Raw genomic sequence first — 111,240 nt, 5'->3', positions numbered from 1 at the left:
ATCTATATACACTATTACTTCGCAGCTACCATCACATCCACTCTACATACCACCACTAACGTCTTATGCGCTGTACATAACCACTATTACCCCACTATTTAATCTATTGTACCAAATGTCATGTATGCCGCTATTACATCCCCAGCTCCCATCCATCAATTCTTTCCGCTGTTACTACCCCCACTATCAATATCCCTATTACGTCCCCACTAACTCTATCGTGTTACTCACCTCCACTCTCTCTTCCACTACCTCTATCCACAATGTGCATACCCAGCTAACTCTATATGCCACTATTACATCCACCAGCTAACATCTATATGCCGCATATTATCCACCAGCTACCGTCTATGCACCGCTCTTTACAACTAACGTCTATTGCCACTGTTCTACCTCTTCAACTCTATATACCACTATTATTCTGCCATGCTACCGTCTATATTCCGCTATTACTACCCCACTCAATCTACGCACCGCCTCATTCATCTTATCTATATGCCGCTATGCAGGCCCGCAATACCGTCTATATACCGCTCATGCATACCCCAAGCTACCGTCTATATGCCGCTATTACATACCACCCCTAACGTCTATGTGCCGCTATTACGCCGCCAGCTACCATCTATACCCACTTTCCATCTTACTACCTCATTCCCACTCTATTACATACCCATACTCTATGTCCACTGTTACATGCCATACATACCATCTATATGCCACTATTACATCCTCTCCTCTAACTTTACTATCACTCTCTTCCACTGTACATGCCATTTCTTTTTTCATCCACCCTACTCTTTTCATCTAATCGTTGTACGTATTTCACTAACGTCTATACACCACTTTCCCTCATTCCTTTCTTCCCAGCTAACGTCTATGCACCGCTGTTACGCATACCAATACCATCTATATGCCACTATTATACCGCCAACTACATCTAATCCCTATTACATACCCCTCTATATGCCTGTACTCCCACCTACGTCTATACTCTGTACATGCCGCTATTCATGCCAATCGTCTATCCCGCTGTTACATACCACCAACTACCGTCTATATACCAGCTATTACGCGCCGCCAGCTACGTCTATAATACCGCTATTGCATACCTCTTACACTTTATGCCACTATTACTCCGCCAGCTCCTCTATCACTTGGCACTACTACTCCCCCTAACGTCTTATGCCACTGTACATCCTGCTAACATATATATGCCACTATTACATGCCACCATTTACCGTCTTAATGCTCTTTTACTACCCCAGTACCAAATCTATACCGCTTCACACCACCAACTAACTCTATCCTATTCATACCCCTCATTTAATCCACTATTCATCCATCCATCCCCTACTTAATATATTACTTCTATCCTATTCTCTTCTCAAATCTAACCACTGTTACATGCCGCCAGCTAACGTCTATTGCCACTATTGCGACCGCCAGCTACCGTCTATACCACCCCTTCTACATACCACCAGCTACCGTCTATATGCTGCTATTACGTACCGCCATAACCGTCTATGTCCTGTTACATGCCCCAGCTACCGTCTATGTGCCGCTGTTAAACAACCACTGTAAATCGTCTATGCCACTGTTACTCCCAGCTACCTCACTGTACCGCTGTTACGTACTGCCAGCTACACGTCTATAATGCCACTGTTCTACCGCCACCTTCAACGTCTAATGCCACCTGTTACATGCCGCCAGCTAACGTCTATATTCCACTGTTACGTGCCTGCTCCATCGTTTATATACAAATTACATACCCCACTACTCATATCACCGCTGTTACGTACCCCAGCTAACTCTATATGCCACTGTTTGCGTACCACCTGCTACCATCTATCCCACTGTACATCACTACTACCTCTATCACGACTATTACGTAGCCATCACTAACGTCTATCACCGCACATGCTACGCCAGCCAACGTCTATACGCCACTATTACACTCTCTGCCATCTATATGCCATCTTTGCATACCACCAGCTAATCTTATGCATTGTACGTGCCGCAACTACACATCCTATGCACCGCTATTACGTACCACCAGCTACCGTCTATACGCCACTGTTGCACCCACTCTTTAATCCCTATTGCAGCCATCTTCATGCCACGTCCTCAATCTATGCACCGCTATTACGTACCACCATCTTGTCCCTAGTCTTATGCCGTGTTTACTAATTATGTACCACCTGTTCGTGCCGCCACTACTTCTCCTTCTGTGCCGCTATTACATGCCACCGAGCTACCGTCTACCCACTGTTACGTACCCCACTCCTCTATTCCGCTATTACATATAACTCTATTCCTTTTACCCATACATCAATACTCTATATACCACTTTCATAACCACATTCACCCCAACTTTCCTGTACATGCCACCAGCTACCGTCTATGCGCCACTCATACATGCTGCTGCCCTAATATGCCTCTATTCACTTACCACTAACGTCCTAATATCCACTATTTACACCCCCAACTAACTCTAATTACCACTATTGCATGCCACCGTCAAACCCTGTTCCACCATTCATCCAATCGTCTTGTACCCTGTCATCTGTTTTCCTTATCACCTGTTACGTACCACCAGTACGTCTGTACGCCGCTATTACGTACCGCGAGCTATCATTACTCTTATTCCCTACCGTCTATATTGTTGCATGCCGCCACTGCGTCCTACGCCGCTTGCGACCAACTAACGTCTATTCCCACTATTACATACCCAACTTCAACGTCTATGCCAGCTGTTACATACGTCTATGTCCGCTTTGCATACCCAGCTACCTCTATATTCCGCTATTACGTACCGCGCTACCTCTATTCCACCTCATTACATACCCGTCTGTATGCCGTGTTACGTACCGCCCTCAATCTAATATGCTTTCGCACCGCCAGCTACCTTTGCCTATTACATCTTAATTCTTCTATTCCTTACCCCTACCTCTTAATCCCCAATATCCTTCTTCCGCAGCTACCTCTATTGCCACTGTTACATGCCACCCTACCGTCTATATACCACTATTACCATCGCCGCCATCTCCCCTACGCCGCTGTTACGCCCACCACTTATCTCACCGCTGTTGCATACCACCAGCTACCATCTATATACCGCTATTACGTACCGCCAACTAACGTCTATACGCCACTCGTTTACACACCACCAATACCGTCTATTATCCGCTATTACATACCTCTAACATCTACAATGCCGCTAATACACTTCCACCAACTACCGTCTATATACCGCTATTACGTACCACCAGCTAACGTCTATATGCCACTATTGCATGCCGCCCAACTACCGTCTATATATTACTGACCCCACTACTCTTATCCACTGTGCATCCTCTCTTATCCCTATCTACCCCACTAACATCTAATTCCCACTGTTACTCACCACCAATCAATCCCACTATTACATACCACCAATTATCTATATCCACTGTGCATACCCAACTTCTTCCTCATCTACCATCTACCGTCTATCAATGCCCTGTAATCCACCCCTACCGTCAATGCCCACTGTCATGCCCCCTAATCTGTACTTTGCCATCTAATCACCCTCTACATACCCACCATGTAACGTCTGTAATACCATGTTACGTACCCCACTAAACGTCTATATTTTACATTACTGTCTATTCCTATTACATCCCACTAACGTCTATGTCCACTAATTGCGCACCCCAGTCTCATCCGCTGTTACATGCCTATCTTTATCTTACTCCACCTACTACGTCTGTTCAATCCCCTATCTAAATACCTATTACTACCGCTACTACCATCTATAGTATTACTCCACCAACTTCTACCGCTATTACAACACCAATATATCTATGTACCGCAATTACACCCACCAGCTACCATCTATATACCACTATTACATGCCACCAAGCTAACATCTTTCCACTATTAGCGCCATACTGCACCAATCTATACGCCACCTATTCTCACCCCAATACGTCTATTGCCTGTTTCAAATATATCCTGCACTACCTCTATACCCTATTGCATACCGCAGCTCTCTTTTCCTGTTACGTACCTATCTGCCTCTATACGCCCTGTTACGCATCCCGCAGCTAACGTCATATACGCCGCTATCTCCCAACTAACACATCTATGCCCCTGTAACTACCCATTACTCACCATCTTTGCCGCTGTTGCCCCCCACTAACGATCTTATACCGTATTACCCTCTCCATATACCGCATTGTTACTACCGCCACTACCTCTATATACCGCTATTACATACCACGACTACCTCTATGCTTCTCTTGCATGCCCCAGCTAATCTTACCCCTTTCTATACTCGTTGTTCCTCCCCTTCCACCTTATGCCACTAATTACATGCCACCAGCTACCGTCTTATGTGCCACTCATTACATGCCGACCAGCTACCATCTATATGCTTATTACTAACCATACTCTTATCCACTTTACATCACCATATATCTCTTCCCGTCCAGCTCCCTTCTCTTATCTGTTTACCCCCGCATCGTCTTCATCCACGTACTACCGCCATAACTTTTCCTATTACATACCACTACCTCTATATGCCGCTATTACGTACCCGCTAACTCTATATGCCACTTAATCTACCCCACTACTCTATATGCCGCTATTACATGCCACCATGTCTATGTCCTTTCTCCCTTTCTATACTGTAGCTACCAACTCCGTCTATGTACCGCTATTCGCACTACTCCAGCTAACTCTATCCCCTTTCTGCCGCCACTATCTTATGCCTTGTTCGTGCCGCCATTACTTATTGTTTTGCTCCGCCAATTTCTTATCCAGCTATTACGCCCCTGACACCGTCTAATCCTAATTCGCATCCCCAGTAACGTCTATATGCCCTGTTACGTCCTTCTTCCCCCTGTCGTCTATCTTTCTGTAACGTCTATGCACTGCCCTGTTACGTCACCAATACCTCTATGCCCACTATTACTACCGCTAGCTGACGATCTATTCCACTATTACATACCACCTCTACCGTCTATCCCGTTGCAGCTCGCCATATCTCATGCCGCTATACGTACCCCTTTACGTACCCACTACTATTTTCAATACCCCTCTTAATGCCCTGTTACTCATCCCACTACGTCTTTTCTATTTGCTCCTCTTCACCGCTTTCGTACCGCCAGCTCTTTATGCCTTTGCATTCCACCTGTCTCCTCATTACACTTCTATTCTACTATCCCTACTCTTACCTTTACCACCGCACCTACCGTCTTGTGCGCTGTTACATGCCACCTAGCTGCCGTCTACTGCACGCTATTACTACCGCCAGCTAACGTCTATGTGCCACTATTACCTGCCCCGAGCTACGTCTATGTGCCGTGTTACGCTATACCCGTCGCATCTATGCCCTTATTGCGCCGCAGCCTAACTCCTTACCCGCTATTCCCACCTCTTCTCTATGCATACCGCCTGCTCTACCGCACTGTTGCACTCCTACTGCCGTCTAATCCCGTTCCGCCTTCTCTGTAACCCTCTATGTCCGTAATCTATTGCGTACCTACTACCTCTATGTGCCGCTGTTACATGCCGCCAACTAACTCTTAATCCTGATTTCCCACTGACTACCGTCTATATACCGCTATTACATGCCGCCAGCTACCTCTATTCCTATTATACCCCACTATCTTTCCACTTTACTACCCATACTTATCCCATTTTATTCACTCCCCAATTCTATTTGTCATCCAACTAACTCTATTGCCACTGTTACACACGACCAGCTAACGTCTGTAATCCCGCTGTTGCATTCCTCTGACTGCCGTCTATGTGCCGCATATTACTCACTATTTGCGTTCCTTTTTCACCGCCACTAGACTCTGTGATGCCGCTGTTACGTGCCTCCATGACTACCGATCTATGTACCACTATTACTACTTACCCTAACGTCTATGCTTACCACTGTTACGCTACCAACTGCCAAATCTATATACCACTATTACACTACCAAAACTAACATCTATACCACTATTACATACCACCACTAACGTCTATATACCACTATTACATACCCCAACTACCATCTATGCACCACTAATTACATACCACCAACTAACGATCTATATACCACTATTACATACCACCACTACCGTCTATATACCACTATTACGCTTACCACCACTACCATCTATATACCACTATTACATACCACCAACTAGTCTATATACCACTATTACGTACCACCAACTAACATCTATATATACCACTATTACATACGCACCAATAACGTCTATTACCCGCTATTACATACCACCAACTAACGTCTATATACCACTATTACATACCACCAACTAACATCTATACCACTATAACATACCACCAACAACATCTATGACCACTATTACATACCCCCAACTACCATCTATATACCACTATTACATACACCAACTACCGTCTTATACCACTATTACTTATACCACCAACTAACGTCTATATGCCACTATTACGTACCACCAACTAACGTCTATATGCCACTATTACATATCACCAACTAACGTCTATACACCACTATTATACGTACCACAACTAACGTCTATATACCACTATTACATACCACCAACTAACATCTATGCACCACTATTACCGTACCACCAGCTAACTCTATGTCCGCTGTTACGTACCATCCTTTTGTTGCTACCCAACTGCCGTCCTATATGCCACTGTTGCATACCCAACTCTCTTCCACTATTCATACCACCAACTACCATCTTAATACCACTATTACATACCAACTACGTCTATACACCACTATTACGTACCACTCCGTCTATCATACACCATTATTACTACGCACCAACTAACATCTATACCCACTATTACCCAACTAACATCTTATGCCACTATTACATACCTGACCAACATCTATACACCATATTACATACCACCAACTAACGTCTATATACCACTTTACACACCACCAACTAAACATCTATATACCACTGTTACATACCATGACTACCATCTATATCGCTTATTACATACCACCACTAACATCTATATACCACTGTTACATACTCACCAACTAACATCTATAATACCACTATTACACACCACCAACTAACGTCTATACCACTTTACTACCACTCTATCCTTACTACCACCAACTAACGTCTATGTACCGCTATTACATACCACCAACTACCATCTATACACCACTATTACATACCACCACTAACATCTAATACCGCTGTTACATACCACCAAACTAACATCTATATGCCACTATTACATACCACCAACTACCGTCTATATACCACTATTACACACCACCAACTAACGTCTATGTACCACTATTACAACCACAAACTACCGTCTATATACCACTATTATCACTACCACAACTACCGTCTATATACCACTATTACATACCACCAACTACCGTCTATATACCAACTGTTACATACCACCAACTAACTCTTATACGCTATTCACCACCATAACTCTTTCCACTTTACATACCCCTAACTCTATGTACCACTATTACGTACCGCCAACTAACATCTATAATACCACTATTACATACACACCAACTACTCTATATACCACTATTCATACCTACCAACTAACGTCTATATCCACTATCTACGCCCAACTAACTCTATTACCACTGTTACGTGCCGCCAGCTGCCGATCTGTACACCACTATTACGTACCACCAAGCTAACATCTATATACACCACTGTGCATACCCACCAACTAACGTCTATATCCACTATTACGTACCACCTACTACCATCTATACACCACTATTACGTATCACCAACTAACGTCTATATACCACTATTACATACCACCAACTAACGTCTATAATACCACTATTGCATACCACCAACTAACATCTATGTCACCACTATTACATACCACCTACTACCATCTATTACCGTTTTACATATTCACCAACTAACGTTATGCACCACTATTACATACCACCAACTAACATCTATCACCCACTATTACATACCACCAACTACCGTCTATATACCACTATTACGTATACCACCAACTAACATCTATTATCACTATTACATACCACCAACTAACGTCTATTATTCCACTATTACATACACTACTTGCCACTGTACTACCAACTACCGTCTATGCACATTCCACTATTACACACCACCAACTAACATCTATGTACCACTATTACATACCGTACCGTCTATGCACCACAGCCACTATTACATACCACCAACTAACGTCTAACCACTACCTGTCTCATACCACCGACTACCTCTTATACCATTATTACTATCACCACTAACATCTATCACCACTTTACATCCCCTACTACTCTATACCCACTGTTACACACCTACCCGCACTCTATAACCACTTTACGCACCCTGCGTCTTCACCACCCGCAACTAACGTCTGTGTACCACTATTACATACCACCAACTACCATCTATACACCACTTTCGTTACATACCACCAACTAACATCTGTGTACCACTGTTACATACACCGAACTACCATCTATCACCACTATACTCCACGACTAACATCTATATACCACTATTACGTACACCACCAACTACCATCTATATCCACTATTACACCACCACTAACGTCTATGCACCACTATTACATACCACCTACTAACATCTATGCACCACTATTACATACCGCCAGCTAACATCTATATACCACTGTTTCATACCACCAACTAACATCTATGTACCACTATTACACACCACCAACTAACGTCTATCATCCTATCTGTAGCCACCACCAACTACCAATCTATATCCGCTGTTCACCACCACTGACTCTATATGCCGCTGTACATACCACCAACTAACATCTATATACTATTACACTGCCATACTAACGTCTATATACCACTGTTCGACATACCCCAACTACCGTCTATATCCCTATTGCATACCACCAACTACCTCTATTACCACTGTAACATACCACCAACTAACGTCATATGCCACTATGCATACCACCAACTACCGTCTTAACCACTATTACATACGCACCACTAACGTCTATATCCCACTATTACATACCACCAACTAACGTCTATATCCACTATTCACATACCACCAACTACTCTATCTCTATTACAACATACCAACTCTATATGCCACTATTACAACTACCCAACTAACGTCTATATACCACTATTACACCACCAACTACCATCTATATACCACTATTACATGCCACCAACTAACGTCTATATACCACTATTACATACCACCTACTAACATCTATCCACTGTTACATACCACCAACTAACTTATCCAACATACCACCAAACTAACGTCTATACCACTATTACGGCCTCCTCATCCTGTTACCCCACCTTATGCCCACTAACTCTTATCCACTTACCATCCACTCTACCTCTATATCCTTATTATATATCATGGCTACTCTCTGCACCACTATTACATACCACCGCCAACTCTATCTATATACCACTGTTACATACCACCAACTAACGTCTATATATCACTGTTACATACCACAACTAACGTCTATGTACCACTACTCTGTACCAACTACCATCTATACACCACTTTACATACCACATCTAACATATATGCCACTATTACCATACCACCACCTAACATCTATGCCACTGTTACATACCACCAACTAACATCTATATCCACTATTCATACCACCAACTAACTCTATATACCACTATTACTACCACCAATAACTCTAACACCACTACATGCACCCTACCGTCTATACCACTATTACACACCACCAACTAACGTCTATGCACCACTATTCACACCACCACCAACTAACATCTATGTACCACTATTACATACCACCAACTACCATCTATACACACTATTCATACCCAACTAACATCTATGTACCACTATTGCACCCACCACTACCATCTATATACCACTATTACATACCACCAACTACCGTCTATACCACTATTACACACCCAACTACCATCTATATACCACTATTACTACCCACCTACCATCTATACACCATTATTACATATCACCAACTAACGTCTATGTACCACTATTACATACCACCAACTAACATCTATATACCACTATTACATACCACCAACTAACATCTATATACCACTATTACATACCACCAACTAACATCTATATACCACTATTACACACCACCAACTACCATCTATATACCACTATTACATACCACCAACTAACATCTATATACCACTATTACATACCACCAACTAACATCTATATACCACTATTACATACCACCACTACCATCTATATACCTCTATTACATACCACGACTAACATCTATATACCACTATTACACACCACCAACTAACGTCTATTACCTATTACATACCACCAACTACCATCTATATACCACTGTTACATACCACCAGCTAACATCTATATACCACTATTGCATACCACCAACTAACGTCTATATACCACTATTACATACCACCAACTAACATCTATATACCACTATTACATACCCCAACTAACATCTATATCCACTTTCTACATACCTACTACCATCTATACACCACTTTACGCACCACCAACTAACTCTATATACCACTATTACATCACCAACTAACATCTATATACCACTATTACTCCACCAACTACCGTCTATCCACTATTACATACCACCAAACTACCGTCTATGCACCACTATTACATACCACCAACTACCGTCTATATACCACTGTTACGTCCACCAACTACGTCTATATGCCACTATTACGTACCACCAACTACTCTTCTATATGCCACTATTACATGCCACAAACTAACATCTATATACCCTGTTACACCCAACTAACGTCTATGCCACTGTGCATACCACCACTACCATCTATGCACCACTATTACATACCACCAACTAACGTCTATATACCACTGTTACATACCACCAACTAACGTCTATACCACTGTTGCATACCACCTACTGCCATCTATCACACCGTTGTTACGTATCAACTAACGTCTATGCACCACTATTACATACCACCAACTAACATCTATATGCCACTATTACATACCCCACTAACATCTATATACCACTATTACATACCACCACTACCGTCTATCATCCGTTATTACATATCACTAACTAACATCTATGCACCACTATTACATACCACAACTAACATCTATACCCCACTATTACATACCGCAAACTACCATCTAATACCACTATTACATACCACCACTAACATCTATGTTACCACTATTACATATCCACCAACTACATCTATTACCACTATTACACACCGCCAACTAACATCTATATCCACTGTTACCACCACCAACTACCGTCTATATACCACTATTACATACCACCAACTAACATCTATACCACTATTACATACCACCAACTACCATCTATATACCTCTTTACATACCGCCAACTAACATCTATATACCACTATTACACCCCCAACTAACATCTATACCACTATTACATACCCAAATACCGTCTATATACCACTAATACATACCACGACTAACATCTATGTACCACTATTACATACCACCACTAACTCTATATACCACTTTACATACCACCAACTAACATCTATATACCACTGTTACATACCACCAACTAACATCTATATACCACTGTTACATGCCGCCGAACTGCCATCTATACACCACTATTACACACCACCAACTAACGTCTATATACCACTATTACATACCACCAACTAACATCTATATACCACTTACATACCACCAACTACCATCTATATACCACTATTACATACCACCAACTAACATCTATATACCACTATTACGACCACAACTAACATCTTATCCACTATTTCATACCACCAACTAACGTCTATATACCACTATTCATACCACCAACTAACATCTATGTACCACTATTACATACCACCAACTACCGTCTATACACCACTATTACATACCACCAGCTACCAATCTTGTACCACTGTTACATACCACCAGCTACCATCCTATATGCCACTGTTACTACCACCACTACCGTCTATATGCCACTATTACATACCACCAACTAACGTCTATATACCCTATTACACCCAACTAACATCTGTGTACCACTGTTACATACCACCAACTAACCATCTATACACCACTATTACATACCACCAACTAACATCTATATCCACTATTGCATACCACCAACTAACGTCTATATACCACTATTACATGCCACCTACTACCATCATACACCTTTTACATATCACCACTAACGTCTATGCACCACTATTACATACCACCAACTAACGTCTTATACCACTATTACATACCACCAACTAACTCTATATACCACTATTACATACCACCTACTACCGTCTATGTACCGTTATAACATATCGCCAACTAACGTCTATACACCACTTTCATACCACCAGCTAACATCTATACACCACTGTTACATACCACCAACTACCATCTATATGCCACTATTACGTACCACCAACTAATCTATTATCACTATTACATACCACCAACTAACATCTATGTCCACTATACATACCACCAACTACCATCTATCACCACTGTACATACCACCAACTAACATATATGTACCACTATTACATACCACCACCTAACATCTATCACCACTATTACATACCACCAACTAACATCTATTACCACTATTACATACCACCAACTAACATCTATATACCACTATACATACCCCACCTAACATCTATACACACTATTACATACCGCCTACTACCATCTATACACCACTATTACACACCGCCAACTAACATCTATAACCACTACTTACACACCAACTAACATCTATGTACCACTATTACATACCACCAGCTACCGTCTATACACCACTATTACATACCACCAACTAACGTCATGTACCACTATTACACACCCAACTACCATCTATATACCACTATTACATACCACCAACTACCATCTATATACCACTGTTACACACCCCAACTACCATCTATTACCACTATTACACACCACCAACTACCGTCTATACACCATTATTACATATCACCACTAATCTATGTCCACTATTACATACCAAACTAACATCTATATGCCACTATTACATACCACCACTAACGTCTATGTACCACTATTACATACCACCAACTAACTCTATTCCACTTTACACACCACCACTACCGTCTTATACCACTATTACATACCACCAACTAACGTCTATATACAGCTGTTACATACCACCAACTAACATCTATATGCCACTATTACATACCACCAACTACCATCTATATACCTCTATTACATACCACCAACTAACGTCTATATACCACTGTTACACACCACCAACTAACATCTATATACCACTGTTACATACCACCAACTACCATCTATATGCCACTATTACATACCACCAACTAACTCTATATACCACTATTACATACCACCAACTAACATCTATATACCATATTACATACCACCAACTAACGATCTATATACCACTATTACATACCACCAACTAACATCTATATACCACTGTTACATACCACCAACTACCATCTATACACTACTATACACACCACCAACTAACTCTATACCACTATTTACATACCACCAACTAACATCTATATACCACTATTACATACCACCAACTACCATCTATATACCACTATTACATACCACCAACTACCATCTATACACCACTATTACATACCACCAACTACCATCTATATACCACTATTACATACCACCAACTACCATCTATATACCACTATTACATACCACCAACTACCATCTATATACCACTATTACATACCACCAACTAACATCTATATACCACTATTACACACCACCAACTAACATCTATGTACCACTATTACATACCACCAACTACCATCTATACACCACTATTACATACCACCAACTAACATCTATATGCCACTATTACATACCACCAACTAACATCTATATACCACGTTACATACCACCTCCATCTATACACCATTATTACATATCACCAACTAACATCTATACACCACTATTACATACCACCAACTAACATCTATATACCACTATTACATACCACCAACTAACATCTATATACCACTATTACATACCACCTACTACCATCTATATACCATTATTACATATCACCAACTAACATCTATACACCACTATTACATACCACCAACTAACATCTATACACCACTATTACATACCACCAACTACCATCTATATACCACTATTACATACCACCAACTAACATCTATGTACCACTATTACATACCACCAACTACCATCTATACACCACTATTACATACCACCAACTAACATATATGTACCACTATTACATACCACCAACTAACATCTATACACCACTATTACATACCACCAACTAACATCTATATACCACTATTACATACCACCAACTAACATCTATATACCACTATTACATACCACCAACTAACATCTATACACCACTATTACATACCACCTACTACCATCTATACACCACTATTACACACCACCAACTAACATCTATACACCACTATTACACACCACCAACTAACATCTATGTACCACTATTACATACCACCAACTACCATCTATACACCACTATTACATACCACCAACTAACATCTATGTACCACTATTACACACCACCAACTACCATCTATATACCACTATTACATACCACCAACTACCATCTATATACCACTATTACACACCACCAACTACCATCTATATACCACTATTACACACCACCAACTACCATCTATACACCATTATTACATATCACCAACTAACATCTATGTACCACTATTACATACCACCAACTAACATCTATATACCACTATTACATACCACCAACTAACATATATATACCACTATTACATACCACCAACTAACATCTATATACCACTATTACACACCACCAACTACCATCTATATACCACTATTACATACCACCAACTAACATCTATATACACTATTACATACCACCACACACATATATATACCACTGTTACATACCACCAACTACCTCTATACACCACTATTACATACCACCAACTAACATCTATACCACTATTACATACCACCAACTAACATCTATATACCACTATTACATACCACCAACTACCATCTATACACCACTATTACATACCACCAACTAACATCTATATACCACTATTACATACCACCAACTAACATCTATACACCACTATTACATACCACCAACTACCATCTATATACCACTATTACATACCACCAACTAACATCTATATACCACTATTACATACCACCAACTACCATCTATATACCACTATTACATACCACCAACTACCATCTATATACCACTATTACATACCACCAACTACCATTTATATACTGTAGTGTATTGACAATATGATGGTGTTAAATGTTTTTCAAATAGAACTGAAAGAATGTTGATTTTGGTATCAAGAGGGACTGTTTTATTGTAACGTCACCTACCACAGACAGGAAGTGTGGTGTAGACACGGGGATTGGACAGTAGAGGGAGCCACCCACATCTTGGAAGGTTATATATAAGGGGGGAACAACGACGGAGGGGCAGAACACAGTAAGATTTATTTGGGACTGTTTCTCCGGATCTCCGCGGGTCTGTGAACTTATGCTGTAACCTCGTGGTTTTAATAAAGGCCTTTGAACACGATACAGCCTAAGCAGACTCCTTGATTGACGGTAACACCTACGAATAACCGACACTACAATACCACTATTACATACCACCAACTACCATCTATATACCACTATTACATACCACCAACTAACATCTATACACCACTATTACACACCACCAACTAACATCTATATACCACTATTACACACCACCAACTACCATCTATATACCACTATTACATACCACCAACTAACATCTATATACCACTATTACATACCACCAACTACCATCTATATACCACTATTACACACCACCAACTACCATCTATACACCACTATTACATATCACCAACTACCATCATATACCACTGTTACACACCACCAACTAACGTCTATATACCACTATTACACACCACCAACAAAGCATCTATGTACCACTATTACATACCACCAACTACCATCTATGCACCACTATTACATACCACCAACTAACATCTATAACCACTATTACATACCACCAAACTAACTCTATATACCACTATTACATACCACCAACTACCATCTATACACCACTATTACATACCACCAACTAACATCTATACACCACTAATTACATACCACCAACTAACATCTATATCCACTATACATACCACCAACTACCGTCTATATACCACTATTACATACCACCAACTAACATCTATACACCACTATTACATACCGCCAACTAACATCTATGTACCACTATTACATACCACAACTACCATCTATGCACCACTATTACATACCACCAACTAACATCTATACACCACTATTACATACCACCAACTAACGTCTATATACCACTATTACAGTACCACCAACTACCATCTATATACCACTATTACATACCACCAACTAACATCTATACCCACTATTACATACCACCAACTAACGTCTATTACCATTATTACATACCCCAACTACCATCTATACACACTTTTACACACCACCAACTACCATCTATATACCCTATTACATACCACCAACTACCATCTATATACCACTATTAATACGCCAACCAACATCTACACCATATTACATACCACCAACTAACATCTATATACCACTATCATACCACCAGCTACCATCTATATACCACTATTACATACCACCAACTAACATCTATATACCACTGTACATACCACCAACTAACATCTATATACCACTATTACATACCACCAACTAACATCTATATACCACTATTACACACCACCAACTAACATCTATGTACCACTATTACATACCACCAACTAACATCTATATACCCCTATTACATACCACCAACTAACATCTATATACCACTATTACATACCACCAACTAACATCTATACACCACTATTACATACCACCAACTACCATCTATATACCACTATTACATACCACCAACTAACATCTATATATCACTATTACATACCACCAACTAACATCTATACACCACTATTACATACCACCAACTACCATCTATATACCACTATTACATACCACCAACTACCATCTATATACCACTATTACATACCACCAACTAACATCTATATACCACTATTACATACCACCAACTAACATCTATATATCACTATTACAGACCACCAACTACCATCTATATACCTCTATTACATACCACCAACTACCATCTATATACCACTATTACATACCACCAACTAACATCTATACACCACTATTACATACCCCAACTACCGTCTATATGCCACTATTACATACCTGCCAACTACCATCTATGTACCACTATTACATACCACCAACTAACATCTATACACCACTATTACATACCACCAACTAACATCTATATGCCACTATTACATACCACCAACTAATCTATACACCACTGTTACGTACCACCAACTAAGTCTATATACCACTATTACATACCACCAACTAACATCTATAACCACTATTACATACCACCAACTACGTCTATATCCACTATTACGTACCACCAACTAACATCTATACCACTATTACATACCACCCGACTAACATCTATTGCCACTATTACATACCACCAACTAACATCTATATACCACTGTTACATACCACCAACTACCATCTATATACCACTATTACATACCACCAACTACCATCTATATGCCACTATTACATACCACCAACTAACATCTATACACCACTATTACATACCGCCAACTAACATCTATATACCACTATTACATACCCCAACTAACATCTATACACCACTATTACATACCCAACTAACATCTATATACCACTATTACATACCACCAACTAACATCTATACACCACTATTACATACCACCAACTAACATCTATATACCACTATTACATACCACCAACTAACATCTATATACCACTATTACATACCACCAACTAACATCTATATACCACTATTACATACCACCAACTAACATCTATATACCACTATTACATACCACCAACTAACATCTATACACCACTATTACATACCACCAACTAACCCTCCATCTATATATCACTATTTCATCATAATAAAAAATGTGTAAAGCGAACAGCATTCCGCTACTTCACCGTAACTGATCCTATTCCGAAGGCCTGGGAGGACGGGACTCTTTAGATCAACACACCTTGTAACTCTTCTGTAGTGAAACCTCGTACACCCCTAGTACTTCTCTGCAGCGGCCCACCACAGCATCTATTTCCTGTGATCTACGTTCCATCTCTGATGTACAGTTGATAACCATTGCTATGAACGCTAAGAAACCAACCTTACTGAAGCACTAATTCATATCACTCTGCATTAGCCTCGACCTACTACTCACCCTTGACCCATCATCCTCTACTCTCTTCACTGCCTCAGCATACGACACCTTCTGTTCTGCTCTGACCCTGGCAACCTCAACCTGTCTCTCTCGCACAGGGCACTTCTGATCCCCAGCAACATGGGCACCCCCACAATTGACACACACACAGTCAACACATACCTTCTGATCACATTCGACCACACCACAAACTAGCCACTGATTGTTACACCAGATAAAGTGATTTAACCGAAGATTTTTGGCATCCATTACTGGGAGTGTCACTGTTTGGTGTAGCACAGAGACTTTTCTACCAACGTTCTCTCGTCGAGACAGGTGGCTCCACCCCAAAGTGCCGCCTGTCATGATGACGCTCACCCCCTGTCTCAATCAATGAGAGAAGATTTAAGCAAAAAAATAACAAAGCATTTTCTAAATTCAAATGCACCCGCCTGCAACGGGACATGGACATTTTAGAAGATACTGTACATGTTTAGCCGAATCGAGAACGAAGATAGTAAGGTCGGTCGAAAATTCACGGTCGCTACACACTTTCAGTATAGTGACACTTAGATCATCTTTTGTCCAGATGAGAGCTTTGTATCTGAAGGTGGCTAGTTACTGTGTGGCATGAGACAGGTCAGGTGAGGATAGCTACATATTGTAACGCCAGATAATGTGATTTAACCAAAAAAAGATTGGCGCAATATACTGGTAGTTGCAGGTGTGGCTATGCAAAGTGCCGCCAGAGATTTTTCATCTCACCTGGTATTGGTGATACTATCTTTGTGCTTGATTCGTGGAAACAGGAGTCTCATAAAATGTCCGTGTCCAGTTGCAAGGGGATCGGTTGGAATTTCAGTACACATTGGCGCCGTGAACTTTGTTGGATTACTTCATGGACCAAATTTTCAAATGGACCCCCTGCAACTGGACTCAGGCTGTTTACCATGAAGAAAAAAATGTATATTCTGGTCTAGTTAATGGGTGTGTCTCCAATGCGATAGCAGCCAGAGATTTTTCAACTAACTTGGTATTGGTGATACTATCTTCATCCTCGATTCGTGGAAACAGGAGTCTCATAAAATGTCACAGACATTTAAAAAAAAATTGTAAACAAAACAAAACTTTGAGAGGTCAATCGAATCTCCTGTGTGGAGACGATTAAAAGAGTTGAGAAAACAAGTGACGCTCGTGACGATATGGTAGTTGACGCACCACAGCCTGTAGTAATTGTTTGCTGCCAGTCAAAAGATACCCTGAGTGTTAAAAATTTGGATTTCGCGGCATTCATATGCTAGAGTTATAAACTGTATGGCTCAAGTGTCAAAGAAACTGGACATTATTGTGGCTGTGGCAGAAAGGTTCTGGGGACTTCAGGAGTTTACATCGGACGGCCCGCACTCCCAGGCTCCCCCTGAATCAGATATTTTATAATTATCTTTTTACACAAAAAAAGTAGTTTGATATAGTTTAGTTTATTTATTTTTGGTAATTTGTATGAATATAAGCCCCCCCCCCCCCACACACACACACAAATGGGTTCCGTTTTTCGGGGATGGAAATCCTGTTTGCATTCTGCACAGTAGGTGGCGGAATGCACACTAAATTGTGCGAACGCCAATATAACGAAGAAGAAGAAGAAGAAGAAGAAGAAGAAGAATACTAAATTATTCATATTAATTTTGAGGAGTTATGTGGTTAAAGAGCCTAGATTAAGTGAACTGCTGGAGATATCATCAGGGGATGTAGTATTTCATGATGTATTTCGTTTCCTTAGGGAGACGAGAATATTCGGTAGGATTTAGATCTTCCCTGTCTCTGGTCCACACTCCAGTCCAGTCGGTGGCGGTAATGCACCTTAAAGTTGGTTGCCAACCGCCATATAAAATCCACAGAAGAAGAACAAGTACAATCTTCACTACGCCCATAATGGCGGTACAGTTGAAAAGTTGATGCAGTTTTTTATTTATTTTTTGTTATCCCTGTTTCCCCACTAATATTTTCTATGTGGTTGTCTTAATAATGCCAAGGCATTGCCCTCCGACACGAGTACATAAGTGCTTTTGACAACGTGAAATAATAATGTTATCGAAGTTACAAATGGTTGTTATTCCACTCGTTTTATGAGCACCGAGTGCCCCCTAGCCAAATGATGCTATATTTTACATTGGGTTGACATGTCACAGATTGTCGCCGTGGTTCTGACGTTAGCTAGATGTGTTTTGAGTTGCTGAAGAAATCGTTGGTTGCACTGAGCATGAAGATTACCTACACATAGAGATGGAGGAGGATGTGAAAAAAGTGAAAAAGGTAAGTGACTTGAAACTTCGTTAGCTAACTCGGTTCTAGTGAATCGTTCAGTGAGTCTCTTCAAGTTTCAAGTTTTTTGTCATGTGCACAAGTTTGAAATGACTTCTTACTTGCCCATTCCCAACAATGATGAAATCAATATCAGTAATACTATATATATTTATTTTTTTAAAGCAAAAAAGGAAAAAGCCAAGTAGAACAAAAACACGAGAAATAAGAACACAAGAAAGTAAGTAAGCTATATACGGGGTCATTTCCAGGGTCAGTGCCAATACCATATTTACAATGTGCAGGGAGACTGCAGCGGTAGGGTTAGATATGCATAGGGGTGAGCATATCCGACGCAACCAAGACTTTTTACAAACTCAAAAGAACAAGAACAATTGGTTGCATCGAATCTAGGGGTAAGGTGACTAGGCATCAGGATATATGATAACCGGAGTAGCAGCAGCCTATATGATGATTGTACGTGAGTGTGTGCGTATTGTGTGTGTGTGAGCAAATGAAGTGTGTGTGTTTTACATGGAGACAGTGTAAAAATAAAATTGAATGTTCCATGCAGATAGCCCGTGTAGCCATTTTGTTAACTATTTAGAAGTCGTATGGCTCAGGGATAGAAGCTGTTCAATATACTTAAGTACATAAGTATTATGTGTCCTACTAAGGGAAGGGCATTTGAAATAATTTGTTTATTCGAATAATATGACGTTTTATCAGATATCCTGATAGTCGAAATACGTGTGTTTAAAAAAAACGTTGTTTAAACTTGGAAAATGGCTTGCTGTGCAGCCTGCGCGATTTGGGAGACAGGTGCGGCTCTGTCTGCAAGTTGCAGCAGTGCGGGGAATGGGCAGAGGAGCCATATATTCTGATTATCCCTCAGACTACCAACATATTAGAAGAAAACATTAGAAAAAGCAACACAATGCTTAACAAAACATCATTAGACTTGTAAATAATGTTATCTGGATGAAAAATAATTAACCAAAACAGACTTATTTTTGCAAAATTTGTGATTTTGACTTTCAAACGAAAATATACACTTTCCCTTAAATAATGTGCAGCGTTTTTTCCAAAGTGCCATCCACATAAGTACTAAAAACCAACATTTGAAATGTCCTTAATTTTATTTACAAAAAGTGATCATCCATCAGACTGTAGGAGCTGTTTGGACTGCAGCTAAGCATATATGTAAGGTCATTTCGATTTTGTTCACTGTCATACCTAGTTATAATCAGTTATAACCATAGGCGAGCGCATGAGGTGCTTCCTTTCTGTAGGTTATCTGTCTATTTGGTCAACATCTCTGGTACAGGTCCCCCCCTCCACCCTGTGGTGGTATGTATCGCTTGATATTATGTATCCAGAGAAACCGGGATTCAAATAATGGCTTTTTTAGATTTGCCCTAGAATGACTACTTTTTGGAGAATACACACCAGTATAGATCTGTGTAGATTCAGAGTGTATCTGAGTTTCTGTATTGCAGTCAAGGCATAAAAGTAACTTTTTGGTCCACTGTGGCAGGTAGAATTTTAAAAAATCTACCAGCCATAATATTTTTTTATTCGCTAAAATTACACCAACAAAACACACCAAAAAACGGATGATCATGCTTTGTAATGTTTCTAAAACAATAAATGTATTACTAGTAAGAAGTAATGTGGTATATTGTTTAATTTCATTTTTTTGTGACATGAGTCTTTTAACCAAAATATCACAGATGAGACAAATGTTCACCTGCCCCTTTAAGGGCGAGAGCTTAGTCTGACTAGTAGTGTTCTCTTCCTGAACAGTTGAAACTCAAACATTGAAGAAAAAAATACCTAGCTTTAGAACAAAATAATGTAAAAAATATATATAATGAGACAAAAACATTTCACCTGTCCCTTTAAGGGCGGGAGGTTACCGTGGTAGCGCGACTCGAGTCATGTTTGAAGAAGTTAAGGGGTCTGAATACTTTCTGAACGCACTGTATTTCCCAAATTAAAATCACTTTGAGCTGATTTGCTAAAAAGAGCTTGTCACCTCCGTGGTTAATCTCCGGTCTTATCTGCAATTCTAAATGCAGTCTCAATTGCTCCATATCAAACTGTTACTAAGAACCTGAGGTTTAAATGTATTAAAGTTCAATTTAGTTTCACCATATCGAAAGAGTGAGAGAGACGGAGAGCGCGGTGAGATAGGAGAATCTCCGTCGTAGCCAAGCAAAAACACCCCACTCTCTCCCTTAGTAAGCTAACGTTAGGTAGCTAGCTAGCTAAACAGCTTGTTTAGCTACCTACTTGCGGTAAATCAATGATCGCTTCAACAATTCAGCATGAAATCTTGATAGCAGCGTAGCTAAATGTTCCCAAGAACCTGAGCTTTGTAGTGATGTAGTTTTTTTTTATGGTCAACCAGTGTAGATGAAAGCTTGCTTACTTTCTCACTCAGGTGATTTTTTTTTAGCTTGCTCCACAAAACTCCTTCCAGACATCAGTCAACTTGTATACTTCGAGTTGATACTCAAATAGCTTATGGTTGGACAAAAAATTAGGCTTGGGCGGTATCCATTTATTTCCATACCTTCATACAGTCCTACCATCTTGAGGGTGGGGGGCATCCGTGCCACCCGTGCCTTGCGGTAACCAAGGTACCGCTCTTACCGTGCCACAATGTGGCGGCATTTGCTTTCTCTAGGGTTCACACTTTCTCGTCAACACAATGCGTCACAACAATCTTGCCACAGTGAGGCGTTGTATTGTATTTGCATTGAATACACATTTTCCCGTTATGGTTCACTTTCCCGTCAACCACAACCATGCCTGGTGTTATTAGCCTGCCATTTAGGTTCGTAAATCTAACTCAATATGCAAGGTAACGCTCAACATTCGAATAAATGCACACAAGTAAGCAGTCAATAAACAAACCTTATAAAACATGTTATTTTGGAAGCACTAAAAAAAATCGCTGATAGCGTGGGAGTCAAGGCGTTAACTCTGCAATGCCGACAAATGTCCCCCAGGCAGCTCGTAGCTTACTTACGTTTACATTTTAGTCATTTTAGCAGACGCTCTTACAGGCCCCCCGTGGGAATCGAACCCACAACCCTGGCATTGCAAACGCCATGCTCTACCAACTGAGCTACATCCCTTGGGGTCCTTGGAGGCTTTCTGCTCCACCATGTTGAACGAAACCATTTATTTCTCAATGTATTTGGTAACGGCGTCCGTGCAATTCTTCTTCCACCCGGTGCTATGTTAGTATTTAGTTGATGTGATGTAGATTGGGTTTGGGACGGCGGTGATGAGGGTCCTGCCCCAGCGCTCCTGGTCCACGGTGGTGATGAGGGTCCTGCCCCAGCGCTCCTGGTCCACGGTGGTGATGAGGGCCCTGCCCCAGCGCTCCTGGTCCACGGTGGTGATGAGGGTCCTGCCCCAGCGCTCCTGCCCCAGCGCTCCTGGTCCACGGAGGTGATGAGGGTCCTGCCCCAGCGCTCCTGGTCCACGGTGGTGATGAGGGTCCTGCCCCAGCGCTCCTGGTCCACGGTGGTGATGAGGGCCCTGCCCCAGCGCTCCTGGTCCACGGTGGTGATGAGGGTCCTGCCCCAGCGCTCCTGGTCCACGGTGGTGATGAGGGTCCTGCCCCAGCGCTCCTGGTCCACGGCGGTGATGAGGGTCCTGACCCAGCGCTCCTGGTCCACGGTGGTGATGAGGGTCCTGCCCCAGCGCTCCTGCCCCAGCGCTCCTGGTCCACGGTGGTGATGAGGGTCCTGAAGTTAGTAGGCTATGACCCCTCCCCTTCCATGTCTCCTCACCTAACTCATGTTGTGATTTAGCAAACAGCGCACATTTTATAAAACAGTTCAACCTATAACCGGTTCTAACAGTATTTGAAAAACCAGTACCGACTGTACCCGTCAAATATCCCCCGGTAATTATGTGGTATAGATGGTATGGTATATATGGGATATATGGTATGGTGTAGACGGTATGGTATATATGGTACGGTATATATGATATACACTACCGTTCAAAAGTTTGGGGTCACTTAGAAATGTCCTTGTTTTCCATGAAAACATACATGAAATTAGTTTGAATAGGAAATATAGCAAAATGAATAGGAAATGTAGTCATTGACTTTGCTTTCGTCAAAAAATCCTCAATTTGCAGCAATTACAGCCTTGCAGACCTTTGGCATTCTAGTTGTCAATTTGTTGAGGTAATCTGAAGAGATTTCACCCCATGCTTCCTGAAGCACCTCCCACAAGTTGGATTGGCTTGATGGGCACTTCTTACGTACCATATGGTCAAGATCACAACAGCTCAATAGGGTTGAGATCCGGTGACTGTGGTGGCCACTCCATTATAGACAGAATACCAGCTGACTGCTTCTTCCCTAAATAGTTCTTGCATAGTTTGGTGCTGTGCTTTGGGTCATTGTCCTGTTGCTCCAATCAAGCGCCGTCCACAGGGTATGGCATGGCATTGCAAAATGGATTGATAGCCGTCCTTCTTGAAGATCCCTTTTACCCTGTACAAATCTCCCACTTTACCACCACCAAAGCACCCCCAGACCATCACATTGCCTCCACCATGCTTGACAGATGGCATCAAGCACTCCTCCAGCATCTTTTCATTTGGTCTGCGTCTCACAAATGTTCATCTTTGTGATCTGAACACCTCAAACATCGTTTAGTCTGTCCATAACACTTTTTCCCAATCTTCTTCTGTCCAGTGTCTGTGTTCTTTTGTCCGTTTTAATATTTTATTTTTTATTGGCCAGTCTGAGATATGGCTTTTTCTTTGCAACTCTGCCTAGAAGGTCAGCATCCCGGAGTCGCCTCTTCACTATTGACGTTGAGACTGGTGTTTTGCGGGTACTATTTAATGAAGCTGCCAGTTGAGGACCTGTGAGGCGTCTGTTTCTCAAACTAGACATTCTAATGTATTTGTCCTCTTGCTCAGTTGTGCACCGGGGCCTCCCACTCCTCTTTCTATTCTGGTTAGAGACAGTTTGCGCTGTTCTGTGAAGGGAGTAGTACACAGTGTTGTACGAGATCTTCAGTTTCTTGGCAATTTCTCGCATGGAATAGCCTTCATTTCTCAGAACAAGAATACAGTCGTGGTCAAAAGTTTTGAGAACGACACAAGTATTGGTCTTCACAAAGTTCGCTGCTTCAGTGTTATGAGATATTTTTGTCAGATGTTACTATGGTATACTGAAGTATAATTACAAGCATTCCATAAGTGTCAAAGGCTTTTATTGACAATTATATTAAGTTTATGCAAGGAGTCAATATTTGCAGTGTTGACCCTTCTTTTTCAAGACCTCTGCAATCCGCCCTGGCATGCTGTCAATTAACTTTTGGGCCACATCCTGACTGATGGCAGCCCATTCTTGCATAATCAATGTTTGTCAGAATTTGTGGGTTTTTGTTTGTCCACCCGCCTCTTGAGGATCGACCACAAGTTCTCAATGGGATTAAGGTCTGGGGAGTTTACTGGCCATGGAGCCAAAATGTTGATGTTTTGTTCCCCGAGCCACTTAGTTATCACTTTTGCCTTATGGCAAGGTGCTCCATCATGCTGGAAAAGGCATTGGTCGTCACCAAACTGTTCTTGGGTGGTTGGGAGAAGTTGCTCTCGGAGGATGTGTTGGTACCATTCTTTATTCATGGCTGTGTTCTTAGGCAAAATTGTGAGTGAGCCCACTCCCTTGGCTGAGAAGCAACCCCACACATGAATGGTCTCAGGATGCTTTACTGTTGGCATGACACAGGACTGATGGTAGCGCTCACCTTGTCTTCTCCGGACAAGGTGTTTTCCGGATGCCCCAAACAATCGGAAAGGGGATTCATCAGAGAAAATGACTTTACCCAAGTCCAATCCCTGTTCCTTTTGCAGAATATCAGTCTGTCCCTGATGTTTTTCCTGGAGAGAAGTGGCTTCTTTGCTGCCCTTCTTGACACCAGGCCATCCTCCAAAGGTCTTCGCCTCACTGTGCGTGCAGATGCACTCACACCTGCCTGCTGCCATTCCTGAGCAAGCTCTGCACTGGTGGTGCCCCGATCCCGCAGCTGAATCAACTTTAGGAGACGTCCTGGCGCTTGCTGGACTTTCTTGGGCGCCCTGACGCCTTCTTCACAACAATTGAACCTCTCCTTGAAGTTCTTGATGATCCGAAAAATGTTTGATTTAGGTGCAATCTTTCTAGCAGCAATATCCTTTCCTGTGAAGCCCTTTTTGTGCAAAGCAATGAAGACGGCACGTGTTTCCTTGCAGGTAACCATGGTTAACAGAGGAAGAACAATGATTTCAAGCACCACCCTCCTTTTTAAAGCTTCCAGTCTGTTATTCTAACTCAATCAGCATGACAGAGTGATCTCCAGCCTTGTCCTCGTCAACACTCTCACCTGTGTTAACGAGATAATCACTGACATGATGGCAGCTGGTCCTTTTGTGGCAGGGCTGAAATGCAGTGGAAATGTTTTTTGGGGATTAAGTTCATTTTCATGCCATTCTGGAGTACAGTGGGGAAAAAAAGTATTTAGTCAGCCACCAATTGTGCAAGTTCTCCCACTTAAAAAGATGAGAGAGGCCTGTAATTTTCATCATAGGTACACGTCAACTATGACAGACAAAATGAAGAAAAAAAATCCAGAAAATCACATTGTAGGATTTTTAATGAATTTATTAGCAAATTATGGTGGAAAATAAGTATTTGGTCAATAACAAAAGTTTTTCAATACTTTGTTATATACCCTTTGTTGGCAATGACACAGGTCAAACGTTTTCTGTAAGTCTTCACAAGGTTTTCACACACTGTTGCTGGTATTTTGGCCCATTCCTCCATGCAGATCTCCTCTAGAGCAGTGATGTTTTGGGGCTGTCGCTGGGTATACGGACTTTCAACTCCCTCCAAAGATTTTCTATGGGGTTGAGATCTGGAGACTGGCTAGGCCACTCCAGGACCTTGAAATGCTTCTTACGAAGCCACTCCTTCGTTGCCCGGGCGGTGTGTTTGGGATCATTGTCATGCTGAAAGACCCAGCCACGTTTCATGTTCAATGCCCTTGCTGATGGAAGGAGGTTTTCACTCAAAATCTCACGATACATGGCCCCATTCATTCTTTCCTTTACACGGATCAGTCGTCCTGGTCCCTTTGCAGAAAAAACAGCCCCAAAGCATGATGTTTCCACCCCCCATGCTTCACAGTAGGTATGGTGTTCTTTGAATGCAACTCAGCATTCTTTGTCCTCCAAACACGACGAGTTGAGTTTTTACCAAAAAGTTATATTTTGGTTTCATCTGACCATATGACATTCTCCCAATCCTCTTCTGGATCATCCAAATGCACTCTAGCAAACTTCAGACGGGCCTGGACATGTACTGGCTTAAGCAGGGGGACACGTCTGGCACTGCGTAGTGCGTTACTGATGGTAGGCTTTGTTACTTTGGTCCCAGCTCTCTGCAGGTCATTCACTAGGTCCCCCCGTGTGGTTCTGGGATTTTTGCTCACCGTTCTTGTGATCATTTTGACCCCACGGGGTGAGATCTTGCGTGGAGCCCCAGATCGAGGGAGATTATCAGTGGTCTTGTATGTCTTCCATTTCCTAATAATTGCTCCCACATTTGATTTCTTCAAACCAAGCTGCTTACCTATTGCAGATTCAATCTTCCCAGCCTGGTGTAGGTCTACAATTTTGTTTCTGGTGTCCTTTGACAGCTCTTTGGTCTTGGCCATAGTGGAGTTTGGAGTGTGACTGTTTGAGGTTGTGGACAGGTGTCTTTTATACTGATAACAAGTTCAAACAGGTGCCATTAATACAGGTAACGAGTGGAGGACAGAGGAGCCTCTTAAAGAAGAAGTTACAAGTCTGTGAGAGCCAGGAATCTTGCTTGTTTGTAGGTGACCAAATACTTATTTTCCACCATAATTTGCAAATAAATTCATTAAAAATCCTACAATGTAGTTTTCCAGAATTTTCTTTCTCAATTTGTCTGTCATAGTTGACGTGTACCTATGATGAAAATGACAGGCCTCTCTCATCTTTTTAAGTGGGAGAACGTGCACAATTGGTGGCTGACTAAATACTTTTTTCCCCACTGTATATGCAAATTGCCATCATCAAAACTGAGGCAGCAGACTTTGTGAAAATTAGTATTTGTGTCATTCTCAAACCACGACTGTAGACTGACGAGTTTCAGAAGAAAGTTCCTTGTTTCTGTCCATTTTGAGCCTGTAATCGAACCCACAATTACTTATGCTCCAGATACTCAACTAGTCTCAAGAAGGCCAGTTTTATTGCTTCTTTAATCAGCACAACAGTTTTCAGCTGTGCTAACATAATTGCAAAAGGGTTTTCTAATGATCAATTAGCCTTTTAAAATTATAAACTTGGATTAGCAAACACAACGTGCCATTGGAACACAGGACTGATCGTTGCTGATAATGGGCCTCTGTACGCCTATGTAGAAATTCCATAAAAAATCAGCCGTTTCCAGCTACGATAGCCATTTACAACATTAACAATGTCTACACTGTATTTCTGATAAATTTGATGTGATTTTAATGGACCAAAAATTTGCTTTTCTTTCGAAAACAAGGACATTTCTAAGTGACCCCAAACTTTTGAATGGTAGCGTATATGATAATATGGTATGGTATATATGGTTATATATGGTACGGTATATATGATATGTTAAATATGGTACGGTATATATGATATGGTAAATATGGTATATACAGTTGAAGTCGGAAGTTTACATACACTTAGGTTGGGGTCATTAAAACTCGTTTTTCAACCACTCCACAAATTTCTTGTTAACAAACTATAGTTTTGGCAAGTCGGTTAGGACATTTACTTTGTACATGACAGTAATTTTTCCAACAATTGTTTAGACAGATTATTTCACTTAATTCACTGTATCACAATTCTAGTGGGTCAGAAGTTTACATACACTAAGTTGACTGTGCCTTTAAACAGCTTGGAAAATTCCAGAAAATGATGTCATGGCTTTAGAAGCTTCTGATAGGCTAATTGACATCATTTGAGTCAATTGGAGGTGTACCTGTGGATGTATTTCATGGCCTACCTTCAAACTCAGTGCCTCTTTGCTTGACATCATGGGAAAATCAAAAGAAATCAGCCAAGACCTCAGAAAAAAAATTGTAGACCTCCACAAGTCTGGTTCATCCTTGGGAACAATTTCCAAATGCCTGAAGGTACGACGTTCATCTGTACAAACAATAGTATGCAAGTATAAAACAAGTCCTATATCGACATAACCTGAAAGGCCGCTCAGCAACGAAGAAGCCACTGCTCCAAAACCGCCATAAAAAAAAAACTGACTACGGTTTGCAACTGCACATGGGGACAAAGATCATACTTTTTGGAGAAATTGTACTCTGGTCTGATGAAACAAAAATATAACTGTTTGGCCATCGTTATGTTTGGAGGAAAAAGGGGAAAGCTTGCAAGCCGAAGAACACCATCCCAACCGTGAAGCACGGGGGTGGCAGCATCATGCTGTGGGGGAGCTTTGCTGCACAAAATAGATGGCATCATGAGGAAGGAATATTATGTGGATATATTGAAGCAACATCTCAAGACATCAGTCAGGAAGTTAAAGCTTGGTCGCAAATGGGTCTTCCAAATGGACAATGACCCCAGGCATACTTCCAAAGTCGTGGCAAAATGGCTTAAGGACAACAAAGTCAAGGTATTGGAGTGGCCATCACAAAGCCCTCACCTCAATCCTATAGAAAATGTATGGGCAGAACTGAAAAAGCGTGTGTGAGCAAGGAGGCCTACAAACCTGACTCAGTTACACCAGCTCTGTCAGGAGGAATGGGCCAAAATTCACCCAACTTATTGTGGGAAGCTTGTGGAAGGCTTCCTGAAACGTTTGACCCAAGTTAAACAATCTACTATTTCAGATTTCTTAAAATAAAGTGGTGATCCTAACTGACCTAAGACAGGGATTTTTTACTAGGATTAAAAGTCAGGAATTGTGAAAAACAGAGTTTAAATGTATTTGGCTTAAGGTGTATGTAAACCTCCGTCTTCAACTGTATGGTATACTGCCCAAGTCTAGACGGGATAACACCACCTGAAATGGACCGATTTTGAAAGCAGTATTTTCAGGAGAAGCGTCAAACCGCTCTGGCCTGATTCATGGAGCTCTCCCCTGTAGCTCAGTTGGTAGAGCATGGCGCTTGCAACTCCAGGGTTGTGGGTTCGTTTCCCACGGGGGGGCCAGTATGAAAAATATATATTTAAAAAAATGTATGCACTCACTAACTGTAAGTTGCTCTGGATAAGAGCATCTGCTAAATGACTAAAATGTAAATGTAAATATCAGAGAGACATGCTCACAAACGGTTAATCAGGCAACATATTAAGGAAGATAATATATTTCTGTAAAAATACTTGATTTCTAGCATGAGCACCAGTGTCAAACAGTGACCTTACACCCTACTATAGGGATGGCTTTCCAACCCATGATGGCTGTCTGTCCGTCCGTCCGTCAGTCAGTTAGGGGGGTGTTGTCCTGAGTACAAGCTAGCTGACTGTGATCACCCTGTCATTGACTCCATTATTTTACATTTCAGTCATTTAGCAGACGCTCTTATCCAGAGCGACTTACAGTTAGTGAGTGCATACATTTTCACACGTTATCTAGCCCGGGTTACCCCCGGTGGGAGGAGAGGGATTTGATTATCTGGCCTGGGTTACCCCCGGTGGGCGGAGTTTGAAATGGGGTGAAAAGTGATTGCATTCGTTTTGGAACCGGGCTGCCTCCCGGGCTTGAGCCAGGTGCCCCGTTCAAAGCCCGAGGCAAAGTCGGCTCAAAACAAAAGTGACGTAGGATTAAGCACGTGGAGTAATTAGTAGGATTCTGTCTTTTCACGTGCAAAAGTGATTTATTTTGATAAAAACGCTGTATCTGCCATTCCCAATGAAAACTAGTTTGAAAATTCTAACATATATTTAATGGAAAAGAGGTACATTTCTGGACGATGCACCATGCTGCCTTGACAACATGACCAAGGGGTGCAGATTACTGTTGGATTTGAGAAGGGCGCTCCTCTCGTTCACGTCACTGGCCATAGACCGACTGGTGCACCACGGCAATAGAAGTCCTTCAGGGTTATGGCGGCGTGGGCGTCTGAAGGGATGTGTTCTTAGTGTCATCTGTCAAAGAGGTCAGCAGTGGACAGGAAGGAAGTCTGAGTTTCTTCTTCTCTCTCTCTCTCTCTCTCTCTCTCTCTCTCTCTCTTCCTCTCTCTCTCTTTCCTTCTCTCTCTTTCCTTCTCTCTCTCTCTCTCCCTCTTTCCTTTTCTCTCTCTCTCTCTCTCTCTCTCTCTCTCTCTCTCTTTCATTCTCTCTCTCTCTCTCTTTCATTCTCTCTCTCTCTCTCCCTCTTTCCTTCTCTCTCTCTCTCTCACTCTCTCTCTCTCTCTCTCTTTCCTTCTCTCTCTCTTTCCTTCTCTCTCTCTCTCTCTCTCTTTCCTTCTCTCTCTCTCTCTCCCTCTTTCCTTCTCTCTCCCTCTTTCCTTCTCTCTCCCTCTTTCCTTCTCTCTCTCTCTTTCCTTCTCTCTCTCTCTCTCTTTCCTTCTCTCTCTCTCTCCCTCTTTCCTTCTCTCTCTCTCTTTCCTTCTCTCTCTCTCTTTCTCTCTCTTTCCTTCTCTCTCTCTCTTTCCTTCTCTCTCTTTCTCTCTTTCCTTCTCTCTCTCTTTCCTTCTCTCTCTCTCTCTCTCCCTCTTTCCTTCTCTCTCTCTCTCTCTCCCTCTTTCCTTCTCTCTCTCTCTCTCTCCCTCTTTCCTTCTCTCTCTCTCTTTCCTTCTCTCTCTTTCCCTCTCTTCCCTTCTCTCTCTCTCTCTCTCTCTCTCTCTCTCTCTCTCTCTCTCTCTCTCTCTCTCTCTTTTCTTCTCTTTCTCTCTCTTTCCTTCTCTCTCTCTCTTTCCTTCTCTCTCTCTCTTTCCTTCTCTCTCTCTTTCCTTCTCTCTCTCTCTCTCTCCCTCTTTCCTTCTCTCTCTCTCTCTCTCCCTCTTTCCTTCTCTCTCTCTCTTTCCTTCTCTCTCTTTCCCTCTCGTCCCTTCTCTCTCTCTCTCTCTCTCTCTCTCTCTCTCTCTCTCTCTCTCTCTCTCTCTCTCTCTCTCTTTCTATTTTTCTTTTTCTCTCCTTACTCAGATACACTGAATGGACAAAACATTAAGAACACCTCTTTCAATGACAGACTGACCAGGTGAATCCAGATGAAAGCAATGATCCCTTATTGATGTCACTTGTTATATCCACTTCAATCAGTGTAGATGAAAGGTAGGAGTCAGGTTAAAGAAGGATTTTTAAGCCTTGACACAATTGAGACATGGATTGTGTATGTGTGCCATTCAGAGGGTGAATGGGCAAGACAAAATATGTAAATTCCTTTGAACAGGGTATGGTAGTAGGTGTTAGGTGCACCAGTTAGTGTCAAGAACTGCAACGCTGCTGGGTTTTTCACGCTCAACAGTTTCCTGTGTGTATCAAGATTTTTGATTTAATTTTATTTAACTAGGCAAGTCAGTTAAGAACACATTTTTATTTACAATGGCGGCCTACACCGAAAGGCAAAAGGCCTCCTGCGGGGACGGGGATTAAATATATAGGACAAAACACACCAAGACGAGAGACGCCACAACACTACATAAAGAGAGACACTACAACACTACATAAAGAGAGAGACACCACAACACTACATAAAGAGAGACACCACAACACTACATAAAGAGAGACACCACAACACTACATAAAGAGAGACACCACAACACTACATAAAGAGAGACACCACAACACTACATAAAGAGAGACAACACTACATAAAGAGAGACACCACAACACTACATAAAGAGAGACACCACAACACTACATAAAGAGAGACACCACAACACTACATAAAGAGACACCACAACACTACAAAAGAGAGACGCCACAACACTACATAAAGAGACACCACAACACTACATAAAGAGAGACACCACAACACTACATAAAGAGAGACACCACAACACTACATAAAGAGAGACACCACACCACTACATAAAGAGAGACACCACAACACTACATAAAGAGAGACACCACACCACTACATAAAGAGAGACACCACAACACTACATAAAGAGAGACACCACACCACTACATAAAGAGAGACACCACAACACTACATAAAGAGAGACGCCACAACACTACATAAAGAGAGACGCCACAACACTACATAAAGAGAGACGCCACAACACTACATAAAGAGAGACGCCACAACACTACATAAAGAGAGACGCCACAACACTACATAAAGAGAGACGCCACAACACTACATAAAGAGAGACGCCACAACACTACATAAAGAGAGACACCACAACACTACATAAAGAGAGACGCCACAACACTACATAAAGAGAGACGCCACAACACTACATAAAGAGAGACACCACAACACTACATAAAGAGAGACGCCACAACACTACATAAAGAGAGACACCACAACACTACATAAAGAGAGACACCACAACACTACATAAAGAGAGACACCACAACACTACATAAAGAGAGACACCACAACACTACATAAAGAGAGACACCACACCACTACATAAAGAGAGACACCACAACACTACATAAAGAGAGACACCACACCACTACATAAAGAGAGACACCACACCACTACATAAAGAGAGACACCACAACACTACATAAAGCGAGACACCACAACACTACATAAAGAGAGACGCCACAACACTACATAAAGAGAGACACCACAACACTACATAAAGAGAGACACCACAACACTACATAAAGAGAGACGCCACAACACTACATAAAGAGAGACACCACAACACTACATAAAGAGAGACACCACAACACTACATAAAGAGAGACAACACTACATAAAGAGAGACACCACAACACTACATAAAGAGAGACACCACAACACTACATAAAAAGAGACGCCACAACACTACATAAAGAGAGACGCCACAACACTACATAAAGAGACACCACAACACTACATAAAGAGAGACACCACAACACTACATAAAGAGAGACACCACAACACTACATAAAGAGAGACACCACAACACTACATAAAGAGAGACGCCACAACACTACATAAAGAGACACCACAACACTACATAAAGAGAGACACCACAACACTACATAAAGAGAGACACCACAACACTACATAAAGAGAGACGCCACAACACTACATAAGAGACACCACAACACTACATAAAGAGAGACACCACAACACTACATAAAGAGAGACGCCACAACACTACATAAAGAGAGACGCCACAACACTACATAAAGAGAGACACCACAACACTACATAAAGAGAGACACCACAACACTACATAAAGAGAGACACCACAACACTACATAAAGAGAGGCACCACAACACTACATAAAGAGAGACGCCACAACACTACATAAAGAGAGACACCACAACACTACATAAAGAGAGACACCACAACACTACATAGAGAGAGACACCACAACACTACATAAAGAGAGACACCACAACACTACATAAAGAGAGACACCACAACACTACATAAAGAGAGACACCACAACACTACATAAAGAGAGAAGCCACAACACTACATAAAGAGAGACACCACAACACTACATAAAGAGAGACACCACAACACTACATAAAGAGAGACACCACAACACTACATAAAGAGAGAAGCCACAACACTACATAAAGAGAGACACCACAACACTACATAGAGAGAGACACCACAACACTACATAAAGAGAGACCTAAGACGACAACACAGCATGGTAGCAACACCACATGACGACAACATGGCAGCAACACAACATGGTAGCAGCACAAAACATGGTACAAACATTATTGGGCAACAGACAACAGCACAAAGGGCAAGAAGGTAGAGACAACAATGCATCACATGAAGCAGCCACCCAAAGGACCTCCATCCAGCCAGCCAACATGGGCCAGCATCTCTGTGGAACACTTTAGACACCTTGTAGAGTCCATGCCCCTGATGAAATGAGGCTGTTCTGAGGGCAAAAGGTGGTGCGATGGGGTGGGTTTCCCTCAGGTTCACACTCACTCTGTGAGACACACAAAAACCACACGCGCGAACATGTTTCCCTCTCTCTGGTTCATGCTTGTGGAGGGTGAAAGGATTACAGGGCTTCCAGTAGCCAGACAGGATTACAGGGCTTCCAGTAGCCAGACAGGATTACAGGGCTTCCAGTAGCCAGACAGGATTACAGGGCTTCCAGTAGCCAGACAGGATTACAGGGCTTCCAGTAGCCAGACAGGATTACAGGGCTTCCAGTAGCCAGACAGGAAGTAACACTCCTCTCTCTAGTCTGCCGCTACACTCCAACAGGAACTGTTCACGCATCTTTGGATCCAGTTCCACGTTGGGAAAACAGTGTTGGATCCAGTCTTTCCACGTTGGGAAAACAGTGTTGGATCCAGTTCCACGTTGGGAAAACAGTGTATATATTTGCACATTTCATTCTCTCCTCCTCCGTTTGTTGGCATTAATCAGGGAGGGGACGGTTTTGATTTTAGAGGTTACGAAGGCATTAGCCTGGTCCCAGATCTGTTTTGTGCTGTCTTGCCAACTCCTATGGTCATTCTCAAAGTGGCAAGACCGTACAAACAGATCTGGGACCAGGCTAGGAAGACATTCTCTTATAGAGAGGAAAAGATGGAGAGGGAGAGGGAGAGACCGAACCACTGTGCTTGGGAAAAAGTCTTGACAGTGCACATGAGGAAACAGACAGTGCTATCTAATCCAGTACTGTCTGATAGTGTCCCCTAGATGGGGGTGTTGCATTGTACAGATTCAGACTACCAGTCCGGTAAAATGTGTTAGCATAATGTTTCAGATTTTTATCATATTTCTACTGTGTACTTGAGCTTGTGTCCTCAAAAGTGGCTACACCTCAGCAATGTATAACTATTTTTACCAGAAAGGTGAGATTTTAATCTTTCTTGGAGTATGCAGCATTACTAGTTATTGTTTATGGTCCTTTCATGATAAATAATTACTTTCAGGGACTACGTAGGTTACGTTTTAGATTACATTTAGTTACATTTTAAGAGTTAACGAATAATAAATTCAGTATAAACAGGAAAAGGAAACAAAAAATAAGTGGCCACCTGGAGGAAATGATGCTTGAAATAACACATGTAGTAACCAAAACACTCTTGGCATTCTCTTAACCAGCTTCATGAAGTAGTCACCTGGAATGCATTTCAATTAACAGGTGTGCCTTCTTAAAAGGTCATTTGTGGGATTTCTTTCCTTCTTAATGTGTTTGAGCCAATCAGTTGTGTTGTGACAAGGTTGGGGGGATATACAGAAGATAGCCCTATTTGGTAAAAGACCAAGTCCATATTATAGCAAGAACAGCTCAAATAAGCAAAGAGAAACGACAGTCCATCATTACTTTAAGACATGAAGGTCAGTCAATCCGGAAAATGTAAAGAACTTTGAAAGTTTCTTCAAGTGCAGTCGCAAAAACCATCAAGTGCTATGATGAAACTGGCTCTCATGAGGGCCGCCACAGGAATGGAAGACCCAGAGTTACCTCTGCTGCAGAGGATAAGTTCTTTAGAGTTACCAGCCTCAGATATTGCAGCCCAAATAAATGCTTCACAGAGTTCAAGTAACAGACACATCTCAACATCAACTGTTCAGAGGAGACTGCGTGAATCAGGCCTTCATGGTCGAATTGCTGCAAAGAAACCACTACTAAAGGACACCAATAAGAAGAAGAGACCTGATTGGGCCAAGAAACACGAGCAATGGACATTAGACCGGTGGAAATGTGTCCTTTGGTCTGGAGTCCAAATTTGAGATTTTTGGTTCCAAACTCCGTGTCTTTGTGAGACGCGGTGTGGGTGAGCGGATGATCTCCGCATGTGTAGTTCCCACCATAAAGCATGGAGGAGGAGGTGTTATGTGTGCAAAGCTGTCATGAAGGCAAAGGGTGGCTATTTGAAGAATCAAAAATATAAAATATATTTTGATTTGTTTAACACTTTTGTTGGTTACTACTAGGGCTGCACGATATATTGTTTCAGCATCGACATTGCGATGTATGCATCCGCAATAGTCACATCGCAGAACGTGCGATTTAGTAAGGTAAACATACATCAGTCTACAATATACAGTGGGGAGAACAAGTATTTGATACAATCAATCAATCAATTTTATTTTATATAGCCCTTCTTACATCAGCTAATATCTCGAAGTGCTGTACAGAAACCCAGCCTAAAACCCCAAACAGCTAATAATGCAGGTGTAGAAGCACGGTGGCTAGGAAAAACTCCCTAGAAAGGCAAAACCTAGGAAGAAACCTAGAGAGGAACCAGGCTATGAGGGGTGGCCAGTCCTCTTCTGGCTGTGCCGGGTGGAGATTATAACAGAACCATGCCAAGATGTTCAAAAATGTTCATAAGTGACAAGCATGGTCAAATAATAATCAGGAATAAATCTCAGTTGGCTTTTCATAGCCGATCATTAGAGTTTAAAACAGCAGGTCTGGGACAGGTAGGGGTTCCATAACCGCAGGCAGAACAGTTTAAACTGGAATAGCAGCAAGGCCAGGCGGACTGGGGACAGCAAGGAGTCACCACGGCCGGTAGTCCCGACGTATGGTCCTAGGGCTCAGGTCTCTCAGTTGGCTTTTCATAGCCGATCATTTAGAGTTGAAAACAGCAGGTCTGGGACAGGTAGGGGGTTTCGTAGCCGCAGGCAGAACAGTTGAAACTGGAATAGCAGCAAGGCCAGGCGGACTGGGGACAGCAAGGTGTCATCATGCCCGGTAGTCCTGACGTATGGTCCTAGGGCTCAGGTTCTCAGAGAGAAAGAGAGAACGAGAGAATTAGAGAGAGCATACTTAAATTCACACAGGACACTGGATAAGACAGGAGAAGTACTCCAGGTATAACCAACTAACCCCAGCCCCCCGACACATAAACTACTGCAGCATAAATACTGGAGGCTGAGACAGGAGCGGTCCGGAGACACTGTGGCCCCATCCGAAGAAACCCCGGACAGGGCCAAACAGGAAGGATATAACCCCACCCACTCCGCCAAAGCACAGCCCCCCGCACCACTAGAGGGATATCCCCAACCACCAACTTACAATCCTGAGACAAGGCCGAGTATAGCCCACAGAGGTCTCCACCACAGCACAAACCAAGGGGGGGCGCCAACCCAGACAGGAAGATCACGTCAGTAACTCAACCCACTCAAGTGACGCACCCCTCCCAGGGACGGCATGAAAGAGCACCAGCAAGCCAGTGACTCAGCCCCTGCAACAGGGTTAGAGGCAGAGAACCCCAGTGGAGAGGGGAACCGGCCCGGCAGAGACAGCAAGGGCTGTTCGTTGCTCCAGCCTTTCCGTTCACCTTCACACTCCTGGGCCAGACTACACTCAATCATATGACCTACTGAAGAGATAAGTCTTCAGTAAAGACTTAAAGGTTGAGACCGAGTCTGCGTCTCTCACATGGGTAGGCAGACTGTTCCATAAAAATGGAGATCTATAGGAGAAAGCCCTGCCTCCCGCTGTTTGCTTAGAAATTCTAGGGACAATTAGGAGGCCTGCGTCTTGTGACCGTAGCGTACGTATTGGTATGTACGGCAGGACCAACTCGGAAAGATAGGTAGGAGCAAGCCCATGTAACGCTTTATAGGTTAACAGTAAAACCTTGAAATCAGCCCTTGCCTTAACAGGAAGCCAGTGTAGGGAAGCTAGCACTGGAGTAATATGATCAAATTTCTTGGTTCTAGTCAGGATTCTAGCAGCCGTATTTAGCACTAACTGAAGTTTATTTAGTGCTTTATCCGGGTAGCCGGAAAATAGAGCATTGCAGTAGTCTAATCTAGAAGTAACAAATGCATGGATTAATTTTTCTGCATCATTTTTGGACAGAAAATTTCTGATTTTTGCAATGTTACGTAGATGGAAAAAAGCTGTCCTTGAAACAGTCTTGATATGTTCGTCAAAAGAGAGATCAGGGTCAAGAGTAACGCCTAGGTCCTTCACAGTTTTATTTGAGACGACTTTACAACCATCAAGATGAATTGTCAGATTTAACAGAAGATCTCTTTGTTTCTTGGGACCTAGAACAAGCATCTCTGTTTTGTCCGAGTTTAAAAGTAAAAAGTTTTCAGCCATCCACTTCCTTATGTCTGAAACACAGGCTTCTAGCGAAGGCAATTTTGGGGCTTCACCATGCTTCATTGAAATGTACAGCTGTGTGTCATCCGCATAGCAGTGAAAGTTAACATTATGTTTTCGAATAACATCCCCAAGAGGTAAAATATATAGTGAAAACAATAGTGGTCCTAAAACGGAACCTTGAGGAACACCGAAATGTACAGTTGATTTGTCGGAGGACAGACCATTCACAGAGACAAACTGATATCTTTCCGACAGGTAGGATCTAAACCAGGCCAGAACTTGTCCGTGTAGACCAATTTGGGTTTCCAGTCTCTCCAAAAGAATGTGGTGATCGATGGTGTCAAAGGCAGCACTAAGGTCTAGTAGCACGAGGACAGATGCAGAGCCTCGGTCTGACGCCATTAAAAGGTCATTTACCACCTTCACAAGTGCAGTCTCAGTGCTATGATGGGGTCTAAAACCAGACTGAAGCATTTCGTATACATTGTTTGTCTTCAGAAAGGCAGTGAGTTGCTGCGCAACAGCTTTTTCTAAAATTTTTGAGAGGAATGGAAGATTCGATATAGGCCGATAGTTTTTTATATTTTCCGGGTCAAGGTTTGGCTTTTTCAAGAGAGGCTTTATCACTGCCACTTTTAGTGAGTTTGGTACACATCCGGTGGATAGAGAGCTGTTTATTATGTTCAACATAGGAGGGCCAAGCACAGGAAGCAGCTCCTTCAGCAGTTTAGTAGGAATAGGATCCAGTATGCAGCTTGAAGGTTTAGAGGCCATGATTATTTTCATCATTGTGTCAAGAGATATAGTACTAAAACACTTAAGTGTCTCTCCCGATCCCAGGCCCTCGCAGAGTCTTGCAGATCCAGGACAGCTAAGCCCTGGAGGAATACGCAGATTCAAAGAGGAGTCCGTAATTTGCTTTCTAATGGTCATGATCTTTTCCTCAAAGAAGTTCATGAATTTATCACTGCTGAAGTGAAAACCATCCTCTCTTGGGGAATGCTGCTTTTTAGTTAGCTTTGCAACAGTATCAAAAAGAAATTTTGGATTGTTCTTATTTTCCTCGATTAATTTGGAAAAGTAGGATGATCGAGCAGCAGTGAGGGTTTTCTGCACTGCCGATTTTGCAGGTTTTCCTACTTACAAAGCATGTAGAGGTCTGTAATTTTTATCATAGGTACACTTCAACTGTGAGAGACGGAATCTAAAACAAAAAATCCAGAAAATCACATTGTATGATTTTTAAGTAATTAATTTGTATTTTATTGCATGACATTAGTATTTGATCACCTACCAACCAGTAAGAATTCCGGCTCTCACAGACCTGTTAGTTTTTCTTTAAAAAGCCCTCCTGTTCTCCGCTCATTACCTGTATTAACTGCACCTGTTTGAACTCGTTACCTGTATAAAAGACACCTGTCCACACACTCAATCAAACAGACTCCAACCTCTCCACGATGGCCAAGACCAGAGAGCTGTGTAAGGACATCAGGGATACAATTGTAGTCCTGTACAAGGCTGGGATGGGCTACAGGACAATAGGCAAGCAGCTTGGTGAGAAGGTAACAACTGTTGGCGCAATTATTAGAAAATGGAAGAAGTTCAAGATGACGGTCAATCACCCTCGGTCTGGAGCTCCATGCAAGATCTCACCTTGTGGGGCATCAATGATCATGAGGAAGGTGAGGGATCAGCCCAGAACTACACGGCAGGACCTGATCAATGACCTGAAGAGAGCTGGGACCACAGTCTCAAAGAAAACCATTAGTAACACACTACGCCGTCATGGATTAAAATCCTGCAGCGCACGCAAGGTCCCCCTGCTCAAGCCAGCGCATGTCCAGGCCCGTCTGAAGTTTGCCAATGACCATCTGGATGATCCAGAGGAGAAATGGGAGAAGGTCATGTGGTCTGATGAGACAAAAATAGAGCTTTTTGGTCTAAACTCCACTCGCCGTGTTTGGAGGAAGAAGAAGGATGAGTACAACCCCAAGAACACCATCCCAACCGTGAAGCATGGAAGTGGAAACATCATTCTTTGGGGATGCCTTTCTGCAAAGGGGACAGGACGACTGTACCGTATTGAGGGGAGGATGGATGGGGCCATGTATCGCGAGATCTTGGCCAACAACCTCCTTCCCTCAGTAAGAGCATTGAAGATGGGTCGTGGCTGGGTCTTACAGTATGACAACGACCCGAAACACACAGCCAGGGCAACTAAGGAGTGGCTCCGTAAGAAGCATCTCAAGGTCCTGGAGTGGCCTAGCCAGTCTCCAGACCTGAACCCAATAGAAAATCTTTGGAGGGAGTTGAAAGTCCGTATTTCCCAGCGACAGCCCCGAAACCTGAAGGATCTGGAGGAGTTTGCCAAAATCCCTGCTGCAGTGTGTGCAAACCTGGTCAAGACCTACAGGAAACGTATGATCTCTGTAATTGCAAACAAATATTAAGTTCTGCTTTTCTGATGTATCAAATACTTATATCATGCAATAAAATGCAAATTAATTACTTAAAAATCATACAATGTGATTTTCTGGATTTTTGTTTTAGATTCCGTCTCTCACAGTTGAAGTGTACCTATGATAAAAATTACAGACCTCTGCATGCTTTGTAAGTAGGAAAACCTGCAAAATCGGCAGTGTATCAAATACTTGTTCTCCCCACTGTATGTGTTAAACTAGCATTATATCTTAATTTACTCCGATTTATGGGTTATTGGATACACAGATTATTATTATTATTTTAAACACGGAGTTGGTTGCTGCACGTGGTTGACATGCAGGCTCTGCTTGCGCGTGTCGAAATGATGATCGAGGAACAGGCAAAAAAGACCGAAATTGAGAATTTGGTTGCAAAAAGAAATGCATCGTCAATTATATGGAAATATTTCGGCTACAGACAGGATGATGTTAACCAAAAACAGGTACTTTGTCTAGAGTGCCTTGCAATTGTTGCCACAACACGAGGCAACACGACCAATTTGTTTGATCATTTAAGGCAGCACAACAAATCTTCGTATGACGAGTGCAAAGCATCTCAATGCCCTCCAAAGCATCTCAATGCCCTCCAAAGCATCTCAATGCCCTCCAAAGCATCTCAATGCCCTCCAAAGCATCTCAATGCCCTCCAAAGCATCTCAATGCCCTCCAAAGCATCTCAATGCCCTCCAAAGCATCTCAATGCCCTCCAAAGAATCTCAATGCCCTCCAAAGCATCTCAATGCCCTCCAAAGCATCTCAATGCCCTCCAAAGCAGAAATCTATTTCGGATGCCTTTGACAGTATTACACCATACGAGGAAGGTTCCAAACGGCAGAGAGAAATCACAGATTCAATAACATTTCACGTCGCCAAAGACATGGTACCAATTAACACGGTTACCAAAGAGGGTATTAAAAACATGATCCGGTCGCTTGACAAGCGGTGTGTAATGCCATCACGCAACTATGTTTCTCAAGTTGCCATCCCAGAGTTGTACGAGAAATGCAAGGCACAAGTTGAAACAGAGCTGTCACAAGTGGAATATTATACATCAACGATGGACTTGTGGTCCAGCCGGACAACGGAGCCCTACGTAAGTCTGACCGTACACTTTATTAATGAGGACTTCCACCTGAAAAGTCGCTGTTTGCAAACTGCATTTTTCCCAGAGGATCATACATACATCCTGTATTTTTTTCATATCGCAATATATATCGCAGAAAAACAAAATATCGCAATGTCAGTTATTTACAATATCGTGCAACCCTAGTTACTACATGATTCCATGTGTGTTATTTCATAGTTTTGATGTCTTCACTATTATTCTACAATGTAGAAAATAGTAAAAATAAAGAAAAACCCTGGAATGAGTAGGTGTTCTAAAGCCTTTGACCGGTAGTGTATGTAAACTAAACCCTTTAAACATTATATTATATATTAAACATGAATTTCAACAATGTATTTGTTTTTTTAAGCTGTTAAATACAGACTTCTGGTGCCAAATCCCGGGGGGGGGGATATATGGCCAATATACCATGGCTAAGGGCTTTTCTTACGCACGACGCAACACAGAGTGCCTGGATACAGCCCTTAGCCGTGGTATATTGGCCATATACCACAAACCCCTGAGGTGCCATATTGCTATTATAAACTGGTTACCAACGTAATTAGAGCAGTAAAAATACATGTTTTGTCATACCCGTGGTATACGGTCTGATATACCACGGCTTTCAGCCAATCAGCATTCAGGGCTCAAACCACCCAGTTTATAATAATGCATAATAGACAGTGGGGAGAACAAATACTTGTTCTCTCCACTGTATGTCTTATTTGTTGATAAGTACAACTAACTTCTCTAGAGCCTGTAAATTCTCAACAGTTTTTTTATCACTATTGTGACTGATGGGATTAAATGGGTTAATTCACCTGTCTATTCTATTAGCCCTACTGATGTGATGGGATGGGGACGCCTGTTTTAAATAATGATCTGGTAGTGGATTAATACACAGCCGTGTGTGTGTGTGTGTGTGTGTGTGTGTGTGTGTGTGTGTGTGTGTGTGTGTGTGTGAGAGAGCGTGCGCGCGCAGATTGGATTGCTCGTCGTCAGTCTCTCTTTGTCTGTCTTGTTGTGTGAATAAGTGGTTCAGGACATCGACTCACAGTTGAGTTGTGCCATCACAGGAAGTTGGCGGTCGATCCACTTCCTGTTTGTGTCTCAGCATAGAGAAGCAGAAACAGTCCCATTCCTCTTGGGGAGACAATACACAAACAGACACACACACACACACACAGTCACACACAGTCACACAGATACACACAGTCACACAAATACACACAGTCACACAGACACACGAACAGTCACACAGACACACACACACACACAGTCACACAGATACACACACACACACACACACACACACACACACACACACACACACACACAGTCACACAGATACACGAACAGTCACACAGACACACCCTGTGTGTTAGCCAGTCTTCATGTAGCAACTGTTATCCGTGTGACTGAGTAGTGGCAGCAGGTGTCAGTGACTCAGTGTGGAGGAGGGAGAAGAGTCTTGCTGTGACCAGCCATTCCTCAAAGACTAAAGATGGAATCATTTCACTGCAAATGCTGAGTGAGGGCCATTCTAATTTTCCTGTTCATAACGGGTAACTTTTTTTTTTCCGGTCGAAGTCTACGCAAATCTGACAATCTACAACAACAACAACAACAACAACTGTCTGTCTACTCTCTACCACCCCACTGGCGACTAGGCTACCACTGACTGACTGCCAGACAGACTGCTCTGCTCCCAGGTAGCATGGAGACAGAGGTAGGATGGGAACGCTCTGTGTGCTCTGGGATTAGCCTACAAGTTGATTTCCTTTGTGTCTGTTATCATGGGTTATCAGATTTTTTTTTTTTTTGTGTGATTTTTTTTGTTTGTTGGTATTCTTTCTTAAAACTGTATTGTTGGTTAAGGGCTTGTAAGTAAGCATTTCACTGTAAGGTCTACACCTGTTGTATTCGGCGCATGTGACAAATACGATTTTGATTTTGATTTGATCTGGTGAACTGGCTAATGGGACCCTTCATTGGGCTGCTGCTGTAGCACAGCTCTTCATCAGCCAGACATGGAACCATGCTCTTCATCAGCCAGACATGGAACACCTGGAGAGAGAACGGGTTCTGGTTTAGTTTAATGTATTTTAATGTCTGTTAAATGCTAACGGGAAACATTTTGGGAACACGCAGTATTGGGTAACATAGGCTACTGCCAGAGATATTCATGGCATCCTGTTCCATATACTATTCCTCCTTTTGACCAGAGCAGTGCACTATATCAGGAATAGCCTGCCATTTGGGACGCACATTTACGCCCACAGTGAACCATTAGTCTTGTATTGTGGTAGATCTGGTAGTTCTGGTAACTTTTGTAACTCTGGTAACTCTTGGTAACCCTGGTAACTCTGGTAACCCTGGTAACTGTGGTAACTCTTGTAACTCTGGTAACCCTGGTAGCTCTGGTAACTCTGGTAGCTCTGGTAACTCTGGTAACTCTGGTAACCCTGGTAACTCTTGTAACTCTGGTAACTCTGGTAACTGTGGTAACTGTGGTAACTCTGGTAACTCTGGTAACCCTTGTAACTCTGGTAACTCTGTGTCACGCTCTGGCTCCGGGACTGTGTAGTTTGAGCCAGGGTGTATTCATTTGGTTGTGTTGGGTATAGGGTGTGTTCATTTGGTTGTGTTTGGTTTTGGTTGTAGTGTCTTGTCTCGTCATGTGACTCCCAATCGGAGGTAACGAGTGTCAGCTGTCGGCTCGTTATCTCTGATTGGGAGCCATATTTAAACTGTCAGTGTTCACCTTAGGGTTGTGGGTTTTTGTTCCTTGTTTCAGTCTGTGTACTGAGGACTTCACTATCCGTCATTGTTTATTGTTTTCTCGTTCGTGCACTTTAACTTTAATAAAGTCATGTTCGCTACAAACGCTGCGCTTTGGTCCACTCCTTCCGTAGACGGCCGTGACAGAAAAACCCACCACAAAAGGACCAAGCAGCGTATACAGGAACACCCGCAGGAGAGAACGCTGGTGGATGTCCTCCTCGGCTGGGGACATATTACGCAGGAGGAGGCCGTCCGGTACCGGAGGGCGATGAAGGGGGAGAACCTGGCAGGAGAGGAGCAACGGCGTCAGCAGGGCCATCGTCGGAAGGACGAGAGGCACCCCCAATAATTTTTTAGGGGGGGGCACACGGCATGGGCGACTGGGCAGCAGGAGGCTGCCACAGGGAGATGTGGAGAGAAGGCTATCGGATTACGGGGAGCCATTGGCGAGTAGAGGGAGGAAGTTGTTGTGGCACGGCGTGAGAGACTGATGTGTGTTACCAGTCCGGTCCGGCCCGTTCCTGATCCCCAGTTAAGGCCAGTGGTGTGTGTTCCCGGTACGGACCGGCCTGTTCCTACTCCACGCACCAAGCCCACGGTGTGCGTCGCCAGTCCAGCCCGGCCTGTTCCTGCTCCACGCACTAAACCTACGGTGTGCGTCGCCAGCCCGGCCCGGCCTGTTCCTGCTCCACGCACCAAGCCTACGGTGTGCGTCGACAGCCCTGCCCGGCCTGTTCCTGCTCCACGCACTAAACCTACGGTGTGCGTCGCCAGCCCAGCCCGGCCTGTTCCTGCTCCACGCACGAAACCTACGGTGTGCATCGCCAGCCCTGCCCGGCCTGTCCCTGCTCCACGCACTAAGTTAATGGTGCGCGTCGCCAGCCCAGCCCGGCCTATCCCTGCTCCACGCACAAAGCCTACGGTGTGCGTCGCCAGCCCAGCCCGGCCTGTCCCTGCTCTACGCACAAAGCCTACGGTGTGCGTCGCCAGCCCAGCCCGGCCTATCCCTGCTCCACGCACCAAGCCTACGGGGTGCGTTGCCAGCCCAGCCCGGCCTGTCCCTGCTCTACGCACAAAGCCTACGGTGTGCGTCGCCAGCCCAGCCCGGCCTGTCCCTGCTCTACGCACAAAGCCTACGGTGTGCGTCGCCAGCCCAGCCCGGCCTATCCCTGCTCCACGCACCAAGCCTACGGGGTGCGTTGCCAGCCCAGCCCGGCCTGTCCCTGCTCTACGCACAAAGCCTACGGTGTGCGTCGCCAGCCCAGCCCGGCCTGTTCCTGCTCCACGCACAGAACCTACGGTGTGCGTCGCCAGCCCGACCCGGCCTGTTCCTGCCACTCGCACCAAACCAGGGGGTGCGAGTCGCCAGCCTGGTCCAGCCCGTTCCTGCTACTCGCACCAAGCCAGGGGTACGAGTCGTCGGCCTGGTCCAGCCCGTTCCTGCTACTCGCACGCAAGCCAGGGTGCGAGTTGTCGGCCTGGTCCAGCCCGTTCCTGCTACTCGCACCAAGCCAAGGGTGCGAGTCGTCAGCCTGGTTCAGCTCGTCCCTGCTACTCGCACCAAGCCAAGGGTGCGAGCCGTCAGCCTGATCCAGCCCATTCCTGCTACTCGCACCAAGCCAGGGATGCGAGTCTTCAGCCTGGTGAGGCCTGTTCCGGCTCCACGCACCAGGCAAAGGGTGCGTATCGTCTGCCAGGTCCGGTCCATTCCTACCTCACGCGCCAAGCCAGGGGTGCGCGTTGGAGGTCCTGATCCAGCAAGCGGGGTCAGATCGGACCGGGGGCACTACGGGGGGAGTGAAGTGGGGTGGTGGTCAAGCCCGGAGCCGGAGCCGCCTCCGAGGAGCAACACCCACCCAGCCCTCCCCTATTTTGGGGTGTAGGCGCGGTCGGAGTCCGCGCCTTTAGGGGGGGGTACTGTCACGCTCTGGCTCCGGGACTGTGTAGTTTGAGCCAGGGTGTATTCATTTGGTTGTTTGGGTATAGGGTGTGTTCATTTGGTTGTGTTTGGTTTTGGTTGTAGTGTCTTGTCTCGTCATGTGACTCCCAATCGGAGGTAACGAGTGTCAGCTGTCGGCTCGTTATCTCTGATTGGGAGCCATATTTAAACTGTCAGTGTTCACCTTAGGGTTGTGGGTTTTTGTTCCTTGTTTCAGTCTGTGTACTGAGGACTTCACTATCCGTCATTGTTTATTGTTTTCTCGTTCGTGCACTTTAACTTTAATAAAGTCATGTTCGCTACAAACGCTGCGCTTTGGTCCACTCCTTCCGTAGACGGCCGTGACACTCTGGTAACTCTGGTAACTCTGGTAACTGTGGTAACTGTGTTAACTCTGGTAACTGTGGTAACTCTGGTAACTGTGGTAACTCTAACTCTGGTAACTCTGGTAACTCTGGTAACCCTGGTAACTGTGGTAACTCTGGTAACTGTGGTAACTCTGGTAACCCTGGTAACTGTGGTAACTCTGGTAACTGTGGTAACTGTGTTAACGCTGGTAACCCTGGTAACTCTGGTATCTGTGGTAACTCTAGTAACTGTGGTAACTCTGGTAACCCTGGTAACTCTGGTAACTGTGGTAACTCTGGTAACTGTGGTAACTGTGTTAACGCTGGTAACTCTGGTAACTCTGGTAACTGTGGTAACTCTAGTAACTGTGGTAACTCTGGTAACTGTGGTAACTCTGGCCTTTTATTTCTTCCTTTTTGCAGAATGCTATCCTTGTAGTTGGATAGAATTTGGGATTCTGTAATACCATGGGACCTTTACTTATAATGATATAAATATACCACCCACTCCCAGACAAAACTATATTATTTATGTGACAAAGGATGCGGCTTGGATCTGTTACAGTGAATGAATATGATAGCATTCACTCTCCCCCTCCAGCCGGGTATCGTGTCTCCCTTCAAGCGTGTGTTTCTGAAGGGAGAGAAGGGTCGGGATAAGAAGGCTCAGGAGAAGGCTACAGAACGCCGTGCCCTCCACACCTTCTCCCTCTCCGTCCCGGACCACCGCATCGACCCTGACATCCTGCTCAATGACTACATCGAGAAAGAGGTCAAGGTAACTACAGGGCCTCACTGTGTGTGTGTGTGTGTGTGTGTATGTGTGTGTGTGTGTGACTGTGTTTGGTTTTACTCTCCTTGTGGGCACCAGAAGTCCTCACAAGGATTGTAAAACAAGGACAATTCGGGGACATTTCGCCAGTCCCCACAAGGAACAATATTATTTTAGGCTGATGAGTTAGGGTTACAATGAAGGTTACATTTAGGATTAGGGTTTGGGATTAGGTTTAGGGTTTGGGATTAGGTTTAGGGTTTGGGATTAGGGTTAGGGTTTGGGATTTAGGGTTAGGGTTAGGGTTTGGGATTAGGGTTTGGGATTAGGGTTAGGGTTTGGGATTAGGTTTAGGGAATTAGGTTTAGGGTTTGGGATTAGGGTTAGGGTTTGGGATTTAGGGTTAGGGTTTGGGATTAGGCTTAAGGTAATTGTTTGGTCCCCACAAGGATAGTAAAACAAAAGTGTGTGTGCTCATTGACTACATAGAGAAAGGGGTCAAGCTGAGAGGTTAGAGGTCAAGGCTAGCAGGACCAGGGCCCTAATAGGTCTGAAATGATACACTATTCCCTCTGTAGGTAGTGCACTACTTTTGACCAGAGGCCAGGTGCATCCAAAATGGAACCCTGTTCCGTATATAGTGCACTACTTAGTTTTGACCAGGGCCAATGGGTAGAGACATATGGCAAAAGTAGTGCCCTATATAGGGGATAGTGTGCTATTTGGGATGTACCCTATGAGTATGTGGATGTGTCATAAAGTGTTCATACCTCTTGACCTATTCCACATTGTTTTGTGTTACAGCTTGAATTCAAAATGGATTAAATGGATTTTTTTCTCTCTCACCCATCTACACATAATACCCCAAAATGAAAACATGCCATTTATTGAAAATGAAATACAGAAATATATCATTTTCATAAGTATTCACACCCTTGAGTCAATACTTTGTAGAAGCACTATTGGCAGCGATTACAGCTGTGAGTCTTTCTGGGTAAGTCTTTAAGAGCTTTCCACCTGGATTGTGCAACATTTGCCCATTTTTTATTATTTTTAAGAAATGTCAAGCTCTGTCAAATTGGTTGTTGATCATTGCTAGACAGCCATTTTCAGGTCTTGCCATAGATTTTCAAGCCAATTTAAGTCAAAACTGTAACTCGGCCACTCAGGAACATTCACTGTCTTGTTGGTAAGCAAATCCAGTGTATATTTGGCCTTGTGTTTTAGGTTATTGTCCTGCTGAAATGTGAATTCATTTCCCAGTGTCTGGTGGAAAGCAGACTGAACCAGGTTTTACTCTAGGATTGTTCCTGTTTATCTTTTATCCTGAAAAACTACCCAGTCCTTAACAATGACAAGCATACCCATAACATGATGCAGCACCACTATGCCTGAAAATATGGAGAGTGGTACTCAGTATTGGATTTGTCCCAAACATAAAACCTTCCATTCAGGCCATAAATGTATTGCTTTGCCACATTTTTTGCAGTATTACTTTAGTGCCTTGTTGCAAACGGAATGCATGTTTAGAAATATTTTTAATTATGTACAGGCTTCCTTCTTTTCACTCTGTCATTTAGGTTAGTATTGTGGAGTAACTACAATGTTGTTGATCCATCCTCAGTTTTCTCCTATCACAGCCATTAAACTCTGTAACTGTTTTAAAGTAACTATTGCCCGCATGGTGAAATCCCTGAGTGGTTTCCTTCCTCTCCGGCAACTGAGTTAGGAAGGAAGCCTGTATCTTTGAAGTGACTGGGTGTATTAATACACCCATCCAAAGTGTAATTAATAACTTCACCATGTTCAAAGGGATATTCAATGTCTGCTTTTATTTTATTTTAGGTGCCCTTCTTTCCGAGGCATTGGAAAACCTCCCTGGTCTTTGTGGTTGAATCTGTGTTTGAAATTCCCTGCTCGACTGAGGGACCTTAAATAAAATTGTATGTGTGGGGTACATAGATGAGGTAGTCGTTCAAAAATCATGTTAAACACTGTTATTGCACACAGTGTGATTCCATACAAGTTATGTGACTTGTTAAGCACGTTCTTACTCCTGAACTTATTTAGGCTAGCTATGACAAAGGGGTTGAATACTTATTGACTCAAGACACTTCAGCTTTTCATTAAAACATTTTTTTTTAAATAACTGTATGTTGCTCTGGATAAGAGCGTCTGCTAAATGACTGAAATGTTAAAAAATTCATTTGGAAAAACATAATTCCGCTTTGACATTACGGGGTGTTGTGTGTGGGCAAGTGACAACATCTCAATTTAATCCATTTTCAATTCAGACTGTAACACAAGGTGTGTGAATACTTTCTGAAGGCCCTGCATACCTGTATGTTTCTGGTAGGTGATATGTACCATGCTGGGCTGAAGAATACATTTTCTCTATTTAGTCCCTGTTCTAATCACATCCATGGAAATGAACACACGTGTGTGTGTGTGTGTGTGTGTGTGTGTGTGTGTGTGTGTCTGTGTGTGTGTGTGTCTGTGTGTCTGTGTGTCTGTGTGTGTGTGTCTCTGTGTGTGTGTGTGTGTGTGTGTCTGTCTGTCTGTCTGTCTGTCTGTCTGTGTGTGTCTCTGTGTGTGTGTGTGTGTGTGTGTGTCTGTCTGTCTGTCTGTGTGTGTGTGTCTGTGTGTCTGAGTCTGTGTGTGTGTGTGTGTGTGTCTGTGAGTGTGTCTGTGTGTGTGTGTCTCTGTGTGTGTGTGTGTGTCTGTCTGTCTGTCTGTGTGTGTGTGTGTGTGTCTGTGAGTGTGTCTGTGTGTGTCTCTGTGTGTGTGTGTGTGTGTCTGTCTGTCTGTCTGTGTGTGTGTGTGTGTGTGTGTTCTGTAGTACTTGGGCCAGCTGATGTCAGTACCTGGCTACCTGAACCCCTCCAGTAGAACAGAGGTGTTACAGCTCATCGACAATGCCAGGGTAAGCTTTGCTTTCTAAAAGACAATCATTTTTAAGTCCGTACTTTACTCACACAGAAAAAGGTTAGTTAAAAATGGGTCCTTTTGTATAAAGCCTCTGATACCTTTATTTGATGTTACAGTAAAACACATCTGAAAGCACTGTGTTCATACTAGGGCTGACCCCATTTAGTCGACTGGTCCATTGTTTGGTCGATAGGCTGTTGGTCGACCGAGATTTTCTTTTGTCGAGCAGTTGCAAATAGATTTTCTTTTCATGGTGCACAAGACGCCTGTCTGATTCTCAGTGGACCACAGGGACAGTCCATCACTCTTAAGACGTGTGATACTGAAATTAATACAGTAATATGGTTTATATTATGTCAAAAATAATGGTGCAACAAAATTTTATAACATGCGCTTTCTCCCACGTTGGATAGCGGTAGCAGTCCGCGATTCTGAAACGTAATCTTCAGTGCGCCGTTGAAATTGGCGCCTTTCCCTATGTTGCTATTTGCATAATAGCAAAGTTAACCAGCGATATTGGTGTTGAGAAAATTGAGGAGAGAGGATTAGGTCTGTAATCTATAGCGTAACTGTTAAATGTGCCTGGCTTTTTTAAATTATCCTTATATATCTACAGAAATTAGACAGATCCTGCTTCTTCTGTTGCATGTTTGAGTGTTTTGTTTAATGAGCACCGAGCCTCACGCAACCCGCAAAATGTTGAATAAAGCAATTTAACAAATTCGGCTGTTTTACATCTTTGCTATACTGTAATAAAGGCTTTACAAAAAAAAAAATATATATATTTGTTAGAACAGACTCTCTGGTATTACGTATAATTTATTTAATGTTTACACTGTTCCAAACGGGCAGAAAAATTATATGGTATCTAACAGCACCTGTCTGTCACACATAATATGCAGGCAGCTCTAGCTCCTAGACCCTCCTTTATCTATCTCCTTATTGTTATTACAATTATTGTTATGATCATTATAATTCAATATATATATATATATATATATATATATATATATATATATAGATTTTATTGGTCGGGACAGGACTAAAACATTAAGTTGTTAGAGATAGGAGAGTCATGGGATATATTGTACCTCTGATATATTCGATTTGCCATGAAGTATGTTACAAACAAACAAATGTTAGGCATAAATGCAAGGTTGTCAGATAAGTTAACGTTAGAATCATGGGATATATTGTGTTGCCATGGAAACAACATCGATGAAACTGCAATGTCATTTCCTGGTCATTACCCAGAAGTCCCACCAGTTGGCGGGTCAGCTGACGTCTGAGCAGGATGCAGTGGTTAGTCTGTCTGCGTACAACGTGAAGCTGGTGTGGCGGGACGGAGAGGACATCATCCTGCGTGTTCCCATCCACGACATCGCTGCCGTGTCGTACATACGAGACGACTCACTACACCTGGTGGTGCTCAAAACAGGTAAATACCTCACTACACCTGGTGGTGCTCAAAACAGGTAAATAAATCACTGCACCTGGTGGTGCGCAAAACAGGTAAATACCTCACTACACCTGGTGGTGCTCAAAACAGGTAAATAAATCACTGCACCTGGTGGTGCTCAAAACAGGCAAATACCTCACTACACCTGTTGGTGCTCAAAACAGATAAATACCTCACTACACCTGGTGGTGCTCAAAACAGGTAAATAAATCACTGCACCTAGTGGTGCTCAAAACAGGTAAATACCTCACTACACCTGGTGGTGCTCAAAACAGGTAAATACCTCACTACACCTGGTGGTGCTCAAAACGGGTAAATACCTCACTACACCTGGTGGTGCTCAAAACAGGTAGATGCGTAGATACCCGGTGGGGAACCGTCACAGCCTTGTAGGCCTTCAGAGAAGGATTGATACAAATGTATATCTTTTTTTAAATACAATTTCGTTTTAATTTCTATTTCATCTTTACAATAATTGTAATAATTTTCTGATTTCATCTCTTCAGTTTGTGTTGGAAAGAGAAGGGTTAATACTGAATAGAAAAATATATCCAATCAGGATATTCTTTGGTGGTGTCCGGGTAGAAAAATCTAGCTAGCTCAGCCAGCCATTGGCTAGGCCTTCAGAAGCTGGACAAAAGGCCTCTGCCATTCAACTCTATTAGAGCAGAATGTTGGAGTGACAGTGGAATGAACAAATCACATTTTGACTTGCAATGGGTGGGACTATTTAAAATAAAAAAATAGTTGTGTCTAGGCCTTCTTGAAGACGCAAGAGGTAATTAATTAATAATACAGAATAACAGGCTGATAATCAGCCAATACAGTAGGTGGTGGCAATACACTAATAGGTTGTAGTCTGCCATAAAACCTTAAAGAAGAAGAAAAATACAAATAATCAGTGTCGCAAGCAGTAGTTTACCCACGCTAACGCTAGGAATGTTAGCTAGCTTGTGTTGTAGTAGTGTGATAATGTTACCTAGCTTGATGTGACACTGTTGTCGCTATTGGTGAATGTGTGATAGTGGTGTTGGCTACCATAAGTTGTGAGAACAGTGCATTATTTTATGCTGTTTGTCATGTTATGGCCAATGCCGGTTCTGTCTCTGAAGCGCGGCCAGGCCTGTTTGATTCATTCATAATGTAATCAAAAAAGTATTGCTCCTCCTTCACTAGAACTAGAATGGTCCGACTACAGAAGTGATGCTATGTTTTCTGTTATTTCCTATAAAAATAATTTGGGGGATACAACGTATTGGAAGAGTTTTGGTCCCTCTGAAAGCCTAGGTCCTATAGTCACAGTTCGCCACTGTAGATACCTGACTACACCTGGTGGTGCTCAAAACCGGTAGATACCTCACTACAACTGGTGGTGCTCAAAACCAGTAGATACCTCACTACACCTGGTGGTGCTCAAAACCGGTAGATACCTCACTACACCTGGTGGTGCTCAAAACCAGTAGATACCTCACTACACCTGGTGGTGCTCAAAACCGGTAGATACCTCACTACACCTGGTGGTGCTCAAAACCAGTAGATACCTCACTACACCTGTTGGTGCTCAAAACCGGTAGATACCTCACTACACCTGGTGGTGCTCAAAACCGGTAGATACCTCACTACACCTGGTGGTGCTCAAAACCAGTAGATACCTCACTACACCTGGTGGTGCTCAAAACCGGTAGATACCTCACTACACCTGGTGGTGCTCAAAACCGGTAGATACCTCACTACACCTGGTGGTGCTCAAAACCGGTAGATACCTCACTACACCTGGTGGTGCTCAAAACCAGTAGATACCTCACTACACCTGGTGGTGCTCAAAACCAGTAGATACCTCACTACACCTGGTGGTGCTCAAAACCGGTAGATACCTCACTACACCTGGTGGTGCTCAAAACCGATAGATACCTCACTACACCTGGTGGTGCTCAAAACCAGTAGATACCTCACTACACCTGGTGGTGCTCAAAACCGGTAGATACCTCACTACACCTGGTGGTGCTCAAAACCGGTAGATACCTCACTACACCTGGTGGTGGTCAAAATAGGTACAGTGCCTTCAGAAAGTATTCACAGCCGTTGACTTTTTCCACATTTTGTTGTTACAGCCTGAATTGTTTTGTGTTACTGGCCTACACACCAATACCCCATAATGTCAAAGTGGAATTATGTTTTTAGAAATGTGTACAAATTAATAAAAAATGTAAAGCTGAAATGTCTTGAGGATTCAACCCCTTTGTTATGGCAAGCCTAAATAAATTCAGGAGTAAAAACTTGCTTAATAAGTTGCATGGACTCACTCTGTGTGCAATAATAGTGTTTAACATGATTTTTGAATGACTACATCATCTCTGTACCCCACACATACAATTTTCTGTAAGGTCCCTCAGTCGAGCAGTGAATTTCAAACACAGATTCAACCACAATGACCAGGGGGGTTTTCCAATGCCTCACAAAGAATGGCACCTATTGGTAGATGGGTAAAAATAAGAAAAGCAGACATTGAATATCACTTTGAACATGATGATGTTATTAATTACACTTAGGATGGGTGTATCAATACACCCAGTCACTACAAAGATACAGGCATCCTTCCTAACTCAGTTGCCGGAGAGGAAGGAAACCACTCAGGGATTTCACCATGAGGGCAATGATGACTTTAAAACAGTTACAGAGTTTAATGGCTGTGATAGGAGAAAACTGAGGATGGATCAACAACATTGTAGTTACTCCACAATACTAACCTAATTGACAGAGTGAAAAGAAGGAAGCCTGTACAAAATAAAAATATTCCAAAACATGAATCTGGTTTGTAATAAGGCACCAAAGTAAAACTGCAAAAAATATGGCAAAGAAATGTACTTTGTCCTGAATACAAAGCATTATGTTTGGGGCAAATCCAACGCATCACTGAGCATATTTTCAAGCATGGTGGTGGCTGCATCATGTTATGGGTATGCTTGTCATCGGCAAGGACTAGGGAGTTTTGGGGGGGGGGATAAAAATAAACGGAATAGAGCTAAGCACAGGCAAGATCCTAGAGGAAAACCTGGTTCAGTCTGCTTTCCACCAGACACTGGGAGACAAATTCACCTTTCAGCAGGACAATAACCTAAAACACAAGGCCAAATATACACTGGAGTTGCTTACCAAGACGACAATTAATGTTCCTCAGTGGCCTAGTTACAGTTTTTTTATTTAAATCGGCATGAAACTCTATGTCAAGATTTGAAAATGGCGGTCTAGCAATGATCAACAACAAACTTGAAAGAGTTTGAAGAAATGTTTAAAGAATAATTGGCAAATATTGTACAATCCTGGTGTGCAAAGCTCTTAGAGACTTACCAAGAAAGACTCACAGCTATAATCGCTTCCAAAGGTCCTAGAGGAGAACCAGACACTGGGAGACAAATTCACCTTTCAGCAGGACAATAACCTAAAACACAAGGCGAAATATACACTGGAGTTGCTTACCAAGACGACGTTGAATGTTCCTGAGGGACCGTTACAATTTTTACTTAAATTGGCTTGAAAATCTATGCCAAGGCTTCAAAATGGTTGTCTAGTAATGATCAATAACCAACGTAACAGAGCTTGAGGAATAAAAAATAAAAAAGTGCAAATATTGTACAATCCAGGTGTGCTCAGCTGTACCTCAGCTGGTAGAGCACGGCGCTTGTAACGCCAAGGTAGTGGGTTCGATCCCCGGGACCACCCATACACAAAAAATGTATGCACGTATGACTGTAAGTCGCTTCGGATAAAAGCGTCTGCTAAATGGCATATTATTATTATTATTATTATTGCAAAGCTCTGGATAAGAGCGTCTGCTAAATGACTAAAATGTAAAATGTAAATGAGATATTTCTGTATTTCATTTTCAATATATTAGCAAAATGTTCAAAAAATATGTTTTCACTTTGTCATTATGGGGTATCAATTTTGAATTCAGGCTGTAACACAACAAAATGTGTAATAAGTCAATGGGTGTGAATACTGTCTGTAGTGAATACTGTCTGTAGTGAATACTGTCTGTAGTGAATACTGTCTGTAGTGAATACTGTCTGTAGTGAATACTGTCTGTAGTGAATAATGTCTGTAGTGAATACTGTCTGTAGTGAATACTGTCTGTAGTGAATACTGTCTGTAGTGAATACTGTCTGAATGCACTGTAGCCTCCTCACTACACCATGTCGCTCTGGATACGAGCGAGCGTTTGCTAAATGTTAATGTGCTCTGTATGTTGTGTTCTCCAGCCCAGGAGGCTGTCCCAACACCTGTCCAATACACACACACACACACACATACACACACACACACACACACACACACACACACACACATATCAAATCGAGCTTTATTTATACAGCACATTTCACACAGGGAATGCAACGCAATGTTCTTCATAGGAAAAAAAAACAATACAAAAACAAATGAAAATAAAAGCTGAAATTTACAACATAAAATAAAAAACAAAAGAATAACAAAAACTGAACAACTTAAGAGGAAAAGCGAAGCTAAAAATATGCTTTTTAAGACCTCTTTTAAATATGTCCACAGTTTCGTCCCCCCTCAGGTTCTCTGGCAGGCTGGGGGCATAGTAACTAAAGGCTGCCTCTCCATGCCTCTTGGTCCTGGGCTTTGGGGTAGTTAAAAGGCCAGTGCCAGAGGACCTAAGGGACCTACTGGGTACATAACTTAAAAGCATATCTGACATGTACTGGGGTGCAGAATCGTGGATTCATTTAAAAACCAATAGAAGAATCTTAAAATGTATTCTAAAACTCACAGGCAGCCAGTGCAGAGACCTTAAACCGGTGTAATGTGTGCTCTCCGTCTGGTCTTGGTCAGTACCCGTGCTGCAGCATTCTGTATGTTTTGCAGTTGACCAATGGCTTTCTTGGGTAGACCAGACAGGAGAGCATTACAGTAGTCAAGCCTGCTTGTAATAAAAGCATGGATGAGTCTCTCTGTATCAGCCTGAGAGAGAAACGGCCGCACCTTGGCAATATTCCTCAGGTGGTAAAAAGCTATGTTGGTGACATTTCTAATGTGTGATTTGAAATTGAGTTCAGAATCTAAAATAACACCTGGGTTTTTTACCTGGTGTTTTATCTTTATTGCCTGTGAATTAAAATGTGTGGCCAGATTCTCTCTCTGTGCTTTGGCTCCAACAATAAGTACCTTGGTCTTGTCTTGATTTAGCTGGAGGAAGTTCTGAGCCATCCAAGTATTGTGCCCCCTACTGCTGATCAGGTGTATTTATTTGAATAATAATAATAATAATAATATGCCATTTAGCAGACGCTTTTATCCAAAGCGACTTAGTCATTCGTGCATACATTTTTGTCCCGGGGATCGAACCCACTACCTTGGCGTTACAAGCGCCGTGCTCTACCAGCTGAGCTACAGAGGACCATATGAATGATAGGTATGCTGTGCAATGAATAGATTTGTTTTTTAATGTGAAATTAATATGGTTAGTGGAAAAGTGCAGTGAATAGTGCCACTTTTTTAGGACGTCGATATAAATGAATGTATTTATGGTTTGTCATTTTGTCTTGCCTTTTAATCATTATATGTGTTATTGTTTTTACCATCGAGGACCACTTTGGAAACAAGCGTTTTAATTAATACTTTCAAGTGATATCCTCTGGGTCCACATTGTACATTTTGTTGTATATGTCTGTTACCCAAAATAAATTCAATTAAACTAATACAGTCTAATAATTTATCCGTGGAGCCAAAATTCCTCTGGTGACACAGAAATGTAAAGTTGTGTATCATCTGCGTAGCAGTGAAAATCAATGCTGTGTTTTCTAATAACGCTGCCAAGCGGTAACATATATAAACTGAACAGTACCAGACCCAAAATTGAACCTTGTGGAACGCCACGTGATATGTATTTTCTCTTCAGTTATGTTCACCAAGGGTGACAAACTCTCGACCGGTTAAATAGGTCCTAAACCAATTTAGAACTGGACAGGAGAGGCCAACCCACCTCTCCAGTCTGTCCAGAAGGACATCATGGTCAACAGAGGCCAACCCACCTCTCCAGTCTGTCCAGAAGGACATCATGGTCAACAGAGGCCAACCCACCTCTCCAGTCTGTCCAGAAGGACATCATGGTCAACAGAGGCCAACTCACCCCTCCAGTCTGTCCAGAAGGACATCATGGTCAACAGAGGCCAACCACCTCTCCAGTCTGTCCAGAAGGACATCATGGTCAACAGAGGCCAACCCACCTCTCCAGTCTGTCCAGAAGGACATCATGGTCAACCCACCTCTCCAGTCTGTCCAGAAGGACATCATGGTCAACAGAGGCCAACCAACCTCTCCAGGCTGTCCAGAAGGACATCATGGTCAACAGAGGCCAACCCACCTCTCCAGTCTGTCCAGAAGGACATCATGGTCAACAGAGGCCAACCCACCTCTCCAGTCTGTCCAGAAGGACATCATGGTCAACAGAGGCCAACCCACCTCTCCAGTCTGTCCAGAAGGACATCATGGTCAACAGAGGCCAACTCACCCCTCCAGTCTGTCCAGAAGGACATCATGGTCAACAGAGGTCAACCACCTCTCCAGTCTGTCCAGAAGGACATCATGGTCAACAGAGGCCAACCCACATCTCCAGTCTGTCCAGAAGGACATCATGGTCAACAGTGTCAAATGCAGCACTTAAATCCAAGAGTACAAGGACAGAGAGCTGTTTGGCATCTGTGTTTGGCTCTAAGATCATTTACCACTTTACAGTTTTTACAATCACTTTGGCACTAATTTCAGAACCTTGACGTCATTTTTCAAAACTCTAGACACAAAACTCAAAACGGTCATCACTTGTAACACAGGCTGTCCAATGTTCAAAACGTTGCATTGTGCATTCATATCTTTAAAGAAATCTTGCACTTGCGCAATCATTGGTTCAAAAAACAAATGTATTGTGAAATACCAATGAAACGTTAATTTAGATCACCCACACACAAGCAACCGATAGTTTCACTGTGTCATTGTTTGTACAGTCATTAAATATTGTAGTACAAAATAGGTGATACATGTTTTATTATGGTACTACATGTAAATACATCCCTGTAAAAGTACTGCAGTAGTAGAGAGAATACTACAGACACAGTGGAATCATTGAACAAAATCTGAAATATATTGATGAAAAACAATACAGTACTGTAAAACATCAAATGCAGTGTTCCTCAACTTGCTTGCTTGTACTGTAAAAAGCAAAACATAGGAGTGATTACTGTACTTCTACATTTTCATCAACTCTGTCTTGTGGATTTGGCCACAGGTTCTCATCTACATCACAATGGATGTTTTCATTAGCCGAACATCTTGGAAAAAACCTTCGGGCATGGCGAATCCAGGCCTGACACTGGTCTGCCGTGATGTCATTGCATGCGTCATCCTTGTCTTGGCATAATGTTTAGTGCATGCTGACGACTTACCGGTTCTCATTGCGGAAAGTTGTGATTATTGAGGCAACGGTTGACCTTCTGAGGTTTGGTTGTATCATTGTAGCCGCCTCAGTCATTGTCATGCCATGATTTATGACATGGTCTACAACTATTGCTCGGATTTCAATGGACACTCTTTGCTGTTGCTGCCGCTGTCTTGGTCCGTGGCCTTGTCCTCTACCACGTTCCCCCACACCTCTCAAACGAGGCCCACGACCACCTCTCAGATGGGGTGCTTGTCCCCTGCCATTCCTTTGAAGGTCAGTCAATACAGAACATTTCAAGAACTTTGAAAGTTTCTTCAAGTGCAGTCACAAAAACCATCAAGCGCTATGATGAAACTGGCTCTCATGAGGACCGCCACAGGAATGGAAGACCCAGAGTTACCTCTGCTGCAGAGGATAAGTTCATTAGAGTTACCAGCCTCAGAAATTGCAGCCCAAATAAATGCTTCACAGAGTTCAAGTAACAGACACATCTCAACATCAACTGTTCAGAGGGGACTGTGTGAATCAGGCCTTCATGGTTGAATTGCTGCAAAGAAACCACTACTAAAGGACACCAATAAGAAGAAGAGACTTGCTTGGGCCAAGAAACATGAGCAATGGACATTAGACCTGTGGAAATGTATCCTTTGGTCTGGAGTCCAAATTAGAGATTTTTGGTTCCAACTGCCGTGTCTTTGTGAGACGCGGTGTGGGTGAACGGATGATCTCCGCATGTGTATTTCCCACCGTAAAGCATGGAGGAGGAGGTGTTATGGTGTGGGGGTGCTTTGCTGGTAACACTGTCTGATTTTATTTAGAATTCAAGGCACACTTAACCAGCATGGCTACCACAGCATTCTGCAGCGATACGCCATCCCATCTGGTTTGGGCTTAGTGGGACTATCATTTGTTTTTCAACAGGACAATGACCCAAAACACACCTCCAGGCTGTGTAAAGGCCACTCTGATAAAAACCAGTCCCGTGCTAATGTTCTTAGAGACTTGGGAACCAAGCTGGAGTTACCAGTGTGGCCCTGTCACCTGGACATGTTGAAGCACTGTACTGTCTTCACGACTAGAATAAAAACCTCCAGGCTTCCTTCATAAGTGGCAATTTATTGGGAAAAAAATTTAAGAATTACAGGGGGCAGTTTGGAGAAAAAAGAAAAAAAATCCCGTCTGAATCGTCCTCTGGAATAATGGACATTCTAGAGTATAACCAACGTTCTCTAGTAATACTAGTCCCGTGCGACTAGGTCTTTGGTCACGTGCACGCGATGCATACATGTGTCACGTAAAGAGAGCAAGGGTTGAGGGAGTAGGGAATGTTTTTCCTAAATAAATGACGGATTTCGGTAACAGAACTTTTCAGTCAGAAACGGCTGTAATTATGAGGCAGCCACAGCAACACGGACAGCGCGATAAACACTGTTGATGTTCTGTGGTGGTCGCTGCAGCAGGGAGGAGAGAGAGACGACGGGTGCTAGTCAGTCACTGTGGTGGTCGCTGCAGCAAGGAGGAGAGGGAGACGACGGGTGCTAGTCAGTCACTGTGGTGGTCGCTGCAGCAAGGAGGAGAGAGAGACGACGGGTGCTAGTCAGTCACTGTGGTGGTCGCTGCAGCAGGGAGGAGAGAGAGACGACGGGTGCTAGTCAGGTTCTGTGGTGGTCGCTGCAGCAAGGAGGAGAGAGAGACGACGGGTGCTAGTCAGTCACTGTGGTGGTCGCTGCAGCAGGGAGGAGAGGGAGACGACGGGTGCTAGTCAGGTTCTGTGGTGGTCGCTGCAGCAGGGAGGAGAGGGAGACGACGGGTGCTAGTCAGTCACTGTGGTGGTCGCTGCAGCAGGGAGGAGAGAGAGACGTCGGGTGCTAGTCAGTCACTGTGGTGGTCGCTGCAGCAGGGAGGAGAGAGAGACGACGGGTGCTAGTCAGTCACTCGCTCACTGTGTTTTTTTTTTTTTTTAACACAGTCTGAGCTCGGCCCGGCACAATCAAATCAATTGCTGGTCAGACTCCCTCTAGTCATTTGTGTGTCTTAATGATTATAATCAAACCATGCGCTTAAAGCATCAGACAAGCTCGGTGCATATAGTTGCTCTTATTAAAACACATAGGGATGTGTCTATATATGGAAAAATAGGTTTTAAAAATCGATTGGTCGAAAGAACAGACCAAGATTTTATTTAGTCAGGGACAGTCCTATTGAGGTCCCAGCTGTGAACGCTGCTCGCAAACCGAGAGTAGACCGAGTGTAGCCAGTACACTATTCTGTTGTGTGTGTGTGTGTGTGTGTGTGTGTGTGTGTGTGCGCGCGGACACACACAACTGTTGTCCCAGACCCTCAGCTCTCTGGCTGAGAGTGGAGCTGTACTGGTAGAGGTCTGCTGTCTGCTAGTACTGGCTGTGGATAACAAGGTACCGTTGGGGGGGCTGTCTGCTAGTACTGGCTGTGGATAACAAGGTACCGTTGGGGGGGGGGGTACCTAAAAGAGTAGCTTTCTGCATGAGCAACAGCTAATGGGCCATCCTAAAAAACTAAATGTTGTATTCCAGACGGCAGCAGAGGAGCTGTGTCTCATGCTCAGCCAGGTGTTCCAGATAGTTTACACTGAGTCCACTATAGACTTCCTGGACAGAGCCATCTTTGACGGAGCCACCACCCCCACCAGGCACCTCTCCCTCTACAGTGGTGAGGTTCAATTTAAGTTATGTTCTGCTGTTAATACTAGGAGCAGGAATACATACTGGGATTAGGCTCTGCTGTTAATACTAGGAGCAGGAATAAATACAGTGGGGGGGGATTAGGCTCTGCTGTTAATACTAGGAGCAGGAATAAATACAGTGGGGGGGATTAGGCTCTGCTGTTAATACTAGGAGCAGGAATAAATACAGTGGGGGGGATTAGGCTCTGCTGTTAATACTAGGAGCAGGAATAAATACAGTGGGGGGGGATTAGGCTCTGCTGTTAATACTAGGAGCAGGAATAAATACTGGGATTAGGCTCTGCTGTTAATACTAGGAGCAGGAATAAATACAGTGGGGGGGGGGGATTAGGCTCTGCTGTTAATACTAGGAGCAGGAATAAATACAGTGGGGGGATTAGGCTCTGCTGTTAATAGTAGGAGCAGGAATAAATACAGTGGGGGGGGGGTTAGGGTTAGGGTTAGGGTTAGCCCTAACCCCTCCAGTCTGTCCAGAAGGACATCATGGTCAACAGAGGCCAACCACCTCTCCAGTCTGTCCAGAAGGACATCATGGTCAACAGAGGCCAACCCACCTCTCCAGTCTGTCCAGAAGGACATCATGGTCAACCCACCTCTCCAGTCTGTCCAGAAGGACATCATGGTCAACAGAGGCCAACCCACCTCTCCAGGCTGTCCAGAAGGACATCATGGTCAACAGAGGCCAACCCACCTCTCCAGTCTGTCCAGAAGGACATCATGGTCAACAGAGGCCAACCCACCTCTCCAGTCTGTCCAGAAGGACATCATGGTCAACAGAGGCCAACCACCTCTCCAGTCTATCCAGAAGGACATCATGGTCAACAGAGGCCAACCCACCTCTCCAGTCTGTCCAGAAGGACATCATGGTCAACAGAGGCCAACCACCTCTCCAGTCTGTCCAGAAGGACATCATGGTCAACAGAGGCCAACCCACCTCTCCAGTCTGTCCAGAAGGACATCGTGGTCAACAGAGGCCAACCACCTCTCCAGTCTGTCCAGAAGGACATCATGGTCAACAGAGGCCAACCCACCTCTCCAGTCTGTCCAGAAGGACATCATGGTCAACAGAGGCCAACCCACCTCTCCAGTCTGTCCAGAAGGACATCATGGTCAACAGAGGCCAACCACCTCTCCAGTCTGTCCAGAAGGACATCATGGTCAACAGTGTCAAATGCAGCACTTAAATCCAAGAGTACAAGGACAGAGAGCTGTTTGGCATCTGTGTTTGGCTCCAAGATCATTTACCACTTTACAGTTTTTTTTACAATCACTTTGGCACTAATTTCATAACCTTGACGTCATTTTTCAAAACTCTAGACACAAAACTCAAAACGGTCATCACTTGTAACACAGGCTGTCCAATGTTCAAAACATTGCATTGTGCATTCATATCTTTAAAGAAATCTTGCACTTGCACAATCATTGGTTCAAAAAACAAATGTATTGTGAAATACCAATGAAACGTTAATTTAGATCACCCACACACAAGCAACCGATAGTTTCACTGTGTCATTGTTTGTACAGTCATTAAATGTTGTAGTACAAAATAGGTGATACATGTTTCATTATGGTACTACATGTAAATACATCCCTGTAAAAGTACTGCAGTAGTAGAGAGAATACTACAGACACAGTGGAATCATTGAACAAAATCTGAAATATATTGATGAAAAACAATACAGTACTGTAAAACATCAAATGTAGTGTTCCTCAACTTGCTTGCTTGTACTGTAAAAAGCAAAACATAGGAGTGATTACTGTACTTCTACATTTTCATCAACTCTGTCTTGTGGATTTGGCCACAGGTTCTCATCTACATCACAATGGATGTTTTCATTAGCCGAACATCTTGGAGAAAAAAACTTCGGGCATGGCGAATCCAGGCCTGACACTGGTCTGCCGTGATGTCATTGCATGCGTCATCCTTGTCTTGGCATAATGTTTAGTGCATGCTGACGACTTACCGGTTCTCATTGCGGAAAGTTGTGATTATTGAGGCAACGGTTGACCTTCTGAGGTTTGGTTGTATCATTGTAGCCGCCTCAGTCATTGTCATGCCATGATTTATGACATGGTCTACAACTATTGCTCGGATTTCATTGGACACTCTTTGCTGTTGCTGCCGCTGTCTTGGTCCGTGGCCTTGTCCTCTACCACGTTCCCCCACACCTCTCAAACGAGGCCCACGACCACCTCTCAGATGGGGTGCTTGTCCCCTGCCATTCCTTTGAAGGTCAGTCAATACAGAACATTTCAAGAACTTTGAAAGTTTCTTCAAGTGCAGTCACAAAAACCATCAAGCGCTATGATGAAACTGGCTCTCATGAGGACCGCCACAGGAAAGAAAGACCCAGAGTTACCTCTGCTGCAGAGGATAAGTTCATTAGAGTTACCAGCCTCAGAAATTGCAACCCAAATAAATGCTTCACAGAGTTCAAGTAACAGACACATCTCAACATCAACTGTTCAGAGGGGACTGTGTGAATCAGGCCTTCATGGTCGAATTGCTGCAAAGAGACCACTACTAAAGGACACCAATAAGAAGAAGAGACCTGCTTGGTCCAAGAAACATGAGCAATGGACATTAGACTGGTGGAAATGTGTCCTTTGGTCTGGAGTCCAAATTGGAGATTTTTGGTTCCAACCGCCGTGTCTTTGTGAGACGCGGTGTGGGTGAACGGATTATCTCCGCATGTGTATTTCCCACCGTAAAGCATGGAGGAGGAGGTGTTATGGTGTGGGGGTGCTTTGCTGGTAACACTGTCTGTGATTTTATTTAGAATTCAAGGCACACTTAACCAGCATGGCTTCCACAGTATTCTGCAGCGATACGCCATCCCATCTGGTTTGGGCTTAGTGGGACTATCATTTGTTTTTCAACAGGACAATGACCCAAAACACACCTCCAGGCTGTGTAAAGGCCACTCTGATAAAAACCAGTCCCGTGCTAATGTTCTTAGAGACTTGGGAACCAAGCTGGAGTTACCAGTGTGGCCCTGTCACCTGGACATGTTGAAGCACTGTACTGTCTTCACGACTAGAATAAAAACCTCCAGGCTTCCTTCATAAGTGGCAATTTATTGGGAAAAAAAATAAAGAATTACAGGGGGCAGTTTGGAGAAAAAAATATAATCCCGTCTGAATCGTCTTCTGGAATAGCGGACATTCTAGAGTATAACCAACGTTCTCTAGTAATACTAGTCCCGTGCGACTAGGTCTTTGGTCACGTGCACGCGATGCATACATGTGTCACGTAAAGAGAGCAAGGGTTGAGGGAGTAGGGAATGTTTTTCCTAAATAAATGACGGATTTCGGTAACAGAACTTTTCAGTCAGAAACGGCTGTAATTATGAGGCAGCCACAGCAACACGGACAGCGCGATAAACACTGTTGATGTTCTGTGGTGGTCGCTGCAGCAGGGAGGAGAGAGAGACGACGGGTGCTAGTCAGTCACTGTGGTGGTCGCTGCAGCAGGGAGGAGAGAGAGACGACGGGTGCTAGTCAGTCACTGTGGTGGTCGCTGCAGCAGGGAGGAGAGAGAGACGTCGGGTGCTAGTCAGGTTCTTTGGTGGTCGCTGCAGCAGGGAGGAGAGAGAGACGACGGGTGCTAGTCAGTCACTGTGGTGGTCGCTGCAGCAGGGAGGAGAGGGAGACGACGGGTGCTAGTCAGTCACTGTGGTGGTCGCTGCAGCAGGGAGGAGAGAGAGACGACGGGTGCTAGTCAGTCACTGTGGTGGTCGCTGCAGCAGGGAGAGAGAGACGACGGGTGCTAGTCAGTCACTGTGGTGGTCGCTGCAGCAGGGAGGAGAGGGAGACGACGGGTGCTAGTCAGTCACTGTGGTGGTCGCTGCAGCAGGGAGGAGAGAGAGACGACGGGTGCTAGTCAGTCACTGTGGTGGTCGCTGCAGCAGGGAGGAGAGAGAGACGACGGGTGCTAGTCAGTCACTGTGGTGGTCGCTGCAGCAGGGAGGAGAGAGAGACGACGGGTGCTAGTCAGTCACTGTGGTGGTCGCTGCAGCAGGGAGGAGATGGAGACGACGGGTGCTAGTCAGTCACTGTGGTGGTCGCTGCAGCAGGGAGGAGAGAGAGACGACGGGTGCTAGTCAGTCACTGTGGTGGCCGCTGCAGCAGGGAGGAGAGAGAGACGACGGGTGCTAGTCAGGTTCTGTGGTGGTCGCTGCAGCAGGGAGGAGAGGGAGACGACGGGTGCTAGTCAGTCACTGTGGTGGTCGCTGCAGCAGGGAGGAGAGAGAGACGACGGGTGCTAGTCAGTCACTGTGGTGGTCGCTGCAGCAGGGAGGAGAGAGAGACAACGGGTGCTAGTCAGTCACTGTGGTGGTCGCTGCAGCAGGGAGGAGAGGGAGACGACGGGTGCTAGTCAGTCACTGTGGTGGTCACTGCAGCAGGGAGGAGAGAGAGACGACGGGTGCTAGTCAGTCACTGTGGTGGTCGCTGCAGCAGGGAGGAGAGAGAGACGACGGGTGCTAGTCAGGTTCTGTGGTGGTCGCTGCAGCAGGGAGGAGAGGGAGACGACGGGTGCTAGTCAGTCACTGTGGTGGTCGCTGCAGCAGGGAGGAGAGAGAGACGACGGGTGCTAGTCAGTCACTGTGGTGGTCGCTGCAGCAGGGAGGAGAGAGAGACGACGGGTGCTAGTCAGTCACTGTGGTGGTCGCTGCAGCAGGGAGGAGAGGGAGACGACGGGTGCTAGTCACAGTCACTGTGGTGGTCGCTGCAGCAGGGAGGAGAGAGAGACGACGGGTGCTAGTCAGTCACTGTGGTGGTCGCTGCAGCAGGGAGGAGAGAGAGACGACGGGTGCTAGTCAGGTTCTGTGGTGGTAGCTGCAGCAGGGAGGAGAGAGAGACGACGGGTGCTAGTCAGTCACTGTGGTGGTCGCTGCAGCAGGGAGGAGAGAGAGACGACGGGTGCTAGTCAGTCACTGTGGTGGTCGCTGCAGCAGGGAGGAGAGAGAGACGACGGGTGCTAGTCACTCACTGTGGTGGTCGCTGCAGCAGGGAGGAGAGGGAGACGACGGGTGCTAGTCAGTCACTGTGGTGGTCGCTGCAGCAGGGAGGAGAGAGAGACGACGGGTGCTAGTCAGGTTCTGTGGTGGTCGCTGCAGCAGGGAGGAGAGAGAGACGACGGGTGCTAGTCAGGTTCTGTGGTGGTCGCTGCAGCAGGGAGGAGAGGGAGACAACGGGTGCTAGTCAGTCACTGTGGTGGTCGCTGCAGCAGGGAGGAGAGGGAGACGACGGGTGCTAGTCAGTCACTGTGGTGGTCGCTGCAGCAGGGAGGAGAGAGAGACGACGGGTGCTAGTCAGTCACTGTGGTGGTCGCTGCAGCAGGGAGGAGAGAGAGACGACGGGTGCTAGTCAGGTTCTGTGGTGGTCGCTGCAGCAGGGAGGAGAGAGAGACGACGGGTGCTAGTCAGTCACTGTGGTGGTCGCTGCAGCAGGGAGGAGAGGGAGATGACGGGTGCTAGTCAGTCACTGTGGTGGTCGCTGCAGCAGGGAGGAGAGAGAGACGACGGGTGCTAGTCAGGTTCTGTGGTGGTCGCTGCAGCAGGGAGGAGAGGGAGACGACGGGTGCTAGTCAGTCACTGTGGTGGTCGCTGCAGCAGGGAGAGAGAGACGACGGGTGCTAGTCAGTCACTGTGGTGGTCGCTGCAGCAGGGAGGAGAGAGAGACGACGGGTGCTAGTCAGTCACTGTGGTGGTCGCTGCAGCAGGGAGGAGAGGGAGACGACGGGTGCTAGTCAGTCACTGTGGTGGTCGCTGCAGCAGGGAGGAGAGAGAGACGACGGGTGCTAGTCAGGTTCTGTGGTGGTCGCTGCAGCAGGGAGGAGAGGGAGACGACGGGTGCTAGTCAGTCACTGTGGTGGTCGCTGCAGCAGGGAGGAGAGGGAGACGACGGGTGCTAGTCAGTCACTGTGGTGGTCGCTGCAGCAGGGAGGAGAGGGAGACGACGGGTGCTAGTCAGGTTCTGTGGTGGTCGCTGCAGCAGGGAGGAGAGAGAGACGACGGGTGCTAGTCAGGTTCTGTGGTGGTCGCTGCAGCAGGGAGGAGAGGGAGACGACGGGTGCTAGTCAGTCACTGTGGTGGTCGCTGCAGCAGGGAGGAGAGGGAGACGACGGGTGCTAGTCAGTCACTGTGGTGGTCGCTGCAGCAGGGAGGAGAGAGAGACGACGGGTGCTAGTCAGTCACTGTGGTGGTCGCTGCAGCAGGGAGGAGAGAGAGACGACGGGTGCTAGTCAGGTTCTGTGGTGGTCGCTGCAGCAGGGAGGAGAGAGAGACAACGGGTGCTAGTCAGTCACTGTGGTGGTCGCTGCAGCAGGGAGGAGAGGGAGACGACGGGTGCTAGTCAGTCACTGTGGTGGTCGCTGCAGCAGGGAGGAGAGGGAGACGACGGGTGCTAGTCAATCACTGTGGTGGTCGCTGCAGCAGGGAGGAGAGAGAGACGACGGGTGCTAGTCAGTCACTGTGGTGGTCGCTGCAGCAGGGAGGAGAGAGAGACGACGGGTGCTAGTCAGGTTCTGTGGTGGTCGCTGCAGCAGGGAGGAGAGAGAGACGACGGGTGCTAGTCAGGTTCTGTGGTGGTTGCTGCAGCAGGGAGGAGAGGGAGACGACGGGTGCTAGTCAGTCACTGTGGTGGTCGCTGCAGCAGGGAGGAGAGAGAGACGACGGGTGCTAGTCAGTCACTGTGGTGGTCGCTGCAGCAGGGAGGAGAGAGAGACGACGGGTGCTAGTCAGTCACTGTGGTGGTCGCTGCAGCAGGGAGGAGAGAGAGACGACGGGTGCTAGTCAGGTTCTGTGGTGGTCGCTGCAGCGGGGAGGAGAGAGAGACGACGGGTGCTAGTCAGTCACTGTGGTGGTCGCTGCAGCAGGGAGGAGAGGGAGACGACGGGTGCTAGTCAGTCACTGTGGTGGTCGCTGCAGCAGGGAGGAGAGGGAGACGACGGGTGCTAGTCAGTCACTGTGGTGGTCGCTGCAGCAGGGAGGAGAGAGAGGCGACGGGTGCTAGTCAGTCACTGTGGTGGTCGCTGCAGCAGGGAGGAGAGAGAGACGACGGGTGCTAGTTAGTCACTGTGGTGGTCGCTGCAGCAGGGAGGAGAGAGAGACGACGGGTGCTAGTCAGTCACTGTGGTGGTCGCTGCAGCAGGGAGGAGAGGGAGACGACGGGTGCTAGTCAGTCACTGTGGTGGTCGCTGCAGCAGGGAGGAGAGAGAGACGACGGGTGCTAGTCAGTCACTGTGGTGGTCGCTGCAGCAGGGAGGAGAGAGAGACGACGGGTGCTAGTCAGTCACTGTGGTGGTCGCTGCAGCAGGGAGGAGAGAGAGACGACGGGTGCTAGTCAGTCACTGTGGTGGTCGCTGCAGCAGGGAGGAGAGAGAGACGACGGGTGCTAGTCAGTCACTGTGGTGGTCGCTGCAGCAGGGAGGAGAGAGAGACGACGGGTGCTAGTCAGTCACTGTGGTGGTCGCTGCAGCAGGGAGGAGAGAGAGACGACGGGTGCTAGTCAGTCACTGTGGTGGTCGCTGCAGCAGGGAGGAGAGGGAGACGACGGGTGCTAGTCAGTCACTGTGGTGGTCGCTGCAGCAGGGAGGAGAGAGAGACGACGGGTGCTAGTCAGTCACTGTGGTGGTCGCTGCAGCAGGGAGGAGAGAGAGGCGACGGGTGCTAGTCAGTCACTGTGGTGGTCGCTGCAGCAGGGAGGAGAGAGAGACGACGGGTGCTAGTCAGTCACTGTGGTGGTCGCTGCAGCAGGGAGGAGAGAGAGGCGACGGGTGCTAGTCAGTCACTGTGGTGGTCGCTGCAGCAGGGAGGAGAGAGAGACGACGGGTGCTAGTCAGTCACTCGCTCACTGTCTTTTTTTTTTTTTTAACACAGTCTGAGCTCGGCCCGGCACAATCAAATCAATTGCTGGTCAGACTCCCTCTAGTAATTTGTGTGTCTTAATGATTATAATCAAACCATGTGCTTAAAGCATCAGACAAGCTCGGTGCAAATAGTTGCTCTTATTAAAACACATAGGGATGTGTCTATATATGGAAAAATAGGTGTTAAAAATCGATTGGTCGAAAGAACAGACCAAGATTTTATTTAGTCAGGGACAGTCCTATTGCGGTCCCAGCTGTGAACGCTGCTCGCAAACCGAGAGTAGACCGAGTGTAGCCAGTACACTATTCTGTTGTGTGTGTGTGTGTGTGTGTGTGTGTGTGTGTGTGTGTGTGTGTGTGCGCGCGCACACACACACACACAACTGTTGTGTTCTCTGTGTGTGTATTCTCCAGCCCAGGATGCAGGTGTGTCCCTGTGCCCCAAAACCTGTCCTGACCTGTCTGAGTCCCAGACCCTCAGCTCTCTGGCTGAGAGTGGAGCTGTACTGGTAGAGGTCTGCTGTCTGCTAGTACTGGCTGTGGATAACAAGGTACCGTTGGGGGGTACCTAGAAGAGTAGCTTTCTGCATGAGCAACAGCTAATGGGCCATCCTAAAAAAACTAAATGTTGTATTCCAGACGGCAGCAGAGGAGCTGTGTCTCATGCTCAGCCAGGTGTTCCAGATAGTTTACACTGAGTCCACTATAGACTTCCTGGACAGAGCCATCTTTGACGGAGCCACCACCCCCACCAGGCACCTCTCCCTCTACAGTGGTGAGGTTCAATTCAAGTTCTGCTCTGCTTTTAATACTAGGAGCAGGAATAAATACTGGGATTAGGCTCTGCTGTTAATACTAGGAGCAGGAATAAATACTGGGATTAGGCTCTGCTGTTAATACTAGGAGCAGGAATAAATACAGTGGGGGGGGGGGGATTAGGCTCTGCTGTTAATACTAGGAGCAGGAATAAATACAGTGGGGGGATTAGGCTCTGCTGTTAATACTAGGAGCAGGAATAAATACAGTGGGGGGGATTAGGCTCTGCTGTTAATACTAGGAGCAGGAATAAATACAGTGGGGGGGGATTAGGCTCTGCTGTTAATACTAGGAGCAGGAATAAATACAGTGGGGGGGGATTAGGCTCTGCTGTTAATAGTAGGAGCAGGAATAAATACAGTGTGGGGGGGATTAGGCTCTGCTGTTAATACTAGGAGCAGGAATAAATACAGTGGGGGGATTAGGCTCTGCTGTTAATACTAGGAGCAGGAATAAATACAGTGGGGGGGGATTAGGCTCTGCTGTTAATACTAGGAGCAGGAATAAATACAGTGGGGGGATTAGGCTCTGCTGTTAATACTAGGAGCAGGAATAAATACAGTGGGGGGGGATTAGGCTCTGCTGTTAATACTAGGAGCAGGAATAAATACAGTGGGGGGGATTAGGCTCTGCTGTTAATACTAGGAGCAGGAATAAATACAGTGGGGGGGATTAGACTCTGCTGTTAATACTAGGAGCAGGAATAAATACAGTGGGGGGGATTAGACTCTGCCGTTAATACTAGGAGCAGGAATAAATACAGTGGGGGGGGGTTAGGCTCTGCTGTTAATACTAGGAGCAGGAATAAATACAGTGGGGGGGATTAGACTCTGCTGTTAATACTAGGAGCAGGAATAAATACAGTGTGGGGGGGGATTAGGCTCTGCTGTTAATACTAGGAGCAGGAATAAATATAGTGTGGGGGGATTAGGCTCTGCTGTTAATACTAGGAGCAGGAATAATTACAGTGTGGGGGGGAGGATTAGGCTCTGCTGTTAATACTAGGAGCAGGAATAAATACAGTGGGGGGGATTAGGCTCTGCTGTTAATACTAGGAGCAGGAATAAATACAGTGGGGGGGATTAGACTCTGCTGTTAATAATAGGAGCAGGAATAAATACAGTGGGGGGGATTAGGCTCTGCTGTTAATACTAGGAGCAGGAATAAATACAGTGGGGGGGATTAGGCTCTGCTGTTAATACTAGGAGCAGGAATAAATACAGTGTGGGGGGGATTAGGCTCTGCTGTTTATACTAGGAGCAGGAATAAATACAGTGTGGGGGGATTAGGCTCTGCTGTTAATACTAGGAGCAGGAATAAATACAGTGTGGGGGGATTAGGCTCTGCTGTTAATCCTAGGAGCAGGAATAAATACAGTGGGGGGGATTAGGCTCTGCTGTTAATACTAGGAGCAGGAATAAATACAGTGGGGGGGGATTAGGCTCTGCTGTTAATACTAGGAGCAGGAATAAATACAGTGTGTGGGGGGGATTAGGCTCTGCTGTTAATACTAGGAGCAGGAATAAATACAGTGTGGGGGGGGATTAGGCTCTGCTGTTAATACTAGGAGCAGGAATAAATACAGTGGGGGGGATTAGGCTCTGCTGTTAATACTAGGAGCAGGAATAAATACAGTGGGGGGGGATTAGGCTCTGCTGTTAATACTAGGAGCAGGAATAAATACAGTGGGGGGAGGGGGGATTAGGCTCTGCTGTTAATACTAGGAGCAGGAATAAATACAGTGGGGGGGATTAGGCTCTGCTGTTAATACTAGGAGCAGGAATAAATACAGTGTGGGGGGGGGATTAGGCTCTGCTGTTAATACTAGGAGCAGGAATAAATACAGTGGGGGGGGGATTAGGCTCTGCTGTTAATACTAGGAGCAGGAATAAATACAGTGGGGGGGGGGTTAGGCTCTGCTGTTAATACTAGGAGCAGGAATAAATACAGTGGGGGGGGTTAGGCTCTGCTGTTAATACTAGGAGCAGGAATAAATACAGTGTGGGGGGATTAGGAGTTAAAAGTGTTGTTTCTTTTTACTTGATTATAACATCAATCTATGTTTTCTCTCTGATTGTGAAGACGACTCTTCAAGCAAGGTGGACGTTAAGGAAGCCTTTGAAGCGGAGGCCAGCACCTTGTACGGAGCTATAGTTCTGTTTGTGTTCTATAGTTAGTTCCAGGGTTCTAATGCTATAGTTCTGTCTGTGTTCTATAGTTAGTTCCAGGGTTCTAATGCTATAGTTCTGTCTGTGTTCTATAGTTAGTTCCAGGGTTCTAATGCTGTTGTTCTGTGTTGTTTAGGTAGTTCCAGGGTTCTAATGCTATAGTTCTGTCTGTGTTCTATAGTTAGTTCCAGGGTTCTAATGCTGTTGTTCTGTGTTGTTTAGGTAGTTCCAGGGTTCTAATGCTATAGTTCTGTCTGTGTTCTATAGTTAGTTCCAGGGTTCTAAGGCTGTTGTTCTGTGTTGTTTAGGTAGTTCCAGGGTTCTAATGCTATAGTTCTGTCTGTGTTCTATAGTTAGTTCCAGGGTTCTAATGCTGTTGTTCTGTGTTTAGGTAGTTCCAGGGTTCTAATGCTATAGTTCTGTCTGTGTGTTCTATAGTTAGTTCCAGGGTTCTAATGCTGTTGTTCTGTGTTGTTTAGGTAGTTCCAGGGTTCTAATGCTATAGTTCTGTCTGTGTTCTATAGTTAGTTCCAGGGTTCTAATGCTGTTGTTCTCTAGGATTCTAATGCTGTTGTTCTGTGTGTGTTTTCTACAGTTCGTTCCAGGGTTCTCTGGAGGCAGGGGGTAACACTCCGCCCCCCTCCTCCACCCCAGCCTCTCCTCAGACCAAGACAGTCAGCGAGGGAGAGCTGAGTACCACAGCTACAGAGCTGCTGCAAGACTATATGACCACGGTAGGGTGGGTCTGTGTCTCTGGGTGGGTCTGTGTCTCTGTGTGGGTCTGTGTCTCTGTGTGGGTCTGTGTCTCTGGGTGGGTCTGTGTCTCTGGGTGGGTCTGTGTCTCTGGGTGGGTCTGTGTCTGTGTGTCTCTGGGTGGGTCTGTGTCTCTGGGTGGGTCTGTGTCTCTGGGTGGGTATGTGTCTCTGGGTGGGTCTGTGTCTCTGGGTGGGTCTGTGTCTGTGTGTCTCTGGGTGGGTCTGTGTCTCTGTGTGTCTCTCTGTGGGTCTGTGTCTCTGTGTGTCTCTGGGTGGGTCTGTGTCTTTGTGTGGGTCTGTGTCTGTGTGTCTCTGGGTGGGTCTGTGTCTCTGGGTGGGTCTGTGTTTCTGGGTGGGTCTGGGTGGGTCTGTGTCTCTGGGTGGGTCTGTGTCTCTGTGTGGGTCTGTGTCTCTGGGTGGGTCTGTGTCTCTGGGTGGGTCTGTGTCTCTGGGTGGGTCTGTGTCTGTGTGTCTCTGGGTGGGTCTGTGTCTCTGTGTGTCTCTCTGTGGGTCTGTGTCTCTGTGTGTCTCTGGGTGGGTCTGTGTCTTTGTGTGGGTCTGTGTCTGTGTGTCTCTGGGTGGGTCTGTGTCTCTGTGTGTCTCTGGGTGGGTCTGTGTCTCTGGGTGGGTCTGGGTGGGTCTGTGTCTCTGGGTGGGTCTGTGTCTCTGGGTGGGTCTGTGTCTCTGTGTGGGTCTGTGTCTCTGTGTGGGTCTGTGTCTCTGTGTGGGTCTGGGGCTGTGTGTGTATGAGTTTCGGGCTTTGGTCATCCTTTTTTTTAAGCTGCTTTGTTGCATACTCTTTTAGACTACATCATGCAGTACCATATCCTCCAATCAGTGACATTCACCACAATGTCTTCATTCCTCTTCTTCTCTATTAGCTGCGTACCAAGTTGTCCTCTCAGGAGATCCAGCAGTTTGCTACTCTTCTTCATGAGTACCGTAACGGAGCGTCCGTCCATGAGTTCTGTATCAACCTCCGCCTGCTTTACGGGGACAGCAGGAAGTTCCTCCTACTGGGTGAGAACCACTTCCTGGGTCACGGTGTCAAAAGTCACAGGTCAAACCTGGGGGCGTGTTCAGCTCAGCAGCAGGCACCAAACAACTGGACGAAGTGTTTAGAAATGTACCTGTCTGAGCTTGACCGTTTTGCTACGTTGTGCCTTACTGAACACAACACTGCTGTTTTTTTTTTTATCTGCCAAACAATCAATGAAAAGACAGTCAGGGTACATGATGGATATAGGAGTATGTTTTGCACACTTTAACTGTGCATTTTCATTGTGGCCCTCCTGTTCTCAATCCTTTCTCTCCTCCCTCCCATGTCTGAAGCCGTTTATCCAAGAGGAGGACAGCCATCACTTTGAGAACTTCCTGTTTAACACATACAATAAATTATACCCTCTCCCCCCCCTCCCCCCTCTACCCCTGTCTCTCCTCCTCCTCCTCCCCCTCTCCCTTCCTCTCCTCCTCTCACTCCCAGGCCTGAGGCCCTTCATCCCAGAGAAGGACAGCCAGCACTTTGAGAACTTCCTGGAGACCATCGGAGTTAAGGACGGCCGTGGCATCATCACCGACAGCTTCGGACGCTACCGCCGTTCCGCCTCCGACCCAACCACCAATGGGAACGGGGAGGCGGGAGGAGGCAGGTCTGATGAAGGAGATGAGTGGGACCGCATGATCTCTGATATCAGCAACGATATCGAGGCGCTAGGGGTCCGTGTGGAACAAGACTGACCCCTAACCCCTAGACCCTAACCCCTACCCCCAAGGCTGGGCTGCAGCATGGACCAGGAGGGGGGGGGTTACGCCCTACACCCTAACCCCTACCCCCAAGGCTGGGCTGCAGGAGGGTCCAGGAACATTCCTAATGGACCACCTGATGGTGACGGTGTAGTTTTGCTCGCTATTCATACTGGTATTTAGGAGCTTCTAACTAAGACTGTGAATAACTGACGATATACTATCATTATTGTCAGCATCTGCTGTCAGTGACCAGGATAACGCTGTAGTCTGGAGTCTCTCGTCACAATCGATTCCGATTGGCACCCTATTTCCTATACGGAGCACTACTTTAGACCAGAGAATGGCACCCTATTTCCTATATGGAGCAGTACTTTTGACCAGTGCTCTATATAGGGGGAATATAGAATCACCAAAGGAGTGCCTGTCTGATCTTGGAAAATTAAATATTATATTGCCTGAGGATTGATGTAGAGGCATGCTTTACGATCTATCACTTCCTACCAAGGTGTTCTATGTTCTACACTCAGCCTATCACTTCCTACCAAGGTGTTCTATGTTCTACACTCAGCCTATCACTTCCTACCAAGGTGTTCTATGTTTTACACTCAGCCTATCACTTCCTACCAAGGTGTTCTATGTTTTACACTCAGCCTATCACTTCCTACCAAGGTGTTCTATGTTTTACACTCAGCCTATCACTTCCTACCAAGGTGTTCTATGTTCTACACTCAGCCTATCACTTCCTACCAAGGTGTTCTATGTTCTACACTCAGCCTATCACTTCCTACCAAGGTGTTCTATGTTCTACACTCAGCCTATCACTTCCTACCAAGGTGTTCTATGTTCTACACTCAGCCTATCACTTCCTACCAAGGTGTTCTATGTTCTACACTCAGCCTATCACTTCCTACCAAGGTGTTCTATGTTTTAAACACTCAGCCTATCACTTCCTACCAAGGTGTTCTATGTTCTACACTCAGCCTATCACTTCCTACCAAGGTGTTCTATGTTCTACACTCAGCCTATCACTTCCTACCAAGGTGTTCTATGTTCTACACTCAGCCTATCACTTCCTACCAAGGTGTTCTATGTTCTACACTCAGCCTATCACTTCCTACCAAGGTGTTCTATGTTTCACACTCAGCCTATCACTTCCTACCAAGGTGTTCTATGTTCTACACTCAGCCTATCACTTCCTACCAAGGTGTTCTATGTTCTACACTCAGCCTATCACTTCCTACCAAGGTGTTCTATGTTCTACACTCAGCCTATCACTTCCTACCAAGGTGTTCTATGTTCTACACTCAGCCTATCACTTCCTACCAAGGTGTTCTATGTTTCACACTCAGCCTATCACTTCCTACCAAGGTGTTCTATGTTCTACACTCAGCCTATCACTTCCTACCAAGGTGTTCTATGTTCTACACTCAGCCTATCACTTCCTACCAAGGTGTTCTATGTTCTACACTCAGCCTATCACTTCCTACCAAGGTGTTCTATGTTCTACACTCAGCCTATCACTTCCTACCAAGGTGTTCTATGTTCTACACTCAGCCTATCACTTCCTACCAAGGTGTTCTATGTTCTACACTCAGCCTATCACTTCCTACCAAGGTGTTCTATGTTCTACACTCAGCCTATCACTTCCTACCAAGGTGTTCTATGTTCTACACTCAGCCTATCACTTCCTACCAAGGTGTTCTATGTTCTACACTCAGCCTATCACTTCCTACCAAGGTGTTTTACACTCAGCCTATCACTTCCTACCAAGGTGTTCTATGTTTTACACTCAGCCTATCACTTCCTACCAAGGTGTTCTATGTTCTACACTCAGCCTATCACTTCCTACCAAGGTGTTCTATGTTCTACACTCAGCCTATCACTTCCTACCAAGGTGTTCTATGTTCTACACTCAGCCTATCACTTCCTACCAAGGTGTTCTATGTTCTACACTCAGCCTATCACTTCCTACCAAGGTGTTCTATGTTCTACACTCAGCCTATCACTTCCTACCAAGGTGTTCTATGTTTTAAACACTCAGCCTATCACTTCCTACCAAGGTGTTCTATGTTCTACACTCAGCCTATCACTTCCTACCAAGGTGTTCTATGTTCTACACTCAGCCTATCACTTCCTACCAAGGTGTTCTATGTTCTACACTCAGCCTATCACTTCCTACCAAGGTGTTCTATGTTCTACACTCAGCCTATCACTTCCTACCAAGGTGTTCTATGTTTCACACTCAGCCTATCACTTCCTACCAAGGTGTTCTATGTTCTACACTCAGCCTATCACTTCCTACCAAGGTGTTCTATGTTCTACACTCAGCCTATCACTTCCTACCAAGGTGTTCTATGTTCTACACTCAGCCTATCACTTCCTACCAAGGTGTTCTATGTTCTACACTCAGCCTATCACTTCCTACCAAGGTGTTCTATGTTTCACACTCAGCCTATCACTTCCTACCAAGGTGTTCTATGTTCTACACTCAGCCTATCACTTCCTACCAAGGTGTTCTATGTTCTACACTCAGCCTATCACTTCCTACCAAGGTGTTCTATGTTCTACACTCAGCCTATCACTTCCTACCAAGGTGTTCTATGTTCTACACTCAGCCTATCACTTCCTACCAAGGTGTTCTATGTTCTACACTCAGCCTATCACTTCCTACCAAGGTGTTCTATGTTCTACACTCAGCCTATCACTTCCTACCAAGGTGTTCTATGTTCTACACTCAGCCTATCACTTCCTACCAAGGTGTTCTATGTTCTACACTCAGCCTATCACTTCCTACCAAGGTGTTCTATGTTCTACACTCAGCCTATCACTTCCTACCAAGGTGTTTTACACTCAGCCTATCACTTCCTACCAAGGTGTTCTATGTTTTACACTCAGCCTATCACTTCCTACCAAGGTGTTCTATGTTTTAAACACTCAGCCTATCACTTCCTACCAAGGTGTTCTATGTTCTACACTCAGCCTATCACTTCCTACCAAGGTGTTCTATGTTCTACACTCAGCCTATCACTTCCTACCAAGGTGTTCTATGTTCTACACTCAGCCTATCACTTCCTACCAAGGTGTTCTATGTTCTACACTCAGCCTATCACTTCCTACCAAGGTGTTCTATGTTCTACACTCAGCCTATCACTTCCTACCAAGGTGTTCTATGTTCTACACTCAGCCTATCACTTCCTACCAAGGTGTTCTATGTTCTACACTCAGCCTATCACTTCCTACCAAGGTGTTCTATGTTCTACACTCAGCCTATCACTTCCTACCAAGGTGTTCTATGTTCTACACTCAGCCTATCACTTCCTACCAAGGTGTTTTACACTCAGCCTATCACTTCCTACCAAGGTGTTCTATGTTTTACACTCAGCCTATCACTTCCTACCAAGGTGTTCTATGTTTTAAACACTCAGCCTATCACTTCCTACCAAGGTGTTCTATGTTCTACACTCAGCCTATCACTTCCTACCAAGGTGTTCTATGTTCTACACTCAGCCTATCACTTCCTACCAAGGTGTTCTATGTTCTACACTCAGCCTATCACTTCCTACCAAGGTGTTTTACACTCAGCCTATCACTTCCTACCAAGGTGTTCTATGTTTTAAACACTCAGCCTATCACTTCCTACCAAGGTGTTCTATGTTCTACACTCAGCCTATCACTTCCTACCAAGGTGTTCTATGTTCTACACTCAGCCTATCACTTCCTACCAAGGTGTTCTATGTTCTACACTCAGCCTATCACTTCCTACCAAGGTGTTCTATGTTCTACACTCAGCCTATCACTTCCTACCAAGGTGTTCTATGTTCTACACTCAGCCTATCACTTCCTACCAAGGTGTTCTATGTTCTACACTCAGCCTATCACTTCCTACCAAGGTGTTCTATGTTCTACACTCAGCCTATCACTTCCTACCAAGGTGTTCTATGTTCTACACTCAGCCTATCACTTCCTACCAAGGTGTTCTATGTTCTACACTCAGCCTATCACTTCCTACCAAGGTGTTCTATGTTCTACACTCAGCCTATCACTTCCTACCAAGGTGTTCTATGTTCTACACTCAGCCTATCACTTCCTACCAAGGTGTTCTATGTTCTACACTCAGCCTATCACTTCCTACCAAGGTGTTCTACACTCAGCCTATCACTTCCTACCAAGGTGTTCTATGTTCTACACTCAGCCTATCACTTCCTACCAAGGTGTTCTATGTTCTACACTCAGCCTATCACTTCCTACCAAGGTGTTCTACACTCAGCCTATCACTTCCTACCAAGGTGTTCTATGTTTTACACTCAGCCTATCACTTCCTACCAAGGTGTTCTATGTTTTACACTCAGCCTATCACTTCCTACCAAGGTGTTCTATGTTCTACACTCAGCCTATCACTTCCTACCAAGGTGTTCTATGTTCTACACTCAGCCTATCACTTCCTACCAAGGTGTTCTATGTTCTACACTCAGCCTATCACTTCCTACCAAGGTGTTCTATGTTCTACACTCAGCCTATCACTTCCTACCAAGGTGTTCTGTGTTCTACACTCAGCCTATCACTTCCTACCAAGGTGTTCTATGTTCTACACTCAGCCTATCACTTCCTACCAAGGTGTTCTATGTTCTACACTCAGCCTATCACTTCCTACCAAGGTGTTCTATGTTCTACACTCAGCCTATCACTTCCTACCAAGGTGTTCTATGTTTTAAACACTCAGCCTATCACTTCCTACAAAGGTTTACCCTTGTGTCTTATCTCAATCAACGAGAGCAGTTGGTAAAATGTGACTTTTTCTTTTTTTTTTTTATGGAACATTTCCATTCAGAATATTAGGATGAAAAACATATCTGACAATACCAGGTACTGGCTGATTCCCAATCTGTTCTTAGAGCGTAGACCAGAGCCACGTAATTACAGAGTTGGACCGTTGAGGTTACTGCATTAACAACGCTCTAAATACATGTCTCTGGCGCAAACAGACCAACCAATCCTCATCTTCAGCCGGGTCACAGTAGATCACCTGCTTGGTGACGATTCAACATGTAGAATCGGCCGGAAAATGAACTGAAAATGGCGTCCGGCGTCCTGGTCAGAACAGAAGCACTCGGCCGTCGATCGTTGCGGTGTGTTCACTCTCTTACTGCATCTTACCCTGTCACCAGTCATTGTGCCTTCAGATACAGGCTTGCATCCCAAACGGCACCCTATTCCCTACGTAGTGCACTACTTTTGACTAGAGCCATATGGGCCCTGGTCAAAAGTAGTGCACTACGTAGGGAATAGGGTGCCATTTTGGTACGTGGGCATACAGTAGCTGCTACTGCCCAGTAGGGATATGACCACCTCATTCTGAACTGTAATTGTACAGCTGCTGTTGTTGTTGTTGTTGTTGTTGTTGTTGTTGTTGTTGTGAGAACTGTGGTTATTTAATAACAACATATACTTTAAAGACATGCTCCGGAACTTTGGCGACTACTAAATCTTTTTTTTAAATGTACCTCCCCGCTTTGGGCTGGATGTGGCAACGTGTAGTTCATACATGCATAATCTATTCATTACTGTCTAACCTCAATTAGCCACCAAATCACTAGTTTGAAAGCAACTGTTTCTCTGGAAGTTGTGCTGCGCCATTTTCCCCTCGTGGGCCAGCGCCATTGGCAATTGGAGTTCTAGCCAATGAGCTTCAGCCCCTCGCCATTTGAGTGACAGCTAGCAAGATGCAGACAGCAGAGCAATTTACATTTTACATTTTAGTCATTTAGCAGACGCTCTTATCCAGAGCGACTTACAGGAGCAATTAGGGTTAAGTGCCTTGCTCAAGGGCACATCGACAGATTTTTTACCTACTCGGCTCGGGGATTAGAACCAGCGACCTTTCGATTACTGGCCCAATGCTCTTAACCAATAAGCTACCTGCCGCAATGACGTGGAGGACATATCTTATACACTGAGTATACGAAACACCTCTGGTACAAAAGAGAATCTCTTTAATATACAGGAGTCGGGTGTCATAGTGGCTATTACTAATGTCAGAGAGGATGTGGCGAAGGGAGAGGATTTACTCTGACCAAAAATCAGTCCGTGTGAGAAAAGCCCTTTTTAGCGTGGAGGTCAATGAGAGAGTGTCGAATTACGTGAGGCTTATTTGATCTAGTATACTTTTCATAATATTTCTGCTGTTACCAATGTACTGATATAAGGGGATACACGTGGCATTCCGGCAACTTTGAGAAAAAACGACTTACGAGTGTGAACAACGGGCACAACTATCTGCCCTCTCATTGGCTAGAATGGTCCCACCTGATAATAATAATATGCCATTTAGCAGACGCTTTTATCCAAAGCGACTTACAGTCATGTGTGCATACATTTTTATGTATGGGGTGGTCCAAGGGATCGAACCCACTACCCTGGGCGTTACAAGCGCCGTGCTCTACCAATTGAGCTACAGAGGACCACGATCTGACCACTGATCTCACCTGCCTTCAATCATTGAGGACATGTACTTCCCATTGTTAGAGCGGTCACTCGGTTTCATTACATTGACATCTCTGTCACAGACATGAAATCTGTAAACAATTCAGAGAAATTCTATCTTCTCCTGTCCTAGGGCCTAGGCAGTCCCAATCCCACTGAAACCCAAATCCTGACTCCTGTCTCGCATGAAAATTATTTATTCTGTGATCCATAGGTTGCATTATCAAAACACGTCTCTCCATGTCAAAATACCGCTATAACATTTCCCCCCGCTTCTCTGCGCTGTCTCATATTGCCGCCCATATGAAAGCTTCGATAGAGAGACATGTGCGATCAACAAACGAACGGTATGAGAGTGGATATGGATATTTTTTTGAAACAGAGTTGGTCCCCTTTTGAGATACCTTGAAATTTAAACTACGTCCACTGTTCATCTCCCTGTTATTCCTGATCTGATCTGATATCTGTATAATCAACTCCATTTTGCCAAATGTAGGAGATATTCTGTCATTCGTTGGAGGTTATATAGCAACTTTAGCAACTTTGGTCATTTTGACTTTTGTTTGACTGCGTTACAAAGTGAGTTAGTGTGTCCTGAGCGCACTCTGTATCGAGATAGCCTACTGATGAAATGCGCTGGCGATCAAAGATAGAGTAACTATCATTACTATACTGAACAAAAATATAAACGCAACATGCAACGATTTTACTGAGTTCACAGTTCGTATAAGGAAATCAGTCAATTGAAAACGCTCCACTGCTCGATCGATCACTCCTCGATTGTATCTTGGAAGAAAGCAAAAATCCGTACTCACTGTAATATTCTTTTAAGTTTTAATGTCTTTTTTTTTTTTTTAAGCAGCAGCAGATGTCAAAACGAATGGATGCGTTTTGGAGAACGAGAGACATCCATATTGATAGATGACTTCACATTGTAGTGCTACTATTCTTTTTAACAATCATTATCTACAGTCATTATTTACATACATTTTCTACTGCTTTTCACAAGAGCTTAAAAAATATAGATAATAATAAACAGAGAAATGCACCTCTTGCTCACAGGAAGCAACCTGACAGGACTTCTTCATTCTGGCCTCTAGGGCTTTCTGCCGTTACAAACAGAGAGCCCTAGAGGCCTTCATGAATAACTCCTGTTAAGCAGCACATGTCAAAGGAAAGATTATGAACCCCTCGGTCTCCACATCACTAAAGATCTATCATTGTCCAAACACACCAACACAGTCGTGAAGAGGGCACGACAATGGCCCTTCCCTCTCAGGAGGCTGAAAAGATTTGGCATGGGCCCTCAGAACCTCAAAAAGTTCTACAGCTGCACCATCGAGAGCATCTTGACTGGCTGCATCACCGCCTGGTATAGCAACTGCTCAGCATCCGACCGCAAGGCGCTACAGAGGGTACTGTGTACGGCCCAGTACATCATTGGGGCCGAACTCCCTGTATTGAAGTTGTATAAATGAATCTCTGTATTCACTCTAACTGGTTATAAACCAGGGGCGCAACTTTCACTGGGGACGGGGGGACATGACCCCCCGCCCCCCACACATTCTGAAATAGCATTTTTATCTCCCACAGTTTTATACAAAAAGCGGCATCGGTTTGCTTTAGGACCATGCGGACACCACAGAGTGTGAACAGACAGCTGTTGTCTGTGTGTGTTGTGTTTTTTTTTTCCAGAGTTGTAAAAGCAAGCAGAGCAGAAACTGGCTACTCTTTATTTGACTGATTTAGCTGGCAAGGTTACTGCTGTTTGACTTAACAGCTGCCTTTTGGAATGAGATGTTCAACGAGCAGGTGTCTACATGGCCAACAGTATGTGGACACCTGCTCGTCGAACATCTCATTCAAAAATCATGGGCATTAATATGGAGTTGGTCCCCCCCTTTGCTGCTATAACAGCCTCCACTCTTCTGGGAAGGCTTTCCACTAGATGTTGGAACATAGCTGCAGGGAATTGCTTCCATTCAGCCACAAGAGCATTAGTGAGGTTGGGCGATTAGGCCTGCCTCGCAGTCAGCATTCCAATTCATCCCAAAAGTGTTCCATGGGGTTGAGGTCAGGGCTCTGTGCATGCCAGTTAAGTTCTTCCACACCGATCTCGACAAACCAATTTCTGTAGGGACCTCGCTTTATGCACATTTTGGGCATCACACAACAGAACACTTAAACTGGAATGACTCCGTATCGGTTGCACAAAAAGAAGTGTGCAAACCACGCCCCCAAATATTCTAATGAGCCCCCACCTCTACATTATGAAGCAGCGTGACGTCCGTAACACCTGGACCCCCGAATCCTCATTGAGGGTCAAAATTAACCCGTTGGTGCTTTTAAGGTAACTGTCCAGTGTTGATGACCTATACAGTGCATTCGGAAAGTGTTCAGACCCCTTCACCTTTTTGGGGGAGAAGGGGCTTGGTCAGGGAGGTGACCCACACATTATAGCCTTATTCTAACATGGTTTAAATTGTTTTTTCCCCCTCATCGTTCTACATACAATACCCCATAATGACAAAGCTTACCAGTGTTTTTAACGATGCATCTTTCCTACAACGGCCCGAAAATATAACATGCGTTTCCCAAAACACCACGCAGAGAGAACGGTCGCTAAGTGCGTCATTGGAGCACGTGTCGATACTGGTAGGAAAGATGGGCAGCGCTGCTCTCGGATCAGTTTTCTCAATTCAGATCTTACCTTAACATTATAATTATTTCACAATACTGACGACGGATCAGCTCCTAGAGAGATATTACCACCTACGGCTGCAAATAATTAGGTGACTTATTCTAGGCTAATGCTTACCCAATAAAAATGAACTTAATAACCGATTTGGCACATCGTTGCGCACACGTTAGGCTACACATCATGAAATATATTGAGACAAATTACACAGCCTCCAAGTAGAAAAATAAAACTTAATTTATTGAACATTAAATGTATTTCAATATGATTGAAATAGGCCTATAGCCTACTGTATTTATATTTGAATGCAGCCATCTCGGTTTTTTTATTTGAAGCATATTTTTATACATAGCTTTGGTTGTATCAATTTCAAAGACATTGGCAACTTTATTTGTTTTAGGCAACTTTATTTGAAGTTAGCGGCAGTCACAGAGAGATGAAATAAACCATGTGATTCTATGTTTAGCGGAGAACTGTGCATAAAGTGACACGGGAGGGCAAAAAAAGCATCCAATGACGCACTTACAGTGGGGAAAAAAAGTATTTAGTCAGCCACCAATTGTGCAAGTTCTCCCACTTAAAAAGATTAGAGAGGCCTGTAATTTTCATCATAGGTACACGTCAACTATGACAGACAAAATGAGGAAAGAAATTCCAGAAAATCACATTGTATGATTTTTAATGAATTTATTTGCAAATTATGGTGGAAAATAAGTATTTGGTCAATAACAAAAGTTTCTCAATACTTTGTTATATACCCTTTGTTGGCAATGACACAGGTCAAACGTTTTCTGTAAGTCTTCACAAGGTTTTCACACACTGTTGCTGGTATTTTGGCCCATTCCTCCATGCAGATCTCCTCTAGAGCAGTGATGTTTTGGGGCTGTTGCTGGGCAACATGGACTTTCAACTCCCTCCAAAGATGTTCTATGGGGTTGAGATCTGGAGACTGGCTAAGCCACTCCAGGACCTTGAAATGCTTCTTACGAAGCCACTCCTTCGTTGCCCGGGCGGTGTGTTTGGGATCATTGTCATGCTGAAAGACCCAGCCACGTTTCATCTTCAATGCCCTTGCTGATGGAAGGAGGTTTTCACTCAAAATCTCACGATACATGGCCCCATTCATTCTTTCCTTTACACAGATCAGTCGTCCCTGGTCCCTTTGCAGAAAAACAGCCCCAAAGCATGATGTTTCCACCCCCATGCTTCACATTAGGTATGGTGTTCTTTGGATGCAACTCAGCATTCTTTGTCCTCCAAACACGACGAGTTGAGTTTTTACCAAAAAAAGTTATATTTTGGTTTCATCTGACATTCTCCCAATCCTCTTCTGGATCATCCAAATGCACTCTAGCAAACTTCAGACGGGCCTGGACATGTACTGGCTTAAGCAGGGGACACGTCTGGCACTGCAGGATTTGAGTCCCTGGCGGCATAGTGTGTTACTGATGGTAGGCTTTGTTACTTTGGTCCCAGCTCTCTGCAGGTCATTCACTAGGTCCCCCCGTGTGGTTCTGGGATTTTTGCTCACCGTTCTTGTGATCACTTTGACCCCACGGGGTGAGATCTTGCGTGGAGCCCCAGATCGAGGGAGATTATCAGTGGTCTTGTATGTCTTCCATTTCCTAATAATTGCTCCCACAGTTGATTTCTTCAAACCAAGCTGCTTACCTATTGCAGATTCAGTCTTCCCAGCCTAGTGCAGGTCTACAATTTTGTTTCTGGTGTCCTTTGACAGCTCTTTGGTCTTGGCCATAGTGGAGTTTGGAGTGTGACTGTTTGAGGTTGTGGACAACCCACTGTTGTATTGAAGTCCAGTAGGATAACCCACTGTTGTATTGAAGTCCAGTAGGATAACCCACTGTTCTATTGAAGTCCAGTTTCCTGTGACTTCAGATTGACTCTTTAAAAATGTATGACTGTCATAGATTTACCATCTGTTGTCCTTCTAGGCGAACTAATGCTCTGCCAGATTACAAATCCATGACACACCACATTATACACTGAGCGTACAAAACATTAGGAACAGCTTCCTAATATTGAGTTGCGCAGGTGTCGAAATCGTTCCACAGGAATGTTGGCCCATGTTGACTCCAGTGCTTCCCACAGTTGTGTCAAGTTGGCTGGATGTCCTTTGGGTGGTGGACCATTCTTGATACATACGGGAAACAGTTGAGTGAAAAACCCAGCAGCGTTGCAGTTCTTGACACAAACCGTTGCGCCTTTAACCTGTCTTGTATACTCAGTGTGTGTGCAAGAAATGTAATTAAATGTAGTCAAATGCAATAGAAAAAAGGCACACAACACAAACAATTAAGACTCAAATGTATTGTTTCCCTTTGTGACCTCAGGAAGTCACTGGAATGTCGCATCTGAAAAACAAAATAGAAAAGTTTAGCTATCCTGAGGATAATGCAACAGTCAGTGGGAAAAAAAATCCACATAAAATTAAGAATTGGGGGTTAATGTCTGACTACCGAATGAGGTCGGGCAAACTGATTTGGTCGGGACCAGTGGCAGCTTAGGTGAATTACAGGTTAGGGTAACTAAATTTACATTTACATTTTAGTCATTTAGCAGACGCTCTTATCCAGAGCGACTTACAGTTAGTGAATTTATTTTTATTTTTATACTGGCCCCCCGTGGGAATCGAACCCACAACCCTGGCATTGCAAACGCCATGCTCTACCAACTGAGCTACATCCCTGCCGGCCATTCCCTCCCCTACCCTGGACGACGCTGGGCCAATTGTGCGCCGCCCCATGAGTCTCCCGGATAATTAACGTAGCAGGTTAGGTCAATTATCGTGCCAGGTTAGGTAAATTATCGTGCCAGGTTAGGTGAATTCATTGTGGCAGGTTAGGAGAATTAGGGTAAGGTTAGGAAAAGCTTTAGGGTAATGCTTAGCGACAATGCATCCCTCCCTAATCAGGTAGTGACAAATGATAATGAACATCGCCTTAACTTCCAGTGTCTTGGACTTCAATACAACAGTGGGTATCCTACTGGACTTCAATACAACAGTGGGTTATCCTACTGGACTTCAATACAACAGTGGGTTATCCTACTGGACTTCAATAGAACAGTGGGTTATCCTACTGGACTTCAATACAACAGTGGGTTATCCTACTGGACTTCAATAGAACAGTGGGTTATCCTACTGGACTTCAATACAACAGTGGGTTATCCTACTGGACTTCAATACAACAGTGGGTTATCCTACTGGACTTCAATAGAACAGTGGGTTATCCTACTGGACTTCAATACAACAGTGGGTTATCCTACTGGACTTCAATACAACAGTGGGTTATCCTACTGGACTTCAATACAACAGTGGGTTATCCTACTGGACTTCAATAGAACAGTGGGTTATCCTACTGGACTTCAATACAACAGTGGGTTATCCTACTGGACTTCAATACAACAGTGGGTTATCCTATAGGGTGAAAACAGCACTTCTGACTCTGCATCCTCCTGACTATTAAACAGTGACTTCTTTGGCTGAACTACGACTGAATATAACTCCAACTGAACAAAATCACCATTTGATCCCCACTATGTGAGTGTACTATTTGGCGGTCAGTCAGTCAGAATCCCTGGCCAGGCCTCTCTCTCCATACCAGTCAGTCCCTGGCCAGGCCTCTCTCTCCATACCAGTCAGTCAGAATCCCTGGCCAGGCCTCTCTCTCCATACCAGTCAGTCCCTGGTCAGGCCTCTCTCTCAATACCAGTCAGTCCCTGGTCAGGCCTCTCTCTCAATACCAGTCAGTCCCTGGCCAGGCCTCGCTCTCCATACCAGTCATTCAGTCAGTCCCTGGTCAGGCCTCGCTCTCCATACCAGTCAGTCAGTCAGTCCCTGGTCAGGCCTCGCTCTCCATACCAGTCATTCAGTCAGTCCCTGGTCAGGCCTCGCTCTCCATACCAGTCAGTCAGTCAGTCCCTGGTCAGGCCTCACTCTCCATACCAGTCAGTCAGACAGTCAGTCCCTGACCAGGCCTCGCTCTCCATACCAGTCAGTCAGTCAGTCCCTGGTCAGGCCTCACTCTCCATACCAGTCAGTCCCTGGCCAGGCCTCGCTCTCCATACCAGTCAGTCAGTCCCTTGCCAGGCCTCGCTCTCCATACCAGTCAGTCAGTCAGAGTCCCTGACCAGGCCTCACTCATTGTGAAGAAGGTGGATTTTGTAGCATTCATAGCCACAGTGATTAATTGTACTGTACAAGTGTCCAAAAAAATCTGGACGTTTTTGGAGCTCCAAGACTTCCAGGCAGAAGCACTGCTGCCAGAAAATGTCCCGCCCTCACACAGCCTGTGACCTTGATCCTTCTGAGCCCGTGTAGTTTAAGCTTAAAGCTATCTAATTTAGCTGCTACATCATAGCTATTTCATCAACATATGAGTTGATTATTTGTTTAGCCTTTCAACTAGCTAGCTAGCTACCTTGACTGTTCAATAACGTCTTAGCTCGCTACTTGTAAGAGCAATGAATGTGTGGTATTAGCTAGTTGCTTGCTAGCTTGCAATCAAACCATTCCAACTAGTCTAGTCTGTTGCTGTTAGCTATCTAACATTATCTAGCTAGTTAGTTCACGTTAGCATTTGGGAAAAGGGGCATCAACCCACCTCGTTCAGATTACCTTGGCTTCACGGAATGGTCTCTGTCTGGTTGACTGGGTAGCTGGTCTATCTAGCTAGCTATTTATCTTGCTAGCTAACGTGTTAGCGGTGCCATGGCAACCCCCGTTCTACCGCATACTGTAGTTCCATCGTTACGCCAGAGAGTGGCGCTGTGACCACTTGTTGCATGAGTTCAAGATATCCAGATTGATTCCAGAATCCATAAAAATGAATAGGAGGACCTAATTTAATGGATGTCTCAAGGTTTATATTAATCTATTCTGAATAAAGAGTGGATCTATATTGGAATATGAGTTAGACTGTCTTTAGCCCTTTGGGGTGTGTGGGATTCAGTTATTTTTTATTTATTTTATTTTTTAGTCATTTAGCAGACGCTCTTATCCAGAGCGACTTACAGGAGCAATTAGGGTTAAGTGCCTTGCTCAAGGGCACATCGACAGATTTTTCACCTAGTCGGCTCGGGGATTAGAACCAGCGACCTTTCGGTTATTTAATTGGTGCAACGGTTCGGTGTGCTGTTCTGTGCATTATTTGTCCAGATCTGCCTTTTTTCAAAAGATTAAAAAGCTCATGGCTGCATAAAAATAAAAAAATAAAAAGCAGTAACCTTTAATTGTATCCAAACAAACGACATTTCACAAATTGCATGTGTCAAACAGGCTCAGTGTGGTTCAGTTCAGTCCAAAAGATCAGCGCTGTCAGGACCGCATGGTGCCGGATGGGGGAGCGCGGTCCACGGCAGACGCGCGTACACTGTTATCGTGGCACTGACCGTAGCCTATAAATACCGGGAGGCGCGCAGCCTACCTACCAACGCTGGCATTAATCTAAACACGGCTTGAACTGCGAGGAGAGGCGCTTACATTAGGATCCTAGTACTACTGGGATAAACGCCTCAATTGAAACGGAATATAAACCTCTAGTGAGTTCTAGGCTAGTGTCGCTCGCCCGTGCGACTCACAGCACCAATATTACTATGGTGATCAAGGTTTACATCGCGTCCTCCTCGGGATCTGTTGCGGTGAGTGAGTTAGTGCGCTAATAGTATGTAGCCAACCCTGTAATCAAATATGTAGGATTTATATTATTCTGTGTGAGTTGCATCAATTGTAGAGATGCAGACCGTGCCGTGAGAGGGGGGGGAATGTGTTCATCATGCCTTCTGATATGGTTGTTGACGTCGGGGTGGGGGGGGCTTATGTAACTTCTCTGACTGATCTCCTATATGCTCGTGAGAAGCAAGATTCTGGAATGCAGCCTGCTATTGCCTTCACTCAACGTGTCTAGCCTACTTTTGATTTTAAACATGGCTATAGGCATGTGATTTGTGTCTGTGTTTAGTTAAGTCTGTGTTTATTCTGAGATCCAACCCCATTAGCCCACCAATAATAATAATAATAATAATAATATGCCATTTAGCAGACGCTTTTATCCAAAGCGACTTACAGTCATGCGTGCATACATTTTTGTGTATGGGGTGGTCCACACCTTAACCTCATCTTTAGGGGTGAGTGATTATGACTCTACACTACATGCAGGTTTCAGTTGGTCTTAGGGGTTCAACGTGCACGTTGGATAGCTTTTAGATCAATATTCTAAGGGCCATCTTCTTTTAGCAGGTACCTTTATGCACAACAGAGCCAGGCACTGCACTGTAAGGCCTTGAATGCGTCCCAAATGGCACCCTATTCCCTATACAGTAAACTACTTTTGATCAGAGCCATAAAGGCCCTGATCAAAAGTAGGGCACTTGCATAGGGAATAGGGTGTCGCTTGGGAAGTAGTGTAACCTTGCCTTGTTGGGCAACAGTTTGGCCTCGGGCCGACCGGGGATAATATTCTGTATGCTTTTATTGAGATTGAGCGCTTATCTTTACTGAGATTGAAATGGCACACCTTCCGTTTGATGTTGCAGTCTATGTCTACGTAGGTCGACGCATAAAACCATATAGCCAGCTGGACATGATGTAGGCTTACTTTCCACTGTCTGTCTTTTTAAGTGCAAAGAAATGCATACGTTTGTCCCCTCAACTGGGCCCTGGTCAAAAGTAGGGCACTTCATAGGGAATAGGGTGCCATTTGAGATGCACTCTGTACAACTCTCCCACTCTAGGTTTTCTTTTATCAGATCAGCGCCAAGATTGACCAAAGTCCATGTTTGCGCTTCTAACAGTGCTCCCTTTTCTCTAAACCAGGATATCCTCCTCAACTGAACTGTGTCCCAAATGGCACCATTCTCCCCGTGAGCCCTAGACAAGAGTAGTGTACTATGTAAGGTATAGGGTGCCATTTGAGACACGGTCCTGTAATGCACTGCAGACTGCCCTGCTCCCCTGGTCTGTGCTGTGCAGACTGCCCTGCTCCCCTGGTCTGTGCTGTGCAGACTGCCCTGCTCCCCTGGTCTGTGCTGTGCAGACTGCCCTGCTCCCCTGGTCTGTGCTGTGCAGACTGCCCTGCTCCCCCTGGTCTGTGCTGTGCAGACTGCCCTGCTCCCCTGGTCTGTGCTGTGCAGACTGCCCTGCTCCCCTGGTCTGTGCTGTGCAGACTGCCCTGCTCCCCTGGTCTGTGCTGTGCAGACTGCCCTGCTCCCCTGGTCTGTGCTGTGCAGACTGCCCTGCTCCCCTGGTCTGTGCTGTGCAGACTGCCCTGCTCCCCTGGTCTGTGCTGTGCAGACTGCCCTGCTCCCCTGGTCTGTGATGTGCAGACTGGTTTGTCCCACACATGGTGTGATTTTAAAGTCAACATGATGAGGAAAAAAGAGGAAGGTCTTTCAGTGGCTGTTTTCAATCTTCACGTGCACAGCTGGATTTCAAACCTTGAAAGTAGGCCTGACAGTTTGTTAAAATAGCCTTTTAATATAAGTAAAGTCTATCTCCCCACGATCAGTCATTTGACTATAGGGTTATGGACTGATCTAAGTGGCATTAATTGGAAGAAGAATACTGTATTGATTTATTATCCATAAAGGCCACGGAAATTCGGCTTCTGCTTTATCCTAACCCTCCAATTGCTGCCCACTCCAACAATATTTTTCACCTGTTGGACATGCAATTTGAACTGACTGTCCCATCTCTCTAACCTCTAAACTCTAACCTCCCATCCCGAAAGAACATGGGCCTGTCGCTCTTTGGTTTCACATGACAAGAGTGAGGCCCTTTCGAGGATAATATTGATTAAAGTCTCTCTTAAGAAATGCCACTAGTCTTCGGTAACGGGACAAATGATTAATGCATTTAGTTTACCGTATCTCTGGAATGGGAAAACAAAACACAATTGCTGCTGTAGTTTTTCCAAAATAGTTATTTTTAACCTGGTGAGACACACTTGGTGTTATCTCTCAGTTTTAGAATTATAAAATGACAGTTTGATCTCTGTGAGGGAGAGAGCAAGAGGGAGGGAGAGAGAGAGGGAGAGGGCACGAAGGAGAGGGGTAGGTAGGGAGGGAGGGAGGGAGAGGGCAAGAAGGAGGGAGAGAGAAGGAGAGGGCAAGAAGGAGAGGGGTAGAGGGAGAGGGGTAGAGAGAGAGCGAGAGGGCAAGAAGGAGAGAGAGAGCAAGAAGGAGAGGGGTGGAGAGAGAGAGAGAGAGAGAGGGGGAGAGAGAGAGAGGGCATGAAGGAGAGGGGTGGAGAGAGAGGGAGAGGGCAAGAAGGAGAGGGGTGGAGAGAGGGAGAGGGAGAAGGCAAGAAAGAGAGAGAGAGAGAGGGGGGTAGAGAGAGGGCAAGAAGGAGAGGGGTGGAGAGAGAGAGAGAGAGGGCGAGAGGGGGGGAGAGAGAGGGCAAGAAGGAGAGGGGTGGAGAGAGAGAGGGCAAGAAGGAGAGGGGTGGAGAGAGAGAGAGAGAGAGAAGGAAAAAGAGAGAGAGAAGGAAAAAGAGAGAGAGGGCAAGAAGGAGAGGGGTGTAGAGAGAGGGAGAGGGCAAGAAGGAGAGGGGTAGAGAGAGGGGTAGAGAGAGGGATAGAGAGAGGGATAGAGAGAGGGAAAGAAGGAGAGGGGATAGAAAGAGAGAGAGAGAGGGTGAGAGAGAGAGAGAGAGACTGGTGGAATGAGAGAGAGAGGGAGAGGGAAAGAAGGAGAGAGAGAGGGGGGTAGAGAGTGAGTGAGAGAGAGGGCAAGAATGAGAGGGGTGGAGAGAGAGGGCAAGAAGGAGAGGGGTGGAGAGAGAGAGGGAGAGAGAGAAGGAAAAAGAGAGAGAGAAGGAAAAAGAGAGAGAGGGCAAGAAGGAGAGGGGTGTAGAGAGAGGGAGAGGGCAAGAAGGAGAGGGGTAGAGAGAGGGGTAGAAAAAGGGGTAGAGAGAGGGATAGAGAGAGTGATAGAGAGAGGGAAAGAAGGAGAGGGGATAGAAAGAGAGAGAGAGGGCGAGAGAGAGAGAGACTGGTGGAAAGAGAGAGAGAGGGAGAGGGCAAGAAGGAGAGAGAGAGGGGGGTAGAGAGTGAGTGAGAGAGAGGGCAAGAAGGAGAGGGGGTGGAGAGAGGGGGGTGAGAGAGAGAGAGTGGGGAGAGAGAGAGAGAGCGGGCAAGAAGGAGAGGGGTGGAGAGAGAGGGAGAGGGGTGGAGAGAGGGAGAGGGTAGAGGGAGACAAGATGGAGAGGGTGGAGAGACAGAGAGAGAGAGAGGGGGAGAGAGAGAGAGAGACAGAGAGAGGGCAAGAATGAGAGGGGTGGAGAGAGAGGGCAAGAAGGAGAGGGGTGGAGAGAGAGGGCAAGAAGGAGAGGGGTAGAGAGAGAGGGAGAGGGCAAGAAGGAGAGGGGTAGAGAGAGAGAGCGAGAGGTGGAGAGAGAGGGCAAGAAGGAGAGGGGTGGAGAGAGACAGAGAGAGAGGGCAAGAAGGAGAGGGGTGGAGAGAGAGAGAGAGACAGAGAGAGAGAGCAAGAAGGAGAGGGGTGGAGAGAGAGGGAGAGGGCAAGAAGGAGAGGGGTGAGAGAGAGAGAGAGAGCAAGAAGGAGAGGGGTGGAGAGAGAGACAGAGAGAGAGGGCAAGAAGGAGAGGGTGGAGAGAGAGAGAGAGACAGAGAGAGAGAGCAAGAAGGAGAGGGGTGGAGAGAGAGAGAGAGCAAGAAGGAGAGGGGGGGAGAGAGAGGGAGAGGGCAAGAAGGAGAGAGAGGGGGGTAGAGAGTGAGAGAGAGAGAGACACATGAGAGAGAGAGAGAGAGAGAGACACAGGAGAGAGAGAGAGAGAGGGCAAGAAGGAGAGGGGTGGAGAGAGAGAGGGCAAGAAGGAGAGGAGTGGAGAGAGAGAGAGAAGGAAAAAGAGAGAGAGAAGGAAAAAGAGAAAGAGGGCAAGAAGGAGAGGGGTGTAGAGAGAGGGAGAGGGCAAGAAGGAGAGGGGTAGAGAGAGGGATAGAGAGAGGGATAGAGAGAGGGAAAGAAGGAGAGGGGATAAAAAGAGAGAGAGAGAGGGCGAGAGAGAGAGAGAGAGAGAGACTGGTGGAAAGAGAGAGAGAGGGAGAGGGCAAGAAGGAGAGAGAGAGGGGGGGGTAGAGAGTGAGTGAGTGAGAGAGAGGGCAAGAAGGAGAGGGGTGGAGAGAGAGGACAAGAAGGAGAGGGGTGGAGAGAGAGGGAGAGGGCAAGAAGAGAGAGAGAGAGGGCAAGAAGGAGAGGGGTAGAGAGAGAGAGGGCAAGAAGGAGAGGGGTGGAGAGAGGAGAGGGCAAGAAGGAGAGGGAGAGGGTTGAGAGAGAGAGGGCAAGATGGAGAGGGGTGGAGAGACAGAGAGAGAGAGAGAGAGGGGGGGCAAGAAGGAGAGAGAGAGAGAGTGAGAAATGGGGGGTAGAGAGAGAGAGTGGGGGGTAGAGAGAGAGAGAGAGGGCAAGAAGGAGAGGGCAAGAAGAGAGGGAGGGAGAGGGCAAGAGAGAGGGCAGAGAGAGAGAGAGAGAGAGAGAGAGGGCAAGAAGGAGAGGGGTAGAGAGAGAGAGAGGGCAAGAAGGAGAGGGTGGAGAGAGAGGAGAGGGGTGGAGAGAGGGAGAGAGCAAGATGGAGAGGGTGGAGAGACAGAGAGAGAGGGGGGCAAGAAGGAAAGAGAGAGAGAGAGAAAGGGGGGGTAGAGAGAGAGAGAGAGACAGAGAGAGGGCAATAATGAGAGGGGTGGAGAGAGAGGGCAAGAAGGAGAGGGGTGGAGAGAGAGGGCAAGAAGGAGAGGGGTGGAGAGAGCGAGAGGGAGAGGGTAAGAAGGAGAGGGGTAGAGAGAGAGGGAGAGGGCAAGAAGGAGAGGGGTAGAGAGAGAGGGAGAGGGCAAGAAGGAGAGGGGTAGAGAGAGAGAGCGAGAGGTAGAGAGAGAGGGCAAGAAGGAGAGGGGTGGAGAGAGAGACAGAGAGAGAGGGCAAGAAGGAGAGGGGTGGAGAGAGAGAGAGTGACAGAGAGAGAGAGCAAGAAGGAGAGGGGTGGAGAGAGAGAGAGAGCAAGAAGGAGAGAGAGGGGGGGTAGGGAGTGAGAGAGAGAGAGAGACACATGAGAGAGAGAGAGAGAGAGAGAGAGAGAGAGAGAGAGAGAGAGAGAGAGAGAGGAGAGAGAGAGAGAGAGCAAGAATGAGAGGGTGAGAGAGAGAGAGAGAGAGAGAGGGCAAGAAGGAGAGGGTAGAGAGAGAGAGAGGCAAGAAGGAGAGGGGTGGAGAGAGAGGGAGAGGTGGAGAGAGGGAGAGGGCAAGATGGAGAGGGTGGAGAGACAGAGAGAGAGGGGGCAAGAAGGAAAGAGAGAGAGAGAGGAAAGGGGGTAGAGAGAGAGAGAGACAGAGAGAGGCAATAATGAGAGGGTGGAGAGAGAGGGCAAGAAGGAGAGGGGTGGAGAGAGAGGGCAAGAAGGAGAGGGTGGAGAGAGCGAGAGGGAGAGGGCAAGAAGGAGAGGGAAGAGAGAGCGGAGAGGGCAAGAAGGAGAGGGTAGAGAGAGAGGGAGAGGCAAGAAGGAGAGGGGTAGAGAGAGAGAGCAGAGGTAGAGAGAGAGGGCAAGAAGGAGAGGGTGGAGAGAGAGACAGAGAGAGAGGGCAAGAAGGAGAGGGTGGGAGAGAGAGAGTGACAGAGAGAGAGAGCAAGAAGGAGAGGGAGAGAGAGAGAGAGCAAGAAGGAGAGGGTGGAGAGAGAGGGAGAGGGCAAGAAGGAGAGAGAGGGGGGGTAGAGAGTGAGAGAGAGAGAGAGACACATGAGAGAGAGAGAGAGAGAGAGAGAGAGAGAGAGAGAGAGAGAGAGAGACACACAGGAGAGAGAGAGAGAGAGAGAGACAGGAGAGAGAGAGAGGGCAAGAATGAGAGGGGTGGAGAGAGAGAGGGCAAGAAGGAGAGGGGTATAGAGAGAGTGAGGGGGCAAGAAGGAGAGGGGTAGAGAGAGAGAGAGAGGTAGAGAGAGAGGGCAAGAAGGAGAGGGGTGGAGAGAGACAGAGAGAGGGCAAGAAGGAGAGGGTGGAGAGAGAGAGGCAAGAATGAGAGGGTGAGAGAGAGAGAGAGAGGGAGAGGGCAAGAAGGAGAGGGGTGGAGAGAGAGGGCAAGAAGGAGAGAGAGAGAGAGAGATAGAGAGAGAGAGAGAGAGAGGGCAAGAAGGAGAGGGGTGGAGAGAGAGGGCAAGAATGAGAGGTGGAGAGAGCGAGAGGGAGAGGGCAAGAAGGAGAGGGGTAGAGAGAGGGAGAGGGTAAGAAGTACAGGGGTGGAGAGAGAGGGCAAGAAGTAGAGGGGTGGAGAGAGAGGGGGTAGAGAGAGAGGGATAGAGAGAGAGGGAGAGAGAGAGAAAAGAGAGCAAGAATGAGAGGGGTGGAGATGGCAAGAAGGAGAGGGGGGGAGAGAGAGAGAGAGCAAGAAGGAGAGGGGTGGAGAGAGAGAGGGCACGAAGGAGAGGGGTGGAGAGAGAGAGAGAGGGAGAGGGCACGAAGGAGAGAGAGAGAGGGGGTAGAGAGTGTGTGAGAGAGAGAGGGCAAGAAGGAGAGGGATGGAGAGAGAGAGATGGCAAGAAGAGAGGGTAGAGAGAGAGGGCAAGAAGGAGAGGGGGTGTAGAGAGAGAGGGCAAGAAGGAGAGGGGTGGATAGAGGGAGAGGGCAAGATGGAGAGGGGTGGAGAGACAGAGAGAGAGAGAGGGGGGGGCAAGAAGGAGAGAGAGAGAGAGACGGGGGGGTAGAGAGAGAGAGGGCAAGAATGAGAGGGGGTAGAGAGTGAGAGAGAGAGAGAGAGAGACACAGGAGAGAGAGAGAGAGAGAGAGGGGGTGGAGAGAGAGAGAGTGCAAGAAGGAGAGGGGTAGAGAGAGAGGGAGAGGGCAAGAAGGAGAGGTAGAGAGAGAGAGAGAGAGAGAGAGAGAGAGAGAGAGAGAGAGAGAGAGAGAGAGGGGGGTAGAGAGAGAGGGCAAGAAGGAGAGGGGTGGAGAGAGAGGGCAAGAAGGAGAGAGAGAGATAGAGAGGGCAAGAAGGAGAGGGGTGGAGAGAGAGGGAGAGGGCAAGAAGGAGATGGGTGGAGAGAGAGGGCAAGAATGAGAGAGAGAGAGAGAGAGAGAGAGAGAGAGAGAGAGAGAGAGGGGCAAGAAGGAGAGGGGTGGAGAGAGAGAGGGAGAGGGCATGAAGGAGAGAGAGGGGGGTTAGAGAGAGAGAGAGAGAGAAGAAAGAGAGAGAGCAAGAAGGAGAGGGGTGAGAGGGAGAGGGCATAAGGAGAGAGAGGGGGGGTTAGAGAGAGAGAGAGAGCAAGAAGGAGAGGGGTAGAGAGAGAGAGAGGGGGGAGAGAGAGAGAGAAGAGAGGAGAGAGGGCAAGAAGGAGAGAGAGATGTGAGAGAGAGAGGGCAAGAAGGAGAGAGACTGTGAGAGAGAGAGAGAGAGAGAGAGAGAGAGAGAGAGAGAGAGAGAGAGAGAGAGAGAGAGAGAGAGAGAGCAGGAGAGAGAGAAAGTGAGAGAGAGAGAGAATGAGAGAGAGAGAGAGAGAGAGAGAGAGAGAGAGAGAGAGAGAGAGAGAGAGAGAGAGAGAGAGAGAGAGAGAGAGAGAGAGAGAGAGAGAGAGAGAGAGAGAGAGAGAGAGAGAGAGAGAGAGAGAGAGAGAGAGGGAGAGAGAGAGAGAGGGCGAAGGGAGGAGAGAGAAAAGGAGAGGGGTGGAGAGAGAGAGGAGAGGGCAAGAAGGAGAGGGTGGGAGAGAGGGAGGGCAAGATGGAGAGGTGGGAGAGAGAGGGAGAGGGTGGAGAGAGGGAGAGGGGCAGAAGATGGAGAGGGTGTGAGAGACAGAGAGAGAGAGAGAGAGGGGGGGCAAGAAGGAGAGAGAGAGAGAGAGAGAGAGAGAGAGAGGGGGTAGAGAAAGAGAGAGAGACAGAGAGAGAGAGAGAGAGAGAGAGAGAGAGAGAGAGAGAGAGAGAGAGAGAGAGAGAGAGAGAGAGGCAAGAAGGAGAGGGGTGAGAGAGAGAGGGAGAGGGCAGGGAAGGAGAGAGAGGGGGTTAGGGGAGAGAGAGAGAAAGAAAGAGAGAGAGCAAGAAGGAGAGGGGTGGAGAGGGAGAGGCATGAAGGAGAGAGAGAGGGATAGAGAGAGAGAGAGGCAAGAAGGAGAGGGGTAGAGAGAGAGAGAGGGGGTAGAGAGAGAGAGAGAGAGAGACAGGAGAGAGAGAAGGGAAGAATGAGAGGGTGGAGAGAGAGAGAGAGAGAGAGAGAGGGCAAGAAGGAGAGGGTAGAGAGAGAGAGAGGGCAAGAAGGAGAGGGTGGAGAGAGAGGGAGGGTGAGAGAGGAGAGGGCAAGATGGAGAGGGGGTGGAGAGACAGAGAGAGAGGTCAAGAAGGAAAGAGAGAGAGAGAGAAAGGGGGGTGAAGAGAGAGAGACAGAGAGAGGGCACATGAGAGGGGGTGGAGAGAGAGGGCAAGAAGGAGAGGGGTGGAGAGAGAGGGCAAAGTGAAGGGGAGAGGGGGTGAGAGAGGAGAGGGAGAGGGACAAGGACAGGAGAGGTAGAGAGAGGGGGAGAGAGGCAAGAAGGAGAGGGGTAGAGAGAGAGAGGGCAGAAGAAGGAGAGGGGTAGAGAGAGAGAGCGCAGAGGTAGAAGAGGGCAAGAAGGAGAGGGCGGAGAGAGAGACAAGAGAGAGGGCAAGGGGGAGAGGGCTGAGAGAGAGAGAGTGACAGAGAGAGGGCAAGAAGGAGAGGGTGGAGAGAGAGAGAGAGCAAGAAGGAGAGGGTGGAGAGAGGGAGAGGGCAAGAAGGAGAGAGAGGGGGGGTAGAGAGTGAGAGAGAGAGAGAGACACATGAGAGAGAGAGAGAGAGAGAGAGAGAGAGAGAGAGAGAGACACACAGGAGAGAGAGAGAGAGAGAGAGACAGGAGAGAGAGAGAGGGCAAGAATGAGAGGGGTGGAGAGAGAGAGGGCAAGAAGGAGAGGGGTATAGAGAGAGTGAGGGGGCAAGAAGGAGAGGGGTAGAGAGAGAGAGAGAGGTAGAGAGAGAGGGCAAGAAGGAGAGGGGTGAGAGAGACAGAGAGAGGGCAAGAAGGAGAGGGTGGAGAGAGAGAGAGGGCAAGAATGAGAGGGGTGGAGAGAGAGAGAGAGAGAGAGAGGGCAAGAAGGAGAGGGGGTGGAGAGAGAGGGCAAGAAGGAGAGAGAGAGAGAGAGAAGAGAGAGAGAGAGAGAGAGGGCAAGAAGGAGAGGGTGGAGAGAGAGGGCAAGAATGAGAGGGGTGGAGAGAGCGAGAGGGAGAGGGCAAGAAGGAGAGGGTAGAGAGAGGGAGAGGGTAAGAGTACAGGGGTGGAGAGAGAGGGCAAGAAGTAGAGGGGTGGAGAGAGAGGGGGTAGAGAGAGAGGGATAGAGAGAGAGGGAGAGAGAGAGAAAGAGAGCAAGAATGAGAGGGGTGGAGAGGGCAAGAAGGAGAGGGGGGGAGAGAGAGAGAGAGCAAGAAGGAGAGGGGTGGAGAGGGAGAGGGCACGAGGAGAGGGGTGGAGAGAGAGAGAGAGGGAGAGGGCACGAAGGAGAGAGAGAGGGGGGAGAGAGTGTGAGAGAGAGAGGGCAAGAAGGAGAGGGATGGAGAGAGAGAGAGGGCAAGAAGGAGAGGGGTAGAGAGAGAGAGGGCAAGAAGGAGAGGGGTGTAGAGAGAGAGGGCAAGAAGGAGAGGGGTGGATAGAGGGAGAGGGCAAGATGGAGAGGGGTGGAGAGACAGAGAGAGAGAGAGGGGGGAAGAAGGAGAGAGAGAGAGAGACGGGGTAGAGAGAGAGAGGCAAGAATGAGAGGGGGGTAGAGAGTGAGAGAGAGAGAGAGAGAGACACAGGAGAGAGAGAGAGAGAGAGAGGTGGAGAGAGAGAGAGTGCAAGAAGGAGAGGGGGTAGAGAGAGAGGGAGAGGGCAAGAAGGGAGAGGGGGTAGAGAGAGAGAGAGAGAGAGAGAGAGAGAGAGAGAGAGAGAGAGAGAGAGAGAAGGGTAGAGAGAGGGCAAGGGAGAGGGTGAGAGAGAGGGCAAGAAGGAGAGAGAGAGATAGAGAGGGCAAGAAGGAGAGGGTGGAGAGAGAGGGAGAGGGCAAGAAGGAGATGGGTGGAGAGAGAGGGCAAGAATGAGAGAGAGAGAGAGAGAGAGAGAGAGAGAGAGAGAGAGAGAGGGGAAGAGGGAGAGGGGTGGAGAGAGAGAGGGAGAGGGCAAGAAGGAGAGAGAGGGGGGGTTAGAGAGAGAGAGAGAGAGAAAGAAAGAGAGAGAGCAAGAAGGAGAGGGTGGAGAGGGAGAGGCATGAAGGAGAGAGAGGGGGGTTAGAGAGAGAGAGAGAGCAAGAAGGAGAGGGGAGAGAGAGAGGGGGGTAGAGAGAGAGAGAGAGAGAGAGAGGGCAGGGGAGGGGAGGGAGGAGAGAGAGAGAGAGAGGAGAGAGAGAGAGAGAGAGAGAGAGAGAGAGAGAGAGAGAGAGAGAGAGAGAGAGAGAGAGAGAGAGAGAGAGAGAGAGAGAGAGAGAGAGAGAGAGAGAGAGAGAGAGAGAGAGAGAGAGAGAGAGAGAGAGAGCGGGCAAGAAGGAGAGGGGTAGAGAGAGAGAGAGGGCAAAAAGGAGAGGGGTGGAGAGAGAGGGAGAGGGCAAGAAGGAGAGGGGTGGAGAGAGGGAGAGGGCAAGATGGAGAGGGTGGAGAGAGAGAGGGAGAGGGGTGGAGAGAGGGAGAGGGCAAGATGGAGAGGGGTGGAGAGACAGAGAGAGAGAGAGAGAGGGGGGGCAAGAAGGAGAGAGAGAGAGAGAGAGAGAGGGGGGGGGTGGGAGAGAGAGAGAGAGAGACAGGAGAGAGAGAGAGAGAGACAGAGAGAGAGAGAGAGAGAGAGAGAGAGAGAGAGAGAGAGAGAGAGAGAGAGAGAGAGAGAGAGAGAGAGAGAGAGAGAGAGAGAGAGAGAGAGAGAGAGAGAGAGAGAGAGAGAGAGAGAGAGAGAGAGAGAGAAGAGGGAAGAAGGAGAGGTGGAGAGAGAGGGCAAGAGAGAGAGAGAGAGAGAGAGAGAGAGAGAGAGAGAGAGAGAGAGAGAGAGAGAGGGCAAGAAGGAGAGGGTGGAGAGAGAGAGGGAGAGGGCATGAAGGAGAGAGAGAGGGGGTTAGAGAGAGAGAGAGAGAGAGAGAAAGAAAGAGAGAGAGACAAGAAGGAGAGGGGGTGGAGAGGGAGAGGGCAGGAAGAGGAGAGAGGGGGGTTAGAGAGAGAGAGAGAGCAAGAAGGAGAGGGGTAGAGAGAGAGGGGGGGTAGAGAGAGAGAGAGAGAGAGGGCGCAATGAAGGAGATGAGGTGAGAGAGAGAGAGCAGAGAAATGAGAGAGAGTGAGAGAGAGAGAGAGAGAGAGAGAGAGAGAGAGAGAGAGAGAGAGAGAGCAAGAAGGAGAGAGAATGTGAGAGAGAGAGAGAGAGAGAGAGAGAGAGAGAGAGAGAGAGACGTGGCAAGAAGGAGAGGGGGTAGAGAGAGAGAGAGGGCAAAAAGGAGAGGGTGGAGAGAGAGGGAGAGGGCAAGAAGGAGAGGGTGGAGAGAGGGAGAGGGCAAGATGGAGAGGGGGTGGAGAGAGAGGGAGAGGGGTGGAGAGAGGGAGAGGCAAGATGGAGAGGGGGTGGAGAGACAGAGAGAGAGAGAGAGAGAGAGGGGGGCAAGAAGGAGAGAGAGAGAGAGAGAGAGAGAGGGGGGTAGAGAGAGAGAGAGAGAAGAGAGAGGGCAAGAATGAGAGGGGTAGAGAGAGAGAGAGAGGGCAAGAAGGAGAGGGGTGGAGAGAGAGGGCAAGAAGGAGAGGGGTGGAGAGAGGGAGAGGGAGAGGGCAAGAAGGAGAGGGTTAGAGAGAGAGGGAGAGGGCAAGAATGAAGAAGGGTAGAGAGATATAGCGAGAGGTAGAGAGAGAGGGCAAGAAGGAGCGGGTGGAGAGAGAGACAGAGAGAGAGCAAGAAGGAGAGGGTGGAGAGAGAGAGAGAGACAGAGAGAGAGAGCAAGCAGGAGAGGGGTGTAGAGAGAGGAGAGGGCAAGAAGGAGAGAGAGGGGGTAGAGAGGAGGAGAGAGAGGGCAAGAAGGAGAGGGGTGAGAGAGAGGGGCAAGAAGGAGAGGGTAGAGAGAGAGGGGGTAGAGAGAGAGAGTGGGGGTAGAGAGAGAGAGAGCGGCAAGAAGGAGAGGTGGAAAGAGAGGGAGAGGGGTGAGAGAGGGAGAGGGGTGAGAGAGGGAGAGGGCAAGATGGAGAGGGTGAGAGACAGAGAGAGAGAGAGAGAGGGAGAGGGGGGGGCAGAGAGAGAGAGAGACAGAGAGAGGGCAAGAATGAGAGGGGTGGAGAGAGAGGGCAAGAAGGAGAGGGGTGGAGAGAGAGGGCAAGAAGGAGAGGGGTAGAGAGAGAGCGAGAGGGCAAGAAGGAGAGGGGTAGAGAGAGAGAGCGAGAGGTAGAGAGAGAGGGCAAGAAGGAGAGGGGTGGAGAGAGAGACAGAGAGAGAGGGCAAGAAGGAGAGGGGTGGAGAGAGAGAGAGAGACAGAGAGAGAGAGCAAGAAGGAGAGGGGTGGAGAGAGAGGGAGAGGGCAAGAAGGAGAGGGGTGGAGAGAGAGAGAGAGAGAGAGCAAGAAGGAGAGGGGTGGAGAGAGAGACAGAGAGAGAGGGCAAGAAGGAGAGGGGTGGAGAGAGAGAGAGAGACAGAGAGAGAGAGCAAGAAGGAGAGGGGGTGGAGAGAGAGAGAGAGAGCAAGAAGGAGAGGGGTGGAGAGAGAGGGAGAGGGCAAGAAGGAGAGAGAGGGGGGTAGAGAGTGAGAGAGAGAGAGACACATGAGAGAGAGAGAGAGACACAGGAGAGAGAGGGAGAGACAGGAGAGAGAGAGAGGGCAAGAAGGAGAGGGGTGGAGAGAGAGAGGGCAAGAAGGAGAGGAGTGGAGAGAGAGAGAGAGAGAGAGAGAAGGAAAAAGAGAGAGAGAATGAAAAGAGAAAGAGGGCAAGAAGGAGAGGGGTGTAGAGAGAGGAGAGGGCAAGAAGGAGAGGGGTAGAGAGAGGGAGAGAGAGGGAGAAAGAAGGAGAGGGATAAAAGAGAGAGAGAGGGCGAGAGAGAGAGAGAGAGAGAGAGAGGTGTGGAAAGAGAGAGAGAGGGAGAGGGGCAAGAAGGAGAGAGAGAGGGGGGTAGAGGAGTGAGTGGGAGTGAGAGGGAGAGGGCAAGAAGGAGAGGGGGTGGAGAGAGAGGGCAAGGAAGGAGAGGGGTGGAGAGAGAGGAGAGGGCGTAGAAGAGAGAAAGAGAGGGCAAGAAGGAGAGGGTAGAGAGAGAGAGAGGGCAAGAAGGAGAGGGGTGGAGAGAGGGAGAGGGCAAGAAGGAGAGGGAGAGGGGTGGAGAGAGAGAGAGGGCAAGATGGAGAGGGGTGGAGAGACAGAGAGAGAGAGAGAGAGGGGGGGCAAGAAGGAGAGAGAGAGAGAGAGAGAGAAAGGGGGGGGGAGAGAGAGAGAGAGTGGGGGTAGAGAGAGAGAGAGAGAGAGAGGGCAAGAAGGAGAGGGCAAGAAGAGAGAGAGGGAGAGGGCAAGAAGGAGAGGGGTAGAGAGAGAGAGAGAGAGAGAGAGAGAGGGCAAGAAGGAGAGGGGTAGAGAGAGAGAGAGGGCAAGAAGGAGAGGGGTGGAGAGAGAGGGAGAGGGGTGGAGAGAGGGAGAGGGCAAGATGGAGAGGGGTGGAGAGACAGGGAGAGAGAGAGAGAGGGGGGGCAAGAAGGAAAGAGAGAGAGAGAGAAAGGGGGGGTAGAGAGAGAGAGACAGAGAGAGGGCAAGAATGAGAGGGGGGGAGAGAGAGGGCAAGAAGGAGAGGGGTGGAGAGAGGGGCAAGAAGGAGAGGGAAGTGGAGAGAGACGAGAGGGAGAGGGCAAGAAGGAGAGGGGTAGAGAGAGAGGGAGAGGGCAAGAAGGAGAGGGTAGAGAGAGAGGGAGAGGCAAGAAATGAGAGTGGTAGAGAGAGAGAGCGAGAGGTAGAGAGAGAGGGCAAGAAGGAGAGGGTGGAGAGAGAGACAGAGAGAAGGGCAGAAGGAGAGGGGTGAGAGAGAGAGAGAGACAGAGAGAGAGAGCAAGCAGGAGAGGGGTGGAGAGAGAGAGAGGCAAGAAGGAGAGGGGTGGAGAGAGAGTGGAGAGGGCAAGAAGGAGAGGAGAGGGGGGTAGAGAGTGAGAGAGAGAGAGAGACACATGAGAGAGAGAGAGAGAGAGAGAGACACAGGAGAGAGAGAGAGAGAGAGAGAGAGACAGAGAGAGAGAGAGGGCAAGAATGAGAGGGTGGAGAGAGAGAGGGCAAGAAGGAGAGGGGTAGAGAGAGAGGGAGGGGGCAAGAAGAGAGAGGTAGAGAGAGAGAGAGAGGTAGAGAGAGAGGGCAAGAAGGAGAGGGGTGGAGAGAGACAGAGAGAGGGCAAGAAGGAGAGGGTGGAGAGAGAGAGAGGGCAAGAATGAGAGGGGTGGGAGAGAGAGAGAGAGGGAGAGCAAGAAGGAGAGGGGTGGAGAGAGAGGGCAACAGAATGAGAGGGGTGGAGAGAGCGAGAGGGAGAGGGCATGAGGAGGGGGTAGAGAGAGGGAGAGGACAAGTAAGGGGTGGAGAGAGAGGGCAAGAAGTAGAGGGGTGAGAGAGAGGGGGTAGAGAGAGAGGGATAGAGAGAGAGGGAGAGAGAGAGAAAGAGAGCAAGAATGAGAGGGGTGGAGAGGGCAAGAAGGAGAGGGGGGAGAGAGAGTGTGTGTGAGAGAGAGAGAGAGAGCAAGAAGGAGAGGGGTGGAGAGAGAGAGAGGGCACGAAGGAGAGGGGTGGAGAGAGAGAGAGAGAGAGAGGGAGAGGGCAAGAAGGAGAGAGATAGAGGGGGTAGAGAGTGTGTGAGAGAGAGAGCAAGAAGGAGAGGGGATGGAGAGAGAGAGAGGGCAAGAAGGAGAGGGGTAGAGAGAGAGAGGGCAAAGAAGGGGAGAGGGGTGTAGAGAGAGAGGGCAAGAAGGAGAGGGGTGGATAGAGGGAGAGGGTGGAGAGAGTGGAGGGCAAGATGGAGAGGGGTGGAGAGACAGAGAGAGAGAGAGAGGGGGGGGGGGAGAGAGAGAGGGCAAGAATGAGAGGGGGGTAGAGAGTGAGGGAGAAGAGAGAGAGAGAGAGACACAGGAGAGAGAGAGAGAGAGAGAGGGGTGGAGAGAGAGAGGTGCAAGAAGGAGAGGGCAGAGAGAGAGGGAGAGGTAAGAAGAGAGGGTAGAGAGAGAGAGAGAGAGAGAGAGGTAGAGAGAGAGGGCAAGAAGGGAGGGTGGAGAGAGGGAGAAGGAGAGAGAGAGATAGAGAGGGCAAGAAGGAGAGGGGTGGGGGGAGAGAGAGAGAGAGAGAGAGAGAGAGAGAGAGAGAGAGAGAGAGAGAGAGAGAGAGAGAGAGAGAGAGAGAGAGAGAGAGAGAGAGAGAGAGAGAGAGAGAGAGAGAGAGAGAGAGAGAGGCAAGAAGGAGAGGGGTGGAGAGAGAGAGGGAGAGGGCATGAAGGAGAGAGAGGGGGGGTTAGAGAGAGAGAGAGAGAGAAAGAAAGAGAGAGAGCAAGAAGGAGAGGGGTGGAGAGGGAGAGGGCATGAAGGAGGGAGAGGGGGTTAGAGAGAGAGAGAGAGAGCAAGAAGGAGAGGTAGAGAGAGAGAGGGGGTAGAGAGAGAGAGAGATGGCAAGAAGGGGAGGGGTGAGAGAGAGAGGGCAAGCATGAGAGAGAGTGAGAGAGAGAGAGGCAAGAAGGAGAGAGAGTGAGAGAGAGAGAGAGAGAGAGAGAGAGAGCAAGAAGGAGAGAGAAATGAGAGAGAGAGCAGAGAGAGAGAGAGAGAGAGAGAGAGAGAGAGAGAGAGAGAGAGAGAGAGCGGGCAAGAAGGAGAGGGGTAGAGAGAGAGAGGGGCAAAAAGGAGAGGGTGGAGAGAGAGGGGAGAGGGCAAGAAGGAGAGGGGTGGATAGAGGGGGAGAGGGCAAGATGGAGAGGGTGGAGAGAGAGGGAGAGGGGAGAGGGAGTGGAGGAGGGAGAGGCAAGATGGGAGGGTGGAGAGACCGAGAGAGAGAGAGAGAGAGAGAGGGGGCAAGAAGGAGAGAGAGAGAGAGAGAGAGGGGTAGAGAGAGAGAGAGAAAGAGAGAGGGGCAAGAAGAGAGGGGATAGAGAGAGAGAGGGCAAGAAGGAGAGGGGTGGAGAGAGAGGGCAAGAAGGAGAGGGAGTGGGAGAGAGGGAGAGGAGAGAGCAAGAAGGAGAGGGGTAGAGAGAGAGGGAGAGCAAGAGGAGAGGGAGAGAGAGAGCGAGAGGTAGAGAGAGAGGCAAGAAGGAGCGGGGTGGAGAGAGAGACAGAGAGAGAGGGCAAGAAGGAGAGGGGGAGAGAGAGAGAGAGACAGAGAGAGAGAGCAAGAAGGAGAGGGGGGGAGAGAGAGGGAGAGGGCAAGAGAGAGAGAGGGGGGTAGAGAGAGAGAGAGAGAGAGACACATGAGAGAGAGAGAGACACAGGAGAGAGAGACAGAGAGACAGGAGAGAGAGAGGGCAAGAATGAGAGGGGTGGAGAGAGAGAGGGCAAGAAGGAGAGGGGTAGAGAGAGGGAGAGGGCAAGAAGGAGAGGGGTAGAGAGAGAGAGAGAGGTAGAGAGAGAGGGCAATAAGGAGAGGGGTGGAGAGAGAGAGAGAGGGCAAGAAGGAGAGGGGTAGAGAGAGAGGGAGAGGGCAAGAAGGAGAGGGTGGAGAGAGAGGGCAAGAAGGAGAGGGGTGGAGAGAGAGGGCAAGAAGGAGAGAGAGAGAGAGAGAGAGAGAATAGAGAGAGAGAGAGAGAGAGAGAGGGCAAGAAGGAGAGGGGTGGAGAGAGAGAGGCAAGAATGAGAGGGGTGAGAGACGAGAGGGAGAGGGCAAGAAGGAGAGGGGTGGAGAGAGGGAGAGGGCAAGAAGGAGGGGTGAGAGAGAGGGCAAGAAGTAGAGGGGTGGAGAGAGGAGAGAGAGAGTAGAGAGAGAGGGAGAGAGAGAGAGAGAGAGAGAGAGAGAGAGAGAGAGAGAGAGAGAGAGAGAGAGAGAGAGAGAGAGAGAGAGAGAGAGAGAGAGAGAGAGAGAGAGAGAGAGAGAGAGAGAGAGAGAGAGAGAGAGAGAGAGAGAGAGAGAGAGAGAGAGAGAGAGCAAGAAGGAGAGGTGAGAGAGAGAGAGAGAGAGAGAGAGAGAGAGAGAGAGAGAGAGAGAGAGAGAGAGAGCAAGAAGGAGAGGGTGTAGAGAGAGGGAGAGGGCAAGAAGGAGAGAGAGGGGGGTAGAGAGTGAGTGAGAGAGAGGGCAAGAAGGAGAGGGGTGGAGAGAGAGGGCAAGAAGGAGAGGGGTAGAGAGAGAGGGGGGGTGAGAGAGAGAGAGTGGGGGGTAGAGAGAGAGAGAGCGGGCAAGAAGGAGAGGGGTGGAAAGAGAGGGAGAGGGTGGAGAGAGGGAGAGGGGTGGAGAGAGGGAGAGGGCAAGATGGAGAGGGGTGGAGAGACAGAGAGAGAGAGAGAGAGGGAGAGGGGGAGAGAGAGAGAGAGACAGAGAGAGGGCAAGAATGAGAGGGGTGGAGAGAGAGGGCAAGAAGGAGAGGGGTGGAGAGAGAGGCAAGAAGGAGAGGGGAGAGAGAGCGAGAGGGCAAGAAGGAGAGGGTAGAGAGAGAGAGCGAGAGGTAGAGAGAGGGCAAGAAGGAGAGGGGTGGAGAGAGAGACAGAGAGAGAGGGCAAGAAGGAGAGGGGTGAGAGAGAGAGACAGAGAGAGAGACAAGAAGGAGAGGGGTGAGAGAGAGGGAGAGGGCAAGAAGGAGAGGGTGGAGAGAGAGAGAGAGAGAGACAAGAAGGAGAGGGGTGGAGAGAGAGACAGAGAGAGAGGCAAGAAGGAGAGGGGTGGAGAGAGAGAGAGACAGAGAGAGAGAGCAAAGAAGGAGAGGGGTGGAGAGAGAGAGAGAGAGCAAGAAGGAGAGGGGTGGAGAGAGAGGGAGAGGGCAAGAAGGAGAGAGAGGGGGGGTAGAGAGTGAGAGAGAGAGAGACACATGAGAGAGAGAGAGAGACACAGGAGAGAGAGGGAGAGACAGGAGAGAGAGAGAGGGCAAGAAGGAGAGGGGTGGAGAGAGAGAGGGCAAGAAGGAGAGGAGTGGAGAGAGAGAGAGAGAGAGAGAAGGAAAAAGAGAGAGAGAATGAAAAAGAGAAAGAGGGCAAGAAGGAGAGGGGTGTAGAGAGAGGGAGAGGGCAAGAAGGAGAGGGGTAGAGAGAGGGATAGAGAGAGGGAAAGAAGGAGAGGGGATAAAAAGAGAGAGAGAGGGCGAGAGAGAGAGAGAGAGAGAGAGAGAGACTGGTGGAAAGAGAGAGAGAGGGAGAGGGCAAGAAGGAGAGAGAGAGGGGGGGAGAGAGAGTGAGTGAGAGAGAGGGCAAGAAGGAGAGGGGTGGAGAGAGAGGGCAAGAAGGAGAGGGGTGGAGAGAGAGGGAGAGGGCGAGAAGAGAGAAAGAGAGGGCAAGAAGGAGAGGGGTAGAGAGAGAGAGAGGGCAAGAAGGAGAGGGGTGGAGAGAGGGAGAGAAGAAGGAGAGGGAGAGGGTGGAGAGAGAGAGAGGGCAAGATGGAGAGGGGTGAGAGACAGAGAGAGAGAGAGAGGGCAAGAAGGAGAGAGAGAGAGAGAGAGAGAAAGGGGGGTAGAGAGAGAGAGAGTGGGGGGTAGAGAGAGAGAGAGAGAGAGGGCAAGAAGGAGAGGGCAAGAAGAGAGAGAGGGAGAGAGGGCAAGAAGGAGAGGGTAGAGAGAGAGAGAGAGAGAGAGAGGGGCAAGAAGGAAAGGAGAGAGAGAGAGAGGGCAAGAAGGAGAGGGGT

General features: G+C 46.3%; 2 protein-coding genes across 20 annotated transcripts in view; both read left to right on the top strand.

The window, feature by feature from the left end:
* Positions 1-20,646: 20,646 nt before the first annotated feature.
* On the top strand, positions 20,647-82,769 carry LOC121560008 (cerebral cavernous malformations protein 2 homolog). Of its 19 annotated transcripts, none has more exons than XM_041873052.2 (15): positions 20,647-20,749; positions 49,218-49,394; positions 52,228-52,311; positions 53,571-53,754; positions 72,241-72,377; positions 72,466-72,601; positions 74,725-74,782; positions 75,406-75,544; positions 76,447-76,585; positions 77,049-79,048; positions 79,083-80,150; positions 80,269-80,637; positions 80,756-80,878; positions 80,956-81,563; positions 81,598-82,757. In XM_041873052.2, exons 1-10 carry the CDS (start codon positions 20,720-20,722, stop codon positions 77,300-77,302), a joined length of 1,338 nt encoding a protein of 445 aa, XP_041728986.1. In that variant the 5' UTR covers positions 20,647-20,719; the 3' UTR covers positions 77,303-79,048; positions 79,083-80,150; positions 80,269-80,637; positions 80,756-80,878; positions 80,956-81,563; positions 81,598-82,757. The 19 variants fall into 19 exon arrangements, with proteins under 19 accessions (XP_041728986.1, XP_041728987.1, XP_045068870.1 ...); XM_041873053.2 differs by lacking the exon at positions 20,647-20,749 and adding an exon at positions 44,914-45,275; XM_045212935.1 differs by lacking the exons at positions 20,647-20,749; positions 49,218-49,394; positions 52,228-52,311; ... (4 more) ...; positions 75,406-75,544; positions 76,447-76,585 and having other exon boundaries at positions 77,344-79,048; positions 79,329-80,150; positions 80,713-80,878; positions 80,913-81,563; positions 81,598-82,769.
* A 9,134-nt stretch (positions 82,770-91,903) lies between these two features.
* sh3bgrl2 (SH3 domain binding glutamate-rich protein like 2) overlaps positions 91,904-111,240 on the top strand; it is a 37,605-nt gene continuing 18,268 nt past the window's right edge. Inside the window, exon 1 of the mRNA XM_041873051.2 lies at positions 91,904-92,147. Within this exon, the coding sequence (XP_041728985.1) occupies positions 92,103-92,147 (45 nt within the window). The 5' untranslated portion in view covers positions 91,904-92,102. The remainder of the gene's footprint in view (positions 92,148-111,240) is intronic.

The sequence above is a fragment of the Coregonus clupeaformis genome, unplaced genomic scaffold (genome assembly GCF_020615455.1).
Source record: "Coregonus clupeaformis isolate EN_2021a unplaced genomic scaffold, ASM2061545v1 scaf0065, whole genome shotgun sequence".
Lineage (NCBI taxonomy): Eukaryota > Metazoa > Chordata > Actinopteri > Salmoniformes > Salmonidae > Coregonus > Coregonus clupeaformis.
The sequence above is the reverse complement of the archived record's forward strand: the minus strand, read 5'-3'. Positions and strand labels throughout refer to the sequence as shown.

Bases quoted from the DNA above. Each gene is read 5' to 3' on its own strand.
- LOC121560008 (XM_045212929.1), top strand. From the start codon at position 77,824: ATGTTCTACACTCAGCCTATCACTTCCTACCAAGGTGTTCTATGTTCT. The intron at 80,151-80,225 runs GTGTTTTACACT...CTTCCTACCAAG, and splicing joins GCCTATCACTTCCTACCAAG to GTGTTCTATGTTTTAAACAC. The intron at 81,564-81,597 runs GTGTTCTACACT...CTTCCTACCAAG, and splicing joins GCCTATCACTTCCTACCAAG to GTGTTCTATGTTTTACACTC.